The sequence below is a fragment of the Salvelinus namaycush genome, chromosome 6, assembly GCF_016432855.1.
Source record: "Salvelinus namaycush isolate Seneca chromosome 6, SaNama_1.0, whole genome shotgun sequence".
Taxonomy (NCBI): Eukaryota; Metazoa; Chordata; class Actinopteri; order Salmoniformes; family Salmonidae; genus Salvelinus; species Salvelinus namaycush.
The window spans coordinates 24,950,705-25,094,883 of record NC_052312.1 but is presented as its reverse complement, the minus strand read 5'-3'; the positions used below and the strand labels follow the sequence as shown (position 1 = coordinate 25,094,883).

Here is a 144,179-nt window from a genome sequence, read left to right as displayed (position 1 = left end):
TTTAAAGAAACTATCAGAGCACTGTTGGTGTTATGTAGAACATCATTAAACTATGAGAGACAGACTAGTATGTGGGCTACGGAGTGAAGCTACACAAAAGAGACTATTGACTGAAAGTAATCTGACCTTGGCAAAGGCCATTGAAGTCATTGTGTCCATGGAACTTGCTGCTAAAGAGGCTCAGCAGTTGGCTTCATCGGGACGAGCTGCAACTGAAAATCAGATACAAAGAAATCAAGGCACATGCTTCCACTGCACCAAAGCGGGACATCAGGCATATACATGCTGGTGTAAGGATATGGATTGCCGAGCCTGAGCTAAAAAGGGCCACGTCTAGCAAGCCTGTAGAAACAAAAAGAGCTCAGAGATAACATCAAAGACTGAAAGGGGCAGCTGTATCTCGTGTCAGACCCAGTCTACAAAAATACACTGAAATACCTTCCACGTCAGTCAGTGCACATTTTGTTAAAGACTTACACAGGTGAATCTGTTGCCAGGAGAGGCATCACTGAGGTCAAAGTTCAATTAAAACTTCTTGTCAATACGGGGGCGCTGTTTTCACTTTGGAAAAAATCGTGCCCAAATGAAACGGCCTCGTACTCTGTTCTAGATCATACAATATGCATATTATTATTACTATTGGATAGAAAACACTCTGAAGTTTCTAAAACTGTTTGAATTATATCTGTGAGTAAAACAGAACTCATTTGGCAGCAAACTTCCACATAGGAAGTGAAAAATCTGAAAACAAGGCCTGCCTATTCAACTGGCTTTTATTTATCGATATGTATGCACTTCATACGCCTTCCACTAGATGTCAACAGGCAGTGGAAGGTGGAATGGGGTGTCTAGCTTGATCTGAGGCCGAACAAGAGCTTTTGGAGTGACAGGTCCGGTATTTTCTTTGTCTTCGACGGCGCGCGAGGGACCTCGACATTGTCTTCTGAAAAGCGTTCGGTTTACACGGCGAATATCTCCGGCTCTGATTTTATTTGATACATATGATAATAACATCATAAAGTAGGTTTTTTCAACCGAGTTTTATCAGTTTATTCAACGTTTATTGGGACTTTTGGAGTTTTCCGTTCTTTGCGCCAAGAGAGGATGGGAATGTTAGCAACCTTGGCTAGCATTGTGGCGCGAATTCGACAGAAGAAATGGACATTCTAAAACCAAACAACGATTTATTCTGGAAATAGGACTCCTTGTACAACATTCTGATGGAAGCTCAGCAAAAGTAAGACAACATTTATGATGTTATTTCGTATTTCTGTGTAATATGTTGATGCCTATTCTCCGCCGTGTTGGTGAGCGCTGTCTCACAATAACCCAAGCTGTATGTTGTGGTAAAGTTATTTTTTTAAATCTAACACAGCGGTTGCCTCTACTTCATCACCCTCCCGGATCCGGCATCCTCCTCATCAAAAAAGCTGACTAGCATAGCCTAGCCTAACGGGACAGGGATATCATATAATATAATTTTCATGAAATCACAAGTCCAATACAGCAAATTAAAGATAAACATCTTGTGAATCCAGCCATCATTTCCGATTTTTAAAATGTTTTACAGCGAAAACACAATATGTATTTCTATTAGCTAACCACAATAGCCAAACACACAACCGCATATTTTCACCATGTTTCCACCGCATAGGTAGCTTTCACAAAACCGACAAAATAGAGATAAAATTTGTCACTAACCAAGAAAACAACTTCATCAGATGACAGTCTTATAACATGTTATACAATACATGTATGTTTTGTTCGAAAATGTGCATATTTGAGGTATAAATCATAGTTTTACATTGCAGACACCATCAAAAATAGCACCAAAGCAGCCAGAATAATTACAGAGAGCAACGTGAAATACATAAATACTCATCATAAAACATTTATGAAAAATACATGGTATACAGCAAATGAAAGATAAACATCTTGTGAATCCAGCCAATATTTCCGATTTTTTAAGTGTTTTACAGCGAAAACACAATATAGAATTATATTAGCTTACCACAATAGCCAAACACACAAACACATTTATTCACCGCAAAGGTAGCTTTCGCAAAAAACAGCAATAGATATAAAAATTAATCACTAACCTTTGGACAACTTCATCAGATGACAGTCTTATAACATCATGTTATACAATACATTTATGTTTTGTTCGAAAATGTGCAAATTTAGAGCTGCAAATCGTGGTTATACATTGTGAATACGTAGCAACATTTCCCCAGAATGTCCGGAGATATTTTGGACACTCACCTAATCTGACCAAAGAACTCATCATAAACTTTACATAAAAATACTTGTTGTATGGCAAATGAAAGCTACACTGGTTCTTAAACAGACAAACTAAAACGCTGCCACTCTATGTCATGAAAGGAGGCTATCAATCACTACTGGGACGTTCGTGGCTGGAGAAAATCACACTGGACTGGCCATCAGTGTGTACAGTGAAGATCAGCTTCAATATTTCAGATAGATTTGGGGTTCTATCAAACTAATTGTTTGTATAATTTCTAATCCCTCTATTTATTTTATTTTTTTACCCTACCACCCTCTCCTGATTGGAGTAAACTAATGGACAACAATATGTCTTCTACTGCTACTTACAGCTATTTTTACTCACATACTGTATACAGTACACTCTGATCTTATTTGAAACCCTCAGATGTCTACAGACTAACCCATCTTTCCCAGTACACTACCATTTTACTATGTTACTGTCGATGTCTTACGAGGGTCTTGGACAATACCAAAATACATCCTCTGTAGATTCTGTTTCCTCGTGGCAGAGTCTGCACCAAGGCTGACTGTTCAATGCCCCATATTGAGCATTATTTTTGTGACAAGAATTGTATACATCGTTTCAATTGAAAAGAACGGATTGATGCGTCAATTGTTGTTTTGTATATCAGTTCATAATCCCGATGTCATTGTGGCATTAAAAAAAAATCTGTTTTTTGGAATTGTATGGTGCATACTGTAGTTGTCAAACATCTCGACCTCAAATGAAACTGATATATTTTGCAATTTATACTAGTCATTTTAAGCCATGCGTGGTTTTTCATTGGAGGCAGACAAACCAATTCATTCCTTCCCCTTTTGGGTCATTGCCTATCCATTTTTGTGGCAGAGATGCGATGAGTTAGTTGTACTTTAGTATTGAGCATACATCTCCATGCACCTTTGTTAATGATAGTACATTGGAGTTTAGCCATGTGTAAACTGCAATACCACAATATAATTAATCCGTGTAACTTTCCCATAGATGGACAGGTGTTTCCCTCTCCACGGTTTCAAGATCCGATCTATTTTTCGACGTTTTCTATCAAAGTTAATAGTTGCAAGATCGCTCAACTTTTCCAGGATATGTACACCAAGCACCTCAACTTCACCATCCGCCCATTTCATTGGGAAAAGACATGGCAATTTAAAGTTTGTATCTTTTAGAGACCCAATCCATAATATAGTACACTTATCATAGTTGGGTTTTAGGGCTATATTCAATCCACATCACAGAATTTCAATTTAAAGGCAATGTTCCTGCTTTAGCAGAGACTAAATTAATGGTAAACACTGCATATTATGTTGGCTCAGTCGGAAACAACCATTACATTTCTATTCCGGAATCTGTAATGCTTTAGCTTTACAGTGTAACGATATTCGTCTTCGGATGAAGAGTAGTCATCGGACCGAAGCGCAGCGTGGTAAGTGTTCATGTTATTTTTATTTAGAACAGAAACACTAAACAAAATAACAAAGAGAGTGAAACGAAAACAAAACAGTCCTGTAAGGTGCAGCAACACAAAACAGAAAACAACTACCCACAAAACACAGATGGGAAAAGGATACCTAAGTATGGTTCTCAATCGGAGACAACGATAGACCTCTGATTGAGAACCACACCCGGCCAAACACACAGAAATAGAAAACATAGAACACAAAACATAGAATGCCCACCCCAACTCACGCCCTGACCAACCAAAATAGAGACATTAAAAGGATCTCTAAGGTCAGGGCATGACATGCAGATTGAATAGAGCCCTTAGTCTAGATAAACTAGAGAAATGATCCAGTTCCTAAATAAGACCCTTCAACGTTTAAGATTGAGTACTCAAGATAGAACTTGAATTACTGGCTTACATTGATACTTTAATCCATAAATGTTTTGTTCCTTAATGTTATCATTAGATTTTTATATGTAACAGTTCAATGCCCATAATAAGTCAGTATGGTGACAGAAGGTAACCTTGTTTTACTTTCTCAGAGAAGAAACCATAATGTATTATTGTACATAAACAATTGTTGTACATGACTTTTACTCATTTTATGAAACATGCTCCAAATTATTATTATTTTTTTTTTTAAATGGCACTTATAAACAGATTCTAGAAGGCTTTCTCCAAAAATCTTCTATAATGATTAAACCTGGTTTCCCTGCATTCTTGTAGTTTTCAATTATTTCTAGTAGTTGGCTGATCTTGTATCCAATATATCTTCATTTTAAGAATCCCTTCTAATCATGATGAATACAGGACAAAACCAGGTAAGTAGCCATAAGCATTATTAATCCTTTCGGCTCGGTTGTACTATATATAATTATTAATTAATTCCCACAATTGACAAATAATATGGGCAATAGTGTAGGCACTTCCTACGAAGGATTGTCTCCTTTAACAAGGACCGTCAGTAGAAAATCAACATTATGGCAAGCAGATATTATTTATTTTATATTACAGCTTGTGATTCCATCCTATATGGTCCCTAACATCATTACCCCATAGCAACGACTGTGGGATGCATACACTCACTCACACACCCATACACACACACATCTACACCTCTCCCCATCCAACCACCTACACACCCCCCCCCCCCCCCTGCACACACATCCACAAGCATCTGACTACAATCTCAATTGTTCATCAGTTGTTCCATCACCGAGACCAGCTCAAGAGTAGATTAGCTGTGTGAATGCGTATACCATTATAGCTGTTCAAGAGGAGTGCCAAATTGAGCAGGGATGGGAATATTTGATTACCCAAAATATATTCCTGGTTGATGGAGCTCAGGTACCCCCCTTCCCCCCACAGCCCCTCTCTGATTGTCTGAGTGCGAGCCTCCCCCCATGGGTTACTGCAGCCAGTGTTGCCAGCTGTGCCACTACCTGGGTGGTGATACTCCACCGGAATTCCCACCAGCTAGGTACGAGGTCGTCAAGGTTCTCTAAGCAGCTGTGAGAATTTCTTTGTATATTATGCTCACCCATACGGGGGCTTTGGCTTAGTTATAGCAAACCTGCCATGCAGGCTCAGATTTGTGAGGGGGTGGTGCTGCTTTAGTGGATCACTGACTGCGTTCATCTTTCTGTCTTGGCTACGTAGGCTACTTGCAGGAGGCCTATTTACTATATTATTTTATTATTTATTTTAAATGTTTGTTAAAAAAGGAAAAGTGGACACTAACTCCCTTAATTTAATCTAATTTAAACACATACACATGGGCACTCCCATTTTACAACACCCGCACACTCCCCCACATACACATAATTTGTTATGTCTGCTGTTTGTAGTGTTTTTATTTCCACCTTGATTACAGCATAGTTTTGGACTATCGAACATTTTTGTTCTTTCTACTTGAACACCTTCCTAATATTGAATTGCACCCTCTTTTGCCCTCAGAACAGCCTCAATTCGCCGAGGCATGGACTCTACAAGGTGTCGAAAGTGTTCGACATGGATGCTGACCCATGTTGACACATACTTACCACCGGTGTCAAGTTGGCCGGATGTCCTTTAGGTGGTGGACCATTCTTGCTTGAAGAACCCAGCAGCGTTGCAGTTCTTGACAAACCAGTGCATCTGGCACCTACTACCATACCCCATTAACCTGTTTGGCGTGCAAGCCCGACGTCGGTACACTTATGACAACAGCCAGCTCAAAGTGCAGGGCGCGAAATTCAAAAGATATTTTTTTTAAATATTTAACTTTCACACATTAACAAGTCCAAGACACCAGATGAAAGGTACACATCTTGTGAATCAAGCCAACATGTCCGATTTTTAAAATGTTTTACAGGGAAGACACAATATGTAAATCTATTAGCTAACCACGTTAGCAAAAGACACCACTATTTTTACTCCATCAGTTTTTTACTCCATCAGTAGCTATCACAAATTCGACCAAATAAAGATATAAATAGCCACTAACCAAGAAACAACCTCATCAGATGACAGTCTGATAACATATTTATTGTATAGCATATGTTTTGTTAGAAAAATTTGCATATTTCAGGTATAAATCATAGTTTACATTGCAGCTACAATCAGAAATTGCACCGAAAGCAGACAGAAAAATTACAGACACCAACGCCAAATAACTAAATACTCATCATAAAACATTTCTGAAAAATACATAGTGTACAGCAATTGAAAGACAGGCATCTTGTGATTCCAGACAATATTTCAGATTTATCAAGTGTTTTACAGCGAAAACACAATATAGCGTTATATTAGCTTAGCACAATAGCAAACATCACACCAGCATTGATTCAAGGCAAAAATAGCTACAACGTATAAACCACCAAAATATATTAATTTTTTCACTAACCTTCTCAGAATTCTTCAGATGACAGTCCTGTAACATCATATTACACAATGCATATAGAGTTTGTTCGAAAATGTGCATATTTAGCGGCACAAATTGTGCTTGACATTGAGAATAGACATTGACATTGACATTGAGAATAGTGTCCATAACGTCAAGCAATCTGTCCGGCGCCATCTTGTAAAGGCACCTATTCTTATCGAAAACTATTCATAAACTTGACTAAAAAAATACAGGTTGGACAGCAATTGAAAGACAAATTAGTTCTTAATGCAATCGCTGAATTACATTTTTTAAATTAACCTTACTGCGCAATACAGGCTGCGATAACGCAAGGCTACACTGCAGGAAATGGCGTCTTATGCATTTGACATTTTTCAACAGAACAATGAATTATCAGCATAAATAGTTCTTACTTTTCGATGAACTCCCATCAGAATCTTGGGAAAGGTGTCCTTTGTCCAAAATAATCGTTGCTAGGTTGGAGAACGTCGTCTTCAACGTTGCAATTAGCAGTAAACAATAGCCATGTGGGCCAAAGATACCCAACTTCCTACAACGTCACGAAAATAAATACCCGAAAATCGCAATATACTGACAAACTGATATAATTCGGTTTAAAATAACAACATTACGATGTCTTCAACACCTATATCGAATAAAAACAGAGCCGGATATATCTAGGAGCTAAAACGGGAGCTTCTAAAATGACATGCCAAGACCCTCCCTGCGTCAGAGCGAAGAGTGGAAAGATGGGACACTTCGGTTCCAAGCAATTTATAACCTTTGGGAACTACGTAGAAACTCCATTTCAACTCTCCCTATTCGCTGACACCCAGTGGAAGGCGTATGCAGTGCATCTCAACCAATAGAGGACAGGCAAATTAATACACAGGTCTCAGAACAGCCAGCAAAATTCTGCATTCTGACATACACATAGGAAAATTGCTCTAAGTTGAGTTCTGTTTCAACCACAGATATAATTCAAACGGTTTTAGAAACTAGAGAGTTTTCTATCCAATAGTAATAATAATATGCATATTGTACGAGCAAGAATTGAGTACGAGGCCTTTTTGAAATGGGCACCTTTTATCTGGCTACTCAATACTGCCCTTGAGCCCAAAGAGGTTAAAAGGCACTTTTTTTCACCCTCTGATTGGCATACACACAATCCATGTCTCGAAGGGCCAAAGGCTTAAAAAATAATTATTTAACTTCTTCTGGCTGCAAGCCCTAAGTCGGGATCAATATGACAACAGCCACTTCAAGTGCAGGGCGCGAAATTCAAAATATTTTTTTTGAAATATTTAACTTTCACACATTAACATGTCTCATCCCTTTCATCTACATTGATTGCAGTCGATTTAACGGCTGACATCAATAAGGGATCATAGCTTTCACCTGGATTCACCTGGTCTATTTCATGGAAAGCAGCTGTTCCTAATGTTTTGTGCACTCAGTGTAATATATATATATATATATATATATATATATATATATATATACACACACAGTGGGGCAAAAAAGTATTTAGTCAGCCACCAATTGTGCAAGTTCTCCCACTTAAAAAGATGAGAGAGGCCTGTAATTTTCATCATAGGTACACTTCAACTATGACAGACAAAATGAGAAAAGAAAATCCAGAAAATCACATTGTAGGATTTTTAATGAATTTATTTGCAAATTATGGTGGAAAATAAGTATTTGGTGACCTACAAACAAGCAAGATTTCTGGCTCTCACAGACCTGTAACTTCTTCTTTAAGAGGCTCCTCTGTCCTCCACTCGTTACCTGTATTAATGGCACCTGTTTGAACTTGTTATCAGTATAAAAGACACCTGTCCACAACCTCAAACAGTCACACTCCAAACTCCACTATGGCCAAGACCAAAGAGCTGTCAAAGGACATCAGAAACAAAATTGTAGACCTGCACCAGGCTGGGAAGACTGAATCTGCAATAGGTAAGCAGCTTGGTTTGAAGAAATCAACTGTGGGAGCAATTATTAGGAAATGGAAGACATACAAGACCACTGATAATCTCCCTCGATCTGGGGCTCCACGCAAGATCTCACCCCGTGGGGTCAAAATTATCACAAGAACGGTGAGCAAAAATCCCAGAACCACACGGGGGGACCTAGTGAATGACCTGCAGAGAGCTGGGACCAAAGTAACAAAGCCTACCATCAGTAACACACTACGCCGCCAGGGACTCAAATCCTGCAGTGCCAGACGTGTCCCCCTGCTTAAGCCAGTACATGTCCAGGCCCGTCTGAAGTTTGCTAGAGAGCATTTGGATGATCCAGACGAAGTTTGGGAGAATGTCATATGGTCAGATGAAACCAAAATAGAACTTTTTGGTAAAAACTCAACTCGTCGTGTTTGGAGGACAAAGAATGCTGAGTTGCATCCAAAGAACACCATACCCACTGTGAAGCATGGGGGTGGAAACATCATGCTTTGGGGCTGTTTTTCTGCAAAGGGACCAGGACGACTGATCCATGTAAAGGAAAGAATGAATGGGGCCATGTATCGTGAGATTTTAAGTGAAAACCTCCGTCCATCAGCAAGGGCATTGAAGATGAAACGTGGCTGGGTCTTTCAGCATGACAATGATCCCAAACACACCGCCCGGGCAACGAAGGAGTGGCTTCGTAAGAAGCATTTCAAGGTCCTGGAGTGGCCTAGCCAGTCTCCAGATCTCAACCCCATAGAAAATCTTTGGAGGGAGTTGAAGGTCCGTGTGGCCCAGCAACAGCCCCAAAATATCACTGCTCTAGAGGAGATCTGCATGGAGGAATGGACCAAAATACCAGCAAACAGTGTGTGAAAACCTTGTGAAGACTTACAGAAAACGTTTGACCTCTGTCATTGCCAACAAAGGGTATATAACAAAGTATTGAGATAAACTTTTGTTATTGACCAAATACTTCTTTTCCACCATAATTTGCAAATAAATTCATAAAAAAATCCTACAATGTGATTTTCTGGATTTTTTTTCTCATTTTGTCTGTCATAGTTGAAGTGTACCTATGATGAAACTTACAGGCCTCTCTCATCTTTTTAAGTGGGAGAACTTGCACAATTGGTGGCTGACTAATTACTTTTTGCCCCACTGTAACTAGGCAAGTCAGTTAAGAACAAATTGTTATTTACAATGACGGCCTGCCAAAAAGCAAAAGGCCTCTTGTGGGGACAGGGGGCTGGGATTAAAAATACAAATACATGTAATTAAAATACAGGACCAAACACACATCACAACAAGAGAGAAAACACAACACTACACAAAGAGAGACCTAAGACATCAACATAGCATGGCAGCAACACATGACAACACAGCATGGTAGCAACACAACATGCAGCAGCACAACATGGTAGCAGCACAAAACATGGTACAAACATTATTGGGCACAGACAACAGCACAAAGGGTAAGAAGGTAGAGACAGCAATATATCATGCAAAGCAGCCACAACTGTTAGTAAGTGTCCACGATTGAGTCTTTGAATGAAGAGATTGAGATAAAACTGTCCAGTTTGAGTGTTTGTTGCAGCTCGTTCCAGTCACTAGCTACAGCGAACTGAAAAGACGAGTGACCCAAGGATGTGTGTGCTTTTGGGACCTTTAACAGAATGTGACTGGCAGAACGGGTTGTTGTATGTGAAGGATGACAGCTGCAGTAGATATCTCAGATAGGGGGGAGTGAGGCCTAATAGGGTTTTATAAATAAGCATCAACCAGTGGGTCTTCCGACGGGTATACAGAGATAACCAGTTTACAGAGGAGTATACAGTAGAGTGCAGTGATGTGTCCTATAAGGAGTTTTGGTGGAAAATCTGATGGCCGAATGGTAAAGAATATCTAGTCTCTCGAGAGCACCCTTACCTGCCAATCTATAAATTATGTCTCCCTAATCTAGCATGGGTAGGATGGTCATCTGAATCAGGGTTAGTTTGGCAGCTGGGGTGAAAGAGGAGCGATTACGATAGAGGAAACCAAAGAAAGGGTTTTGCTTCCAAACACCTACTGAACTATTCATCTATTTCTCTTATATAGCCCTGTGTTTCCGCCCACTGTTCTGGAGTGTGAATTCATTGCACTTTGTGGCACAAAAAGGGAAGGGGAAAGGATGGGGGAAAAGGAAGAAAAATCCTACACCCAATACAACCTCCCCACTATTCTACTACTTGGCCCTATCTGATCCTACACCAGGCTGACAGCCTGGGAGTATGGGGACACTATTGTTCAACACAACTTCTAACTCTTCTGAAGTTCAATTTTGCCAACCTTACTGAAGCACGTTAATTCCTATCACTCTCTATTGGCCTCGGCCTACTCACAGGGATCCTTTTAGGATCCATTGCCCTGTACCAATCTTCCTCTACTACTTTCTTCGCTGCCTCAGCATGTGACACCTTATGCACTACTTTGATTCTGGCAACCTCAACCTGCCTTTCTCTCATCGGACACTTCTGATCTCCTGCACCATGGTTACCTGCAGTTAACACACACAACTTTTCCCACCGATACTACACATTCCTTTGTCTCGTGCACTCCTGCACACTTCTCACATCTAAGAATCTCCCTCCGACACACTGCTGCAACATGATCATCAGCTTGGCAACTAAAACTCTGTAATGGTTTCGGGACAAAAGCTCTCATGGAAAAGCTGACACCTCCTGACATGACTTTGTCAGATCTTCGACTTAAAAACTTTATGCCCCTTAAGGTTTAAAGGGACATTTCACTGCTGCTCTATTTCACTATATATGCCCATTAAATATGTTGTTAACATACTGTATCATATGTGTCATAAAAATTGATAATTTCCTCACTACACACAAATACCAGCGTTTCTGCATCTCACCGGTAGAAACGGGCCAGCTACATTTCCTGGTTGTAAGCAAACCACAATGTCCAGAATTCATAGCGGTTTAAGGACGTGGAGGACCACCCCGTGGAGGTGTGATCAATATCAAAATGTCTGTGTTTGTAGCCAGCACTTTCAGACAGAGGATTTTGAAACTGAACTGAAGTTTCAATTGATGCTGTTTCCATGTCGTCGAACATTGAAAAATTATGTTATTCTATCGATTTTTTTTTCAATTCAAAGAGGGAGCTAAACGGTCAGCCAACATCAGCGCAGCAGAAAACAAGTCAAGCTGAGGTTATGTAGCTAATACTACCTAGCTAGCAAACTACATGTGTTTATCTAAACCAAAATCTAGTTAGCTAGCTTTCATACTATGCTGGCTAGACATTCCTAAGCATTTCAGTGTAATTACCAGCTGCTATCTTGGTTTCATTATCAGCTGCTATCTGGCGATGTGATTTGTAACTTTGCAAGCTAACATTAGCTTCGTTAGGTTATGCTAGTTAACCGTTTGCTAGCTAACTAACTACCGCAGAGGCTGACTCGACAGTGTTCTATTTAGAGTCCGATCCCATTAGCATCTGCAGAGGCATCAACATCAAGCTCAGCACCAGGAACTAATGTAAGTCACCTTCTAAAATTGACTAAATCTTTCCATGATGAGCAAATACTGGAGCTAGGCATAAACATGGTCTGTGTCTTGTTGTCATAGTTGGTGTGTTTACAAGTAGGCTACAACTTCTAGTGTAGTTTTCTCTGTATTATGATGGCTTAGTTGATTAGTCATGCAAGGCTTAAAGTCTAAATTGGAGAAAAGGAGCTATTAGTAAGGAGGGGATAGTGTGGGTGACTGACTGGTGTCTGTTGGGGGTGGGTAGTGTGTGTTAAGGTTAGTATGCATGATCTATTGACATGAGGGGGGTGGGTGGGTGGATATAGTACGTTATTTGAGTGTGTATTGATGGGGACAAAGTAGTAAAATGTTGGCTAATCACTGACTACTGTGTGTCCTACAGACTAATCCTGCTGCTGATGATGACGATGACCTTGGCAGCAGCTTTAGTAGTACAGAGCCTGTAGACCCATTGGATGAAAGCTTTCATTCTGGAATGTGCTCAATCTCAACATCATCTGACTTTGAAACAAGCCAGGACAACCAAAAGTATTTAGAAAAGCACAATACCCTCTTGAGAAAACAAAATCACAAAACACTAAACTGAACTGTCTACAAGACAAATGGCATGGGGGAGAGGGGCTGTTAGAGTACTCTTCTAGCCTATTTCCTCTATTGTTGGCCGTGCTTGTCTACTCAACAGCACAACTGTAGGTGCTCATGTAGTGAAGTAATATTTTATATGTATGTGTAGCAGTGTGATGTTGTTCCCCTAGATTATGCATCAAGTTGCACACAAGGACCAGTTTGAATAGGCCAGGTCAAGAGGGGATATTAATAATTTAATAATAATAATAATTCAGTGTGTTTTTTAAATGTAATTACAGCTGCATAGCTAATGTTATTTTTTGGTGTACAAACACTTTTTCATATCTGTATTGTACATACACGTGATTGTAAAAGTTTTGTATATTTTGGTTTGGTCCATCGCGGGCTATCTGTATTTCCGTACACCCTTATTGTTCTCTTTTGCCTGGCCTTCAGCTAGCGAGGTGCCTGAGAGCTGTTACCGAGCCAAGGGCTAAAATATTGTGTTCTCTCTTCGTGTGCAGAGCAAATTTAAAAAAATCCAACCAGCAGACCTCCAGTTGTGGCAGTGTCCTAATTAAAAGTACACAAAGCAGAACGAACTACGCTACAAACTGGTGCCGCGACCTGCCGACTGGACCACAGGAGCTGTGCATGTGGATGATGTGCGCGATCTGCGCATGTGCACTTGTTGAGGGTTTGCTATAAATTAATATATGCTGTAAATAGTGAAGGTGAATGTAGCATATTCACTAGATAAGGGTATTTGTGTTTATTTGCATGTTTTGAAGGATTTTTTTTAATGCAACAACAAAAAAATGATTTGTATGCAGTAAATTACATTGTATTTTAGTGATCTATTGAGCCATGGAAGACTATCAAGTGCATAAGATGAGTTATGCTGGGGATTTTAGTGTGGGTAGAGGGAGGAGTGCCCTTGCATTTACACCAATTGTACAGTCAGGTCCTGGTAGTAGAGTATTTGCTAGTCCTGAGTTTACAAGCACTGGGAGGGGTATTTACTCCACCTGACCAGGGTATCCCACCTCTGTCTTTTGATGTACCATCATCCCCAGTCCTCAGGAATAATGGGACACCTCCAAGTCAGCTTAGTGACCTTATTAAGCAGATTGGTTCAGAGATAGGAGAATCTATCAGAGTGAGTTTACTGCAGCCTGGGGCTTCAAGTCTTTCTCCTGCCCATTCCCCTCACCAACCCCAGCAGTTTCCCCTGCCTGAGCAATGTGGGTCAACTTTTATTGATGCGTCCAAGCTGAATCTGGTTGTCAAGTCAGATGTTAGTGCTCCACCTTTCTTTTTCTTTTTCTTTTTTTATTTCACCTTTATTTAACCAGGTAGGCTAGTTGAGAACAAGATCTCATTTGCAACTGCGACCTGGCCAAGATAAAGCATAGCAATTCGACACATACAACAACCTAGAGTTACACATGGAATAAACAAAACATACAGTCAATAATACAGTAGAAAAATACGTCTATATACAGTGTGAGCAAATGAGGTGAGATAAGGGAGGTAAAGGCAAAAAAAAGGCCATGGTGGCGAGGTAAATACAATATAGCAAGTAAAACACTGGAATGGTAGATTTGCAGTGGAAGAATGTGCAAAGTAGAAATATAAATAATGGGGTGCAAAGGAGCAAAATAAATAAATACAGTAGGGGAAGAGGTAGTTGTTTGGGCTAAATTATAGATGGGCTATGTACAGGTGCAGTAATCTGGGAGCTGCTCTGACAGCTGGTGCTTAAAGCTAGTGAGGGAGATAAGTGTTTCCAGCTTCAGAGATTTTTGCAGAAAGACGACCAAAGGAGGAATTGGCTTTGGGGGTGACCAGCGAGATAAACCTGCTGGAGCGCGTGCTACGAGTGGGTGCTGCTATGGTGACCAGTGAGCTGAGATAAGGTGGGGCTTTACCTAGCAGAGACTTGTAGATTACCTGTATCCAGTGAGTTTGGCAACGAGTATGAAGCGAGGGCCAACCAACGAGAGCGTACAGGTCGCAATGGTGGATAGTGTATGGGGCTTTGGTGACAAAGCGGATGGCACTGTGATAGACTGCATCCAATTTGTTGAGTAGAGTGTTGGAGGCTATTTTATAGATGACATCACCAAAGTCGAGGATCGGTAGTATGGTCAGTTTTACGAGGGTATGTTTGGCAGCATGAGTGAAGGATGCTTTGTTGCGATATAGGAAGCCGATTCTAGATTTAATTTTGGATTGGAGATGCTTAATGTGAGTCTGGAAGGAGAGTTTACAGTCTAACCAGATATTTGTAGTTGTCCACATATTCTAAGTCAGAGCCGTCCAGAGTAGTGATGCTGGACGGGCGAGCAGGTGTGGGCAGTGATCAGTTGAATAGCATGCATTTAGTTTTACTTGCGTTTAAGAGCAGTTGAAGGCCACGGAAGGAGAGTTGTATAGCATTGAAGCTCATCTGGAGGTTAGTTAACAGTGTCCAAAGAGGGGCCAGAAGTATACAGAATGGTGTCGTCTGCGTAGAGGTGTATCAGAGAATCACCAGCAGCAATAGCAACATCATTGATGTATACAGAGAAGAGAGTCGGCCCGAGGTTGTACCCTGTGGCACCCCCATAGAGACTGCCAGAGGTCCGGACAAAAGGCCCTCCGATTTGACACACTGAACTCAATCAGAGAAGTAGTTGGTAAACCAGGCGAGGCAATCATTTGAGAAACCAAGGCTGTCGAGTCTGCCAATAAGAATGTAGTGATTGACAGAGTCGAAAGCCTTGGCCAGGTCGATGAATACGGCTGCGCAGTAATGTCTCTTATCGATGGCGGTTATGATGTCGTTTAGGACCTTCAGCGTGGCTGAGGTGCACCCATGACCAGCTCTGAAACCAGATTGCATAGCGGAGAATGTACGGTGGGATTCGAAATGGTCGGAAAATCTGTTTGTTAACTTCTCTGCGCTACGGATCCCTTTTACGGGATCATTTTCCTAAACAACCGCTGAATTGCAGGGCGCAAATATTACAAAAAATATTTATAATCATGCAATCACAAGTGAAATATACCAAAACACAGCTTAGCTTGTTGTTAATCCACCTATCGTGTCAGATTTTGAAATTATGCTTTACAGAGAAAGAAATGCAAGCTTTTGTGAGTGTATCAATCAATGCTAGAACAGTTAGCCTTATATTAGCTTGGTCACTAAAGTCAGAAAAGCAATAAAATTAATCGCTTACCTTTGATAATCTTCGGATGTTTGCACTCACGAGACTCCCAGTTACACAACAAATGTTCTTTTTGTTCGATAAATATTACTTTCATAACAAAAAAACGCCATTTGGGTTGCGTGTTATGTTCAGAAAACCAAAGCCTCGTTCCGTTCGACGAAAATTCCAAAAAGTATCCGTAATGGTCGTAGAAACATGTCAAATGTTTTTTATAATTGTAACGGCAGTCTAGCTCTTCCTCCTCCTCGGACGAGGAGAGGAGAGAAGGATCGGAGGACCAATGTGCAGCGTGGTAATTTTCCATGAATTTAATTAACACAAAGACAAGATACTGACAAACTAATACAAAACAACAAACGACCGTGAAGCTACAAACAAAAGTGCAATACACAAGCTACTAACGTTAGACATAGACACTATACAAAATAACAAACGAACTAACCGTCACAGTCCTAGCTGGTGCAGAATACAAACACAGAGACAGGAAACAACCACCCACAATCCCCAACACAAAACAAGCCACCTATATATGATTCTCAATCAGGGACAACGATTGACAGCTGTCTCTGATTGAGAACCATATTAGGCTGAACACAGAAACAGACGAACTAGACACACAACATAGAATTCCCACCCAGCTCACGTCCTGACCAACACTAAACAAGCAAAACACATAAGAACTCTGCTCAGGACCTTACAATAATCAATCCTCCGGTTATTTTTAACAAACATAATCGATAATATTTCAACCGGACCGTAACCTATTCAATAAGAGAGAAAAAGAAAAATGGAGAGCTACCCTCTCACGCGCAGGAACTATTCAGAGGACACCTGACTACTTTTGAAAAATAATTTTTCTAAATAAAAGCCTGAAACTATGTCTAAAGCCTGGTCACAACCTGAGGAAGCCATTGGAAAAGGAATCTGGTTGATACTCCTTTAAATGGAAGAAAGACGGGCCAAATCACTTTCGGGTTAGATTTTCTCAGGTTTTCGCCTGCAGAATCAGTTTTGTTATACTCACAGACAATATTTTGACAGTTTTGGAAACTTTGGAGTGTTTTCTAACCTAATCTGTAAATTATATGCATATTCTACGATCTGGACCTGAGAAATAGTCAGTTTACCTTGGGAACGTTATTTAAAAATATATATATATATATATCTGACCCCTAGCGTCAAGAGGTTAACTTGGCTTTCGAAGACCTTAGAAAGACAGGGTAGGATAGATATAGGTCTGTAGCAGTTTGGGTCTAGAGTGTCACCCCCTTTGAAGAGGGGGATGACCGCGGCAGCTTTCCAATCTTTGGGAATCTCAGACGATACGAAAGAGAGGTTGAACAGGCTAGTAATAGGGGTTGCAACAATTTCGGCAGATCATTTTAGAAAGAGAGCGTCCAGATTGTCTAGCCCGACTGATTTGTAGGGGTCCAGATTTTGCAGCTCTTTCAGAACATCAGCTATCTGGATTTGGGTGAAGGAGAAATGGTGGGGGCTTTGGCGGGTTGCTATGGAGGGTGCCGGGCAGTTGACCGGGGTAGGGGTAGCCAGGTGGAAAGCATGGCCAGCCATAGAGAAATGTTTATTGAAATTCTCAATTATAGTGGATTTATCGGTGGTGACAGTGTTTCCTAGCCTCAGAGCAGTGGGCAGCTGGGAGGAGGTGCTCTTATTCTCCATGGACTTTACAGTGTCCCAGAACTTTTTTGAGTTGGTACTACAGGATGCACATTTCTGTTTGAAAAAGCTAGCCTTAGCTTTCCTAACTGCCTGTGTATATTTGTTCCCAACTTCCCTGAAAAGTTGCATATCACAGGGGCTATTCAATGCTAATGCAGAACACCACAGGATGTTTTTGTGCTGGTCAAGGGCAGACAGGTCTGGAGTGAACCAAGGACTATATCTATTCCTAGTTCAACATTTTTTGAATGGGGCATGCTTATTTAAGATGGTGAGGAAGGCACTTTTAAAGAATAGCCAGGCATCATATACTTAAAAAATAAAATATACTTTACAGCGAAAGAAATCCAAGCTTTTGTGAGTGTAGCAATCAATGCTAGAACAGTTAGCCTTATATTAGCTTGGTTAGCTTGGTCACGAAAGTCAGAAAAGCAATACAATTAATTGCTTACCTTTGATAATCTTCGGATGTTTGCACTCACGAGACTCCCAGTTACACAACAAATGTTCTTTTTGTTCGATAAATATTACTTTTATCACAAAAAAACGCCATTTGGGTTGCGCGTTATGTTCAGAAAACCAAAGCCTTGTTCCGTTCGACAAATTCCAAAAAGTATCTGTAATGGTCATAGAAACATGTAAATGTTTTTTTATAATCAACCCTCAGGTTGTTTTTAACAAACATAATCGATAATATTTCAACCATAACCTATTCATTAAGAGAGAAAAGGAAAATGGAGAGCTCCTCTCTCACGCGCAGGAACTATTCAGAGGACACCTGACTACTTTTGAAAAATCTCGCTAATTTTTCAAAATAAAAGCCTGAAACTCTGTCTAAAGCCTGGTCACAGCCTGAGGAAGCCATTAGAAAAGGAATCTGGTTGATACCCCTTTAAATGGAAGAAAGACGGTCCAGGAAACACAGATTTTCTTTTTTTTTTCGTCTGCAGAATACGTTTTGTTATACTCACAGACAATATTTTGACAGTTTTGGAAACGTTGGAGTGTTTTCTATCCTAATCTGTAAATTATATGCATATTCTACGATCTGGGCCAGAGAAAATTTCCGTTTACCTTGGGAACGTTATTTTAAGAAGAAAAAAAAATCGGACCCCTAGCGCTAACTCTCTGTGGGCAGTACTGTTGTTGTCAAGCCCAGCACATCTCGTTGTGTGAATCGACACATATTAGTAGGGAGAGTGGTTACACCTCTGTGGGGGGATGGATGGCTCCCTGTGAAGATTGTGAATCCAACAACTTTGCCAGTTACCCTGAGATGAAATGCTAAAGTGGCGGATGTGTACCCTTGCATTGGAGGATTTTGATGATGTCAAGCAGCAAGCAGCTTACCAGAATGTGGCAAAAGTACAATGTGACAGCTCACATGTTAGTCTTACAGCTAAGAGTTCAGTTGGTGGCAGTGTAGTTAATGGCAACAGTACACTGAGCAATCTTGAACTTCAAGGCCTGTCTGTTGAGGAGTGTCCAGTTTCACAGTTCTGGAAAGACAAACTTGTCAGTTTAATTGAGAAGTATGACACAGTGTTCTCTAGACATAGCCTGGATTGTGGTGAGGCAAAAGAGTTCTGCCAACGCATACGGCTGACTGATGACCGCCCATTTCAATTACCTTATCGTAGGCTTTCCCCAGCTCATTACCAAAAACTCAGGGAAACACTGGATGGTATGGAGGAAAAGGAAATAGTCAGAAAATCCAGCAGCGAGTATGCCTCACTATTGGTGCTGGTATGGAAAAAGACTGGGGACTTGCGTCTATGTACTGACTTTAGGTGGTTAAATGCCCGCACAGTCAAGGATGCTCATCCCCTGCCTCATCAGGCGGATGTACTTGCTGCGCTGGTAGGTAATGCCTTCTTCAGCACAATGGACTTGACATCAGGGTACTACAATGTGCCACTGCATGAAGAGGATAATAAATACACTGCCTTTTCCTCTCCTTTAGGTCTGCACGAGTACAATTGTTTACCTCAAAGCCTTTGCAACAGCCCAGCTACTTTTATGAGAATGATGCTGACCATCATTGATGACCAAAACTTTCTAAGTCTCCTTTGCTATATGGATGATCTGATGGTTATTGCTAAGACGGAGGAAAAGAGTCTGCAGAGACTTGAGATGGTTTTTCAGCGGTTGCAGGAGCACAATCTTAAACTGTCAAGTTTTTGAGGAGGTCTGTTAAGTTTTTGGGCCACGTTATTTCTCAGGAGGGCGTAGCCACTGACCCTGCTAAGGTTCAAACCATTTTAAATGTGACTGAGAGTGAGATGATGGAAGCTGATGGTGTCACTCCGTCTCCTAGCAAAATCCGTTCTTCCCTTGGTATGGTAGTATACTATCAACACTACATTGAGAATTGTTCCATGGTTGCTAGGCCATTGTTACAGCTGACTACAGGTCAGAAGAAGCCTAGGAGAGGCAAGAGTAGAAAGAGGCCTGGTCCCTCTTGCTGGCTCACGGCTGCAGACTGGACTGCCGAATGTGAACTCGCTTTTGAAGCTTTAAAAGCAGCACTAGTTGAACAGGCAGTGCTGGCTCATCCAGATTTTTCTCAGCCATTTTTACTTTCTGTTGATGCATCTACTAGTGGTTTGGGAGCTGTACTATCCCAAATGCAAGATGGGAAGGCCATAGCCAGGCCAATAGCTTTTGCTAGTAAATCTCTTAATCATGCGCAATCCAATTATCCTGCTCACCGGCTGGAATTTCTAGCCATGAAATGGGCCATTCATGATAAATTCAGCCATTGGCTGCGAGGGCATACGTTTACTGTGTGGACCGACAACAATCCACTCAAATATATTCTTACAAAGCCTAGACTTGATGCATGCGAGCAGAGATGGGTTGCAAAGCTGGCACCTTTTGATTTGATATCCAGTACATACCAGGGCCCAAGAATGTCGTTGCTGAAGAATGTGATGCTTTGAGCAGAGAGCCATTTGTCCGCTCCAAAGTTCTGCAACGACTGACAAGAATTCCATATGATGTCCTGCTGGAGGAAGCCAGAGGTCTTCGAGTGGATGATGTTCAAGACATGTTCCGCCTCTCCTGTGAGCATCCCGAGGTTGGCTGTAGAACATCTATGGCTCCTTGGAGTGAGTTGAGTAGAGCTGGAGACGATGTCAGTGGGTTGGCTTCCTGTGAAGAGGTGTCTGCTGTCATCCATGCCCACCGCCGATGGGATGATGGTGCCACAGTGAGGGCCGTTTCACATGTGCAGCACCTTGAGACGTTAATGTCCATGGGTCAGAGCCCTTTACCTGTCCTTACACACAAGGAGCTGTATGATAACCAGTCACTGGATCCTATCATCAGCCGAGTCATGTTCTTTGTAGATAGAGGCCGGTGCCCATCTAGGAGAGAGCGAGTCCTTGAAGCTAAAGAAACAGTTTATGTAACAATTGTCTAAGGGAGGAGACCAAAACGCAGTGTGGTAAGTGTTCATCTTAATTTAATAAATAAACTGAACACTGAAACAACAAAAAAACAACAAAGAGAGTGAACGAAACGAAACAGTCCTGTAAGGTGCAGCAACACAAAACAGAAAACAACTACCCACAAAACACAGGTGGGAAAAGGCTACCTAAGTAAGGTTCTCAATCAGAGACAACGATAGACAGCTGCCTCTGATTGAGAACCACACCTGGCCAAACAGATAGAAAAGGACAACATAGAACAAAAACATAGAATGCCCACCCCAACTCACGCCCTGACCAAACCAAAATAGAGACATAAAAAGGATCTCTAAGGTCAGGGCGTGACAGTTTATACTCTAAGACAGTGGGGAAAACTCACCACACGGTTAGGGATTCTGTATCGTGTCTCAAAACACCCAGTGAGTAAGAAGAAAATATTCCAGTATATCGTACCTGTGTCTTTGAGAGGCCTTGTGTTGAAGGGAGTTCATGATGATGCTGGTCATCAGGGTCAGCAGCGCACATTGTGGCTTACGAGACAGCGGTTTTACTGGGAATCTATGGAAAAGGATGTCAAGGAATACGTGGCCCACTGTAAGAGATGTGTGTTGAGTAAAGCACCTGAGCCTGAAACAAGAGCTCTACTTGCCTCCATTGTGACAACGGCACCTTTAGAACTCGTGTGTATTGATTTCTGGACTGCAGAAGATTCAAATAACAAGTCTATTGATGTGTTAGTAGTGACTGATCACTTTACTAAGCTGGCCTGTGCGTATCCATCTCCAAACTAGTCTGCTTAGACTGTCGCTCGTGTTCTCTGGAATAATTTCTTCTGCATTTATTGGTTCGCTGATTGTATCCATTCTGACAGGGGTGCTAACCTTGAGAGTTCACTTATTTCAGAATTACTTCAATTATCTGGTGTTGAAAAGTCTCACACCACACCTTATCATCCCATGGGTAACGGTCAAGCAGAACGTATGAATCGCACACTGGGTGGAATGATTAGAGCTCTGCCAGCTAGGTCCAAGGCTAAATGGCCTCAGATGTTGGACACATTGACATTCTCCTATAACTGCACTGTTCACGAGACTACTTCCGCCCTTCTTCTTGATGTTTGGATGCACCCCTAGGTTGCCGGTAGATGTTATGTTTGAAAGTGTGCTGTTGGATGGGGACACAGTAGATGTGGATAAGTATATCCAGTCTCTGGGTGAGGATCTGAGAGAGGCCATGACATTGGCCCAGCAGCATGCCAGTGAGCAACAAAAGAGACCAGCTGAGGTCTACAACAGACGGTCTAAGGGTCACACGGTGCAGAAGGGAGACAGAGTTCTACTTGCTAACAAGGGGGAGAGGGGCAAGAAGAAACTGGCTGATCACTGGGAGAGTGTAGTGTACATTGTTGTTGCGAAGAACAGCTCACTGAACACATATCGTATCCAACACCCTACACCTGGACGCATCAAAACTGTGCATAGGAACCTGATTATGCCAGTCAACTTTCTGCCTTTGCCTTCGTGGGAGGAACCTGCGGGTCACGGATCTCTATCGAGTGGTGACGTGATCTCTGAGATGTCTGCAGAGTCCAGCCAAATGGATGGGAGTGACGCCAGGACTGTCCACTGGGTAGCAGGCCTTCCTGAGTCTTCTGGGAGGATGCTCCAAGAGGATGGTGAAGGGACAGCTGATGGAAGTGAAGTGGAACAACCATATGAAGTCCCCTTAACCTGTTTGGGCTGCAAGCCCGACACCGCCCACAATATGACAACATCCAGCTCTATTGCAGGGCGCGAAATTCAAAATCTATTTTTAAAAAATATTTAACTTTCACACATTAACAAGTCCAATACAGCATTTGAAAGATAAACATCTTGCCAATCCAGCCAACATGTCCGATTTTTTAAATGTTTTACAGAGAAAACACCACATATATTTATGTTAGCTCACCACCAAATAAAAAAGAGGACAGACATTTTTCACAGCCCAAGTAGGATTCAAGTAGCATGCACAAGCCAACCTAACTAACCTAGAACCAACCTAAATAACCTAGAAAAAACTACCTCAGATGACAGTCCTATAACATGTTACACAATAAATCTATGTTTTGTTCAAAAAATGTGCATATTTTAGCTATAAATCAGTTTTACATTACTGCTACCATCATAGCTACAGTCTGAAATCGCACGGGAGTAGCCAGAGAAAATACAGACACCAACGTCAACTACTAATTACACCTCATAAAACATTTCAGAAAAATATATGGTGGATAGCTAATGAAAGACAAAGATCGTGTGAATAGAGCCAATATTTCCGATTTTTGAAGTGTTTTACAGCGAAAACACAATATATCGTTATATTAGCTTACTACATTAGCTAGCATACGGCAGCATTGATTCTAGTCAAACGGTAGCATAGCACAGTTCGACAGATATATGAAAAAGCATCCCAAATTGGGTCCTTATCTTTGTTGATATTCCATCAGAATGTTGTAAAGGGGTCCATTGTCCAGTACAGTCTTTGTTTGGGTTCCAGAACGAACTATTTCCCTCTTGGATTAGCAAGCACACTGGCCGTGCGGCGCTAACCTCTCTTTCTTCAAACAATTCTTGCGTCGCATCATGTCTAAAGTCCAGAATAAATTTCAATAATATAATTAAACTATATTGAAAAAACATACTTTAGGATGATTTTGTGACATGTATCAAATAATATCGTAGCCAGAGCTCATATTCACCTTTAACGAGCGTTTTCCATGAGCCGAGTCCATATTCTACTTCGCGCCCAGAAAAAAAAATAAAGTGCGCAAGTCTCACTCCAAGAGGTTGTGTTCAGTCCCAGGACGAGATATTCAACTGCTTTCTGCTCTCACTTCCGCATTACACCCAGAGGAAGGCGTGTGACGTGTTTCTACAGTCCTAAGTGACATGACCTTTTATAGACAAGCTCTTAAAGAGAGACATCGCATTTGGAAATCTCAATTCCGGATAGGAAATGGGCTGTAAAAATAGTTCTGTTCCACTTAGAGAAATAATTCAAACGTTTTTAGAAACTAGAGACTGTTTTCTATCCAATAGTAGTAAATATATGCATATTGTAAAAGCAAAAATTGATTAAGAGGCCGTTTGAAAATGTGCGCATATTTTCCAGTTTTTCCAATATTCACCCTGCAGCCATAAGAAGTTAAGTGAGGTGTGCTCAGCAGAAGTGGACCAGAGAGATATCCCCGAAGCCTACAAGAGTTCTGGTAGCGAAACTCCATTCAGTGTGGATGATGCTGTGACAGATGATGTTACCTTGGTTGAAGATGCTTTGTCAGTGTGGTCTGTGACAATCTACCAGGATTCTGATCAGTCGTCTGACACTACTAGTGTTGAGTCGGTAACTGAAAGTGTGCTGGCGCCGGATATGCCGATCTGTAATACTGCCCATCCTGAGGTTAGACCTCTGAGCACGGTTAGTACTGTCCGTGACATTCCTGCTAGGTTTTTGGGTTATGGTGTTCGGACTAGACTAGGTAGACTTATTACGTACGTGAATAGGCTAATCCAAACTATGTCTACACAGGAAATGAAACAGTTCTTGGTTTCTCAGTGACGGTAGGATATTGCCTACCTTTTCTTTTTATGTATATGTAGTAATCTAAGCGTGTCTTAGAATGATTTGTGGATTTGTGGGTTTGTCTCAGCGATCACTGCCTCATTGCCTGTATCCGCTACGGGTCCGCGGTCAAACGACCACCCCTCATCACTGTCAAACGCTCCCTAAAACACTTCTGCGAGCAGGCCTTTCTAATCGACCTGGCCCGGGTACCCTGGAAGGATATTGACCTCATCCCGTCAGTTGAGGATGCCTGGTCATTCTTTAAAAGTTACTTCCTCACCATATTAGACAAGCATGCTCCGTTCAAAAAATGCAGAACTAAGAACAGATATAGCCCTTGGTTCACTCCAGACCTGACTGCCCTCGACCAGCACAAAAACATCCTGTGGCGAACTGCAATAGCATCGAAGAGCCCCCGCGATATGCAACTGTTCAGGGAAGTCAGGAACCAATACACGCAGTCAGTCAGGAAAGCAAAGGCCAGCTTTTTCAAGCAGAAATTTGCATCCAGTAGCTCTAACTCCAAAAAGTTCTGGGATACTGTAAAGTCCATGGAGAACAAGAGCACCTCCTCCCAGCTGCCCACTGCACTGAGGCTAGGTAACACGGTCACCACCGATAAATCCGTGATAATCGAAAACTTCAACAAGCATTTCTCAACGGCTGCCTTCCTCCTGGCGACTCCAACCTTGGTCAACAGCCCCGCCCCCCCCCCGCTGCTACTCGCCCAAGCCACCCCAGCTTCTCCTTTACCCAAATCCAGATAGCAGATGTTCTGAAAGAGCTGGAAAACCTGGACCCATACAAATCAGCTGGGCTTGACAATCTGGACCCCCTATTTCTGAAACTGTCCGCCGCCATTGTCGCACCCCCTATTACCAGCCTGTTCAACCTCTCCTTCGTATCATCTGAGATCCCCAAGGATTGGAAAGCTGCCGCGGTCATCCCCCTCTTCAAAGGGGGAGACACCCTGGACCCAAACTGTTACAGACCTATATCCATCCTGCCCTGCCTATCTAAGGTCTTCGAAAGCCAAGTCAACAAACAGATCACTGACCATCTCGAATCCCACGGTACCTTCTCCGCTGTGCAATCCGGTTTCCGAGCCGATCACGGGTCCACCTCAGCCACGCTCAAGGTACTAAACGATATCATAACCGCCATCGATTAAAGACAGTACTGTGCAGCCGTCTTCATCGACCTGGACAAGGCTTTCGACTCTGTCAATCACCATATTCTTATCGGCAGACTCAGTAGCCTCGGTTTTTCTAATGACTGCCTTGCCTGGTTCACCAACTACTTTGCAGACAGAGTTCAGTGTGTCAAATCGGAGGGCATGCTGTCCGGTCCTCTGGCAGTCTCTATGGGGGTACCTCAGGGTTCAATTCTCGGGCCGACTCTTTTCTCTGTATATATCAATGATGTTGCTCTTGCTGCGGGCGATTCCCTGATCCACCTCTACGCAAACGACACCATTCTGTATACTTCTGGCCCTTCCTTGGACACTGTGCTATCTAACCTCCAAACGAGCTTCAATGCCATACAACACTCCTTCCGTGGCCTCCAACTGCTCTTAAACGCTAGTAAAACCAAATGCATGCTTTTCAACCGTTCGCTGCCTGCACCCGCACGCCCGACTAGCATCACCACCCTGGACGGTTCCGACCTAGAATATGTGGACATCTATAAGTACCTAGGTGTCTGGCTAGACTGCAAACTCTCCTTCCAGACTCATATCAAACATCTCCAATCCAAAATCAAATCTAGAGTCGGCTTTCTATTTCGCAACAAAGCCTCCTTCACTCACGCCGCCAAACTTACCCTAGTAAAACTGACTATCCTACCGATCCTCGACTTCGGCGATGTCATCTACAAAATAGCTTCCAATACTCTACTCAGCAAACTGGATGCAGTTTATCACAGTGCCATCCGTTTTGTTACTAAAGCACCTTATACGACCCACCACTGCGACCTGTATGCCCTAGTCGGCTGGCCCTCGCTACATGTTCGCCCACTGGCTCCAGGTCATCTACAAGGCTATGCTAGGTAAAGTGCCGCCTTATCTCAGTTCACTGGTCACGATGGCTACACCCACCCGTAGCACGCGCTCCAGCAGGTGTATCTCACTGATCATCCCTAAAGCCAAAACCTAATTTGGACGCCTTTCCTTCCAGTTCTCTGCTGCCTGCGACTGGAACGAATTGCAAAAATCTCTGAAGTTGGAGACTTTTATCTCCCTCAACAACTTTAAACATCTGCTATCCGAGCAGCTAACCGATCGCTGCAGCTGTACATAGTCCATCGGTATATAGCCCACCCAATTTACCTACCTCACCCCCCATACTGCTTTTATTTATTTACTTTTCTGCTCTTTTGCACACCAGTATCTCTACTTGCACATGATCATCTGATGATTTATCACTCCAGTGTTAATATGCTAAATTGTAATTATTCGATTTATTGCCAACCTCCTCATGCCTTTTGCACACATTGTATATAGATTCTCTTTTTTTCTACCATGTTATTGACTTGTTTATTGTTTACTCCATGTGTAACTCTGTGTTGTTGTCTGTTCACACTGCTATGCTTTATCTTGGCCAGGTCGCAGTTGCAAATGAGAACTTGTTCTCAACTAGCCTACCTGGTTAAATAAAGGTGAAATAAAAAAATAAAAAAATAAGAAAATAAAAAAATTGTCTAATATATTTGACAATTCATACAACTTTGTGTGTAGTCTATCAACATAAAATGTATGTGGCATTTTTCGTATACGGTTGAATAAAGGATTAGCTACCTCTTATTTTTCATAATCCTTCACGGGATAGCTTTTCAGCTGGTCGACCATTTGTGGGTCTAGAATTAAGGGACTACACTGGGTTACTCTGTCGCCCTGTGGGTGGGAAATGTTTTTTTTCTTTCTTTGCTTTGTTACCTTCGAGGTAATGTGTTTTGTTTTGTGCCTATAATCTAGTGTAAAACAGTGGGGGTGAATGTAGCAGTGTGATGTTGTTCCCCTAGATTATGCACCAAATTGCACACAAGGACCAGTTCGAATAGGCCAGGTCAAGAGGGGATCTTAATATTTTGATAATAATAATATTTCAGTGTGTTTTTTTAATTATATTACAGCTGCAAAGCTAATGTTATTTTTTTGGTGTACAAACACTTTTTCATATCTATACTGTACATACACGTGATTGTAAAAGTTTTGTATATTTTGGTTTGGTCCATCGCGGGCTATCTGTATTTCCATACACCCTTATTGTTCTCTTTTGCCTGGCCTTCAGCTAGCGAGGTGCCTGAGAGCTGTGACTGCGCCAAGGGCTAAGATATTGTGTGTTGTCTCTTCGTGTGCAGGGCAAAAAAAATAAAAAAATCCAACCAGCAGACCTCCAGTTGTGGCAGTGTCCTGATTAAATGTACACAACGCAGAATGAACCACGCTACATATGCATATTATAAACATACCTAATATGCGACTCGTAATAAGACTAAGCAATTAGCCTATTAAAATGTTTGTCTGACTCCATAAGATAAAAAGCAATATGGAAGAGACTATGGTTGATTTACAGTAATAGGCAATCAAGAAATGTTTATTTAATTGTATTTAATTACATAATAAAATGAACGAATTCACATACAAGGCATAAAGCTTAAGGCAATACTGACATTAACAAAGTATTATTCTAGGCATATAGATCCTAAAGTTAACTTACAGGACAAAGCATACACAAAGAGATGCCTACTAGGCCAGAGGCCTAGAAGCCTAAGAAATTAGAATTGATCATACAACCTTACTCCATGGACTGGCTACAGGATAAGAGAGAGAACAATGGCATTTAACGCCATTTATAACATCTGAAGGTTTAACTCATTCAACCTAATACCAAACACCATTGACCAATCAAATGATACCAAGTTTACAGTAACCTGACCACCAGGCCTAATCTCCACAGAGTGTCATAGCAGATAAAGTCTTGTTGAGTGTGGGATGAGACCAATGTACAGCACCAGTGAAAAGTTTGGACACACCTACTCATTCAAGGGTTTTTCTTTATTTTTACTATTTTCTACATTGTAGAATAATAGAGAAGACATCAAAACTATGAAATAACGCATATGGAATCATGTAGTAACCAAAAAAGTGTTAAACAAATCAAAATATATTTTCTATTTGAGATTCTTCAAAGTAGCCACCCTTTGCCTGATGACAGCTTTGCACACTCTTGGCCCTATTCCACAAAGCTGTCATCAAGGCAAAGGGTGGCTTCTTTGAAGAATCTAAAATAGAAAATATATTTTGATTTGTTTAACACTTTTTTGGTTACTACATGATTCCATATGTGTTATTTAATAGTGTTGATGTCTTCTCTATTATTCTACAATGTAGAACATAGTAAAAATAAAGAAAAACCCTTGAATGAGTAGGTGTGTCCAAACTTTTGACTGGTGCTGTACATTGGTCTCATCCCACACACAACAACTGACTGGAGTGACTGGAGTCTTTGACACTTTTTTGGGCCTTCCTCTGACACCGCCTATTATATAGATCCTGGATGTCAGGAAGCTTGGCCCCAGTGATGTACTGGGCCGTACGCACTACCCTCTATAGTGCCTTACGGTCAGATGCCGAGCAGTTGCCATACCAGGCGGTGATGCAACTGGTTCAGGATGCTCTCTACGGTGCAGCTGTAGAATTTTTGAGGACCTGGGGACGCATGCCAAATCTTATCTATTTTATGTTTTATGTATTGCTGTTTTATAGCCCTGTTTAACTGCATTGCCTGTAGCGCTCTCTTGGTCTGGGATGTATCATCTGAACCGCGTCATATAAACAAACTGTATCCCATTAATGTAGCTATTTCATTATTCTAAGCCTCACAAACTGCATTAGATTTATATGTGGGATTACAGTGTTTGAGGCTGTAGGCTGTTTATCTTAAAAAATCGAATCAAATCCAAGTTTATTTGTACACAGATTAGTAGATGTTAAAGCAGGTGCAGTGAATTGCTTTTGTTTCTAGCTCCAGCAGTTCAGTAAATGTCTAACAGTACAATAATAATACACAAATCATCCCAAGAGGGAAAAAAGTTTAAAAAAGAAGAAACTAGAGATTAAAAAATATCACAACGTGCAATATCAGAAAGAGTCATGTCGGAATATAGATATGTGGTGTATATAGACAGTATGAACAATATACAAGTAGATACACACACACACACACACATAAATACACACACACACATACACACATATACACATAGATCTGTGCACACACTCATGTACACACAATGAGAGATTGAAAGAGAGAGAGTAAAACTCAATGTTTTTGTATTCCCTTTCTCTAGAGCTTTCTAACATAGAAACATTGGGTCTTCTACTCTAAAGTTACCAAAAACATGAAACAATGGGCAACACTGACCAGCTCAGCTTGTCCTTCACATGTGACTTCTGAAGAAGAGCTTATCCTGGGGCGTTCTCCTTCTCCACTGTATAAGAGGAAATATAACCACCAATCAACTCTTCCTTTACTTTCAAGTGGACCTAAACCTGGAGTCTTGACTATCCATTTTGTGAACTTAACTAAACCGTAACTAGATCCCACTCTAACACTATTTTCACCCGGAACCCAGATTAAATCAATTCCAAGTCTCTAGACTTTCTAAGTGGACCTGAACTTGGACTACCCATTACAAGACAACACATTTTTATCCCTAACCAAACCAATCCCAAGTCTGTTGATGTCGCATGGTCCTCTGGGTTGGTCCCTCTAGTGGTGACAGGGGAGTAGTGCAGGTCCAGCCAGGACCTCCAGGCCTCAGGAGAACCTCCCAGGATGGGAAGTCCAGGAGGGGTAGCCCTACTGAGCGGGTTCGGATCCTCCGCCACGGACTCTCTGGAGGTAGGGGGCTGGATGGTCTTGCCAGGGGGGAACAACTCCACCTACCTTGGACTCAACCAGAGTCTACCCTGGGGAGTCGGGGCTGGAGGAGTAGACGCTAACCTGTCGTTGGGGTCGTCGCAGACAGAGGCGGTGATTCGAGCACCGACCATGAAGGTTAGTGTGTTTTATTTATCTCTATTATTATTATTTATTTTTTTATGCTATATATAGTGCTACAATCACTACAATACCAGGTTAGCCATTTTGAGTGTACCCATGAGTTTACCAGTCATTTGCCAAGGTCAGAGGTTCAGATATTCTATGGCTGTTCTAGTCATTATCTTTCTATGGTGCCATACAAATAAAGTTTGGTTGTATTTGAAGGAGAAGAACTGGCCGGCACTCCTCATCCTGGTCATCATCGTGCTGACGGTGTGTGGAAACATCCTGGTCATCCTAGCTGTCTCATTGGAGAAAAAGCTTCAGAATGCCACCAACTTCTTCCTGAGGTCTCTGGCCGTGGCCGACATTCTGGTGGGGATACTAGTGATGCCTATATCCCTCATCAACATACTCTATGGTGAGTAGAACTACACTGTGCATAACTCCCACTGACCGTGGCTGGTGGGGATACTGGCCATACCATGTGGTATGTGTAAACGGTCTTGAGGTTGGTTCTGTGGTCTCAGTTTCTTAGACAGGGAGTGTATTTTTTGTGGTTAGTGCTCTGTGTGGTCTGTTTAAACTTTCTCTGTGTATCCAGAATCGTTGGTGCTATGTGGTCTGTGTAAACGGTCTCTGCATCTGTCTCTCTCTCTGTGTGTCTCTAAATCTGTCTCTTTCTCTGTGAGACTATGAGTGTATTGAGAACCGTTAGTGTGCTGTGTTAGTGGTCTGTGTAAACTGAATCTCTGTCTTAGAGTACAATAGTGTATCTTAGTTAGAAGTGGAGGCTGGTGACTTGAACATTTTAGGAGGATGAGAGACCCACAGTATAGGCGCGGAACACACGGAGATGACAAAGCATGTTTCAAAAATCGTCAAAGACTAAGTATTTTAACCTAAAGCATTTAATGAATACATTTATCGTACAATATTATAGGGAATGGGAATGAGAGGGCTACTTACACAGTGTTGGGAAGGGATCACAACAGTGATTGAATGGGGGTATGAGGCATGATTTGAGGTGTTCAGAGGCTTGACTTCAGAGCAGGACAGGGGTTGAGGTGTTCAGAGGCTTCAGTGCAGGACAGGCTCATCATGGATGGATGGTGTTGGGGAAGAGCTCAACTCTTCCACTGAAGGAAAGACAGGATTTGACTGGGAAGACAAAAAATAACAACACAATACACTACATAGCTAGACAAAAGAGCTAAGAATGAGTTAGTCCAAGCAAGAAGTAAAATAATTAATGTGCAATAATGTGATTGTGTTTGTGTGTGTGTGATTGACTCTACATACAGTAATGAGAGAAAATTGATAGGGGTACTCATAGTGCTTGGAGAGGAAACAGTGGATGAGTGGGCACATGAGACGTGGCTTCAGTGGAGTGGTTATCACCTCTAAATCAGGGAATAGGAAGGGACTTACAGTAGCTGTAAATACAAATAGCAGATGCATTCCTTAACAGCTGCGCTATCGTAGGTTAAACTCCGACATCTCAGAATTCACAAAGTCAAACAGTCTGAGCATCTCACCCATTTGACACATCAAAGTAGCCAAAGAAACGTTCCTGAATAAAGCCCTGATCATCCACATACCTGACAATAACTGACAACTGCAAGGAGACTGGTGGCACCATAGGTCCCAGAGTGGTGGGCCAAGTTTTTCCTTATCTGTTAACCTGACCAGGAAAACTCTGGACCATATAAGGTATGACAGTGATTAATCCGTTGTAAAAAGGTTTTACATGGGCTATGACGGGACCAGTTTTTCCTTATCAGGTCACATGGTTTTAAAAAGAAAACCCAACCGTATACTTGTTCATATGAATTATATTTAGACTAGATTAAGAGGGGGATTTCCTCTATCCAGACGCAGAGACAACAACTAATAGGCAACAGAACTCACAGGGCTGAGCTTGCTTTATGCATATTTGGGTCATGCAGGCCAATGCAACTGTAGGCCCAATAAAACATTAACTCACATCTATCATCACTATTATGTTGATTGATTAAATCCAGTTAAAAGTATAGGCAGCTTAGTCAGCCCAAGTTTGAATATAAACCACATTTGATCACATTCACATTTTCTCCTGACACAAAAATGTACTATAAATACATAACTTTACCAATTTGTTTACCCTGACCAGATGGACAGGGCGCATAGGCTGTATGCAACTGCTATTATTAGTAGCCTACAGTTGATCAGACTGAAGAATCGTCTTGTTTTCATCCCATACAGCATGTCCGATCTCTAATGTTTGGGTGTAGGCTAGGCCGCTGCGACATTCATGTAATCAGTTTTTGCTTGTGTCTGTCCGAAGTGATTATGTGTTATCTCCTTTGCTAAATCAATACAGATGGAAAGTGGAAAGCATACTTGAGCACGCTTGAAAAAATGTAGGTGCGTCAACCTCTCTCTTTAATCTAACTTTCAATGTATAATGCGATGGAAGCTATAAAATCATTCTGAATTGATTTCTACATTCCAGAAAAGACAGTCGAAAGTTCCATATGTTCATCAAGTAAAGCACCGTAAAGTGCATTTACCTCTGCAAGCTCCTTGTAGTTGCCCTTGTTAGCAGAACTTTCCTTCTCATCGTGTCCTCTAAAAGCCAAGTCTTGCATACTCAAAAATGCAGTGGTGTCGATAAGCTGTTTGAGAACATCCCTGTGTCTTACTTTCTCTTTGTGTTGCGCAGCTTGAATTCGCAGACATTCGTCCATTACATGATCGATGCGGCTTTTCCCAAGAAGCTTGAATCTGATGTGGGCATTTAAACTCAGCAAAAAAAGAAATGCCCCTTTTTCAGGACCTGTCTTTCAACGATAATTTGTAAAAATCCAAATAACTTCACAGATCTTCATTGTAAAGGGTTTAAACACTGTTCCCCATGCTTGTTCAATGAACCATAAACAATTAATGAACATGCACCTGTGGAACGGTCGTTAAGACCCTAACAGCTTACAGACGGTAGGCAATTAAGGTCACAGTTATAAAAACGTAGGACATTAAAGAGGCCTTTCTACTGACTCTGAAAAACACCAAAAGAAAGATGCCCAGGGTCCATGCTCATCTGCATGAACGTGCCTTAGGCATGCTGCAAGGAGGCATGAGGACTGCAGATGTGGCCAATGCAATAAATTGCAATGTCCGTACTGTGAGACGCCTAAGACAGCGCTACAGGGTGGACAGCTGATCGTCCTCGCAGTGGCAGACCACGTGTAAACACCTGCACAGGATCGGTACATCCGAACATCACACCTGCGGGACAGGTACAGGATGGGAATAACAACTGCCTGAGTTACACCAGGAACGCACAATCCCTCCATCAGTGCACAGACTGTCCGCAGTAGGCTGAGGGAGGCTAGACTGAGGGTTTGTAGGCCTGTTGTAAGGCAGGTCCTCACCAGACACCACCGACAACAACGTCGCTTATGGGCACAAACCCACCGGCGCTGGGCCAGACAGGACTGGCAAAAAGTGCTCTTAACTGACGAGTCGCGGTTTTGTCTCACCAGGGGTGATGGTCAGATTCGTGTTTATCGTCGAAGGAATGAGCGTTACACCGAGGCCTGTACTCGGGAGCGGGGATTGATTTGGAGGTGGAGGGTCCGTCACGGCCTGGGGCGGTGTGTCACAGCATCATTGGACTGAGTTTGTTGTCATTGCAGGCAATCTCAACGCTGTGTGTTACAGGGAAGACATCCTCTTCCCTCATGTGGTACCCTTCCTGCAGGCTCATCCTGACATGACCCTCCAGCATGACAATGCCACCAGCCATACTGCTCGTTCTGTGTGTGATATCCTGCAAGACAGGAATGTCAGTGTTCTGCCATGGCCAGCAAAGAGCCCGGATCTCAATCCCATTGAGGACGTCTGGGACAAAGTTGAATCGGAGAGTGAGGGCTAGGGCCATTCCCCCCAGAAATGTCCGGGAACTTGCAGGTGCCTTGGTGGGAAGAGTGGGGTAACATCTCACAGCAAGAATTGGCAAATCTGGTGCAGTCCATGAGGAGGAGATGCACTGCAGTACTTAATGCAACTGGTGGCCACACCAGATACTGACTGTTACTTTTTATTTTGACCCCCCCTTTGTTCAGGGACACATTATTCAATTTCTGTTAGTCACATGTCTGTGGAACTTGTTCAGGTTATGTCTCAGTTGTTGCATCTTGTTATGTTCATACAAATATTTACACATGTTAAGTTTTCTGAAAATAAACGCAGTTGACAGTGAGAGGACGTTTCTTTTTTTGATGAGTTTATGTGCTCCAGGGGCGGTCGGTGCCATTTAAAATGAGGAAGGAGGATGTTTTAGTTTTATTAACATGGGCTTATTTCTATAACTGGACATTTGATGATTGTCATTCATATTCCATTCACCCAGCTCAATGTAACATCGATATGTTTAGGCTACTACGTGATACTCAAATTTTCCCTCTACTCACTATGAGATTGGTTCAACATAGCCTGTGAATGAAAGTTTCAAACGTAGGTGTACAGGTCGAGAGAATTTTTAGTAATCAAGGTGACACATTCAATACCGCTTTGCACTCTTGCCTGCATCTAACTGATCTAGGGTGTAATCATTAGTCCAACAGTTGCAAACAAGAGTTTCTATTGGACAAATTCAGGTATGTTTATCCCCGTTTCATACGGTTTACTTTGCTTCAGTTCAAGAAACGTTTTTCAACAGAATCGGCGCAATGAATACACCCCTGATCACAAGCAAACACAGTTTACTTTCATAGCAGCCACATACAAACAGCTCGTTGTATATTGTGTATAATTCCTTCTCGCATCTATCTATGTGCTCTCCTCCTCTCACCTTTTCCTTTCGCTTGTGGATTTCAGTTCACAACAAATCAAATGTCTGTCACCAGGCGAAAACCCCCCGCTGCACACAGCTAGCTAGCTATGCTTTCAGTACTAGCTCGGATAGGTTGGAAGACGTCCTTCGGAAGTTGTCATAATTACTGTGTAAGTCTATGGAAGTGGGTGAGAACCATTAACCTCCTATGTTTTATATTGACGTCAATGTACCCAGAGGAGGATGGAAGCTAGCTGTCCTCCAGGTACACAATGGTGCTACCCTACAAAGTGCCACTGACGCTAGTGTATTCCTTTATTGCAAAACAGTGTGTCTTAATCAATTATTTGGTTACATGTGAATCTATTTAGTATAGTTTTATCTAAAAATAGCTTTCATGTTTCACTATAAAAAAATCATGTTCTGAAATTCACTGAGGAGGATGGTCCTCCACTTCCTCCTCTGAGGAGCCTCCACTGATATGCTCCCTGCTTTTTTATGCCGCTTAGCTGAACGATTTATGTTCTTCAGGTCACTATACCTACCTTCCTTTCGCCCAAGGCTCAGACTTTCCAAAAAGCAGGCAAGGCCAGCAATACAGGCAGCTTGATGAATGGCTCCCTATAAACCAGATATACTTTTCTATACCAATTGGTATTGAACGCAATACATGTTTCATCCTTCTTCATGAAACTGATTTCAAGCAGAAGTCAACCCTCTGTTTAAATTCACATCTTTTCCATGTACCCCAGAGAAAGGTGTTCTTCAACAAAAAGTCCAGAACATTTTTGGTAGCATTGGCCATTCTGCACTTCTGGTGCTGAAACTGCATGCTCGCACTGGTAGCTAGTTAGCTACTGCTACTTGCTACTGAAGTTAGCACGGGAAATTGAAATAAATTGCACTAACTGGACACAAAAATAAAGTTCTAAAATCAAGAAAACTAATTATCTACCTCCTCCGTCTCCTGTAATTTGAGGAAATTAATTTGAATTGAATAATTTCCCCAAAATGCTAAAATATCACTTTCACTCTCAATCTCTATCCAGTAATGTTACCAACTTACCAAGCTTCTCAACACATTAGAACACCCCCCCCCCCCCACAATGCTCTGTGGCACAATCCCAATACAACACACTAGTTTCATTCTCTGATCCTAATCCTATGATTGGATGGACAACATGTCAGTTCATACTGCAAAAGCTTTGATTGGTTGGAGGTCGTCCTCCGGAAGTGGTCATAATTACCATGTAGATCTATGGAAGGGGGTGAGGCCTACGAGCCTCCTAGTTTTTATTTTGAAGTCAATGTAGCCAGAGGAAAATGGAAGCTAGCTGTCCTACGGTTACACCATGGTGCTACCCCAGAGAATGCTGTTGAAGTTACTATAGACCTTCATTGCAAAACAGTGTGTTTTAATCAATTATTTGGTGACAATGTATATATTTAGTATAGTTTTATCTAAAAAGGATAACTTTTTTAAATGTTTTTATTGTATGACATTTCAATGAGTAGGATGCTGATCAACTTCCTCCTCTAAGGAGCCTCCACTGTTAGTTTGTGTTCTGTGGTCTCTGTTTATGTTAGAGAGAGAGTGTATCTAGAATAGTTAGCCTACAGAGATGCCCTCTGGTGGTCGAACTAGCATTAATGGCAACAATGGCTGACAGTAAAATACTATGACTTCATGCACTCCAACATGCCATACCAATCCGTAGCACCTGGCAAAGCTGTGCTGCAGGTATGACAACTTTTAAAGGAAGAACCACTGTAGATACTCTTCTGCAGAGAGATCCTATTAAATTACAAGAGGGGCTATGTCATGAACCCTCAAAGTTCCAGAATGGTCTGAAAATGGCAGCCATTGTGTTCAGGGAGAAATACAAACCATTCTACTCAACCTGGTCACAGGGCAATTCGTATTATTCTGTACTTTAATCCGAGTCACCTCATTTCGTATGGTATGTATTTATTTCTGGATGTCTATCACCCATTTCATATGATATGTTACGAATTACAATTCGTATTATATGTTATGAAATTGTAAAATGTACAATATGTTACAAATTCTAGCTAGTTGGCTAATGCTAGCGTGCTTGCTAACATTAGCTATGCTAGGGGTTAGGGTTAAGGTTAGGGGGGAAGGGTTAGCTAACATGCTAAGTAGTTAAAAAGTAGTAAGTAGTTGAAAAGTTGCTAATTAGCTAAAATGCTAAAGTTGTCCGTGATGAGATTCAAACTCGCAACATTTGGTTTGCTAGAAGTTTAAGTTAAGCCTCCGACCAACCACCTTACTTTTGTTGTTGCCTTAATTAACCATCTGTCTTATGTAACCATCCTTAACATAACATATCATACTATACTGAACAAAAATATAAACGCAACCTGGAATAATTTCAACGATTTAACTGAGTTACAGTTCGTATAAGGAAATCAGTCAATTTAAATTAATTAATTAGGCCCTAATCTATGGACTTCACATGACCGGGCAGGGGCGCAGCCATGGGTGGGCCTGGGAGGGCATAGGCCCACCCACTGGGAGCCAGGCCCAGCCAATCAGAATATGTTTTTCACATTAAAAAAAGGGCTTTAGTAGAAATACTCCTCAGATGTGAAGGTCCTGAACTTGCGACGTCTGCCTCTGAAGAGACATCTGTGACATTCGGTTGTGTGACAAAACTGCACAAGCTTGATGTAGTCATTGCATGCATGGAAGACGGGACCAAATACTAAACTTTTGACTAGGGATGTCAATAATTTTGTACCACACTGTATATGCAATGTACTTTATATGAAGTATCCAGCAAAGACGGCAACATCTATGCTATTGACCACGCCTGAGTCCATCAAAGCCAACTTAATGAGGCATGGTACTGGCAGTGAAACTCATTGCTGTTTAGGAGCTCTCAATAGACCAGCTAAGGTCATTTTACCATTCAATTATTGTCTTCTAGGCCTATGTGGGAATACTAACTATGTGTAGCATGATCTAATGTAGCACTATGTCTATTTCTCATATGACGCACCGCTAAGTACATTCGATGAGGCAAGATGAGCTGTCATCTTGGTACATGGGAAATATGCAACATATCTAATTAGCACAGCCAGGTGGCCTTGCTGACACAGGATGAGCTGTCATCTTGGTCTATGAGGATATTCTACCTATGCAACATAGCTACAGGACAGCAGGACTGACACAGTCATGATAAAAAAAAAATAATAATAATATTTGTCACATGCGCCAAATACAACAGGTGTAGATCTTACAGTGAAATGCTTACTTATAAGCCCTAACCAACAATGCAGTTTAACAAAAAATTAGAAAATAAAGCATATGTAAAAAAATAAAAAAAAATAAAAAGGAATTAAGAAATAAAAGTAACAAATAATTAAGCAGCAGCAGTAAAATAACAATAGCGAGGATATATACAGGGGGTACCGGTACAGAGTCAATGTACGGTGACAACGGTTAGTCGTGGTAATTGAGGTAATACTATGTACATGTAGGTAGAGTTATTAAAGTGACTATGCATTGATAATAACAGAGAGTAGCAGCAGTGTAAAATATGGGGGGGGGGCAATGCAAATAGTCTGGGTATCCATTTGAGTAGATGTTCAGGAATATTATGGCTTGGGGGTTAAAGCTGTTTAGAAACCTCTTGGACCTAGACTTGGCGCTCTTGTACAGCTTGCTATGCGGTAGCATAGAGAACAGTCTATGACTAGGGTGGCTGGAGTCTTTGACAATTTTTAGGGCCATCCTCTGACACCGCCTGGTATAGAGGTCCTGGATGGCAGGAAGCTTGGTCCCAGTGATGTACTTGGCCGAACACACTACCCTCTGTAGTGCCTTGTGGTCGGAGGCCGAGCATTTACCATACCAGGCAGTGATGCAACCAGTAAGGATGCTCTCGATGGTGCAGTTGTAGAACCTTTTGAGGATCTGAGGACTCATGCCAAATCTTTTCAGTCTCCTGAGGGGGAGTAGGTTTTGTCGTGCCCTCTTCACGACTGTTTTGGTGTGCTTGGACCATGAAAGTTTGTTGGTGATGTGGACACCAAGGAACTTGAAGCGCTCAACCTGCTCCACTACAGCCCCGTCGATGAGAATGGGGGTGTGCTCGGTCCTCCTTTTCCTGTAGTCCACAATCATCTCCTTTGTCTTGATCAAATTGAGGGAGAGGTTGTTGTCCTGGCACCACACGTTCAGGTCTCTGACCTCCCCCCTATAGGCAGTCTCATCGTTGTCGGTGATCAGGCCTACCACTGTTGTGTCATCGGCAAACTGAATGATGGTGTTGGAGTCGTGCCTGGCCGTGCAGTCATGAGTGAACAGGCAGTACAGTAGGGGACTGAGCACACACCCCTGAGGGGCCCCTGTGTTGAGGATCAGTGTGGCGGATGTGTTGTTACCTACCCTTACCACCTGGGGTGGCCCGTCAGGAAGTCCAGGATCCAGTTGCAGAGGGAGGTGTTTAGTCCCAGGGTCCTTAGCTTAGTGATGAGCTTTGAGGGCACTATGGTGTTGAACAATGAGCTGTAGTCAATGAATAGCATTCTCACATAGGTGTTCCTTTTGTCCAGGCGGGAAAGGGCAGTGTGGAGTGCAATAGAGATTGCATCATCTGTGGATTTGTTGGGGTGGTATGCAAATTGGAGTGGGTCTAGAGTTTATGGGATAATGGTGTTGATGTGAGCCATAACCAGCCTTTCGAAGCACTTCATGGCTACAGACATGAGTGCTACGGGTCGGAAGTCATTTAGGCAGGTTACTTTAGTGTTCATGGGCACATCAACTATGGTGGCCGGCTTGAAACATTTTGGTATAACAGACTCAGACAGGGAGAGGTTAAAAATGTCAGTGAAGACACTTGCCAGTTGGTCAGCGCATACTCGGAGTACACGTCATGCTAATCCGTCTGGCCCTGCGGCCTTGTGAATGTTGACCTGTTTAAAGGTCTTACTCACATCGGCTGCGGAGAGTGTGATAACACAGTCCCCCGGAAGAGCTAATGCTCTCATGCATATTTCAGTGTTACTTGCCTCGAAGCAAGTATAGAAGTAATTTAGCTAATCTGGCAGATTTGTGTCACTGGGCAGCTCTCAGCTGTGCTTCCCTTTTTTAGTCTGTAATAGTTTGCAAGCCCTGCCATATCCGACGAGCATGGGAGCCGGTGTAGTACGATTCAATCTTAGTCCTCCTGTATTGAAGCTTTGCCTGTTTGATGGTTTGTCGGAGCGCATAGCGGGATTTCTTATAAGCTTCCGGGGTTAGAGTCCCACTCCTTGAAAGCGGCAGCTCTTCCCTTTAGCTCAGCGCGGACTTTGCCTGTAATCTATGGCTTCTGGTTGGGGTATGTAAGTACGCTCACTGTGGAGACGACGTCATCGATACACTTATTGATGAAGCCAGTGACTGATGTCGTGTACTCCTCAATGCCATCGGAGGAATCCCGGGAAATATTCCAGTCTGTGCTAGCAAAACAGTTCTGTAGTTCTGCTTCAATTCAATTCAATTCAATTCAATTCAAGGGGCTTTATTGGCATGGGAAACATGTGTTAACATTGCCAAAGCAAGTGAGGTAGACAATACACAAAAGTGAAACAAACAATACAAATTAACAGTAAACATTACACATACAGAAGTTTCAAAACAATAAAGACATTACAAATGTCATATTATATATATACAGTGTACAGCTTCATCTGACCACTTTTTTATAGACCAAGTCACTGGTGCTTCCTGCTTTAATTTTTGCTTGTACGCAGGAATCAGGAGGATAGAATTATGGTCAGATTTTCCAAATGGAGGGCGAGCTTTGTACGTATCTCTGTGTGTGGAGTAAAGAGTGTCTAGAGTTTTTTACCTTTGGTTGCACATTTAACATGCTGGTGGAAATTTGGTAAAATGGATTTAACCCTTTCACACGTACCATCACACGGGTGTGATCGTTCTACAGTGGTCCCTGAAGCGTACGATCACACCCGTGTGATTAGAACACTCATTTAGAACGCTCGTTTAGAACGGCCAGTTTCGAATGACGCAACAATCAGCGTTTGAGTTGGCCACACTTTTTTCAGAAACTATTTACACAAACACAGTCCTTACAAAGTTATGTCCAGAATGTGAGCAGTTTATTTTTGGATTCAATGTTCAGATATTCACAGAAGAATATATAGCATAACACAATCATCCTAACCGGAAAAATGTAGGCTACATTTGTCCTAGCGCTAACTGAGGAAAGATTGACCCAACACACGCAGTCATATTTTCTAACTCTCGGCTGACAAACTACAATATGAATTAGCTAATAGCAATTACTATGTATAATTAATCACATCATGGGTGAGCTCACCATTGATCGAAATAATTAGGTAAAGCACTTTTTAGAAATCGAAAGTAATCCGACGATTAGTTTCAGCGCGCACCCATGCATTTTTTCCTCACAGAAACCGAAGACAATAAGAGAAGACGAGATGAGTTTGGTCTGTTTATAGTATGCATGTTGAAGGGGTGTGTCATCTACCGTCGTTCACATCCCACCATTCATTTCCGGAAGTCCTCAAAAAATGAGTGAACTCTTACTCACCTCATTTTGTTATAACATCTTTGGTCAAACAGACGATTACGTGAACCCAGAATGCATTGAATGTCAACAAACATGGCTACACAGCTGGAATTAGCTTAGCTCATCATAATCAGTACAACCTTCAAAAAAGTATTTTACACACATAATATGTGCCCAATACAATCTGTGCAAGAATCGGAATGCATGATTTGTCACCTAGATTTGAAAACATGTGAATAAAACCGTAAATATACAAATAATTGCCACACAAAACATTTTCTGATAGTGATTTATTGATACAAGTGGCGCGTGCCGGCAGTCAACCACGTACCCTCTCACTGTAAACCATTCAGTGTTGTTGTTTATGTATGTAGCTAGTGAGCTAAGCTGAAGCATTAGCAATGTCTTTCAAAAGGAGACAACAAACAAATGTGGAAATTCTGGAGATTTTTTTAAAATTCTGACAATGAGTCAGAGTATGAAAGTCAGGAATCAGATTCTGACTGAGTGAGGAGCTGCCCCCCAACCTTGTAGCCATTGAGAACCCTGAATCTGAATTTCCCTTGTCCACTGACGAAGTCCCAGGTCCCTTTGAAGATGCTGGTGGTGATGGAGGCATACCAACAGTGGATGAAGTACAGGAGTTCTGTGGTAGCTGGAAGGCCACCAGTCATTTCACCCCTCCTGGCCCTGCTGATTGTGTTGATGAGTTCCAGTCTGGAGTGCAACGCCCCTTGCCATTTCCAACTGAGGCAGAGTGCTTCAAGTTGTTTCTGACAGAGGAGCTGGTGGGAGACATAGTAGAGACCAATCGCTATGCCTTGGAGCTACAGGATAAGAGAGAGCCAGGAGTGGGGGACAACCACAATTAGTGAAATGTATACATTCCTGGTGACAGTAAAGACTGCTTTCTAGTTCTGCTGCTATGACTGCATTTCATCAACGCTACTACCATCCTAAATGACCCGTTATACAAAATAAGAAATGTTAACAGCTGGCAGTAAAGTGGCATGACAAACGAGACGTCCATGTCCTCTCCACTGTCCATACAGCAACCATGTCGGCCACAGGGAAGGTGGACCACCTGACGGGAGAGAGAAACAAACGTCCATGTCCTCTCCACTGTCCATACAGCAACCATGTCGGCCACAGGGAAGGTGGACCACCTGACGGGAGAGAGAAACAAACCAGACAGAGAACCATCAAACCAGACTGCGTGCTTGACTATTACCTCAAAATGGGGGCAGTGGATAAGGCTGACATGATAAACAGCTTTGTGGAATGCACTCAGAAAATGACCAAGTGGTATAAGATATTTTTCCAGGGTAGCGTCAAAATACAACATGCCAATACTTCTGACGCATTTAGCATTGTTTTACAGAACTAATAGAATAATGTAACTAGCTACATAAGCACGATTGAATATAACACCATAAAAGGTGAGTAACATGAGTAACGTTACCTAGCGTGTCCGCGGTTATAAGGAATATACACAAATATATTATGCTCCATTCACACAGTGAGCTACAGTAGAAACGGTATAACACGACACAATAACGTAATTAGGCACTTACTTTGATAGAAACGCAGTCTTGATTTGAAGATGGGTCTCTGTAGTGACGCTTCTAGCACTGAGACGCTGTGCCACTTGGGAGTCATAAGGCCAGGGTAGCTTCGAAATACAACACATGCTAATACTTCCCTGACGCAATTAGCATTGTTTTCCAGAGCTAATAGGAGAATGTAGCTAGATACCTAAGCATTGAGTATAACACCATAAATGTTATGAAATGAGTAACGTTACATCGCGTGTCCGCGGTTATAAGGAATATACACAAAAACATGACGTTACAGTAGAAACGACATAACACGACATGCAGAAACTATTATAACGTATTAAGGCACTTTGATAGAAACGCACACATTTCCAAAGGTATTATTGGTAACGAAAACAACTTTGATTTCGATGCAGGCGACAGGTGGAAAATATGAACACGTGTATGCAGGACGGCAGATGAGTAAATGTCCTGCACAAACAATTGAGAAGTGTTTGGGGAATTTTGTCCGGGTCAGAAATGTCAAAAAAATGAATTGGTCCGCAAAAGTAAAAATGACTACTTTTATGTGAATGAATGAGGCGGAACACACCTCATTTCAAACTGTTATTAGAAAATAAAAAACTTGTTAGAAAATAATTTAAAATTGACAAATAAAACAGGCTGCGTGCTTTGGTTTGAGGGCAGCGCAGATTAAATGTACTGTTACATAACAATCACATTCTTGAATGGAGAGAACGTTCTAACATCACGTGCATAAAAAACTCACGCTGGGGCGACCGTTAGAAATATTTGGAACTCACGCATGAAAGGGTTAAGTTTCCCTGCATTAAAATCCCTGGCCACTAGGAGCACCTCCTCTGGATGAGCGTTTTCCTGTTTGCTTATGGCGGAATAAAGCTCATTGAGTGCAGTCTTAGTTTCAGCATCGGTCTGTGGTGGTATGTAGACAGCTATGAAAAATACAGATGAAAACTCTCTAGGTAAATATGTAGTGTGGTCTACAGCCTATCATGAGCTACTCTACCTCAGGCGAACAAAACCTTGAGACTTCCTTAGATATCTTGCACCAGCTGTTGTTTACAAATATGCATATACCACCACACCCTGTCTTACCGGAGGCTGCTGTCTATCCTGCCGATACAGTGTAAAAGCCGCCAGCTATATGTTGTTCATGTCATCGTTCAGCCACAACTCTGTGAAACATAAGATATTACAGTTTTTAGCAATACTGCGAGAACTCATGTAGGCTCCACAATCTCAGAATCAATCAAATGCAACATCGTAGCGGCAGAGAATTATGGGCTCATGATCTAGAGAGTGAAGCCGAGACCAATTGAGAAGCAGTAGTGGCGCCGATGCAGAATTGGGTGGTCGATAGCTCAGAGGTAGCCCACAGCACTGACCAAGGAACCAGAGCCATGATGAGTTCCAGTATCTTGTCATTTATCGCCAGCATTAATGTTGAACAGAGGTTCGCCAGGTGCCGCCCATGCTCAGCATGCAGGTAGTATAACATTAACCTTTTATGGCTGCAGGCCTGGCTGCAGGCCGGTGTCGGGCTCAATATGACAACAGCCCGTCCAAGTGCAGCGCGCGAAATTCTAAATATATTTTTTTGAAATATTTAACTTTCACACATTAACAAGTCCAATACAGCAAATGAAAGTTAACCTGTCTAGGACTGGGGTGCCGCTAGCGGCACTCCTCCCACATTCCACTGAAAAGCCAGGGCGCGAAATTCAAAAAAAATATTTTTTTAAAATATTTAACTTTCACACATTAACAAGTCCAATACAGCTAATGAAAGATACAGATCGTGTGAATCCAGCCAACATGTCCGATTTTTAAAATGTTTTACAGGGAAGACACAATATGTAAATCTATTAGGTAAACACCTTAGCAAAAGAGACCATTTTTTCTTTGTCCACCAACACCACTAGCTATCACCAATTCGGCTAAACTAAGATATTGATAGCCACTAACCAAGAAAAAACCTCCTCAGATGACAGTCTGATAACATATTTATGGTATAGGATAGGTTTTGTTAGAAAAATGTGAATATTTCAGGTAGATATCATAGTTTACAATTGCACCCACCGTCACAAATCGACTAGAATAAATAGATAGAGCAACGTGTCTTACCTAATTACTAATCATAAAACATTTCGTAAAAATACACAGCATACACTAATCGAAAGACACAGATCCTGTGAATACAGACAATATTTCAGATTTTCTAAGTGTCTTACAGCGAAAACAAAATAAATCGTTATATTAGCATACCACATGTGCAAACATTACCCCAGCATTGATTCTAGCCAAAGAGAGCGATAACGTCAACATCGCCAAAAGATATTAATTTTTTCACTAACCTTCTCAGAATTCTTCAGATGACACTCCTGTAACATCATATTACAACATACATATACAGTTTGTTCGAAAATGTGGATATTTAGCCACCAAAATCGTGGTTATACAATGAGAAAAGTAGCCGAGCTGGTCAGAAAATGTCGGACGCAATATTAGACAGTGATCTAGTCGTATACATAAATACTCATAAACGTGACAAAAAAATATAGGGTGGACAGCGATTGACAGACAATTTAATTCTTAATACAATCGCTGATTTACATTTTTTAAATTATCCTTACTTTTCAATACAGTTTGCGCCAAACGAAGCTACACGAAACAAAATGGCGGTATTAGCGATTAACATTTTTCGACAGAAACACGATTTATCATAATAAATTGATCTTACTTTGAGCCGTTCTTCCATCAGAATCTTGGGCAAAGAATCCTTTCTTGGGTCTAATCGTCTTTTGGTCGAAAGCTGTCCTCTTGCCATGTCGAAATGCCCACTGCGTTCGGCATGAACTGAAAACGTGCCCAGAGCTTGAAATTGTCTCAGAAATAAATGTCCCAAAATCGCACTAAACGGATATAAATTGCTATAAAACGGTTTAAATTAACTACCTTATGATGTTTTTAACACCTATTACAAGTAAAAACATGACCGGATAAATATTACTGGCTACACTAATGCTTGGAAAAATAGTAGGTCGGTGTCCACCGCGCGTCCGACGCAGCTGGAAAAGAGTTACTTCCTACACGTTGATCTGTTTTATAGAGGCTGTGATTGCGCAATCGACACCATTCAAAGCGTCATCACGTAAAGACATCCAGGGGAAGACGTAAGCAGTGTCTGTATCCTCATAGCATTTACGGGGACCTTTAAACTGACTCCAGATCAGGGGCCAAGATGTGTGAAATCTGACTCCATGTCAGGGAAATTGCTGTAGAATGAGTTCTGTTCCACTCAGAGACAAAATTTCAACGCCTATAGAAACTAGAGACTGTTTTCTATCCAATAATAATAATAATATGCATATTGTACGAGCAAGAATTGAGTAGGAAGCCGTTTAAAAATTACACGATTTCCAGAAAAAGTGACAACAGCACCCCCTATCCCAAAAAGGATAAACATCTTGTGAATCCAGCCAACATGTCCGATTTTTAAAATGTTTTACAGCGAAAACACCACGTATATTTATGTTAGCTCACCACCAAATACAAAAAAGCACAGACATTTTTCACAGCACAGGTAGCTTGCACAAAACCAACCAAACTAACCAAGAACCAACCAAACTAACCAAGAAACAACTTCATCAGATGACAGTCTTATAACATGTTATACAATAAATCTATGTTTTGTTCGAAAAATGTGCATATTTCAGGTATAAATCATAGTTTTACATTGCAGCTACAATCGGAAATAGCACCGAAGCAGCTAGAACAATTACAGAGACCAAATTGAAATACCTAAATACTCATCATAAAACATTATGAAAAATACATGGTGTACAGCAAATGAAAGACAAACATCTTGTGAATCCAGCCAATATTTCCGATTTTTTAAGTGTTTTACAGCGAAAACACAATATAGCATTATATTAGCTTACTACAATAGCCAACCACACAACAGCATTGATTCAAGGCAACAGTAGCGATAGCGACAAAACCAGCAAAAGATATTAATTATTTCACTAACCTTCATAAACTTCATCAGATGACAGTCCTATAACATCATATTACACAATACATATATGGTTTGTTCGAAAATGTGCATATTTAGAGCTGAAATCCGTGGTTATACATTGTGAAAACTTAGCAGCTTTTTCCCAGAATGTCCGGATATATTTCTGACACTCACCTATTCTGACCAAATAACTATTCATAAACTTTACTAAAAAATACATGTTGTATAGGAAATGATAGATACACTAGTTCTTAATGCAATCGCCGTGTTAGAATTCTAAACATAACTTCAGTACGACATGCAGCTTACGTTATAGCGAGAGAGCGCCCAAAATCTGGGCGCAAACTAATAGTAAACATGTTCGACAGATATATGAAATAACATCATAAATGGGTCCTACTTTTGATGATCTTCCATCAGAATGTTGTACAAGGGGTCCTTTGTCCAGAACAATCGTTGTTTGGTTTTAGAATGGCCTTTTTCCCTCTCGAATTACCAAGCAAAACTAGCCAAGTGGCGCTAAGCTGTCCATCGTCACCAAACGCAGAGAACGCAACACGCCTAAACTCCCGAAAAAATTTCAATAATCGGATAAAACTATATTGAAAAAACATACTTTACGATGATATTATCACATTTATCAAATAAAATCAAAGCCGGAGATATTAGACGTCTATAGCGAATGCTTTTCAGAAGCCAAAACTGATGACCTTTATGCGCTTCCTGAACAAAGGAATTCGGGGGTCATGTCATTCCAAGCTCTCTCTTTTGACCATAGAAATACCTAGAAACCCCATTTCACCTCTCACAGCCTATTGACATCTAGTGGAAGGCGTATGAAGTGCATGTATACTAATAGATTTCAAGCACATTTATAGGCAGGCCCTGGAACAGAGCCTCGATTTCAGATTTTTCACTTTCTGACAGGAAGTTTGCTGCAAAATGAGTTCTGTTTTACTCACAGATATAATTCAAACGGTTTTAGAAACTTGAGAGTGTTTTCTATCCAATAGTAATAATAATATGCATATTGTACGAGCAAGAATTGAGTACGAGGCCGTTTGAAATGGGCACCTTTTATCCAAGCTACTCAATACTGCCCCTGCAGCCATAAGAAGTTTTAATGTGAACTCAAACTTGTGCTAAGAGAGGAAAGGTCCTACAATTGGAAAAGGCATACATGGTTATACAGTATAACATAAGACATTGTACAGAGATAAGAGCAGACAGTAGACTGCTACAGAGCGGCGCAGCTCAGCCATGACATACTATATATATATATATATATATACAGTATACATATATATATATATATATATACACTCCAGACTCCGACATTGCTCATCCGAATATTTCTATATTTCTTAATTACATTCTTTAACTTTTTAGATTGGTGTGTATTGCTGTGTACTGTTAGATATTACTGCACTGTTGGAGCTAGGAACACAAGCATTTCGCTACACTCACAATAACATCTGCTAAATAGTATTTGTATGCAACCAATAACATTTGATTTGATTTGATTAAGGTCCAAGGTGATAACTTTAAATCTGAGGAATAAAGGTTAAGGTCAACTTAAAATGAGGCTATGCGTCTGTGAATATATATATATATTAGTTATTATTATTTTTATTTTTTTTACCCCTTTTTCTCCCCAATTTCATGGTATCCAACTAGTAACTACAATCTTGTCTCATCGCGGCAACTCCCGTACGGACTCGGGAGAGGTGAAGGTCGAGAGCCGTGCGTCCTCCAAAACACAACCCAGCCAAGCCGCACTGCTTCTTGACACAATGCCCGCTTAACCCGGAAGCCAGCCGCACCAATGTGTCAGAGGAAATACCGTGCACCTGGCGACTGTGTCAGCGTGCACTGCACCTGGCCCGCCACAGGAGTCGCTAGAGCGCGATGGGACAAGAACATCCCCAGTGCCTTAGACCACTGCGCCACTCAGGATGCCCACTTCTGTGAATATACACTTAGTAATGGACAGACCCAGTAATGTTTAGCCGACGACAAATGCCATCCGCTTAGAAAAAGATATCGGGCTGCTGGACAGCACCAGAAGCGGTCCATAGAATTTGGGCCAAGCATGATGATGGTAGATATGAGTCACGCTCAGATAAAATGACTAGCAGAGATGCTTGGCAAACACACAATGTAGAAGTATACATTGTAACGCACATTAACTTGATTACTACTCTACGAATGCAATAGAATGCTCTTAAAATATTGCCTAACCTTAACTTCTGTTACAGCGAGAATGAAAGATGACAGAACTCATTCATAGATAACTGTAAGGATGCATGTTTTATCACGTAACGGGCAATCTGGGATGAACCAAGAACAGTAATCCCACCACTACTAAACTACTACCTGGGGAGAAACCGCAGAAAGTGACCACTTAATGTAAAAGATAGCTAGTAAAACAGTAAAACCTGATAGCCCATTTACTCCCCAAAAGGGAAATGCACCAGCCAATACATGCATCACAATAAATACACAGTAAAACCACACAAGGACACACAGACACTAAAAGCAGCAGTCCTGTGAAATGCTTTCGACACCTTGTAGAGTACATGCCCTAACGAATTGAGGCTGTTCTGAGGGCAAAAGAGGGGGGTGCAACTCAATATTAGGAAGGTGTTCCTAATGTTTGGTATACTCATTCTATGTGTGTCATGTGGTGTGTGTGTGTTGGTGGGGGTGCTGTGGGAGTGTGTGTGTGTGTGTGTGTGTGTGTGTGTGTGTGTGTGTGTGTGTGTGTGTGTGTGTGTGTGTGTGTGTGTGTGTGTGTGTGTGTGTGTGTGTGTGTGTGTGTGTGCATGCAGGTGGCATGGGCACAGGCTTGGGCATATTATTTGGCACTCTAGGCCTAATCAGTTGGGTTGGGTCATGTAATCCCAATTATTCTTACCACCCCTGGTGTGTGTGTGTGGCTCCCACTTCTGCATAAAACATCAATTATGTTAACAATATGACCCTCTGATTTAAAATATATTGGTTTAACATGCTGTACAGAATAATTAGCATATTATTATGTATTTAATTAGCATACATTTTTACAAACTCTGTTTTACATAAAACATGAAGATGTGTTAATAACATCACCTTACCTTAAATTATGGGTTTAAGTTACTATGTTTTCAGTACTGCCTCATTTGCATATTACGTGCATACTTTGCATAATATTGCATATTCATTTCATACTGCTTTAATTTGAATCATCTCTGTGTTCCACCTCAGCCCTGAAAATGTCATAACTACAGTGCCTTCGGAAAGTATTCAGACCCCTTTTTCCACATTTTGTTAGGTTACAGCCTTATTCTAAAATTGATTACATAGTTTTTTTCCCTCATCAATCTACACACAATAACCTATAATGACAAAGCAGAAACAGGTTCAGAATTTTGGGCTAATTAATATAAAGTATTCAGACCCTTTACTCAGTACTTTGTTGAAGCACCTTTGGCAGCGATTACAGCCTTGAGCCTTCTTGGGTATATAAGCTTGGCACACCTGTATTTGGGGAGTTTCTCTCATTCTTCTCTGCAGATCCTCTCAAGCTCTGTCAGGTTGGATTGGGAGTGTTGCTGCACAGCTATTTTCAAGTCTCTCCAGAGATGTTCGATCGGCTCTGGCTAGGCCACTCAAGGACATTCAGAGACTTGTCCCGAAGCCACTCCTGCGTTGTCTTGGATGTGAGCTTAGGGTCGTTGTCCTGTTGGAAGGTGAACCTTTGTGCCCGTCTGAGGTCCAGAGCGCTCTGGAGCAGGTTTTCATCAAGGATCTCTCTGTACTTTGCTCCGTTCATCTTTGCCTCGATCCTGACTAGTCTCCCAGTCCCTGCTGCTTTAAAACATCCCCACAGCATGGTGCTGCCACCACCATGCTTCACCGTGCCAGGTTTCCTCCAGACGTGACACTTGGCATTCAGGCCAACGAGTTCAATCTTGGATTCATCAAACCAGAGAATCTTGTTTCTCATGTTCTGAGAGTCTTTATGTGGCTTTTGGCAAACTCCAAGTGGGCTGTCATGTACCTTTTACTGAGGAGTGCCTTCCATCTGGCCACTTTACCATAAAGACCTGAATGTTGGAGTGCTACAGAGATGGTTGTCCTTCTGGAAGGTTCTCCCATCTCCGCAGAGGAACTCTAGAGCTCTGTCAGAGTGACCATCGGGTTCTCGGTCACCTCCCTGACCAAGGCTCTTCTCTCCGATTGCTCAGTTTGGCCGGGCAGCCAGCTCTAGGAAGAGTCTTGTTGGTTCCAAACTTCTTCCATTTAAGAATGATGGAGTCCACTGTGTTCTTGGGGACCTTCAATGCTGCAGAAATGTTTTCGTACCATTCCCCAGATCTGTGTCTCATACCAATCCTGTCTCGGAGCTCTACGGACAATTCCTTCGACCTCATGGCTTGGTGTTTGCTCTGACATGCACTGTCAACTGTTGGTCCTTATATAGACAGGTGTATTTATTTTCAAATCATGTCCAATCAATTGAATTTACCACAGGTGGACTCCAATCAAGTTGTAGAAATATCTCAGGTATGATCAATGGAAACAGGATGGACCTGAGCTCAATTTTGAGTCTCATAGCAAAGTGTCTGAATACTTAGTAAGGTATTTCTGTTTTTTATTTTTAATACATTTGAAAACATTTCTAAAAACCTGTTTTCGGCTTTGTCATTATCGGGTATTGTGTTTAGATTGCTGAGTAATTCGTTTTTGTTTTAATCCATTTCAGAATAAGGCCGTAAAGTTAAAAAAATGTGGAAAAAGTCAAAGGGTCTGAATATTTTCCGAAGGCACTGTATCTAACCTGACTTTCTCCCCCCCCCCCTCCTCTTCCAGACTATGCGTGGCCCCTGCCCAGTGCATTGTGTCCTATCTGGATCTACCTGGATGTTCTCTTCTCTACAGCCAGTATAATGCACTTGTGTGCTATATCTCTGGATCGATACGTGGCCATAAGAAATCCTATAGAGCACAGCCGTTTCAACTCCAGAACTAAAGCTATGTTGAAGATAGCAGCTGTGTGGACCATATCTATAGGTAGGTAAGGGGATATATGGGTGCATGAGTCACACCCACACACACGCACAGAGTACTCCTTTAGGAAATGTTGATGAATAGAGGCAGACGGAGACTTTGTTATTTCCTCTTTTTCTGCCTACTCATCTAGACCTCTTGGCTAAAAAGCTGTTTATCCCTCCATCTCTCTCTCCCTCCCTCTCTCGTTGTAAAGCGTGGTGGTATTCCAAACCTGTGTGAGACTGACACAGACATGATTCTCTCTCCTTCTCTCTCTCTCTCTATCTGTCTCTCTCTCTTTCTCTCTTTGAGGATGGGATAGATAAGTAAAGTCAATGGGTCTGGTAGACAGCCAGATGACAGGGTGAAAGGTCAGGTTGTGTGTGCGCCTCAGTGTCTCTGTCCCTCTCTCTCTCTGTGTGTGTGTGTGTGTGTGTGTGTGTGTGTGTGTGTGTGTGTGTGTGTGTGTGTGTGTGTGTGTGTGTGTGTGTGTGTGTGTGTGTGTGTGTGTGTGTGTGTGTGTGTGTGTGTGTGTGTGTGTGTGTGTGTGTTTGTTTGTTTGTTTGTTTGTTTGTTTTAAACAGATGACATGGTCCGAGGTAGACCAATCGCGAAATTCGAAGTATGATGGATGAACGTCTATTTTTGGATGCTATAATTCCGCGTGGTTACGGGGTTAATTCCGCGTGGTTACAGGCTTAAAACAGAAACAATTCAAAGGTTAACAGTTCAGGCATTAATTCAGAGTGGTTAAGGTTAGAGCTATGGTTTGGGCAAGGCCTAAAACAAAATAAATAAAACAACACGCTGCTTCCATCATCCATCAAGTATTCTCACAGCTTGCCAGGGTATTGTGAACTGTGGTTGGCAGCGATTGCAGCCTTGAATCTCCTTCGATATGATACTACAAGCTTGGCACACCTGTATTTGGGAAGGTTCTCCCATTCTTCTCTGCAGATCCACTCAATCTCTGTCAGTTTGGATAGGGAGCGTCGCTGCACAGCTATTTTCAGGTCTCTCCAGAGAAGTTCAATCGGGTTCAAGTCCGGGTTCTGGCTGGGCTACTCAAGGACATTCAGAGACTTGTTCCGAAGCCACTCCTACGTTGTCTTGGCTGTGTGCTTAGGGTCATTGTCCTGTTGGAAGGTGACCCTTTGCGGCAGTCTGAGGTCCTGAGTGCACTGGAGCAGGTTTTCATCAAGGATCTCTCTGTACTTTGCTCTATTCATATTTCTCTTGAACACCTAGTTTCCCAGACCCTGCTGCTGAAAAACATCCCCACAGCATGATGCTGCCACCACCATGCCTTACCGTAGGGATGGTGCCAGGTTTCTTGCAGACGTGTCACTTGGCATTCAGGCCAAAGAGTTAGGTTATTAGGTCTGCACAACAAAAACAGTCTTGATCCCTCTCCTCCGTCCCACTCCTCTCTTTATTTCCGTCTCTCATCCCTATTTTCTCTCTCTCTTTCTATTTTTTCATCCATACCTTTCCTAGTCATCGGCCTCCACAACAAGGGCAATTTCTTCATGTCTCTCCTCGCCACATCCTTCTATTTATCTCTCTCCTTCTCTCAGGAGTGTCCATGCCTATAACAGTAATCAGCATCCACAACAAGGACAATGTCTTCATCTGTCTCTCCTTTTCTTTCTCTTATCCCCATCTTCTTTCTCTCCCCTCCCTCCTTCCCTACTATCTCATCCCTCTCTTTCTTTCTCTCCCTCTATCTTCGGAGTGTCCAAGCCTATCGCGGTCATCAGCCTTTACAAGGACAATGTCTTTAACAGTCTCTCTCTAATCTCTCTCTCTTCTTCTCTAATCAATCGCTCTTTCTCTCTCTCCTTCTACTAGGAGTGTCAATGCCTATCCCGGTCATCGGCCTCCATAACAAGGACAAGGTGTTTGTTGACGGAAGCTGTGTCCTCAACGAGGAGCACTTCATGCTGATTGGCTCGTTCGTGGCCTTCTTCATCCCATTGGTCATCATGGTGGTGTCCTACTACCTAACCGTACAGGTCTGTCAGAATGTTTTAATTGGATAGCCATTTGATGTTCTGTCTTTTGATTGGCTAGCCATGTATTTGTCCCGCCTCTGATTGAATCTCATTGGTCTGTCAGAGAGGAAATATAACACAGGCCCAACTTTGTCGGCTACAACCACTAAGATGGTGTTGGCATGTTTTGATTTGCTCCCTTTTTGATAGGAATGGAGATGTGTCTTTGGCTTAAAAGGCATGTGGCTCATACACACAGCAAACACAGACATAAGACATAAGAACAGTAGGACAAAATTAGACCGCTGTAATATCACATCCTGTCTGTCTTTCTCCAGGTCCTCCAGCGCCAGGCAACCGTCTTCCTCTACGAGGGGAAGACTCCCTCCCATCAGCCACTACACCCGCCGCCCACTCCCTCAAACCACCGATCCCCGACCCTAAACTTCCAAGTCCCACCCATAAACATTGAGGCTCCTCCTCCTAGCAGACAAGGGAGTCTGAGCTGCCAGAAAAGGGCAGAGCATGTCCGGCAGACCAGCCTCCTAAACACCTCCCCCTCAGAGTACATTAGCATAATTCCAAGTTCCGAGGTGGCATCCCAGCTGAGCTCGCCGACGGTGCATGATCCACGGGACAGTATCGGGAGACGGGGGATGATGCAGGCCATCAAGAATGAGAGGCGGGCCTCCAAGGTGAGGACCAACTTTACACAACTATGATCTTCTTTTCTGTTCTTGTCTCTTCCATTTCATTATTTTCCATTCTGTTCTATTGCATTCCATAACCGTTTATACTCCACACTAATCTTGTTCTATGTTGTCTATTCTACTCTGTTCTAGGTTCTGAGGATTGTGTTCTCTAATCTAATCTGTTCTAATGTGTTCTATATTCTCTGTCCTATTCTCTAGGTGCTGGGGATTGTGTTCTTCCTCTTCCTGATCATGTGGTGTCCTTTCTTCATCACCAATGTCACATACGTCCTCTGCCAGGGTACATGCAATGAGCCGCTATTAGCCGAGCTCCTCAACGTCTTCGTATGGGTGGGATATATATCCTCCGGAGTTAACCCTTTAGTGTATACCTTGTTTAATAAGACATATAGAAGGGCGTTTTCCAGCTATATACGTTGTCAGTATAACACAGGGCCAAACGCCGGAGTTAGTAGTAAGTCGCTTGCAGTTACGACGGTGCCGTGTACGTCACATGCCATCGTGCCCATATTTGGACATAATGGTGGGAATGGGAAGATGGGAAGTGTGGACCGGAATAGTAACTGTCGGAATGGTGGTGGAGGGGGTCGGGTAGATGGGAATGGGATGATCAGAGGGATGGAACCTGACGACCCCACAGATGGCAGGATGGGGATGGAGATGGAATGTCCCGGGATAATGTCGGAATTAAAACCCGGAATGTCGGAGCTGAAGCTTTCCGTCGGCAGCTTCTGCCACGCCCAGGTGGAGCGCACCAGCAGCGTCTGATTGGTTGATTGGTTAATTGAATTACGCCAGCGCTGCGTCTCATTGGGTGACGATGGATGGACAGAATGGACATATTTTGTGATGCGTGCAAGAGAGCGGGACAATACTGGGTTCGTCTTATAGAGAGACAGTGGACACATCCACAGAGCACAGGGCCAAGGAAGAACCATAGAGATACTAGAAAGCCCATCTCTTATCTGTACAATGGGAAGCCCTCAGTGACACTGTCCATGTTAAAGGTGGCATTGTGGCACAAGAGCCTTCTATCCAACTCTATGGGAAGGACTCATCTTGACCTGGATGTAATAGAAAAGTACTGCTTCAATCTAGAAACCCACAGAAGAAGAAGCCATGAACACGGCTGAACAGAGAGAGACTCAAGACTTAAAATATACCCAAACTCAACTGTATTATGGATTTTAGTAACAGTTCAGCACCATGTTAAAACTGGTTAGGACACTACATAAGCATACAACAGGTCTGAATCGAGCTCTGCAGGCGTGTATAAAAAGGCCAATAATAGTTAATAGGTAGACTAGTAATGTTGAATGGAGAGAGGAATGTAACTGAACACAATATAGCCCCAGTGATAGTGTCACAGCTCCACCTTGTGGTGCCTGTATGAATGCATGAAATAAATCATTTTCAAGAGGGTCGGTGAATGAAGGGGTTGGAAACACTGTGTACAGTGGATCTCTCTCACACATCATAATGTATTACCTCACTCAGATTCACATAGCATTCTTTGAGAAGATCATAAAACAGTCAAGTTAAGGATGAACAGCAATGCGGTCCCGAAGGGCTGCAGTGTGTGCATGCTTTTGTCTCACACAGCCAACCTAACTTCACAAGAAGATAATCCCCCTTCTGCCATCTTTACATCTTTACAACCATAGCTATGACCATAACTCAACCATAACCATAGTCTATAACCCTATCATAGAACAAACCAAATGTACAGTAATCCTTCAGGCCTATACAGTATATCCCACTCCGACCTACAACCCATATTATTCCTACAACCCATAATCAAACGCTGCAACAACCACAACCAAAACACCAGAGCACCTGAATGAATGTATATATGACAACCTCTGACCGCTCTACACAGGTCAAAGTTCAAAGGTCAAAAACGTATCAACTCACTCACTATGTCAAGTTCTCTCTTCCATAAGGAAGATCGAACAGAAGGCCTAAGCGATCGCTAGTAATGTTGGAGCTTTTATCAGACAAAATGATAACGTTGAAAAGACGTTGAAAATAAGAATTTTGGGTTGAAAAGGTGTGTTGCTACAGGCCCATTGACATGTTTGACATAAACTCTGACAAAAACATTCAACTAAAATAATGAAAAGTACTGCAGAGAGGACGGGCGCCTGATCCGAAATCAGTTTGCGTTCCGATTGAGGAGCGAAGTCAAGGGGTATCCTAAACAATTTATTTTAAGCTGTATATGTTAGCCATAACTGTGTGTGTGTGTGTGTGTGTGTGTGTGTAGAATATAGCTGTTTCTGGTCCAGGGCATTAGTGCTTCTTGCTAGCACTGAGCTTTCCCTTCTCAGCGTTAGCAAGTCACGCTAATGCTGGGTTTATGACATCTCTTAACTATGAGCATACAACTGGAAAAAATCCAATTGAACCCCCCTCCAACTCGTAATTACTAGTAGGATAGTCATCTATCATCCCTGTGCCCACGACATCTCCCACATGCTGAGCTCTGTTGTCACCTACTAAGGAAATCACCTTGATAACAGCATTTGTAGCAGTTAAATGCAAATAGGAAACATAATGTATTCTATTTATATGGTTTTTGAACACTGTAGTTTGTTTACGAGCATGATAGCTGTACTTTTAGTTCATGGTTGACGCAGCTTGTTTACCATTCGCCAATCGGCATTCTCAATGAGTTCAAAGCATGAAAATGCACACAACCTGTTGCTCCCAGTTTACAGTACAAGTAGTATTTTCCAAGTTTCCCACTTGTCATAAACGCAGCATAATGCCCTGGTCCATAGCTAAAGATATTTTGTGTTATTATTCCATTCCATTACAATCAATCAATCAATCACCGGTTTTCATACCATTTACTTGTGAATGTTTGTCAATGACACTTCTCATGTTTTGACAATTTCAATCATCCACAAGACAGTGTTGTTTTCTGTGTGATGCTGCTATTTATTTCTTATTAAAACGTAATTCTAATCTGTGCACAAAGTCTCCCTTCTGCTTGATGGATGGATGGATAGATGAAGGATGGATGGATGGAGCCTACTGTTAAGCTTTCCTGTTGTCAGCATCAAAGACAGCAACAGACAGATTTCAGATAAATCTATGCTTAAACAACTGTTTGTGGCTTTTGAACATTAGTTAAAGGATAATTATAGACCATGTGTATGCTATTATAAAATGTGTAGTGTCATTGAGTGAAGTCTCCCTTTTGAATTATTGTTTGTTTGATTGACGCCAGACTAAACTTGTTAGTGCCTTTGAAAGTTAGTTACAGTATGTTTATTGTATGTGGGTCCCACAATATAGGCAGTGCGTGTTCTCATATAGGAGAAAATGGTTCATGCAATGATTCATTATCGACGTGACAATGGGCTAGGAACAGAGGAGGCCTCTGCACTTCGCTTGAAGAGCCCGAAGAGAGCAGCATTGTTCCAATTCCAATCTTTTACAGTCCAGCCCTATGTTCCAAATATGAGGCATTAGCTCCACTCTGTGGCGATGTAAAGGAACAACGGCATACTAAAGCAAGGGCAGGCATTTATGGGCGGGACTTAGGGGGCCTGGCCCGCCTACGTTACCTCCTTGCCCCTCCAAATAAAATATTGAAATATTGATTTACTTGACATAGAAGCGCCTCGACAGAAAGAAGCGAGCGAAACCCTATTTCTCAGTATGTTTAGACCATGTATCTGATACTGTCTGAAAAAATAAGAGTGTGGATTGTCATACTAATTACTCATGTCTAAATAAAATCGTTCAAAATACTTCACCAGAGAGAATGCCTTAGCCACAGAGGATCATTAGCTTCTTTAAAAAAAAATAGCTGTACATTGTTTCAAATCACAAGCACATAGGCCTATCACTATTCGGGAAGCCCACAATTTGGGGAGTGCATATGGCAATAGGCCTAGTGATTATTGAGTTGCATCTGTCAGTGAAAAGCATCTAAAATATGTGTGAAGATAATAAGTCTTGAGTATAATTTATAAGATGAGACAAGAAGAAGGGGAGGGAGTGTGACTAATAGGGTTCAATATTTTCCCAGTATTTTAGAAACCTTCCATCCCCAGAATAAATCACTTTTCTCCCAGGTAACCCTGTATTTCCCGCCAAAATCAGATTGTCATTCTAAAGCATATAAAGCATATAAATATGTCTGGATTTGATTAGAGCTTTGATCAGTGTGAAAAATCAAGTCTGATGCTACATGAGCCGAATGAGCCCTACATTAAAGACATTTTATGATCCCAAACCCCAAAAATCCCAAATGATGGTGCTGTTATCCAATAGGCCTACATAGCCTATGATATACAGCGCCTTCAGAAATTATTCAGACCCCTTGACTTTTTCCTAATTTTGTTACGTTACAGCCTTATTCTAAAATGGATTACATAATTTTTTTTAATCATCAGCAATCTACCCCATAATGACACAGCGAAAATAGGTTTTTAGAAATATTAGCAAATGTATTAAAAAAAACATTTAACAGAAATACCTTTATATAAGTATTCAGACCCTTTGCTATGAGACCCGAAATTGAGCTTGGGTGCATCCTGTTTCCATTGATCATCCTTGAGATGTATCTACAACTTGATTGGAGTCCACCTGTGGTAAATTCAATTAATTGGACATGATTTGGAAAGGCACACACCTGTCTATATAAGTTCCCACAGTTGATAGTGCATGTCAGAGCAAAAACAAAGCCATGAGGTCGAAGGAATTGTGTGTAGAGCTCTGAGAGAGAATTGTGTTGAGGCACAGATCTGGGGAAGGGCACCAACAAATGTCTGCAGCATTGAAGATCCCCCAAGAACACAGTGGCCTCCATCACTTTTAAATGGAAGAAGTTTGGAACCACCAAGACTCTTCCTAGAGCTGGCTGCCCGGCCAAACTGAGCAATCGGGGGAGAAGGGCCTTGGTCAGGGAGGTGACCAAAACCCGATGGTCACTCTGGCAGAGCTCCAGAGTTCCTCTGGAGATGGGAGAACCTTCCAACAAGGACAACCATCTCTGCAGCACTCCACCAATCAGGCCGTTATGGTAGAGTGGCCAGACGGAAGCCACTCCTCAGTAAAAGGCACATTACAGTCCGTTTGGAGTTTGCCAAAAGGCACCTAAAGACTCTCAGACCATGAGAAACAAGATTCTTTGGTCTGATGAAACCAAGATTGAACTCTTTGGCCTGAATGCCAAGCATCACGACTGGAGGAAACCTGGCACCATCCCTACGGTGAAGCAAGGTGGCAGCAGCATCATGCTGTGGGGATGTTTTTCAGCGGCAGGGAGACTAGTCAGGATCGAGGCAAAGGTGAACGGCGCAAAGTACAAAGAGATCCTTAATGAAAATCTGCTCCAGAGCGCTCAGGACCTCCGACTGGGGTGAAAGTTCACCTTCCAACAGGACACCACCCTAAGCACACAGCCAAGACAACGCAGGAGTAGGCTCGGGACAAGTCTCTGAATGTCCTTGAATGGCCCAGCCAGAGCCCGGACTTGAACCCGATCGAACATCTCTGGAGAGATCTGAAAATAGCTGTGCAGCAACTTTCCCCATCCAACCTGACAGAGCTTGAGAGGATCTGCAGAGAAGAATGGGAGAAACTCCCCAAATACAGGCGTGCCAAGCTCGTAGTGTCATACCCAAGAAGAATCAAGGCTGTTATCGCTGCCAAATATGCTTCAACAAAGTACTGAGTAAAGGGTCTGAGTACTTAAGTAAATGTTATATTTTGTTTGTAGTTTTTTTTTATGAGCAAAAATTCATAAAAAACGGGTTTTGCTTTGTCATTATGGGGTATTGTGTGTAGATTGATAAGGGAATTTTTGAAATCCATTTTAGAATGAGGCTGTAATGTAACAAAATGTTAAAAAAAAGTCAAGGTGACTGAATACTTGAACAGGAGTAGGCCTATCAATTTTGGACGCAATTTGAATGGAATTGATTAACTTCTAGTTCCTCCCAAACCCGGATCCGGGAGCACCCCCACCAGTAAAAAAGCTGACTAGCATAGCCTAGCATAGCGTCACAAGTAAATACTAGCATCTAAATATCATTAAATCACAAGTCCAAGAGACCAGATGAAAGATACACTTCTTGTGAATCTAGCCACCATTTCTGATTTTTTAAATGTTTTACAGGGAAGACACAATATGTAAATCTATTAGCTAACCACGTTAGCAAAAGACACAATTTTTCTTACTCCACCATTTTTTCACTCCATCAGTAGCTATCACCAATTCGACCAAATAAAGATATAAATAGCCACTAACCAAGAAAAAACTTCATCAGATGACAGTCTGATAACATATTTATTGTATAGCATATGTTTTGTTAGAAAAATTTGCATATTTCAGGTATAAATCATAGTTTACCATTGCAGCCACCATCACAACTCGACTAGAATAACTACAGAGAGCAACGTGTATTACCTAATTACTCATCATAAAACATTTCTTAAAAATACACAGCGTACAGCAATTGAAAGACACAGATCTTGTGAATCCAGACAATATTTCAGATTTTCTAAGTGTTTTACAGCGAAAACAAAATATATCGTTATATTAGCATACCACATGTGCAAACATTACCCCAGCATTGATTCAAGGCAAAAAGAGCGATAACGTTATCACCACCAAAATATATTAATTTTTTCACTAACCTTCTCAGAATTCTTCAGATGACAGTCCTGTAACATCATATTACACAATGCATATAGAGTTTGTTCGAAAATGTGCATATTTAGCGGCACAAATCGTGCTTATACAATGAAAATAGTGTCCAACTACTCAAGCAATCTGTCCGGCGCCATCTTGGAAAGACACCTATTTTTATCGAAAACTATTCATAAACTTGACTAAAAAAATACAGGTTGGACAGCAATTGAAAGACAAATTAGTTCTTAATGCAATCGCTGAATTACATTTTTAAAATTAACCTTACTGCGCAATACAGGGTGCGCTAAAGCGAAGCTACCCAAAAATTAATGGCGGCTTATGCATTTAACATTTTTCAACAGAACAACGATTTATCAGCATAAATAGTTCTTACTTTTAGATGAACTCCCATCAGAATCTTGGGAAAGGTGTCCTTTGTCCAGAACAATCGTCTTTTGGTCGAAAGATGTCCTCTTGTCCTGTCGAAATGGCCACTAACGTTCGGCATGTACCGGAAAAGTGTCCAACTCTTGAAAGTGCGTCACAAAGAAATGCCAGAAAATCGCAATAAACTGATATAAATTGCTATAAGTCGGTTTAAATTAACTACCTTATGATGTCTTTAACAACTATAACGAATAAAAACATGACCGGAGATATAGAACTGGCTAAACCAAAGCTTGGAAGGAGGCCAGTCCGACGTCCATTCTGCGTCAGGCGCACGGTTGAAAAGGAAGGTACTTCCGCTCCAGGGTCTTATATAAGGTCCCAGATTGCGCAATCGACTCCATTCAAAATCTCCCCGCTTACTGACATCTAGAGGAAGGCGTATGCAGTGTTTGTAGCCCCACAGCGTACACAGGGACTTATAAACTGACCTCAGAACAGGGACCGAGATTTCTGAAATCTCACTCCCTGGCAGGAAATGTGCTGCAGAAGGAGTTCTGTTTCACTCAGAGACATAATTCAAACGGTTTTAGAAACTAGAGAGTGTTTTCTATCCAATAGTAATAATAATATGCATATTGTACGAGCAAGAATTGAGTACGAGGCAGTTTAATTTGGAGACCAATTTTCACAAAGTCGAAACAGCACCCCCTATACTCTCAAGAGGTTTTAAGAGAGAAAGACTGTGAGAGAGCCCTCATGTGCAGGCTGATTTAAAGCAAATATATTCGAGTGATGTTTGCAGAGTTCACAACCTGCTACACTTGTGAGAAACAAGTTTTGTTATATTTCATAACCATAATTTATGAAATGTGTCAATTCTTTCATGGTCTTTTGTTTGGAGTGCTCCCTGTGAGCAATGAGCATGTGTCTAGTTTCTCTATCCTGATAATGTTGAGGGTGCACGAACGCCTGAGCACGCATAGAAGTAGGCCTACCTACCTGGCCTCCTGCATGCAAATGTAGGAAAGTGCCTAATTGGGGATGTCTGATTTCTGATTGTGTTAGCTCTCTACATCCATCACTAATAAGCTGAGCTTTTCAGTAATTTTTTCTTCACCTCACACAGTAAGTCAACAAAGTATTTTTGAAACATCCATTACAAATTAAAATAGTTCCTCACAATATTTGAAAAAATCTTTCCAACACTCTCCCAGCCTCGATAATCACCAAGCCTGTGTGAAAGAGAAAAATATAATGATCTGATTGTTCCATATGTCCTGTGGAGACGTTGTGAAATACCTGACCATTTTTCCCTTGCACAAAAACAGCTGTCTGTCCAGAGCCCACTGGCCTGGAAACTTAGGGCCTGGAATAGGCTAGTTGACACAATGTTGCAAGTTAGGTAGCAACAGCTTCAGGTCAGACCCAGTTGATTGATTTGATACAGTATTGCACTTCATTAGTGATAGCTCAATTCATGACAGATACTGTAGAAAGGGAGGCAGACCGGCAGAGTAGAGAGATGAATGCCATTGAAAGAATCTACATTTTCATCAGGATATTTTCTAGGCCTCCTGTTTTTATTTGCCTGTTTAGGCCTATGCATTTTACTTAGTTGACAACGGAAGTTATAGGCCTACTGCTGCATTGGCCTATAGGCTATCACTGAATTCCATGCACTCATTTATTTAGCCGCCAATGGATCCCAGTGTATTAATTTGTCCATATGGCAGAGGCTGGTGCTCTTGTGTCAGCTGAATTTTTACTTTTAGATTTTATCATTTTAATTCAGATTTTCATGATTAACTATGACAATGATTTTGAGAAACGAAAACAATATTATTTAAATGAAACTGATAATGTGCAAGCAGATCGGTAGAAATGGTAGGATAAATTGCTTCCCCAAACTTGAAACTCACACACTGCCTATGGTCTTCACTATAACACCCATTAATTAGTGTACACACATATGAGGTTTTGCCCCCCTATGGAAATCAAATGCCCATCCAACTGATTCGTTCTGAGCGGACCCTGTCTGAAGTTTATAGGCTTAGGACCTATAGGCTGCTTAGGAACTATAGGCTACTGTCTGCTACGCAATGGTATAGCATCCAATACAATGCTATTGCATCCTGTGGCACAAACTAAAAAAAGTTCTGGGACACTGTAAAGTCCATGGAGAATAAGAGCACCTCCTCCCAGCTGCCCACTGCACTGAGGCTAGGAAACACTGTCACCACCGATAAATCCACTATAATTGATAATTTCAATAAGCATTTTTCTACAGCTGGCCATGCTTTCCACCTGGTTACCCCTACCCTGGTCAATAGCCCTGCGCTCCCCACAGCAACTCACCGAAACCTCCCGCACTTCTCCTTCACCCAAATCCAAATAGCTGATGTTCTGAAAGAGCTGCAAAATCTGGAACCCTACAAATCAGCCGGGCTAGACAATCTGGACCCTCTCTTTCTAAAATGATCTGTCGAAATTGTTGCAACCCCTACTACTAGCCTGTTCAACCTCTCTTTTGTATTGTCTGAGATTCCCAAAGATTGGAAAGCTGCCGCGGTCATCCCCCTCTTCAAAGGGGGAAACACTCTAGACCAAAACTGCTACAGACCTATATCTATTCTACCCTGCCTTTCTAAGATCTTAGAAAGCCAAGTTAACAAACAGATTACCGACCATTTTAAATCCCACCGTACCTTCTCCGCTATGCAATCTGGTTTCCGAGCTGGTCATGGGTGCACCTCAGCCACGCTCAAGGTCCTAAACAATATCATAACCGCCATCGATAAGAGACAGCAGCCGTATTCATCGACCTGGCTAAGGCTTTCGAATCTGTCAATCACAACATTCTTATTGGCAGACTCAACAGCCTTGGTTTCTCAAATGATTGCCTCGCCTGGTTCAACAACTACTTCTCTGATTGAGTTCAGTGTGTCAAATCGGAGGGCCTGTTGGACGGTTCTGACTTAGAATATGTGGACAACTACAAATATCTAGGTGTCTGGTTAGACTGTCAACTCTCCTTCCAGACTCACATTAAACATCTCCAATTCAAAATTAAATCTAGAATCGGCTTCCTATTTCGCAACAAAGCATCCTTCACTCATGCTGCCAAACATACCCTCGTAAAACTGACCATCCTACCAATCCTCGACTTCGGCGATGTCATTTACAAAATAGCCTCCAACACTCTACTCAACAAATTGGATGCAGTCTATCACAGTGCCATCCGTTTTGTCACCAAAGCCCCATATAAACCCACTGGCTCCAGGTCATCTACAAGTCTTTGCTAGGTAAAGCCCTGCCTTATCTCAGCTCACTGGTCACCATGGCAGCACCCACCCGTAGCACACGCTCCAGCAGGTATATCTCACTGGTCACCCGCAAAGCCAATTCTTCCTTTGGCCACCTCTCCTTCCAGTTCTCTACTGCCAATGACTGGAACGAACTGCAAAAATCACAAAAGCTGGAGACTCTTACCTCCCTCACTAGCTTTAAGCACCAGCTATCAGAGCAGCTCACAGATCACTGCACCTGTACATAGCTCATCTGTAAATAGCCCATCCAATCTACCTCATCCCCATACTGTATTTAATTATTTATCTGCTCCTTTGCACCCCAGTATATCTACTTGCACATTCATCTTCTGCACATTCTACCATTCCAGTGTTTAATTGCTATATTGTAATTACTTCGTCACCATGGCCTATTTTTTGCCTTACCTCTCTTATCCTACCTCATTTGCACATGCTGTATATATATTTTTTCTACTGTATTATTGATTGTATGTTTGTTTATTCCATGTGTAACTGTGTTGTTGTATGTGTCGAACTGCTTTGCTTTATCTTGGCAGGGTCGCAGTTGCAAATGAGAACTTGTTCTCAACTAGCCTAGCTGGTTAAATAAAGGTGAAATAAAAAAATAGTCGCAGGAGTATGCAACCCTGGTCGTGGAGCGCCGCAAGCACTTCATATTTTTTTATTTAACCGTCCTGGAAGACCAGGTGTGTTAAATTTAGGCAATCGTTGAACTGGTCAATTAGCTCAGTTGGTCAGGTGTGGTGCCTAGTTTGAACAAAATCCTGCAGTACTCTAGGAACAGGGTTGCCTTCCCTTGCTGTAGTTTGAGCATTCGGCTTGCTTTACATTCCTCGTAAATAGGCCTAAAGAGGAAGGGAGTAACACAAACATATTTATTGCCCCTCGCGCTACAGTAAAACGTAACCGCGAGAGAAGCAGGGAGCGCTTGCTCATCTCTGTTAACTCGCTCGAGGCTATTAACAAGGGGTCGGTCAGTCAAGTCTCCGCTCATCTTGGTTTTCAGTGACACGCATGCGCACTAACAGGTCTCTGGAATCTGATGCAGCTCGCAGTACAGGCTGAGTCGACGCTGCCTTGGTAACCCCACACATGCGGAGCACGAGCTGGGGACCCAGATTTCCTGATTTCAGAGGCTTCTTCCTACATTCTTCTCCTCCATCCATCCCCCCCTGTTTCTCCCATCAGCAGTCAATTGGGCGGCTGTGCCACCACTGTTATGGACCCGTGGAAATGCAGACAGGGCTGAAAAAGACGGAGTGAAAAATAAAAAAGAAGAAAAGAGAACTTGAAGCGGCGCACAGGCAGGTAGGCTAAAACCTGGTGATTTAAAATCCGCTTTGCTTGCAGACGGTGTAGCAATGGTCCAACGGTAAATTAGCAACAATAGTGAAATAGCACGTTTGTCGACATGCATTCGTAAGCATGGGTGTGTCATTCAGATTGCCTGCCTTGTAACAGTAGCGCTGTAAGTATTTATCCGTGAGAAAATGTTAACATTTGTGGCCGATTCATCATGCAATGAATTTCAAAAAGCAGATCGGAATCCGAAACCGAGTATAATTTGATTGGCAGACATGTTCTGTTAACCTATTAAATTGATTGTTATTTTACCGTTACAGTTCATGACACGGAACTGTTCAGATTATTTCTTTCTGAATTGATGTATTATTGTGCGTGGTAACAAATATTGACGTTATATAGGCCTATATCCTAAGATATAGACTTTAGTTTAGGCTACTACAGTACAGTGGATTTGACAGCCTGCCGTCCTGCCCGCACGCCTGTCCAAAACAAGTGGCCATGGTTGAAGTCTAGAACAGACTAGACTAGTATTCCCTGAATAAGTATTCAAGCACAGGTACTCGTTCGGGGAGTAGGTGCCAGTAGGGGCATAGGCTACACTAGTAGTGTATCACCAGCTTGGCTCAAGGGTTTAGTGTAACAGATTATTCTCGGTAGAGCCTGACTCACTGTCAACAACCTTTACCAGACCGGCCACTGCTGCTGCTGTTATCTCATGCTGTCCAAATAAAGTTTCACAATGTGTCAAACATTCTGTTGTAGAATGTTGTTTTTGTGGGTACCTTGTTGTTTTATTAATGTTTTTATTGTTGTGTAGACTAACTAGTGCTTTGTAACATTTAACCACTGTTTTGCTGGTGGCTTCTCCTGTGGCACAGCTTGAATAACCTTTTCAAGAGATTAGGGCGATAAAGCTTATTTAGTGTGAACGGACACCTGATTTTTGTAGTTATAGGTTCATGATAATGTCATTTGTGTGAGTGAAAGGGCTTCAAAACGGCTTGATATTATCTAATTAAATTGGTAGACATTTTGTAAACCTGCAGAGAGAGCGCTTGAACTGGATCTTAAAGATCTGAATTGTTAGATATCCTTCACTATGAACACAAGATGTTGAAAATATGCCTTTTTGTTTCAAAAGATGTTGAAAAGGCTTATTTTCAATGTCTTGTGCTCACCAGGTTATCTTTGGTTACAGTATTAGCCTTGTAACAGTTGAAGACAGTTATTAAACAATTGACCCTTTGCTAAGCCCTACCCCAGAATTTTGGGAAACCAATCGCAGCGCTCAAAGGGATAGCAACTATCGTCTTGTCCGACACCTCAGCAGAGGTGGAACAACAGGTTCAAAAATGGTGTGGCAAAATTCCTGTCTTTTAAGGAAAAACTCCAGGTCCCAGATCTCATGACCTGGTCAGGTAAAACTCTTGGTCCTATTCGTAGGCTATGACAAAAGTTTATTATTATAGATAGCTTCCCTTTTCAGCTGTGCTATGACTAGGGTTTTTGTTGTTGGATTGTGAATTGGAAACACTCTTCCAGAGAACCTATCATCCTTTCACTCCCTCTCTACTTTATCTTCCGCTGTATTCCCTGTTACAGCCACTTTCTATCACTCTCAATTTCAAGCTTCTGCCTCTAACCCTAGGAATCTCTCTTCCCCCTTCTTAAGCCTCCACCCCCTCTTTGCCGACGACTTTGTCAAACAAGTTGACGACATCCACTCCTCATTCACTCAGCCTATTGAGTCCACTGGTCCCACTCACTCAGAACTACCCTACGCCTTGACATATATCTCCCCTCTCTCTCTAGATGAAATTCTGCAACTAGTGAGGTCCGGCAGCCCGACAACTTTCCCGCTCGAACCCATCCCCTCCTCCCTTCTCCAGACCATCTCTGGAGACCTCCCATTCCTCACTTCCCTCAACTCATCCCCTCTGACTTTAGAATTGCCAGAGTCGCTCCCCTCCTCAAGAAACCAACACACCACTCTGATATCGAAAATGACAGACCGGTATCTCTTCTTTGTTTTCCAAAACCTGATGTCTCTGAGCAACTCTCTCGCTATCTCTCTCAGAGCAATCTTCTTGACCCTAACCAGTCAGGCTTCAAGACGGGTCACTCAACCTAGACTGCTCTTCTCTGTGTCACGGAGGCTCTCCACACTGCCAAAGCTGACTCTCTCTTCTGTTCTCATCCCCCGTAGATCAATCCGTTGCATTCGACACCATGAACCATCAGATCTTCCTCTGCACCTGATCAGGGCTGGGTGTCTCAGGCTCTGCACACTTTTTGATTGCATCCTACCTGGCAAGCCAGTCCTACCAGGTGTTGTGGAGAGGATCTGTGTTTGCACCACGTACTCTCACTACTGGTGTCCCCCAGATCTCGGTTCTAGTGAGGTCCTCTTCTCTGTATAAACCAAGTCACTCAGCTCTGTCGTATCCTCACATGGTCTCTCCTGTCATTGCTATGCGGATGACACTCAACTACTTCCCCCCCCCCCCCCCCCCCCCCCCCCTTCTGACACCCAGGTGGCGACACGCATTTCTGCGTGCCTGGCAGATATCTCAGCTTGGATGTCGGCCCACCAGCTCAAGCTTGACCTCAACAAGACGGAGCTGTTCTTTCACCCGGGGAAGGCCTGCCCTCTCCAAGACCTCTCCATCACGGTTGACAACTCCAGTGTCCCCCTACCTGAGTGCAAGGAACCTTGGCATGACACTGGACAACACCCTGTCGTTCTCTGCAAAAATCAAAGCAGTGTCTCGCTCACACAGGAAGCGGCACAGTTCCTAATCCAGGCACTTGTCATCTCCCGTCTGGACTACTGCAACTCACTGTTGGTTGGGCTCCCCGCTTGTACCATCAAACCCCTGCAACTTATCCAGAACACTGTAGCCCGGTGTTCAACCTTCCCAAGTTCTCCAATGTCACCGCGATCCTCTGCACATTCTACTGGTTTCCAGTCGAAGCTCGCATCCACTACAAGACCATGACTTTACTGTAGTATTCACTATGTAGTGTTTTTGTGGACTACATATACTGTAGTATTTACAGTTTACTATAGTACAAATACTGTAGTAAAAAAAGATTAGTATATATTATATAAATTATTGTAGCAATTTTGCAGAATGTGGTATTCTGTAGTGTTTTTTGTTGTTGTGTGTGTTGTCTTTGACAATAAAGTTGGGGGCTTTCACCTTGAGGAAACCTCCTAAAGAAATATGAAAATAGCACATTTTCCATAACCTGAAGGTAGGTGGGACTGGGTTATGAATGGAGAGTTCAGAGCAATTGCTTTTTTTCTATAAACTGTATAGAACACAATATATGGTCTATACTTGGCATGTAGGTTTCTTACTTATGGGTGCCACAAATTGGGATATGAGGGAGGGGAATGGGAAGGGCATATGCAAATGAAATACTGTAGTATTTACTATAAGTGACATTATTTTTGCGAACTGTAGAGTTTTTTTTTCTGACATTTCTGTAGTATTTCGTTCAGTATTCTACAGTATACTATAACATTCTATACTATACTACATATGATTGAGGGATACTACAGTGTGTAGTAAAGTATACTGTAATTTACTACAGAACTCTATAGTAAGTACTGTAGTATTATGTGGATCAGCTCAGGTATTGTACTCTGAAGTTCATAGTCAATGCATTTACAATGGGGGGAAGTCAATGCATTTTCAGTAGGGGGTACATGTTAGCACAGGGTGCACATATGGTCAAGAGGCCCATGTTCTGGTGACTAGGTTTCCCAGCTACTGTAAGTTGAAAACTACTTAGTAGTGTTGGGTGTAGGGTTGCACATTTTGGGGAATATTCAGAGTTGGAAACTTTCCATGGGAATATATTGGAATTAATGGAAATATGCAAATTAATAATAATACCATTTAAATGTAGATGTTTTTTTGCATTGAATATATTTACCATATCATATGGAGACAGAAACCTTCTACATTAACATAAGTAAACATAATTGCAAATGATTAAATCCTTCCAATAGAAATAAAAAATAAATCATTTAGTTATGAATTGAACTTTAATTAAATGAGGTGCCTCTTCACATGGGATGATTTCACTGAACAACAAAAGAAAAGGAATATGAAATGATCCCCAGTGATCTGTCGCATCTCCCCAAAACTTTTTCAACATACATCTGTGAGATGATAGGAAGACAGTCTAGAAACTAAAGCTTTGCTTATCAGGCTTCCATGTCTTCTCCCTGGACATTCTCAATGTCCACCTCTTGAACATCAGACTCTGAGGCCTCATCTCCACTGTCACTTTCTAACCTTGTTGAAAAAGCCTCAAATTTGCCCGGATGGCCACGGATTTTTCAACCCTTGTATTGGTCAGCCTGTTGCTTGCTCTGGTGTGCGTGTTCCCAAACAAGGACCAGTAGCGCGCTGAGGCGGCTGATGTTGGTTGGATTTGGAGGATGATGGAGGCAACGGGGGAAAGAGCTTCAGATCCACAAAGTCCCTTTTACTAGGTGGCTGATGAGATATGTTGGCACAACTACCATATTGTATCTCCATCCCAAAGCCCTTGCTTGGAAGTGTACTTCGCCAGACTGCCAAGAACCTTGCCCTCATCCAGGCCAAGGTGGTGAGACACGGTAGTGATGACACCATAGGCCTTGTTGATCTCTGCAGCAGACAGGATGCTCTTGTCAGCATACTTGGGGTCCAACATGTACGCTGCAGTGTGTATGGGCTTCAGGCAGAGGTCTAAATGCTTTTTGATGTGTTTCAGAACTGCAGTTTCCTCTGCTTGGAGCAACATTGAAGTGGGCAGGGCAGTACAGATTTCTTCTCTTACATCTGCAAGCAGAGTCTGAACATCAGACAGGATGGCATTGTCTCCCTCAATCCGTGCAATGGCTACTTCTATAGGTTTCAGTCGACTTACCACTGTCTCCCAAAATACATCATCTAGGAGCATCCTCTTGATGGGGCTGTCCATATCGGCGGACTAATATGGCCATTTCTTGGAGAGACTCCTTCCCCTTCAGGAGACTGTCAAACATGATGACAACACCACCCCAACGGGTGCTGCTGGGCAGCTTCAATGTGGTGCTATTATTCTTCTCACTTTGCTCGGTGAGGTAGAGTGCTGTTATAACTTGATGACCCTTCATATACCTAACCATTTCCTTGGCTCTCTTGTAGAGTGTATCCATTGTTTTCAGTGCCATGATGTCCTTGAGGAACAGATTCAATGCATGAGCAGCACAGCCAATGGGTGTGATGTGAGGGTAGGACTCCACTTTAGACCAAGCAGCCTTCGTGTTCGCAGCGTTGTCTGTCACCAGTGAAAATACCTTCTGTGGTCCACGGTCATTGATGACTGCCTTCAGCTCATCTGCAATATAGAGACCAGTGTGTCTGTTGTCCCTTGTGTCTGTGCTCTTGTAGAATACTGGTTGAGGGGTGGAGATGATGTAGTTAATTATTCCTTGCCCACGAACATTCGACCACCCATCAGAGATGATTGCAATACACTCTGCTTTCTCTATGATTTGCTTAACCTTCACTTGAACTATGTTGAACTCTGCATCCAGCAAATGAGTAGATAAAGCATGTCTGGTTGGAGCGGTGTATGCTGGGGGAAGAATATTCAGAAATCTCTTCCTATACACTGCCTGTGAGCATCAGAGGTAAACCAGTTGCATACACAGCTCGAGCAATACATTCATCAGCATTTCTCTGACTATGTTCCTCCATTGTGTCAAAAAACCTTGAGCTGTTGCTATTGGTAAGGTGTCTGATTCATACTTTTCACCTCGAATAGAAGAAGAGGGACTTTTGTCAGTGGCTCACAACAAGCAACCAGAGGGAACTTTATGCACTTGGCCAGATGATTCTACATCTTTGTTGCGTTCTTCACATATGATTTGGCACAGTATTTGCAAATGTACACAGATTTTCCTTCTACATTAGCTGCAGTGAAATGTCTCCACACATCAGATAGTGCCCGTGGCATTTTCCTGTAAAGATTAGGAAAACAATGAGTAAAAATAAATAAAAAATACAATTCCATGTACAGATAAATAGTTAAGCAGTTAGATTAAATAACTCCTTAGTAAGATACATGTCTTAAAATTAAACATGTATGTGAACAGGTGAATTAACACTCCTCAGTTAGCAGGCTCAAGCCAGCTAAAACCTGCTAAAATAGCATCTCATTAGTGTGCAAGATCTTGAGAATCAGCTGTACGTGTGATGGAAGAATGCACTGTGCATTCAGAGGGTTGCAATTCCATTGAATTGGGGATAGTTTAACCAAAATATGCCACAATATCTAGAATTGCCTTATGTGTATCCCACAAACAAGGTTCAGTGTTATAAGCAAACTTTTTTTTTAATGAGTTTTGAGCAAAAATCCCGTGCTTAACTTCCCATGGACATTTTTTCATAAATTCACCGAAAACTTTCTGACCCTTTGCAACCCTAGTTGAGTGGCAGTCATTCTGTCTTATTTGTGATATTTTATGCAAGTTCATTTAGCAGTAGAGTAAAATACCAAGCCAGTTCTAATGCAAACTCATTGCAGTCTGTGACTGAGGAAAGATGGCAGTTCAGATATAGACAGCTCGTGTGTTTTATAGTGTTGTTAGGCCTACTACAGTTCTAAAGAAGCCAATCAACACACTGATACGGACAGAAAAAGAGGAAATTAGAGTGAGTGTGTGTGTGGTCTTGTTCTTCTATCCTCGTGGGAACCTAAAATCCCCCAAAAGTCTCCACAAGGATAGTAAAACATGGACAATTCTCTCTTGTGGGGACATTTCCCACGCCCCCATGAGGAGAAAGGCTATTTTAAAGTTGGAGGTTAGGTTAAGGGTTAGGAGTTACGTTTAGGTTTGCGCTAGGTTTACTTGTTAAGATTAGGGTTAGGGGATAGGGAAAATTGGATTTTGAATGGAAATACATTTTAGGTCCCCACGAGGATAGGAAAAACATGTGTGTGTGATCCAATATTTCTGGGATGGAGATCAGGTGAGGTCAGAGTTGGACAGTCTTTTCTTTCTTTTTTTCTCATCCATCAGCAATGTTCCTATCAGACTGCCTACTGATGCTCTCTCGTTCTCTCGCTCTCCCTCTTGCTCTTTCTATCTGTAACTATTCTGCATACTCTAGTAATCTTGTATTCGGACACCACATCATTTCACACACCCCTAATTTCTCTCAACAGTGAGTCAGGTAAATACACTGCATAATATCATAGGCTACATCATCTACTTGTATCTAGCCAAACTTTGTGCATTGTTGAGTATATTGGTTTGTAAACAGACCACTCTGTTGTACCCCTTCAGAACTTAGCAGTAGCAGAGAGAATGTTTAACCTGTGAGTTGTGGTCTTAGGCACAGTCTGTTAAAATAAGAATGTCTCTGATGAGAATTCCAGAAGTGCTCTGTGGTATTTATTGTGTTCCGTAACTGATCTGTTTCTTTAGAGTTGTACACATTTTACCCTATTACTCCCTATTTAGTGTGCTACATTTTTACCAGGGCTAATTCTGTATAGTTTAGTACTTTTTGACTAGAACACCCTAGAACTCTCAACTCTGTCCCAGAAAGCTCATGTTTTTTTGCAGACACACTGATAGGTGGGCTACTGTATCCTCACAGGCAATGGGAGTACTTTACCTTTGTTTAACCAGGAAGTATGTTGAGATTTGAAACTCTTTTTCAAGAGAGTGCTGGCAATTGACAAGAAACATGGCCAGTTCTTTTGAGGAGTATTTTACTCTTCTCCTGTTGAATCCGTTAGCTGCTGTACGATATGATACAGTTTTGCTAGGCAGTAGTGTATTTGTGCATGTTAGGTAACAGTGTATTACAGGTGCAAATTGAAATAAAAACCTGTTTTACCTCACTACAGACCCGTGATCCATTAACTCATTCATCTCAGACGCCACTGTACTCAGCAACTATACAACGAGACGGGCCAACTTAGTGATTGTATTAGTACCTCACTACGGCTGGTATGTAGCTAGCTGATTGCTGTGTTATTGTATCATGTATCAGCCACTGTACTAAAGCCACTATTCAATAGAGTGGCCTGGCTTGCACTTTGCATCCCCCGACTGACAAAGAATGTCACAACAAAAGAGTCAGAGTTGTACAGAGTTCAACACACCAGGTCAGAAAGCCTTATATGGAGGGGAAAGCATTACTGGATCTGTAGTGAAGTAGACAGGTTATTGTTTAAATTTTATACACACATGCAGTCTCCCGTCACGCACACACGCACGCTCACACACAAGGATGCTTGGGGGCAGTCACACTAACTCAGCGATATTCACACTCGCGTCATCACAGTAATCGATCAGGCTGTGCATTGCCCGGGTGATCGTTGCTAAGGGCTGTGTTAGTATTCAAATGTGGAGTCAATGAAGTGATTATGGAATGAGCAATCGAGTTATTGATCTGCTGCAGATCCATGTCATCTATCTCTATCCATATGTGCTTAGCATCTGTTAAGCTGATCCACAGCCATTCTTAACTTGTACCGTTATGGAGAAAAACTGGCCTTAGACAATGATCTAAGAATGACTTCATCAGTCCACATTACTAATATGGCTGATCTAGGATCAGTTGACCCTTTTCCCACCTTAACTTTAATCATTATGGAGAGAAACTCAAAAATGTCCTATGGCTCTATCAGGTGCCAACATGGCAACCATTACAACATCTTAAATTCAGTTTGCCTGACTCTCTCTGATATCGTTTAACTCTTGGATAGAGTTGTGTGGATAGTTTCTGCCCTGGTCCCAGAGAGTGTCTGTTTTAGGTGAAGTGGAAAGAGTGTCACGTGGGTATGGATGACTTGTTGCAATTGTGTTGAGGGCAACACATTTAAAAGTCTCTGACGGTCAGGGTCAGAGGGAGGGGAACTACGCACACACAACCATAGCACGTTACACACACACACTCTCTCTGTTCATCTCTCTCTCACTAGACCTATTGACTGTGGTGACTATTCCCTTGTATACTGGTATTGAGAGATCTTGTGTGTGTGTTCTAAAGTCCCCACAAGGATTGTAAAACAAGGAAAATTCTCCCTTGTGGGGACATTTTCCATACAGTTGAAGTCGGAAGTTTACATACACATAGGTTGGCGTCATTAAAACTTGTTTTTCAACTACTCCACACATTTCTTGTTAACGAACTATAGTTTTGGCAAGTCGGTTAGGACATCTACTTTTCCAACAATTTTTCCAACAATTGACTGTGTCACAATTGCGGTGGGTCAGAAGTTTACATACACTAAGTTGACTGTGCCTTTAAACATCTTGGAAAATTCCATAGAATGATGTCATGGCTTTAGAAGCTTCTGATATGCTAATTGACATAATTTGAGTCAATTGGAGGTGTACCTGTGGATGTATTTCAAGGCATACCTTCAAACTCAGCGCCTCTTTGCTTGACATCATGGGAAATCAAAAGAAATCAGCCAAGACCACAGAAAAATAATTGTAGACCTTCACAAGTCTGGTTCATCATTGGGAGCAATTTCCAAATGCCTGAAGGTACCACGTTCATCTGTACAAACAATAGTATGCAAGTATAAACACCATCGGACCACGCAGACGTCATACCGCTCAGGAAGGAAGGTTCTGTCTCCTAGAGATGAATGTACTTTGATGCGAAAATAGCAAATCAATCCCAGAACAACAGCAAGGGACCTTGTGAAGAGGCTGGAGGAAACGGGTACAGAAGTATCTCTATCCACAGTACAACAAGTCCTATATCGCTCAGCAAGGAAGAAGCCACTGCTCCAAAACCGCCATTAAAAAAGCCAGACTACGGTTTGCAACTGCACATGGGGACAAAGATTGTACTTTTTGGAGAAATGTCCTCTGGTCTGATGAAACAAAAATAGAACTGTTTGGCCATAATGACCATTGTTATGTTTGGAGGAAAAGGGGGAGGCTTGCAAGCCGAAGAACACCATCCCAACCGTGAAGCACGGGGGTGGCAGCATCATGTTTTGTAGGTGCTTTGCTGCAGGAGGGACTGGTGCACTTCACAAAATAGATGGCATCATGAAGAGGAAAATTATGTGGATATATTAAAGCAACATCTCAAGACATCAGTCAGGAAGTTAAAGCTTGGTCGCAAATGGGTCTTCCAAATGGACAATGACCCCAAGCATACCTCAAGTTGTGGCAATATGGCTTAAGGACAACCAAAGTCAAGGTATTGTAGTGGCCATCACAAGCCCTGACTTCAATCCCATAGAAAATTTGCGGGCAGAACTGAAAAAGCGTGTGCGAGCAAGGAGGCCTACTACAAACCTGACTCGGTTACAACAGCTCTGTCAGGAGGAATGGGCCAAAATTCACCCAACTTATTGTGGGAAGCTTGTGGAAGGCTACCTGGAACGTTTGACCCAAGTTAAACAATTTATAGGCAATGCTACCAAATACTAATTGAGTGTATGTAAACTTCTGACCCACTGGGAATGTGATGAAAGAAATAAAAGCTTAAATAAATCATCTTCTCTGCTATTATTCTGACATTTCACATTCTTAAAATTAAGTTGTGATCCTAACTGACATAAGACAGGGAATTTTTACTAGGATTAAATGTCAGGAATTGTGAAAAACTGAGTTTAAATGTATTTGGCTAAGGTGTATGTAAACTTCCGACTTCAACTGTATATATGCACATGAGGACAAAGGCTATTTTGTATGCGTGCGCTTTCCAGGGCAGCCCTCTGCATCTCCTCTCCATGTTATGAACCTACAGTATGACATCAGATGCTTTAGTGTGTTCCTATGGCCATGTTTTATTCACAGTACTTTTACAGTGACTGTTTGGTAATCCCTCACCTGACCTATGTCTCCCTCTGTGTCGTAACACAACGACAGGAAACGGCCTTGTTCTCCTCCCTCCTTGCCTTGTGCAAGCTCACTCTTTCTCTACCTACCTCTCTCTCTCGTTCTGTACTGTATCTCATTCTACCCCCTCTCTCTCTCCCGCCCTCCTCTTTCCCTTTCTCTCCCTCTCTGCTGCCCCTCACATTTTATTTGAAGCCAAAATTGGAGGACTTCAAAGGAAACCATGGCAACGCCTCCACCAAGCCCATCTTCCTAAAAAATAGGGGGGGGGTAGTAGTGTGCATACAGTAATTTGGGTTTAGGATTAGCGGCTTGAAGTGCAGTCGTAATTTCATTTCTGTTTAATGACTCGTACCATGGAACTTGCACGAGTCAATGGGGGGAGGGATAGTATTTTGCATAATTTTGGTTTAGTATTAGCGGCTTGAAGTGCGGTCGTAATTCCACCTCAGGATAATGACCCCTACAATGGAACTCTCTCCGTGAGTGTCAACAAACACACGCATCAAACAGTTGAGATGGGGGTAGAAGTGGGAGGGGACTACTTGAAACTGTGGTATCGGGGTAGTTAAAATTCAAAGGTAGTCAACTTCTCTCTCTCTTCTTGTGGTAGCAATTAAAATGATAGAAATACATTTTCAATATCAATGTATTTTTATGTAATGACACAATCTTTGGATTTATTTCATTCAATGTTTTAACCCTGCCTATCTAAATATTTCTATTAAGCTGTCTGACTAATCAACCCCTGTGTTCGCCAGACCATGTCTCTCTCAGCAAGTGGGGAGTGTAAAGCTCTCTCTGTCTCTGTCTCTGTCTCTGTCTGTGTGTGTGTGTGTGTGTGTGTGTGTGTGTGTGTGTGTGTGTGTGTGTGTGTGTGTGTGTGTGTGTGTGTGTGTGTGTGTGTTCATAGCTATATTTGCAGAGGCTAGCTAGCTAATTAACCTGTAACGTTTGCCTAGCAACTAGACTGTATCAGACTGGTGTATTAGTGGGTGGTTAGCATATAGTTAACAGACTTTTGCCCTGTCTTTCTCTGTATTAGCAGCTAGCTGGATACATATAGGGTAGCTAGCTATTTAGCATGAAGCTAAGCTTGTGTTAGCCTAGCAACCTCTAGACTGTAGCAGACTGCTAGCCAATGTCTCTCACAGTAGAAGGTCAGAGTATTAATATCTTACTTCCTGTTTTATTTAACTGGCTTTTCTAGTTAAATAAATGTTAAGAACAAATTCTTATTTACGATGACTGCCTACCCCGGCCCAACCCTATGGGACTCCCAATCACGGCCGGTTGTGATTCAGCCTGGAATCGAACCAGGGTCTGTAGTGTCACCTCTAGCACTGAGATGCAGTGCTATAGACCGCTGCCCCACTCGGGAGCCCATGTGTATCCATAAGACCTAGCTGTAGCAGACTGGTGTCACAGCTAACTAATTAGCCATAATGTTAGCCTAGCGACCTCTAGACTGTAGCAGACTGGTGTCACAGTGGGTGGTTAAAGGATGATTATGTTGATAGCATTAGCTCTGGGACTTTAACACACATTCCTACAGGGAGGCCAGGCAGGGACAGAGATACCACTTAGTCAGCCTTCTGTTCATCCCTCCCCCTCCCTGCTTTCCCTCATGGCCTCACCCTTCTCCCTCTCCTGACTCCACTTCATCCCTGTTGACCCTGTCTCGTCTCACCCTCCCCCTTTCCACCTTTTTCCATCTGGAGAGTGGCGGTGTCTGTAGGTCAAGTGAGATAAGGATAATTGTGCTTAGTTAGGCCAGCGAGCCATCCAGGGCAGCCATGGAATTTAGTTAAGGAACGCCTTCCCGGGCAGTAACTTATGACCAGATGACAATCACACTCACCTGTCTGGAAGTAATCCAGGTTAGAATCATCACACGGCTGACTCCAGGAAGAGTGGACATATGTTGGTCAAGTTTTGTTAATTACGCACTGGGTCACACAACCTAGCCAAGGCACACGGCATAGGCATTATGTACTGTATTAGTGCGTTAGATCTAGAAGTAGATTAGACAATCTTTCGGTCTCTCCCTTTTCTCTCGCTCCATCACTATTGCAATGTCGCATTGGGTGCCACTGCTGCACACGTCTAGAGCAGGTTCCTCAGCATGTTGCTATAGCAACAGCCCCCTTGGCACCGCTCTCCTCCTCTCCTCCCTTTTACTAGCCTCTACTGACCTGCTGCTTTATCCTACTATGTAGCTTTAAACAAAAAACACTACTGTAGCGACACAAGCTAAGCATCCCACTGCTGCCTTGCCTCTGAAGCTAAGCAGGGTTGGTCCTTATTGGTCCCTGGATGGGAGACCAGATGCTGCTGGAAGTGGTGTTGGAGGGCCAGTAAGAGGCATTATTTTTCTCTGGTCTAAAATATGCCAATACCCCAGGACAGTGGTTGGGGAAATTGCCCTGTATAGGGTGCTGTCTTTCAGATGGGACGTTAAACGGGTGACCTGACTCTCTGTGGTCACTAAAGGTCACTTATCGTAAGAGTAGGGGTATTAAGCCCCAATCTGGCCTCATACCATCATGGCCACCTAATCATCCCCAGCTTCCAAATGGCTCATTCATCCCCCTTTCTCTCCCCTGTAACTATTCCCCAGGTTGTTGCTGTAAATGAGAATGGGTTCTCAGTCAACTTAGAGGCAGTGTAGAGAGGGAAAGAGTGAGAGAAAATGAGCCGTGTCGAGACTTCTTGAGACGTCTTAAGACATAAATGAAGACGGTTTATAGACACGTCTTGGAAATACCAATGTCTTGAGACATCCGTCTTCAGACATTTTATAATGTATTGTTGTTTTCATGTTTTATTAGTTATTGATACCAATCACTCACTCTAGAACTGCAAATCAAAGTAACCAAAATGTATTGACCAAAATAACTATTTCAGATGCAACAAAATAACTTTTGGTAAAGGAGATTTGTAGAGCTCCAAGCAACGCCTATCTTCAAGTCTTTACAGATAGATAGTCATCTCTTTTTTGGGGGGGATCTGAGCTGCTCTTCCTAAATCTTCAGAAAAATAAAATGCCATATACAGCAACATCAATAACAATACTACATCTACCCTGCCATTTTCTAGTACTTTAATTATGATTAGCTCACCTGAGGCAGAAAGCCCTACTGTCCATGAGGGCTTAATGTTTGACACAAGATTGGACCCAAGCTTTTGTTGTATGTCCAGTCTGAAAATAGAACGAATCAGTTAAAAACTCTGTTCTCATGGGAAGAAATTAACATTCTCACTTGTACATGCTGGGTGACGGCTTACCTTGATTGAGTTGATTTTCTGACATGTCCACCATCCGCATATCCTGACAAAAGAGAAATAGGCCATGTTCATTACACAATAACTATCAAAGCATATCTAAAAAACAAATAATGGATACATACATCCAGTCATAACTTACCTCATCGGCCTATCCATGCATAGAGGTCAGCCCTCAACCACTGTGAGGTTGGCATCCCTGATCAATAAAACAAAACAACCAAAAAATGCACCAGCCTTGCACCGACCATTTATCTATAATTTATTTTGGGGATATACTTGTTGAAACATTTTAGATGTATTCTCTAATACAACTACCCATAATTGTGGTCACCTGTTAGTACTCAACTTTGTCTCAAGATACACAATCCATGTCTCAAGGCTTAAAAATCCTTCTTTAACCTGTCTTCTTCCCTTCATCAATTTAAAAAAAAAAAAAAATTACCTTTTATTTAGCTAGGCAAATCAGTTAAGAACAAATTCTTATTTATAATGATGGCCTCCCGGGAAACAGTGATTTAAAGTGGATTTAACAGGTGACATTGATAAGGGATCATAGCTTTCACCTGGTCAGTCTATGTAATAGAAAGCGCAAGAGCCCTTAATGCTTTGTATACTCGGTGTATAATACTGCATAGAATGGCTAATTTGTTCATATTTACAAAGGCCTACCTGTGATTTCGCTGGATGAGTGTGGAGGAATGAATATATAGTACATGCATAATGATCTGCATGTCATTGTGGCAGTAAGGGGAAAACACTGGATGAAACCTTCTACTCTTCAGTTAACACACACTCTCTCTGTAAAAATGTGCTTAACAAGTGACATAAGTTGCATGGACTCACTCTATGTGCAATAAGTGTTTAACCAGATTTTTGAATAACTTCCTCATTGTTGTACCCCAAACACAATTATCGGTGAGGTCCTTCAGTCGAGCATTGCATTTCAAACACCAATTCAACCACAAAGACCTGGGAGGTTTTCCAATGCCTCACAAAGAAGGGCACCTACTGGTATATTGAATATCCCTTTGAGCATGGTAAAGTTATTATTTACACTTTGGATGGTGTATCAATACACCCAGTCACTAGAAAGATACAGGTGTCCTTCCTAACTCAGTGGCTGGAGAGGAATAAAACCACTCATGGATTTCACCATGAGGCCAATGGTGACTTTAAAATAGTTAGTTTAATGGCTGTGATAGAAGACTGAGGATGGATCAACAACATTGTAGTTTCTCCACAATACTAACCCTAATTGACAGAGTGAAAAGAAGGAAGTCTGTACAGAATACAAATGTTCCCAAACATGCATCCTGTTTGCAACAAGTAATCAAATTATTACTGCAAAACATGTGGAAAAGCAATTTAACTTCTTGTCCTGAATACAAAGTGTTTGGGGCAAATCCAATACAACCCATTACTGAGTATAACTCTCCATATGTTCAAGCATAGTGGTGGCTGCATCATGTTATTGGTATGCCTGTAATCATTAGGGATGGGAGTTTTTCAGGATAAAAAATAAATGGAATAGGGCTAAGCGAGTCGAAAACCTGGTACAGTCTGCTTTCCACCAGACACCAGGAGATTAATTCACATTTCAGCAGGACAATAACCTTTAACCTCTCTAGGGTAGGTGAGACGCTAACGTTCCACCAGGCCAACATCCGGTGAAACTGCAGAGAGCTAACATTCTAAATACACCATTCGTTATATTAAACATTCTTGTAAATACATGTATCTTACATAATTTAAAAGATGAACGTCTTATTAATCCAGCCGCTGTGTCAGATTTCAAAAAGGCTTTACTGCGAAAGCAAACATGCGATTTTCTGAGGACGGCGCCCCGCACACACAAGTATTTCTAGCATTTTCCAACCAAGCATTAGCGTCACGAAAGTCAGAAATAACAATAAAATAAATCGCTTACCTTTGAAGATCTTCCTCTGGTGGCAATGCCAAGTGTCCTAACTACACAGTGAATGCTCGTTTTGTTTGATAAAATCAATTTTTATAGCCTAACACGAAACATTTGTAAACCGCTTGCGTCGTGATTTCCATCTCATTCAACTTTGGACGAAGCGATCGTGGTAATTACACACACTAAACAAACGTTTATCCAGTCATGGTTGGTTTCATTGCAATCCTCTGGTTGTTACTAACACAACCATACTTGATTGTTCTTTTCCCGGGACCTATTGACCGAAACAAACCGATTTGAAGACACCAATCAATGACCTCATTGCGCACCAATGGTAAGACCGGTCTATCGTTGATTGACTGTATTTTGGCCCAATGACCAATGATCATCTTGAAATCTAGCTTGGAAGATAGCCAATGAGCTGAGGTAAACGGCAATATGTAATGCTTATACGTTCGAAGACCAGCCTTTGTCGTAAACTCTGGTGTAAAAGAGGTTCATTCGCCATTGCAAATCCTACTTGACGGAGCCACGAGTGTTACGCATAGCATTACATAGTCAATAGCATTTTCAACAAGTTTATATATTTAAATTATGCCGAATAAATCAGGAAAAGCTAAAACAAAGTCTAGGTATACAGATTTAACGCAAATTCTAGAGGAAGTTGATAGAGACAGCGAGACCGAGTTGCTTCAGGAAGATGAATCTTTCAGCGAAGCTAGTTTTGACTCCCAGGCGGAAGACATGTTTCTGCATGGCGAGGATGCCATGCTGGATTGGTAAGTTCTAATGCTAATGTCATTGTTTGAAATTAATAATATCAAATATTATTCATTTGAGAATTTTTTAAATTTAATTTAATTTGCAATATATAAAAAATATAATCTGTAATGAAATGTGTAAAGTACACATAGGCTATACTGTGTCTGTGTGTGTGATATATTTTTTAAATTTATTTTACATAAACATGGAACGGAACAGCACTTCACCATAGTGAATATGTTCCCTGTACTCTATATATATCTGTTTATTTTACGTGTTGATACAGGGCTCATACGTGAAAGTATTGTTACTGATTTTTTTAAATCTTTCACAGTGGCAGTGATTCTGATTATGAGCCGCCAATGTATAGGTGTCCATCTCCCTCTGAAGCTGGTTCATCCAGCCGGAACCCCGCTGTCTACCCGGCCATCTAGAGGTGTGAAGTCAGTGACAAAGAAGCGGAGGTGGGGAAGAGAGAAACCTGCAGACAGAGGGCCAGAGGGTCGTTGGCACTCTGTGTTAGAAGATGATGTGGAACCAAATCCACCAGTTTTTAGACCCAAAAGGCAGCCAGGACCTCAACTAGACATGACTGCAAAGTACAGCCCCCTTTAACTTTTTCAACTGTTTTTCACCTCGTCAGATGTTGATTCCCTGGTGTCGAACACCAATAAGTACTGGGCTAAGAAGCAGGCAGTAGGACGGCGGACGTAAAGGTAACGTAAAGGTAATGGCGGACTGAACGAAGTTATGTAGAGCACCTCAAGATAAAACATAATATTCGAAATATCTGCTAAATTAGACTAAAATATTAGCACTAAATAATCTGGTGGGTGATAACCTTCAATCTGGATAATAACACAAAACAAATCCTAAGATTAGAGACATTTATCGACAAATATTACGAAAACAAGCAACACCCAAACATGACGGAGAGTAAGACAGGGGAACCGATTCAAAAACGAAAACGTGACTCCTCAACCGACACGGATGATTTAATATTCTCACCACCGGCAATGGTAAAGGTCGAAACCGATCTGTTAAAATCAATAAATGACAAACTGGGTATACTTGAATTAGTTAGTAAAGATATAAAAGAGTTGAAGGCAAGCCTAGAGATGAGTGATGAAAAAGCTGCGACATTGGAGAAGGAAACACACGCGCTAAAAGGGACAGTCAATAAAATTGAAACCGAAATGAATGAAATTAAAAAGGAGAACACCGTTCTGAAGGAATGCTTACTAGACATACAAACTAGATCCATGAGAGAGAATTTGGTACTTACAGGTATCCAAGAGAAAGAAGGAGAGGTTCCTGAATCTGTAGTTAGAGAGTTCCTTTTTGCAGCGCTTCAGATTCCACGCGAAGTTATCGATAAGATCCAACTTGAACGTGTACACCGCCTCGGACAGAGAGGGCAGAGGTACGAACGCCCAATCGTTGCCAAATTTGCTTCATTTAAAGATAAAATAATGGTTAAAAGCCTGGGTAAAAGACTTGCTGGGACCAAAATTGGCATGAATGATCAGTTTCCGAAAGAAATTGCAGAACGGCGCAAAGTTCTGTATCCAATTTTCAAAGAAAATAGATTAAAAGCGAAACGAGTAGCTCTCGTCGTTGATAAACTATATATTGATAACCAGTTGTTCAGAGACACAAAGACTACTCCATGGTTATTTTAAAAATTAAAGTTCTCATAGATGAGGAAAATAAACACAATTCAAGCCCGGTTATTGATTGTAACAATACAATACAAAATATAGCTTTTCTATAAATCTTCATATATAACTAATTGAACACAAGCACTATTTCTACATAGTGAAGATAAAAACTAAGTAAACAGAAGGCACAGTATGTGTGGATGGTGTGGTGTGTGTTTATTTTTATTTGTTATGTTTGGAAAGTTGAGTGAGTGAGTAATGAAATAGTTGCATATCCCAGAGCCAGTGTATTGCTGTGGGCCGGGTATGAGAGGGCTTTCAATGTTGTTCAGATGATGGATATACTTTTATAATGAATTATACGTCTTATTTATTTATTGTCCTATCATGGGGAACTACATTTTTAAAATAAATTATATCTAATTATTTATTATCCTATTTTAATGGTACGGTCCATGGCCCTATACCCTAGACACCCACATGAATGGCCCAGATACTAAGGAGAAGTCCCTAACTGTTTTATGTGCATGCTGTAAGCGGTCTGTATGCAGCCAAAATGAGGTCAGGGACCAAGAGCAGCACTGCCCCCTCAAGATTCTGAGCCTGCTTGGCAGGGTTGGTCCTGCAAAGCCAAAGCCCCCTAAAGGGAGAGCATAATAAACAAGGAAATTCTCAAAGCTGCTAATGAGAACCTTGACGACCTTGTACCTAGCCGGTGGGGATTCCGGTGGGGTGCCCCCACCCAGGCAGTGGCAGTGCTGGCAACACTAGCTGCAGTAACCCATGGGGAGGGGGTCACACTCGGACATTCAGAGAGGGGGTATATTATTGTGGCCCTGGTGGCACGAAATCAAGTCGGACTGCATGGAGATGCTTGGGAACATGGTCAAAATGGATGACCGTATTGTGGGTGTTTCAGGAAGAAGGTGTACATTTGACCTCCATCATTTAGGATGTGACAATGGTAAATAAATCTCTACATTTATGCTCATTTTTTGCGCGGTCTTGCAGGCCTTCTCATGCAGCTGCAACTGCAAGTACATTTGTAAATCATGATCCATCTTGAGTTGGGCTCTGGGATGGTGCAATTGTTGAGAGGGTGAGCTTATGGTTGTGTGGGGGTAAGGGCTGAATGTGTGTGGGTGTATGTGTGTATCCCACAACTGTTGCGAAGGAAGAAGTAAAAGATGTTAGGGACTATAGAGGATGATTCACAGCAATATGTAATAAAAATAGAGGTGAGGGCGATGGAAATGCATTTGGCAATGGATCTGCTTCGGTTCGGTGGATGGCGCTGTGTGCACTTTTCGAAGGATGGATCCCAGTCGGTCCGGGGCTGTGCGATGCGGGGGGTCGGGGGTGGTCTGCCGGTCATTGGGATGACAACCCAACTCGAGATGGGGGCTTTTGGCGGGTGGAATAGTGGGGACCAATTGGAGGTTTGCTTAGTGGAGATGCAAATGTCATGGTACAACTATATAGACACTCAATCATTATGTTACTTTTTAATAGGACGTTTACAAACATATATTTTGATAAAAATAATTGAAAGGTGTGTCTCATTATGGTAAGTGGTGAAATAAGTATAGCCAGTTACAATTGTAATGGCTTAGCAGATAATAAGAAAAGACGATCAGTATTTACCTGGCTAAAAGAGAAGGATTATAATATCTACTGTTTACAGGAAACCCATTCGACAGTTTTAGATGAAGTTTTGTGGAAAAAGAACTGGGGGGGCGAAATATATTTCTCCCATGGGCAAAGAAATTCAAAAGGGGTGATGGTTTTAATTAATAATAACTTTGATCCAAATGTGCAACTTGTCCAAACAGATCCTCAAGGTAGATGGATTATTTTAAATATGTTATTGGACAATAAACATATATGGCTTATTAACCTATACGGTCCGAATAATGATGATCCAAGCTTCTTTGACAATATATATAAGAATGTATCAACTCTACAAGCAACACTAGACTCTATTATTATAGTGGGAGATTTTAATACGGTCTTAAATACCTCTATGGACCGGAAAGGAAATCACACTACAAACTATCACCCTCAGGCACTTAAGGAAATCAGGAATGTCATGGATATATTGGAATTAGTGGATATATGGAGACTTAAATACCCTGACCTAGTGAGATATACATGGCGGAGGCTTAATCAAGCTAGTCGCCTTGACTACTTTCTTATATCATTCTCTCTGGCACCAAAAGTTAAAAAGTGTTTGATAGGGGACAGAATGCGGTCGGACCATCACATAATTGGCATATATATTACTCTTACAGAATTTCCACGTGGGCGAGGATATTGGAAATTCAATCAAAGCCTACTAGATGATAAATTGTTTAGAACTAGGACAGAAGAATTTATAACTGACTTTTTTAGACATAACATAGGTACAGCAGATCCCCATATTGTATGGGACACTTTTAAGTGTGGCTTTAGAGGCCATGCAATTCAGTACTCATCTATAAAACAAAAGCAATTTCGATCAAAAGAGTCCATATTAACAAAGGAAATTGAAGGACTAACAGTACAGTTAGATAACAATAAAAACGGTACCATAGAGGCACAGAATAAGTTAGAGGAAAAACAAAAAGAAATGGAGGAACTTATTCAAGAAAGATCCAGTGTAATATATTACAAAAATAAAGCGAACTGGATGGAATATGGGGAAAAATGCACCAAATTCTTTTTCAATCTTCAATATAGAAATGCTACCAAAAAAAACGTATTAAAACTTGTTACAAATGATGGAGTCACGCATGATTCACCAAATGATATTTTGAAAGAGGAAGTAAAGTACTTTAAGAATATATTTTCGTTTCAGGCTCCTCCATCTCCACTAACTGAAACTAATTGTATGGATTTTTTCCCTAATAATAATGTAAAATTAACATCTGTACAGAAAGACTCATGTGAAGGCCTAATTACAGAGGAGGAACTACTTGATGCAATTGGGGCCTTTAAGGATGGGAAAACTCCAGGACTGGATGGCATACCAGTGGAAGTATACAAACATTTTTTTGATATACTCAAAGGACCATTATTAGCTTGTTTTAACCACTCCTATATAAATGATAGATTATCAGACACGCAACAAGAAGGTGTGATATCATTATTACTGAAACAGGACCCAAGTGGTATATATAAAGATCCAGTACATTTAAAAAATTGGAGACCTCTTACACTTCAGTGTTGTGATGCAAAAATCCTAGCAAAATGCTTGGCGCATAGAATAAAAAAAGTTTTGTCAGATATTATTCATCCTAATCAGACAGGTTTTTTACATGGACGATACATTGGAGATAATATAAGGCAAGTACTGGAAACAATAGAACACTATGAAATATCGGGGACACCAGGCCTGGTTTTCATAGCTGATTTTGAAAAGGCTTTTGATAAAGTACGACTGGAGTTTATATATAAATGCCTAGAATATTTCAATTTTGGGGAATCTCTTATAAAATGGGTAAAAATTATGTATAGTAACCCTAGGTGTAAAATAGTAAATAATGGCTACATCTCAGAAAGTTTTAAACTATCTAGAGGAGTAAAACAAGGTTGTCCACTATCGGCATATCTATTTATTATTGCCATCGAAATGTTAGCTGTTAAAATTAGATCAAACATTAATATTAAGGGATTAGAAATCCAGGGCCTAAAAACTAAGGTGTCATTGTACGCTGATGATTCATGTTTTCTTTTAAAACCACAACTAGAATCTCTCCACGGCCTCTTAGAGGATCTAGATATATTTGCTATCCTCTCTGGATTAAAACCAAATTATGATAAATGTACCATATTACGTATTGGATCACTAAAAAATACACATTTTACATTGCCATGTAGTTTACCAATTAAATGGTCTGACGGTGATGTGGACATACTCGGTATACAAATCCCAAAAGAAAGAAATGATCTCACTCCAATAAATTTTTATAGAAAGTTAGCAAAAATAGATAAGATCTTGCTACCATGGAAAGGAAAATACCTGTCTATTTGTGGGAAAATCACCCTGATTAACTCTTTAATCATATCACAGTTTACCTATTTGCTTATGGTTTTGCCTACACCTAGTGACCTGCTTTTTAAATTATATGAACAAAAAATATTCAATTTTATTTGGAACGGCAAGCCAGATAAAATTAAAAGGGCCTATTTATATAACGAATATGAATTCGGAGGGCAGAAATTATTAAATATTAAAGCATTAGACCTCTCACTAAAGGCATCAGTCATACAAAAGTTATACTTAAATCCAAACTGGTTCTCTAGTAGATTGGTACGAATGTCTCATCCTATGTTCAAGAAGGGCCTTTTTCCCTTTATTCAGATTACACCTGCTCACTTTCGGTTGCTTGAAAAGGAAATAATCTCCAAAATATCTTTATTTTTTAAGCAAGCCTTAGAAAGTTGGTTGCAATTTCAGTTTAATCCACCTGAAAGGACGGAACAAATAGTACAACAAATCTTGTGGTTAAATTCAAATATAGTAATTGATAAAAAAACTGTATTTATCGAAGAAATGTTTAAAAAAGGTATAATTTTTGTGAATGATATCATAAAAAGGACTGGTGGAGTAATGTCACACATGCAGCTAACGCAGACATATGGAAATGTCTGCTCTACCCAAAATTACAACCAATTAATTGCAGCATTACCACAAAAATGGAAGAGGCAGGTGGAAGGGGATAAAAGTAAGGAACTTGTATGTCGGCCTTATATTAAAGAACATAAATGGTTAAAGAAAAGTGTGATAAATAAAAACATATACCAATTTCATTTAAGGACCAAAAAACTTACAGCTGTGCCATATAAATTGCAAAATAGTTGGGAAGAGATTTTCGATGTACCCATTCCATGGCACATGGTGTATGAATTGATACGCAAAACAACGCCGGATTCAAAACTTCGAATTTTTCAATTTAAATTATTGTACAAAATTCTTGCAACTAATAGAATGTTATATATATGGGGGATACAATCTTCCCAGCTCTGTAGATTCTGCTGTGAGGAGGCAGAGTCATTAGACCATTTATTTTGGTATTGTCCGCATGTAGCTCGTTTTTGGTCACAGGTCCAGGAATGGTTGAAGAATTGCAACATTTGCGTAGAACTAACGCTACAGATAGCAATACTGGGGGATTTGAAAAGCCATAGTCAATCAATCAATAATATAATAATTATTTTAGCAAAAATGTTTATTTTTAATTTACAATCCGTGGAAGCTATGAGAATAGGAAGATTCAAATCTTTTGTGAAGCATCACAGCACAGTTGAAAAATATATGGCAAATAAAAATCCGAAATGGATGATGTTGGAAGATAGATGGGAAAGGTTGAGTGGAGCTGAAGGTTGGGACTAATAACAAGATAAACAATGTAGGGCATACGGGATCTGTGAAATGTGTATAGGTGCGGAGCTATTGTGAAATAGCACAGTTACAAGTGGAAATCAAACTGGATGGACAACAGAAATAGAGGAAGGACTAAGAACAAACAAGAGAGAACTATTATAAAGTAGACTGTGTCTGTAAAATGTGTATAAGATGTATAAATTGAAGGTAAAAACAGAAATGTTTATCAGTTTACTCCAATTGGGGGATCGGTGGTAGGGTTTGCGGGGAATAATAATAAAGGTATACTCTTTAAAAAAGTATGTATGTCTATGTAGGTATGTGTATGTATATATGTGTATATGTATGCATACGTGAATGGATATATATATTTACCCCAAAAAATATGGGGGATTGGAAATGATGCAGACAATTACATTGGAAGCAACATTCTTTCCGCAATATTAAGCTGATCCACCCCCCAAAAAAAAATGGGGCTGGTGAAGTTGAAAACTCTAAGGGACTACTGGAAAACGTCAGCTCTCTATCAACTGCCTTTCCCCATGACTGTCATGTCTTGTAAAAGGTTTCTGACTATCTCATGGGCGCTTTTACATCAGAGACCCAGAAGTTGATGGGGAGAATGACAAGAAGAGAGGCACACCAAGGTTTGATAGGCTCTGCAAAATCAAACCTCTCTACCCCAACATCGTTGAGGCCTGCAAGACCTATTTTCAGCCTGCCCAGAACTGTCCATCGATGAGAGGATGGTAGCCTCAAAGGCCAGAATCAGCCTCAAACAATACATGCGTAACAAACCAACCAAATGGGGTTTACAAACTGTTTGTTTTGGCTGATTCTGTGTGTGCCTACACTTGCAATTTTTTTGTTTATGAGGGGAAAAACAGTTTTGCTACCGGTAATGGACTGAGTTTTGATTCCGTTATGGAGTTATTGGATTTTCACCTGCTGGGGAAGGGCTACAAACTGTTTATGGACAACTTCTACACAAGCCCTACCCTGTTTACAGAGCTGAGGAAGCGGGATGTGTGGGCTTGTGGCACCATTCGGACCAACAGAGTGGGCTTTCCAAAAACAAAGGTGAACGACATGCCTAAGTGGGCTGAGCGGGGTACCATGCGATGGATTCATGAAGATGGCCTGCTGTTTGTGAAGTGGATGGATACCAGAGAGGTGGTCATGTGCACAACTATCCACAAGTCCTTCAGTGGCGATCACGTCGTCAGGCGTGTGAAGAACGGTGCCGGGGCATGGACCACAAAAAATGGCCCCATTCCAGCTGCTGTGAAGGACTACAACAAGGGCATGGGAGGTGTGGACCTGTCAGATGCGCTGATAGGATACTACAATGTTCTCCACAAGACCATGAAATGGTACCTGACATTTTTCTATCATTTCATTGCCATTGCTCTGGTGAATTCCTTCATCCTCCAGAAGGAACTGGCCAAGAGCTGTGGACGGCCCCCCATCTCACAGCTAGCCTTCAGGGAGCTGCTCATCCAGGAGCTTGCTAGCTACAGCAAGTCCACTGCAGCACCTTCTGTCCCTTCTGCTCGAACCAGTGGTGTTCACCTGCCCAGATTCATCTCTGCAGGCATGAATGTGCCTCAGGGCAAAAAGGGCACAGTAGGGAGATGTCGTTGTGCCCTTTGTCACAGGAAATTCCCCATCACATGCACCACCTGTTCAGTAAGCCTCTGCTTTACAGCAGAAAGAGACTGCTATGGGCCATGGCACCAGCAGCTCAATATTGTGTAGAGGACTGAGGGTCTTCACAATATTGTAAATAGAAAATGTGTAAATAGTTACCCTTGTTATTTGTTTGTTTATTATTATATTTTTTATATATATATATATATATATATTTTTATATATATATATATATGCTATTAGAATAGCATTTATGTATTTTGTATATAGTTCTTTCCTTCAAAATGTATCACTGTACCAATTCGGCCACTTGGGTACATTTGGGTACATTTGTGTGGGACACCTGGGTGACTTCATGCTCAATGTCATGTAGCTCGCTCATTTTTTAAGTTATCCGTCTAAAACTTTGCTCAGCTATTGTCGCCATCTTATGTTCTTCATTCAAATCATCCCCAGCATCCTATCTGTATGTTTGGCTGTTCTTGGTCATTTGAAAGATGATGCAGCAACAATAAAAAAAAGAAAACGTATGTTTATTTCCTTGTATGTTCTTCTACCAGATCTATTGTGTTATATTCTCCTACACTAAATTCACATTTCCACGAAATTCAGAGTGTTTCCTTTCAAATGATACCAAGAATATGCATATCCTTGCTTCTGGGCCTGAGCTACCGGCAGTTAGATTAGGGTATGTCTTTAGGCGGAAATTGAGAAGAAGGGGGGGGTACCCCAAAGAAGTTAAACACAAGGCCAAATATACACTGGAGTTGTTCCTGTGAATGTTCCTGAGTGGCCGAGTTACCGCTTTGACTTTAATCTGCTTGAGAATCTATGGCAAGACTTGAAAATGGTTGTCTATCAATGATCAGCAACCAATTTGACAGAACTTGAAGAATTTTGAAAATAATAATGGGCAAATATTGTACGATCCAGGTGTGCAAAGCTCATTACATGTCTCAAGACAAAGGTGATGGCTATCTTCCCTTATGGGGTAAGGGAAGAGAGGGGAAGACAGAGAAAGAGACAGAGGCAGGGGAATAAAGGGAGAGAGAAAGAGAATGCGTACGATCCTTTTCTCAGAATACGGAGAGAGTTTGTCAGATGGATACAGAGAGACAGAGAGAGAGAAAGTGAGATAAATGGTAATGGATGGACTGATGGGTGGATCCTAAAGTGGACGGACAGCCAGGCAGGCCTCAAGGTTAAAGGGATGACTAGACTAGAGGGTGTGTGTGTGTGTGTGTGTGTGTGTGTGTGTGTGTGTGTGTGTGTGTGTGTGTGTGTGTGTGTGTGTGTGTGTGTGTGTGTGTGTGTGTGTGTGTGTGATCTACTCTTCTGAGTGACCTCGATACTGCCTCTACACATTACTCACACTCCAGGCACACACACACCTGCGGCATTACTCATGCTCGAGTAAAGATATCCCTTTATCTCATACACACACACAGGCTACAACCCTCTCGTTAATGGGGATATACCCACTCAAGGGCAATATGAAGTGTATGGGGTGGGGGTGGTAGTGGGGTGTTTGGTTATTCAGTTGTACTCTGTTTTTTTTGTTGAGAATTTGGTTTACAGGGAAAGCCTAATGCTTACATACATACATGCATGCATGCTTACAGTTGAAGTGGGAAGTTTACATACAGTTAGGTTGGAGAATTTTCTTGTTAACAAACTATAGTTTTGGCAAGTCGGTTAGGACATCTACTTTGTGCATGACACAAGTAATTTTTCCATCAATTGTTTACAGACAGATTATTTAACTTATAATTCACTGTATCACAATTGCAGTTGGTCAGAAGTTTACATACACTCAGTTGACTGTGCCTTTAAACCGCTTGAAAAATTCCATAGAATGATGTCATGGCTTTAGAAGCTTCTGATAGGCTAATTGACATAATTTGAGTCAATTGGAGGTGTACCTGTGTATATATTTCAAGGCCTCCCTTCAAACTCAGCGCCTCTTTGCTTCATGGGAAAATCAAAATAACTCAGCCAAGACTTCAGAAAAATAATTGTAGACCTCCACAAATCTGGTTCATCCTTGGGAGCAATTTCCAAATGCCTGAAGGTACCACGTTCGTCTGTACAAACAATAGTACGCAGGTATAAACACCTTGGGACCACGCAGCCGTCATACCGCTCAGGAAGGAGACGCGTTCTGTCTCTTAGAGATGAACGTACTTTGGTGCGAAAAGTGCCAATCAATCCCAGAACAACAGCAAAGGACCTTGTGAAGATGCTTTTGTACCCGTTTCCTACAGCATCTATATCGACAGTCGACATAACCTGAAATGCCGCTCAGCAAGGAAGAAGCCACTGTTCCAAAACCTCCATTAAAAAAAAGCCAGATTATGGTTTGCAACTACACATGGGGACAAATATCATACTTTTTTGAGAAATGTCCTCTGGTCTGATTAAACAAAATTTGAACTGTTTGGCCATAACGACCATCATTATGTTAGGAGGAAAAAGGGGGTGGCTTGCAAGCCGAAGAACACCATCCCAACCGTGAAGCACGTGGGTGGCAGCATCATGTTGTGGGGGTGCTTTGCTGCAGGAGGGACTGGTGCACTTCACAAAATAGATGGCATCATGAGGGAGGAAAATGATGTGGATATATTGAAGAAACATCTCAAGACAACAGTCAGGAAGTTAAAGCTTAGTCGCAAATGGGTCTTCCAAATGGACAATGACCCCAAGCATACTTCCAAAGTTGTAACAAAATTGCTTAAGGACAACAAAGTCAAGGTATTGGAGTGGCCATCACAAAGCCCTGACCTCAATCCTGTAGAAAATTTGTGGACAGAACTGAAAAAGCGTGTGCGAGCAAGGAGGCCTACAAACCTGACTCGGTTACACCAGCTCTGTCAGGAGGAATGGGCCAAAATTCATCCAACTTATTGTGGGAAGCTTGTGGAAGGCTACCTGAAATGTTTGACCCAAGTTAACCAATTTAAAGGCAATGCTACCAAATACTAATTGAGTGTATGTAAACTTCTGACCAACTGGGAATGGGATGAAAGAAATAAAAGCTTAAATAAATCATTCTCTCTACTATTATTCTGACATTTCAGTTTCTTAAAATAAAGTCGTGATCCTAACTGACCTAAGACAGGGAATTTTTACTAGGATTAAATGTCTGAATTTGTGAAAAACCTAGTTTAAATGTATTTTGCTAAGGTGTATGTAAACTTCCGACTTCAAATGTACGTACGTATGTACATACATACACACACACACACACACACACACACACACACACACACACACACACACACACACACACACACACACACACACTGTCAGGGACATTGAGGTGGTCTGCGTAATAGAGTGCCAGGTTCGAATACAACTGTGTTGAGAAAGATGGAGTGAGATTAGGGTTGCACAGTTTGGGGAACATTATTAGGTGGAAACTTACCGTGGAAATAAACTGAAATATATGCGAATTAATATTAATACCATTTAAATGTAGATATTTTTTGCATTGGATATTAACTCAGCAGAAAAGGAAATGTCCCTTTTCAGGACCCTGTCTTTCAAAGATAATTTGTAAAAATCCAAATAACTTCGCAGATCTTCATTGTAAAGGCTTTAAACACTGTTTCCCATGCTTGTTCAATGAACCATAAACAATTAATGAACATGCACCTGTGGAACGGTCGTTAAGACACTAACAGCTTACAGACGGTAGGCAATTAAGGTCACAGTTATGAAAACTTAGGACACTAATGAGGCCTTTCTACTGACTGAAAAACACCAAAAGAAAGATGCCCAGGGTCCCTGCTCATCTGGGTGAACTTTTCTTAGGCATGCTGCAAGGAGGCATGAGTACTGCAGATGTGGCCAGGGCAATAAATTGCAATGTCTGTACTGTGAGACGCCTAAGACAGTGCTACAGGGTGGACAGCTGATCCTCCTCTCAGTGGCAGACCACGTGTAACAACACCTGCACAGGATCGATACATCCGAACATCACACCAACTGCCCCAGCAACAACAACTGCCCGAGTTACACCAGGAATGCACAATCCCTCCATCAGTGCTCAGACTGTCCGCAATAGGCTGAGAGAGGCTGGACTGAGGGCTTGTAGACCTGTTGTAAGGCAGATCCTCACCAGACATCACTGACAACAATGGGCACAATCCCACCGTCGCTGGACCAGACAGGACTGGAAAAAAGTGCTCTTCACTGACGAGTCGCGGTATTGTCTCACCAGGGGTGATGGTCGGATTCGAGTTTATCGTCGATGGAATGAGCGTTACACCGAGGACTGTACTCTGGAGCGGCATCGATTTGGAGGTGGAGGGTCCGTCATGGTCTGAGGCGGTGTGTCACAGCATCATCGGACAGAGCTTGTTGTCATTGCAGGCAATCTCAATGATGTGCGTTACAGGGAAGACATCCTCCTCCCTCGTGGTACCCTTCCTGCAGACTCATCCTGACATGACCCCACAGCATGACAATGCCACCAGCCATACTGCTCGTTCTGTGCGTGATTTCCTGCAAGACAGGAATGTCAGTGTTCTGCCATGGCCAGCAAAGAGCCCGGATCTCAATCCCATTGAGCACGTCTGGGACCTGTTGGATCGGAGGGTGAGGGCTAGGGCCATTTCCCCCAGAAATGTCCGGGAACTTGCAGGTGCCTTGGTGGAAAATTGGGGTAACATCTCACAGCAAGAACTGGCAAATCTGGTGCAGTCCATGAGGAGGAGATGCGCTGCAGTACTTCATGCAGCACCAGATACTGACTGTTACTTTTGATTTTGACCCCCCCCCCCCTTTGTTCAGGGACACATTATTCAATTTCTGTTAGTCACATGTCTGTGGAACTTGTTCAGTTTATGTCTCAGTTGTTGAACCTTGTTATGTACATACAAATATTTACAGATGTTAAGTTTGCTGAAAATCAATGCAGTTGACAGTGAGAGGATGTTTCTTTTTTTGCTGCGTTTATATTTTTTTGTTTTTACTTTGTTTGCAAACTGATGTTACACGTATTAATGTACTGAAATAAGTAGGACACGTGACAACGAGGGAAAAAAACACTTCATATCGGAGTTGTCTATTCATAGTATGAGGCTAGTATAGCGTCTCTCTCCATTGAAACATGCGGTTGACGTCAACAAACCTAATCGAATATTCAAAAATAGATTACAATAATGAGATGTATCCACCAAGGCAATTTACCACTCTCTCCCAAAATACATCATCCAGGAGGAACCTCTTAATGAGGCTTTCCATATCGGCAGACTGTGATATGGCCATTTCTTGGAAAGACTCCTTCCCCTTCAGGAGACTGTCGAACATGATGACAACGCAACCCCAACGGGTGCTGCTGGGCAGCTTTAATGTGGTGCTATTATTCTTCTCACTTTGCTTGGTGAGGTAGATTGCTGCTATAACACTTGATGACCCTTCACATACCTAACCATTTCCTTGGCTCTCTTGTAGAGTGTATCCATTGTTTTCAGTGCCATGATGTCCTTGAGGAGCAGATTCAATACATGCGCAGTACAGCCAATGGGTGTGATGTGAGGGTAGGACTCCTCCACTTTAGACAATGCTACGAACATGAAGGCTGCTTGGTCTGTCACAAGTGAAAATACCTTCTGTGGTCCAAGGTCATTGATGACTGCCTTCAGCTCATCTGCAATGTAGAGACCGGTGTGTCTGTTGTCCCTTGTGTCTGTGCTCTTGTAGAATACTGGTTGAGGGGTGGAGATGATGTAGTTAATTATTCCTTGCCCACGAACATTCGACCACCCATCAGAGATGATTGCAATAGTCTGCTTTCTCTATGATTTGCTTGACCTTCACTTGAACTATGTTGAACTCTGCATCCAGCAAATGAACACAAAGCATCTCTGGTGTGAGGGGTGTATGCTGGGCGAAGAACATTCAGAAATCTCTTCCAATACACATTGCCTGTGAGCATCAGAGGTGAACCAGTTGCATACACAGCTTGAGCAAGACATTCACCAGCATTTTTCTGACTACGTTCCTCCATTGAGTCAAAAAAATCTTCTGATTCCAGTAGGACCATGAGCTGTTGCTATCGATAAGGTGTCTGATTCATCATTTTCACCTCGAATAGAAATAGAGGGTCCTTTGTCAGAGGTTGCTTGTTGTGAGTCTGAGGGAACTTTATGCACTTGGCCAGATGATTCTCCATCTTTATTGCATTCTTCACATATGATTTGGCACAGTATTTGCAAATGTACACAGCTTTTCCTTCTACATTAGCTACAGTGAAATGTCTCCGCACATCAGTTAGTGCCGTGGCATTTTCCTGTAACGATTAGAAAAAAATAGTAAAAAAACAAATACAATTCCATGTACAGATAAATAGTTAAGCAGTTAGATTCAACAACTCCTTTTGTAAGATAAATCTTTTAAAATGAAACATGTGTGGAAACAGGTGAATTAACACTCCTCAGTTAGCAGGCTCAAGCAAGCTAAAACCCACATGGTAGCAAAAACTAACTAGCAGAAATTGTTAACAAGTTAGAAATGATTTAAACACACTTTTCTGTAGGCTACTGTTTACTAGTTAACAAAACAGCATGTATGTCATATAAAATATATTCACCCCACCCAGTATTGTAATCAAAACTTACCAGAAAGCATGTAGTCCTTGGCTCAGACAGTGTAGTAGTGTTGACTCAATAGTGTGCAAGATCTTGAGAATCAGCTGTACATGTGATGTAAGAATTTACTGTGCATGCAGAGGGTTGCAATTCCATTGAATTGGGGATAGTTTAACCAAAATGTACCACAAGACCTAGAATTGCCTAATGTGTATCTCACAAAAAAAGTTTACTGTTTATAGGCTAACTTTTTTTGATAAATTTAAGCACAATTCCCTGGCTTAACTTCCCATGGAACAATTCCGGAAATTTACCGGAATGTTTCCGACCCTTTGCAACCCTATGTGAGATGGAGAGAGGACAGACAGGTCACTATCTGTTAGGATGACAGGCAGAGCTCAATTGGGACAAACCAAACAACCAACACACACACACACATAAATAGGGCTCATCATCACTTTTCATTTGTGCCCTGGTTTTCCATCTCAGTTGGAAGGCGGTGTGTGTGTCTCTGTGTGTTTTCCCCGGTCAGTGCTGTGGAAGTCAGCCATTCCACACACACTCCCACACTTCCAAGATAATCACTGTCACAATTACTATCACATAGAGAACTGGCATAAATACTTTGTGTGTGTGTGTGTGTGTGTGTGTGTGTGTGTGTGTGTGTGTGTGTGTGTGTGTGTGTGTGTGTGTGTGTGTGTGTGTGTGTGTGTGTGTGTGTGTGTGTGTGTGTGTGTGTGTGTGTGTGTGTGTGTGTGTGTGTGTGTGTGTCAAACACTGGTCTGACACACATCACACACCGCCTCAGTTCAAATCCAAGGGCAGAAGAGGCCATGGACCAAATTCAGAAGAGAGAGAGGAGAAGGAGAAGAGAGCGTTCTTCGCAGCAGAGTTTTTCCGTCTTTTTCTACAAAGACATTGTGCTCCCCTATCGTGATAGGTTTGCGTCCCAAATGGCATACTCTTCCCTTTTATAGTGCACTACTTTTGACCAGGGTCCATATGGATTTGGTCAAAAGTAGTGCACTATATAGGGAACAGGATGCCATTTGTTATGCGTTCAGGGGCTCTCCTTATTCTGTCCTCTCACCAGTGATAAGACAGCCCAGCAGTAGCAGCACAAGCTGTGGCAGTTATCAGTTAACACTGAACCAACCATTCCGCCTCATTGGACCCTGCACGAATCCCAGTCTCACTGACTCCAAACAGCTTGACAGGCAACTGGTCCCCAGGGGCCTGACACCAGCCCAATATTAACAGAGCCAGTCACCCAGTTCAGTTACACTGATCACAGATCAGGTCACTGTCTCTAAGTCAGTGGATATAGTTATCTCTGTGGCCTACAGACTGATTAGAGGTCAGTTTGTATTTAGTTAATCGCTGTGGATATCTGATCTGACTGTCTGAGTTGATTAGTGTTTGTGTTTCTTGTAATATCATGTCTTCTGTGATGTTCACTTTTGATGTATCATTTTCCTGTGCTTCTTCTCTCCCTCCCTACTTCTTTCTTCCTTTTGTCTAACTCTCCTTCTACTCTTCCTTTTTTGTCATCCTGTCTTTCCTACTGCCTCTCTCTCTACCACTACTTACAGCTCTCTCTCCATCTCTTCCCCCAGGTGAATCACCATGCCATTGGTAAAGCGCAGTATAGAGCCCAGACACCTCGCTCTCTCTCTCCCTCACTCTTTTGTCCATTTCTCACTCTTTCTTGCACTTCTCTCTCCATCTCTCTCCCCATAGGTAAACCATGCCATTGGTAAAACGCAGTATAGAGCCTAGACACCTGTGTCGAGGTGCAGTACCTGATGGAGTCACCAGTGAACTGGAGTGTGTTACCAATAGCACCCTCGCTGCCATCATCAAACAGCTTGGTAGCCTCAGTAAGTGTGTGTGTGTGTGTGTGTGTGTGTGTGTGTGTGTGTGTGTGTGTGTGTGTGTGTGTGTGTGTGTGTGTGTGTGTGTGTGTGTGCACGCGCAGGGGGCGGGGTTGATATGTGTGTGAAACAAACACATCAGTGAAGGGCAGGAGAGAGGGAGAGAGAGATAGGAGCATGGTTTAAACATGTGAGGCCATGATCCGCGCTCCTATTGGAAATTCACCCATCTCCTCACTGGTCTGTGCCTCCTAGTGTTATCCTGATCTCCTATAGAATTATCCTGTATGCTGATCAGGTCTGCTGTAGAGGTTGAGATGGGAATAGATTAACTTGACTTTCTGACCCAGACACCTGCAGATAATAATAATGGACACTTACCAGTAGGCTGTGGCTCTACATTCACCCAGCTTTGCCCTATGGCTTCTATGGGATAGCAGCGATATCCAAGGACTTTGTGTCTAAGGAGATATTATTTATTTAATAAATTGGAATAATCAGGCGCACGGTCTGTTAGTCATGCTAGTAGCCTCTACACCAGTGGTTGCTAATGTGTACACTTTAGGGTAGAATCCATTGCGTAGTAAAGTAAGTACACCTTGTTATTGTGGTCTAATGGTATTCCTTTGACAGGGAAGCTTCATTAGACTAAAAGACAACTCCGACTTCCACCTCTCCACCCTAGAGACAGTGACTGAAGTGCACTTGAGTGTGCTTTGAAACCACCTTCCCTCAGTGTTAGACTACATTATTGATGTGTGGTACAATATGTCTATGTATCAGTGCTATAACAATGATAAGTCCTTATATCTAGTCAATAACCTGACATAGCACCCAGCAATGTTACAGTAGGTGCTGTTTTAATTTATATTGTTATATATTTATATTGAGATATATATATATACACTGCTCAAAAAAATAAAGGGAACACTAAAATAACACATCCTAGATCTGAATGAATGAAATATTCTTATTAAATACTTTTTTCTTTACATAGTTGAATGTGCTGACAACAAAATCACACAAAAATTATCAATGGAAATCAAATTTATCAACCCATGGAGGTCTGGATTTGGAGTCACACTCAAAATTAAAGTGGAAAACCACACTACAGGCTGATCCAACTTTGATGTAATGTCCTTAAAACAAGTCAAAATGAGGCTCAGTAGTGTGTGTGGCCTCCACGTGCCTGTATGACCTCCCTACAATGCCTGGGCATGCTCCTGATGAGGTGGCGGATGGTCTCCTGAGGGATCTCCTCCCAGACCTGGACTAAAGCATCCGCCAACTCCTGGACAGTCTGTGGTGCAACGTGGCGTTGATGGATGGAGCGAGACATGATGTCCCAGATGTGCTCAATTGGATTCAGGTCTGGGGAACGGGCGGGCCAGTCCATAGCATCAATGCCTTCCTCTTGCAGGAAATGCTGACACACTCCAGCCACATGAGGTCTAGCATTGCTGTAAGCACAACCCCCACCTGTGGACGTCGGGCCCTCATACCACCCTCATGGAGTCTGTTTCTGACCGTTTGAGCAGACACATGCACATTTGTGGCCTGCTGGAGGTCATTTTGCAGGGCTCTGGCAGTGCTCCTCCTGCTCCTCCTTGCACAAAGGCGGAGGTAGCGGTCCTGCTCCTGGGTTGTTGCCCTCCTACGGCCTCCTCCACGTCTCCTGATGTACTGGCCTGTCTCCTGGTAGCGCCTCCATGCTCTGGACACTACGCTGACAGACACAGCAAACAAAAGTGAAAAACAAACAAAAATTCAAAAGGGACCAAAACATCAGCCAGGAAGCATAGGAACTGAGAAGTGGTCTGTGGTCACCACCTGCAGAACCACTCCTTTATTGGGGGTGTCTTGCTAATTGCCTATAATTTCCACCTGTTGTCTATTCCATTTTCACAACAGCATGTGAAATGTATTGTCAATCAGTGTTGCTTCCTAAGTGGACAGTTTGATTTCACAGAAGTGTGATTGACTTGGAGTTACATTGTGTTGTTTAAGTGTTCCCTTTATTTTTTTGAGCAGTGTATATATATATATATATATATGCAGGGTCCCTTGATAAGGTGTGTACACACACACTATGGAGCAGGCAGACTATAATGTATTGTTCTCTGCTGGATGTCAGACAGCAGCTCTGCAGGGGGCACAGCACCCTGCAGTGAGACGATAGAGAATCCCTGCCCATTGATTAAGGTGTGTGTGTGTTATCCTGTGTACTAATGTGTCTCTTCCCCCTGCAGGTCGTCATGCGGAGGACATCTTTGGAGAGCTGTTCAATGAAGCCAACAGCTTCTACATGAGAATGAACAACCTACAGGAGAGAGTAGACATACTGGCTGTCAAAGTCACACAGCTAGACTCCACCGTGGAAGAAGGTGTGTTTTCATCTTAGTTTGTCACCTGACAAAGTGTGTTGGTCCATGGGATAAAGCGTAGCAGCAGCAACATATCACCTACAGCCGCTTCACTGAGTGAATGCAACTCTCTATCTGTTTTGCAGCAGTGAGGTTTCCCCCAGTGCTGGTGTGATTGAATGAAGCCACTCTGTCTCTGGTGGAATTTGGAATGTGCATATCATTGGTAAATGCTAAGTGGGATGCTTGCGACGACTCAACTCTGACATCACCCCATTGAAGTTCAAATTTTAAACGGTTAAGTAAGGGTTATGGTTAAGGTTAGGGTTTAGGGCAGGGTCGTCCCAAGGATCCCACTGAGCATCCACCATATGATCTACACACTCTTGATTGAGTGTGTATTGTGCTGTCCCACATACAAAATACTACAGTTTAATATAAAATACTAAATTACTTAGTATAAAATTCTATGTTATTGTGTAGTATATATACTGTGGAATACTATACTACACACTGTAGTATTCCTCAATCGTGTTCTGTTTACTACATCATTTTGTGGTATACTGTAGAATATTATACTCCACACTTAATATCCCTTGATCGTGTAGTGCTTACTATAGTATTTTTTTTAGTATACTGTAGAATACTATACTACACAATGCCCTCTCCCACCTGGATAAGAGGATCACCATAGTGCCCTCCAAGCTCATCACTAAGCTTTCCTCAAAACACTATATTGAATATTATAGTATATAAATATAGTAATACTACAGTATACTATAGTATTTTTTTCATGTGGCCTGCTACAGTGGTGTGAGCCGTACTGTGCCTTAGCTGCAGTGGAGTAGTGAAGTGACCCAGCTTTTCTTACAGAGATTCAGGAGGGATGAACACAAACACAGACACACACACACACACACACACACACACACACACTGGATTCAGGAGGGATGAGCTGACCACCTGAGAAAGAAGCACTGTTTTACACGACTAATAATAACCTTGCCTCTATCATATCCTCCACTCCTCTTTTCTCCTACATGTCCTCCACCTTTCTATTCCCCGTTTTCCCCTCTTCTCTCTGGCTCCCCCTCTTTTGTCCTTCTTCCCTTTCGTATTGTATTTCTTCTCCGCTTCTCTCTTCTAGTTTTTTAATCTGCTTTGCTCTTCTCTCCTGTCTCCTGCTCAGCCATTCCATCCATACCTTACACACTGTGTGCTGTTAGAGTAGTATCTCTCTCTTTCAGTCCCCATAGGAATGCATTGTCTCTTCAACCACATAGAGAAGCACTGTATTGGCAATGCACAGGGAGTTGCATTGTCAATGCGATGGCTAAGCACTCTTTTGTGTGTGTGTGTGTGTGTGTGTGTGTGCGTGCATTATAAACTCTCGACTGTATGACCTTCAAACGAACCAGCCACGTACGTTTGTGTGTCTGCTGACCTTTTGCTAGCCTGTAGAGGTGTCCGACTCAACGGATAGGGGTGAGTGCTTTTTGAAGTGTGTGTGTGCGCACGTGTGTACGTTCGTTTATGCGTACATGGGTGCATGATTTGGGTTGTGGTTGTTGTTCCTGTGGATATTTGGTTTTTTGACTCTGGCTTTGTGGTTTGTCTGCTTGAATATTTTGGTGTGCGTGTCAGTGGCTTTCCTCCTCCAGAATAGCCTGAGAATATCTATAATAGCTGATTACTAATCGATGAGCCTCGTGCTGTGCTTTCGTGTGTGTGTGTGTGGTTTCTGTGTGTATCGTGTGTGTCTGAGTCCCGCTGACAGATGTAAAGACAAAGGGATAGATGTCTGCAATAATACATGTGGTAACATGGGAGGGAGGTATTTGTATTTATTAGGGATTCACATTAGCTGCTACCAAGGCAGGGGTCCAAACACATTAAGGCACTTACATCAAACATTAAAAAAAGATAAAACGGTACATCCATATAGCATTATTACACCGCTACATACACTATACAAAAGTATGTAGACACCACTTCAAATGAGTGGATTCTGCCATTTCAGCCACACCTGTTGCTGACAGGTGTATACATCTAGGAGCAACAACTGCTGAGCCTCAAAGTGGTAGGCCACACAAGCTCACAGAACAGGACTACCAAGTGCTGAAGCACAGAGCGCGTAAAAATCGTCTGTCCTCGGCTCATTACCGAGTTCCAAACTGCCTCTGGAAGCAACATCCGCACAATAACTGTTTGTCCGGAGCTTCATGAAATGGATTTCCATGGCCGAGCAGTCGCACACAAGCCTAAGATCACCATGCGCAATGGAGTGGTGTAAAGCTCGCCGCCATTGGACTCTGGAGCAATGGAAATGCATTCTCTGGAGTGATGAATCACGCTTCACCATCTGGCAGTCCGACGGACGAATCTGGGTTTGGCAGATGCCAGGAGAACGCTACCTGCCCGAATGCATAGTTCCAACTGTAAAGTTTGGTGGAGGAGGAATAATGTATTTGGCTGTTTCATGGTTCAGGCTAAGCCCCTTAGTTCCACTGAAGGGAAATCTTACCGCTACAGAAATCAATGACATTATAGACAATTCTGTGCTTCCAACTTTGTGGCAACAGTTTGGGGAGGCCCTTTCCAGTTTCAGCATGACAATGCCCCCATGCACAAAGCAAGGTCCATGCAGAAATGGTTTGTCAAGATCGGTGTGTCTCTTCAACGGGACAGTTGTAAATCATGCAGCGCCTTGTGTCACCATCGCAGATTTTAGAGAAACAACAAATGTCGGTACATATAAGTGTCTTATATCGGCTGAAAGCTTAACAGGAATTGAATATAACTGCATTGTCCAATTTACTGTGAAATAATGCCATGCTATTGTTTGAGGAGAGCTCCTCACTGCGATAGGTTTGATAAATTCACCTCTGAAGGTGAAATGTGTACTTACATTCTGAAATCTTGCTCTGATTTATCATAGGTCCAAGAGATAACATGAAGTGTCGTTTTGTTAGATAAAATCATTTTTCATATCCTAAAAAGGTCCATATAGCATGCACGATCGATTTTGTATTCCCACAGGTTCAATTTGCAAAGAAAGGAATCTGTGAAAATCTAACCCTAAACGTTTTTTCAACCAGGCAAATCACGTTCGTATGTATTCCTCAGAGATCCTAGAACATAACCAGACTTCACTATATCATTAGGGGTGTGGTATAACCTATAGGACACCAAATTTGGTCAGAGAGCGACGCCTTCATGGCACGCCGATGACGCGGCCGGTCTTCATTTGATCGACTGTATCTTTGTCAAATAAGCACCAATCGGGGTCAAACAAGGCTAGCTAGATAGCCAATGAGCTGGGCTGAACGGGAAACCCTGTATCTGTCGCAAAATGTAGGTGCTAACGTTTTGCGACAGCATGCCTTTTCCTTTTGGACAAAAATTATAAGAATATTCAGAGTTATGAAAACTGGTTGTTTTGCAAATATTGAACTTATAATATGGCAACTAATACTGGAAAAGCTAAATCAAAGTCCAAGTAAACAGATTTGACAATATTCTTGCAGAAAAAATGTCATATGAATGTGAATGTCTCCTTCACGATTTGCCCAAATGTACCTGGGTGACTTCACACTAAATGTCATGTAGTTCACTCATACTTCAAGTTTTCCATCTGAAACGTTGCACATACACTGCTGCCATCTTGTGGACATCGGAATTACAACCAGAGTGATGGCTAGAACTGGGACCTTTCTCTTGCATTTCAAAGATGGTGGTAGAAAATGTTTTTTGTTTGCATTTTCTTCTACCAGATCTATTGTGTTATTCTCCTACATTCAATTCACATTTCCACGAACTTCAAAGTGTTTCTTTTCAAATGCTACCAAGAATATGCATATCCTTGCTTTGGTATAGATTTGGTATGTCATTTTAGGATTAAAAAAAAGGGAGCTATCCAGCACAGCTTGCGCGCTGCCCCAGAATTCTATGGCACGCCATTGTTGCCATTAATGCTAGTTAGTGCTAGTTTGACCACCAGAGGGCATCTTTGAGAAGCATTTGACTGTTTTTAATATTGGCTGTACTAGAGCAGTGGTTCCCAAACCTTTTTATAGTCCCGTACCCCTTCAAACATTCAACCTCCAACTGCACCAGGGTCAGCGCACTCTTAAATGTTGTTTTTGCCATCATTGTAAGCCAGCCCCACACACACACTGTACGATACATTTCTTAAACATAAGAATGAGTGTGAGTTTGTCACAATCTGGCTCGTGGGAAGTGACAGAGCTCTTATAGGACCAGGGCACAAATAATAATCTAATAATAATCAGTCATTTTGCTCTTTATTTAGCCATCTTCCATAATAAAACTTATTTGTTCATCGAAAATTGTGAATAACTCACCACAGGTTAATGAGAATGGTGTGCTTGAAAGGATTGTATTGGTGAGTCTGTCTTAAATCTTTTTCCACACAGTCTGTGCCTGTATTTAGTTTTCATGCTAGTGAAGGTGAGAATCCACTCTCACATAGGTATGTGGTTGCAAAGAGCATCAGTGTCTTATCGGCGCGATTTGCCAAGGCAAGAAACTCTAAGCACAGCCCTATCCAGAAATCTGGCAGTGGCTTCTGATTAAATTCAATTTTCACAGAACCGCTTTTTGCAATTTTGATGAGGCTCTCTTGTTCAGATATCGGTAAGTGGACTGGAGGCAGGGCATGAAGGGGATAATGAATCCAGTTGTTCGTGTCGTCGGTTTTGGACTGGCTTTCAAAAGTTGGCACTGTTCAACATGACCGGTCGGGAGTAGGCTACTAAGTGACTGCGAGTGAATAGCAAAATAATCCTAACATTTCCACACCCTAATTGTAGTCTAACCAATACCCAAACGGAGATTCAGTGAAAATATCATTGATTTATGAAGACCAGTCCCCATGCTTGTCTCAGAGCAGTGCGAAATGGTGCTGAAATAGTTGACCACACCCGGCGGGTAGGCTATTTCTTCAAATCCTATTATAACAATTGGATGACTTTGGGTGTTCCAGTAGGCAACAATTTGTTGCCTTCATTAGCCTACTTTATTCTTAAAAGAACTCCAGCACAGAGAAGAGAAAGGAGTCTTAAATAATTAAACAATAAAGCAATTTAATTCACAAATGCATTTAACTGTTTTTAATATTGGCCATCAACCAAAAACACAGCATTTACCATGGTATTTAATTTCCAGCGATACTATTCAAGCCATTGACTCACTGATGGTTGAAGATGATGAGCGATCGGCAAAGGCAATCTGGAATCTGCTGGCATCACCACACAACATCAACATCGCTCTAATCACAGTCAGAAGACAGTTGAAGAAACTTGAGTGGACTTATGGAAAGGCTCTGTAAGACATTTTATTCATACACACACACAGTGGCAAGAAAAAGTATGTGAACCCTTTGGAAAAAAATGGATTTCTGCATAAATTGGTCCTACATTTTTGATCTGATCTTCATCTAGGTCACAACAATAGACAAACAGTCTGCTTATACTAATAACGAACAAACAATTATACGTTTTCATGTGAAAATATAATGGCGCTGGAAGAAATGGCAGCAGTTTTTTTTACGGCCGCCCAATCAATTGTGCTATTATGTGGGTTTTTTTGCGCATTATTTGTAACAAATTTTGTACATAATGTTTCTGCAACTGTATCTTATGGCAAAAAAGAGCTTCTGGATATCAGGACAGCGATCACTCACCTCGGATTAGGAAAATATTTTTTTCTTCAACAAGCAGGATGCACAGGACATTCTCCTAACACCCGACAAGGCTAACATCCCAGTTATTTGCAAGAGGAAGAGACGCAGGTACAGAGGACACATGCCTCATGAGGATCCGCAGAAGGCGAGTGGGAAATCTGCCGTTACCGTCAATATTACTCACCAACGTGCAATCATTGGACAATAAATTAGACGAGGTACGATCACGAATATCCTACCAACGGGACATCAAAAACTGTAATATCCAATGTTTCACGGAATCGTGGCTGAATGATGACATGGATGTTCAGCTAGCGGGATATACGCTGCACCGGCAAGATAGAACAGCACACTCCGGTAAGACGAGGGGGCGCTGTCTGTGCATATTTGTAAGCAGCTGGTGCATGAAATCTAAGGAAGTCTCTAGATTTTGCTCACCTGAAGTAGAGTCAATCAATCAATCAAGTTTATTTTATATAGCCCTTCGTACATCAGCTAATATCTCGAAGTGCTGTACAGAAACCCAGCCTAAAACCCCAAACAGCTAGTAATGCAGGTGTAGAAGCACGGTGGCTAGGAAAAACTCCCTAGAAAGGCCAAAACCTAGGAAGAAACCTAGAGAGGAACCAGGCTATGAGGGGTGGCCAGTCCTCTTCTGGCTGTGCCGGGTGGAGATTATAACAGAACTATGCCAAGATGTTCAAAAATGTTCATAAATGACAAGCATGGTCAAATAATAATCAGGAATAAATCTGTTGGCTTTTCATAGCCGATCATTAAGAGTTGAAAACAGCAGGTCTGGGACAGGTAGGGGTTCCATAACCGCAGGCATAACAGTTGAAACTGGAATAGCAGCAAGGCCAGGCGGACTGGGGACAGCAAGGAGTCACCACGGCCGGTAGTCCCGACGTATGGTCCTAGGGCTCAGGTCCTCCGAGAGAAAGAAAGAGAGAAGGAGAAAATTAGAGAGAGCCAAGATTTTCAAAATGTTCATAAATGACAAGCATGGTCAAATAATAATCAGGAATAAATCTGTTGGCTTTTCATAGCCGATCATTAAGAGTTGAAAACAGCAGGTCTGGGACAGGTAGGGGTTCCGTAACCGCAGGCAGAACAGTTGAAACTGGAATAGCAGCAAGGCCAGGCGGACTGGGGACAGCAAGGAGTCATCATGCCCGGTAGTCCTGACGTATGGTCCTAGGGCTCAGGTTCTCAGAGAGAGAGAAAGAGAGAACGAGAGAATTAGAGAGAGCATACTTAAATTCACACAGGACACTGGATAAGACAGGAGAAGTACTCCAGGCATAACCAACTGACCCTAGCCCCCCGACACAAACTACTGCAGCATAAATACTGGAGGCTGAGACAGGAGCGATCAGGAGACACTGTGGCCCCATCCGAAGAAACCCCCGGACAGGGCCAAACAGGAAGGATATAACCCCACCCACTTTGCCAAAGCACAGCCCCCGCACCACTAGAGGGAAATCTTCAACCACCAACTTACAATCCTGAGACAAGGCCGAGTATAGCCCACAAAGGTCTCCACCACAGCACAAACCAAGGGGGGGCGCCAACCCAGACAGGAAGATCACGTCAGTAACTCAACCCACTCAAGTGACGCACCCCTCCTAGGGACGGCATGAAAGAGCACCAGTAAGCCAGTGACTCAGCCCCTGTAATAGGGTTAGAGGCAGAGAATCCCAGTGGAGAGAGGGGAACCGGCCTGGCAGAGACAGCAAGGGCGGTTCGTTGCTCCAGAGCAACGAAGAGTATATTGTGTTAAATTACAGGCCACACTACTTGCCTAGAGAATTTTCGGCTATACTTTTAATGGCTGTTTATTTACCACCACAGACAGATGCTGGCACTAAGACCGCACTCAGTAAGCTGTATGAGGAAATAAGCAAACAGGAAACCACTCACCCAGAGGCGGTGCTCCTAGTGGCCGCAGACTTTAATGCAGGGAAACTTAAATCGATTCTACCAAATTTCTATCAACATGTTAAATGTGCAACCAGAGGGAAAAAAATTATACATCACCTGTACTCCACACACAGAGACGCGTACAAAGCTCTCCCTCTCCCTCCATTTGGTAAATCCGACCACAACTCTATCCTCCTGATTCCTGCTTACAAACAGCCTATAAAAAAAGTGGTCAGATGAAGCAGATGCTAAACTACAGGACTGTTTTGCTATCACAGACTGGAACATGTTCCGGGATTCTTCCAATGGCATTGAGGAGTACACCACATCAGTCACTGGCTTTATCAATAAGTCCATCGAGGACGTCGTCCCCACTGAAGCCATGGATTACAGGCAACATTCGCGCTGAGCTAAAGGATAGAGCTACCGCTTTCAAGGTGCGGGACTCTAACCTGGAAGCTTATAAGAAATCCTGCTATGCCCTGCGACGAACCATCAAACAGGCAAAACGGCAATACAGGGCTAAGATTGAATCATACTATACCGGCTCCGACGTTCGTCATATGTGGCAGGGCTTGCAAACTATTACAGACTACAAAGGGAAGCACAGCCGCAAGCTGCCCAGTGACAGGAGCATACCAGACGATCTAAATCACTTCTATGCTCGCTTCGAGGCAAGCAACACTGAGGCATGCATGAGAGCATCAGCTGTTCCGGACGACTGTGTGATCACGCTTCTCAGTAGCCGATGTAGGACCTTTAAACAGGTCAACATTTACAAGGCCGTAGGGCCAGACGGATTACCAGGATGTGTGCGCAGAGCATGCGCTGACCAACTGGCAAGTGTTTTCACTGACATTTTCAACATGTTCCTGACTGTGTCTGTAATACCAACATGTTTTAAGCAGACCACCATAGTCCCTGTGCACAAGAACACTAAGGTAACCTGCCTAAATGACTACTGACCTGTAGCACTCATGTCTGTAGCCATGAAGTGCTTTGAAAGGCTGGTAATGGCTCACATCAACACCATTATCCCAGAAACCCTAGACCCACTCCATTTTGCATACCACTCAAACAGATCCACAGATGATGCAATCTCTATTGCACTCCACACTGCCCTTTCCCACCTGGACAAAAGGAACACCTATGTGAGAATGCTATTCATTGACTACAGCTCAGCGTTCAACACCATAGTACCCTCAAAGCTCATCACTAAGCTAAGGATCCTGAAACTAAACACCTCCCTCGGCAACTGGATCCTGGACTTCCTGACGGGCCGCCCCCAGGTGGTGAGGGTAGGTAGCAACACATCTGCCACGCTGATCCTCAACACTGGAGCCCCCAGGGGTGCGTGCTCAGTCCCCTCCTGTACTCCCTGTTCACCCACAATTGCATAGCCAGGCACGACTCCAACACCATTAAGTTTGCCGATGACACAACAGTGGTAGGCCTGATCAACAACGAGACAGCCTATAGGGAGGAGGTCCGAGACCTGGCCGGGTGGTGCCAGAATAACAACCTATCCCTCAACGTAACCAAGACTAAGGAGATGATTGTGGACTACAGGAAAAGGAAAACCGAGCACGCCCCCATTCTCATCGACGGGACTGTAGTGGAGCAGGTTGAGAGCTTCAAGTTCCTTGGTGTCCACATCACCAACAAACTAGAATGATCCAACCACACCAAGACAGTTGGTGAAGAGGGCATGACAAAGCCTATTCCCCCTCACGAAACTGAATAGATTTGGCATGGGTCCTGAGATCCTCAACAGGTTCTACAGTTGCAACATCGAGAGCATACTGACTGTCAAAATTGTCAAAGACCCCAGCCACCCCAGTCATAGACTGTTCTCTCTACTACCGCATGGCAAGCTGTACCGGAGTGCCAAGTCTAGGACAAAAAAAACTTCGCAACAGTTTTTACCCTCTTGCCATAAGACTCCTGAATAGGTAATCAAATGGCTACCCAGACTCTTTGCATTGTGTGCCCCCCCAACCCCCTTTTACGCTGCTGCTACTCTCTGTTTATCATATATGCATAGTCACTTTAACTATACATTCATGTACATACTACCTCAAATGGCCCGACCAACCAGTGCTCCCGCACATTGGCTAACCGGGCTATCTGCATTGTGTCCCGCCGCCAACCCCTCTTTTACGCTACTGCTACTCTCTGTTCATCATATATGCATAGTCACTTTAACCATATCTACATGTACATACTACCTCAATCAGCCCGACTAACCCGTGTCTGTATGTAGCCTTGCTACTGTATATAGCCTCGCTACTGTTATTTTTCACTGTCTTTTTACTGTTGTTTTTATTTTTTTACTTACCTATTGTTCACCTAATACCTTTTTTTGCACTATTGGTTAGAGCCTGTAAGTAAGCATTTCACTGTAAGGTCTACACCTGTTGTATTCGGCGCACGTGACAAACTTTGATTGATTATTGAACACATCGTGTAAACATTCACAGTGCAGGGTGGAAAAAATTGGACCCTCCTTTGGCCGCAATAACCTCAACCAAATGTTTTCTGTAGTTGCGGATCAGACCTGCACAAAGGTCAGGAGGAATTCTGGACTATTCCTCTTTACAAAACTGTTTTAGTTCAGCAATATTCTGGGGATGTCTGGTGTAAACCGCTCTCGAGGTCATGCCACAGCATTTTAAATTGGGTTGAGGTCAGGAATCTGGGCCACTCCAGAGGGCGTATTTTCTTCTGTTGAAGCCATTCTTTGTTGATTTACTTCTGTGTTTTGGGTCGTTGTCCTATTGTATCAACCAACTTCTGTTGATCTTCAATTGGCCTAACATTCTCCTGCAAAATGTCTTGATAAACTTGGGAATTCATTTATCCATCGATGATAGAAAGCTGTCCAGGCCCTGGTGTCAGCAAAGCAGCACCAAACCATGATGCTCCCTCCACCATACTTTACAGTTATGAGGTTTTGATGCAAGTGTGCCATTTATTTTCTCCACACATAGTGTTGTGTGTTCCTTCCAAACAACATAACTTTGCTTTAATCTGTCCACAAAATATTTTGCCAGTAGCTATGTTGAACATCCAGGTGCACTTTTGCAAACTTCAGACGTGCAGCAATGGTTTTTTTGGACAGCAGTGGCCCATGAACACCATTCTTGTTTAGCGTTTTACGTATTGTGGACTCGTCAACAGAGATGTTAGCATGTTCCAGAGATTTCTGTAAGTCTTTAGATGACACTAGGATTCTTCTTAACCTCATTGAGCATTCTGCGCTGTGCTCTTGCAGTCATCTTTGCAGGACGGCCACTCCTAGGGAGAGTAGCAACAGTGCTGAACTTTCTCCATTTATAGACATTTCTTACCTTAGACTGATGAATATCAAGGCTTTTAGAGATACTTTTGTAATCCTTTCCAGCTTTATGCAAGTCAGCAATTCTTAGGTCTTCTAAGATCTCCTTTGTTCAAGGCATGGTTCACATCAGGCAATGCTTCTTGTGAATAGCAAACTCAAATTGTGTGAGTATTTTTTTATAGGGCAGCTCTAACCAACATCTCCAATCTCGTCTCATTGATTGGACTCCAGGTAAGCTGACTCCTGACTCCAATTAGCCTTTGGAGAAGTCATTAGCCTAGGGGTTCACATACTTTTCCCAACCTACACTGTGAATGTTTAAATGATGTATTCAGTATAGACAAGAAAAATAAAATTTGTGTTATTAGTTTAAGCACACTGTTTGTCTATTGTTGTGACTTCGATTATCAAATTTGATGACCAATTTATGCAAAAATCCAGGTAATTCCAAAGGGTTCATATACTTTTTCTTGCGTGTGTATGTGTGTGTGTGTACAGTTGAAGTCGGAAGTTTACATACACCTTAGCCAAATACATTTAACTCAGTTTTTCACAATTCCTGACATTTAATCCTAGTAAAATAATCCCTGTTTTAGGTCAAATAGGATCACCACTATTTTAAGAATGTGAAATGTCAGAATAATAGTAGTGATTTATTTCAGCTTTTATTTCTTTCATCACATTCCCAGTGGGTCAGACGTTTACATGGATTCAATTAGTATATGGTAGCATTGCTTTTTAAATTGTTTAACTTCTCTGGGATATGTGGGACGCTAACGTCCCACTTGGCCAAAAGCCAGTAAAAATGCAGAGCGCCAAATTCAAATAAATTACTATAAAAATCTAACTTTCGTGAAATCACACATGAAATACACCAATTTAAAGCTACACTTGTTGTGGATCCAGCCAACATGTCTGATTTCAGAAAGGATTTACGGCGAAAGCACACCAAACGATTATGTTAGGTCAGTACACAGAAAAACAGCCATTTTCCCAGCCAAAGATAGGAGTCACAAAAAGCAGAAATAGAGATAAAATGAATGACTAACCTCTTCATCAGATGACACTCATAGGACATCATGTTACACAATACATGTATGTTTTGTTCGATATTGTGCATATTTATATCCAAAAATCTCAGTTAACATTGGCGCCATGTTCAGAAATGCCTTCACAATATCCGGAGAAATTGCAGAGAGCCACATCAAATAACAGAAATACTCATCATAAACTTTGATGAAAGATACATGTTTTGCATAGAATTAAAGATACACTTGTTCTTAATGCAACCGCTGTGTCAGATTTCAAAAAAAAATTACGGAAAAAGCAAACCATGCAATAATCTGAGACGGCGCTCAGATAGAAACAATATTTCTCCGCCATGTTGGAGTCAACAGAAATTACATCATAAATATTCCCTTACCTTTGATGATCTTCATCAGAATGCACTCCCAGGAATCCTAGTTCCACAATAAATCGTTGTTTTGTTCGATAATGTCCATTATTTATGTCCAAGTAGCTACTTTTGTTAGCGCGTATAGTACACATATCCAAACGCTTGCTCAGATCCAGGCGAACATCGGACGAAAACTTCAAAAAGTTATATTACAGGTTGAATAAACTTGTCAAACTAAGTAGAGAATCAATCTTTAGGATGTTGTTATCATAAATATTAAATAATGTTCCAACCGGAGAATTCCTTTGTGTCTATAGAAGTAGTGGAACGCAAGTCGATATCATGTGGAATGCGCATGACCAGGAACTGGCTCTCTGCAAGACCACTGACTCAAACAGCTCCCATCCGGCCCCACATCACAGTAGAAGCTTCATTCAACGTTCTACAGACTGTTGACATCTAGTGGAAGGCGTAGGAAGTGCAAACAGATACATATCCCACTCGGATTTCAATAGGCGATGAGTTGAAAATCGACCAGCCTCAGAATTCTCACTTCCTGTTTGGATTTTTTCTCAGGTTTTTGCCTGCCATATGAGTTCTGTTATGCTCACAGACATCATTCAAACAGTTTTAGAAACTTCAGAGTGTTTTATATCCAATAGTAATAATAATATGCATATATTAGCATCTGGGACAGAGTAGGAGGCAGTTCACTCTGAGCACGCTATTCATCCAAAGTGAAAATGCTGCCCCCTATCCTAGAGAAGTTAAACAAGTGGATTGAGTGATCAAGTGTAGCTGGAGCTTGGCCTGGCTTAAGCTGGATGCCAATAGAGGTGAAAGGAACATCACACACTTTCCCGCTTTCTCACTTTTGATGGCACATTTTGTAGAAATTGTTTAATGTGCTGTGTAGCCCAAATATATTGTTTCTGTTGTGTTGAACTTGACAGTAACGTGTGTGTGTGAGCGAGTGGGATTATCATTTTTTGTGAACTTGATCGATGTCTATAGTGGCCACTATAATATAGCAAAAATAGAATGCCTGTTTGTTTCATTCTATTTCTACTTTAAGATTTTTTTTTCTCCCCAAGTGCAATATTTATGTGTTTGGTCACAAGCATTCTATTATAAAGGCTGTCATGGCTAACAGCAATATTAGTGTATTGTTTTTTTTCTCAAGACCTGAGTGTCATTTGCAAGTCTAGGCAACAAATAACATTGAATTGCTTTCTTTAAATTTTTTAGCTGTGAGTTACGTTCACATTAACCACTTTTTATTTTACACACAGAGACTGATCATGTAGATCATATTCTTTGTTTAATTAGTTAACCTGCATTTCTCCCTAGCAGGGATTGTTTAGCATGTTTCAGTGCAGAGAATATACAGTAAGTGTCACCTTTTTGGGCCCTCGCCAGTTTGCATCCCTGAGAGTTTACCAGCCTCAGAAATTGTAGACCAAATAAATGCTTCACAGAGTTCAAGTAACAGACATATCTCAATATCAACTGTTCAGAGGAGACTGCGTGAATCAGGTCTTCATGGTCGAATTGCTGCAAAGAAACCACTACTAAAGGACACCAATAAGAAGAAGAGACTTGCTTGGGCCAAGAAACATGCGCAATGGACATTAGACCAGTGGAAATTTGTCCTGTGGTCTGATTAGTCCACATTTTAGTTTTTTGTTCCAACCTCCGTGTCTTTGAGACTCCGAGTAGGTGAACGGATGATCTCCGCATGTGTGGTTCACACCGTGAAGCATGAAGGAGGTGATGGTGTGATGGTGTGGGTGTGCTTTGCTGGTGACACTGTCCGTGATTTAAAAAAATAATTCAAGACATACTTAATCAGCATGGCTGCCACATCATTCTGCAGAGATATGCCATCCCATCTGGTTTGCGCTTAGTGGGACTATCATTTGTTTTTCAACAGGACAATGACCCAACACACCTCCAGGCTGTCTAAGGGCTATTTGGCCAAGAAGGATAGTGATGGAGTGCTGCATCAGATGACCTGGTCTCCACAATCACCCGACCTCAACCCAATTGAGATGGTTTGGGTTGAGTTGGACCGCAGTGTGAAGGAAAAGCATCCAACAAGTGCTTAGCATATGTGGGAACTCATTCAAGACTGTTGGAGTAGCATTCCAGGTGAAGCTGGTTGAGAAAATGCCAAGAGGTGTGCAAAGCTGCCATCAAGGCTAAGGCTGGCTACTTTGAAGAATCTGTTTATCACTTTTTCTTGCTTACTACATGATTCCATATGTGTTATTTTATAGTTTTGATGTCTTCACTATTATTCTACAATGTAGAAAATAGTAAAAATAAAGAAAACCCTTGAATGAGTAGGCGTGTCCAAACTTTTGACTGGTTCTGTATGTATGTTATTTTACTGCTCTAGGGATGTAATTTACTATTATGTATTGATTTTTAACCCTACCTTTTTTTCCCTCTTTATGCGGTGCACAATGCAGAGAACACCGGAGAGGAGAATGATCATTTAATTACCATAGTGAATTATTGTAATGTTTGTGTCAATTAATCCCTTAAGGGATGGGATGCCAATTGGCGATTTGACACGAAAATATAATTCATTCATATACACCATTAACGTGCTGATGGTTTTGTGTGTGTCTGTCTGTCTTCTCCAGTCTCTCTGCAGGACATCAACATGCGTAAAGCGTTTAAGAGCAGTACCATCCAGGACCAACAGGTGGTCTCACGGACCTCAGTCCCCAACCCTGTGGTAGAGATGTACCATCGCTGTGACAAACCTCCACCTCTCAACATACTCAGTACCTATAGGTTAGTACCTTTTTTAGTATACTTATCTTCTAGCCTGACTACCCATCCACATCGATCTGGCCAAACACCACACCCACCAGCATTTCTTCTCCACAATGAGTCTGGATTTGCTTTCCTCCCCGACGTCTTGTAGAATGCAAACCCATTGCGACCATTTGAATTGGTCCCAGAAACCGATGGGTTGGGCCAGAGCCGGCCTGGCGTATCATCATTGGCTTTGATACTCTGATTGGTTAGAGATTATCCAATGGCTGATTAATTTGTTTTGTACACCGCCCCTCATTTTGACTTATCTCCTATTGGTTAGTTAGACCTCTGTCCCCAACCCTGTGGTAGTGACTACCATCGCTGTGACAAACCTCCACCTATCAACATACTCCGCCTCTATAGGTCAGTACCTCAGTATACTCAGCCTGTAGGCCAGTTAAACCACCACCTCTCTGAAAGCATACAGGTAAGATCATCCTCACCATTGCTGTGAAATCCCAGTCTGATGCTGAGAAAGGCACGTCACTGACCCAACACTGTGAATGACTAATGCAAAAGATGCAATGCACCTGACCCATTTCAATCTCTCTCTTCCTCCCTTCTCTCTCTCTCTCTCTATCTCCATCCCTCTCTCCAGGGATGATAAGAAGGATGCGTTGAAGTTCTACACAGACCCCTCCTACTTCTTCATGCTGTGGAAAGAAAAGATGCTGCAGGCCACGGAGGACAAGAGGAAGGAGAAGAGACGACAGAAGGTGGGTGTGTGTATATATATGTGTGTGCAAGTATGCAGGTGCGTGTGTGCTCGGTCTCTTTATTCTCTCTGTCACCGCCTCTTTCCCTCTCTTTCGCTCTGTGCCTCTGGTAGTTGCCGACAGGGATTGTGTTCAAACATGTCAAGTCAACTTCTGTCACTAGAGTCACTCCAGTGTGTGTGAGGATGTGCTGAACTTTACTATACTGTATGTTTGGATGGGGAAAGAGAGAATGTCTGCTTCACTGCTATGTTCTTTGCATGTCCACATGCTTCTGTTTATCATTCTGTCTTTATCTCACATTCCATTTGCTTTGCTGCGTTATAATCCGGACTGTGTGTGTTGAACTCAACCACACCCTCTCTACTTCCCATTCCCTGAGAAACACAACCCCTCTTGCTGTCTAAAGACAACTTCAGTTATAACTCCTCTCTCGGACATCTAAAGTGCATTCGGAAAGTATTCAGGCCGCTTGACCTTTTCCACATTTTTTTATGTTACAGCCTTATTCTAAAATGCATTACAACAACAAAAAATCCTCATCAATCAGTTTTGAAAGAGGTGGCCAGTAATAAACTGATCCTAAACATCTCTAAAAGAGCATTGTATTTGGTACAAATCATTCCCTAAGCTCTTGTCCTCAGCTGAATCGGGTGATGAATGGTGTTGGTGTTGAACAAGTTGAGGAGACTAAATTACTTGGTGTGACCTTAGATTGTAAACTGTCATGGTCTATATATATATATATTAGAGGTCGACCGATTATGATTTTTTTCAATGCCGATACCGATTATTGGAGGACCAAAGCCAATACCGATTAATCGGCCGATTTTTATAAATATATATATATATATATATATTTGGAATAATGACAATTACAACAATACTCAATGAACACGTTTATTTTAACTTAATATAATACATCAATAAAATCAATTTAGTCTGAAATAAATAATGAAACATGTTCAATTTGGTTTAAATAATGCAAAAACAAAGTGTTGGAGAAGAAAGTAAAAGTGTAATATGTGCCATGTAAAAAAGCTAACGTTTAAGTTCCTTGCTCAGAACATGAGAACATATGAAAGCTGGTGGTTCCTTTTAACATGAGTCTTCAATATTCCCAGGTAAGAAGTTTTAGGTTGTAGTTATTATAGGACTATTTCTCTCTATACCATATGTATTTCATATACCTTTGACTATTGGATGTTCTAATAGGTACTTTAGTATTGCCAGCCTAATCTCGGGAGTTGATAGGCTTGAAGTCATTGCGTAGAGCTGCTGGCACACGCACGAAAGTGCTGTTTGAATGAATGCTTACGAGCTTGTTGCTGCCTACCACCGCTCAGTCAGACTGCTCTATCAAATCATAGACTTAATTATAATAACACACAGAAATACGATCCTTATGTCATTAATATGGTCAAATCCATAAACTATAATTTTGAAAACAAAACATTTATTCTTTCAGTGAAAAACGGAACCGTTCCGTAATTTATCTAACGGGTGGCATCCATAAGTCTAAATATTGCTGTTACATTGCACAACCTTCAATGTTACGTCATAATTATGTAAAATTCTGGCAAATTAGTTCGCAACGAGCCAGGCGGCCCAAACTGTTGCATATACCCTGACTCTGCGTGCAATGAACGCAAGAGAAGTGACACAGTTTGCCTAGTTAATATTGCTAACATGAATTTCTTTTAACTAAATATGCAGGTTTAAAAATATATACTTCTGTGTATTGATTTTAAGGCATTGATGTTTATGGTTAGGTACATTCGTGTAACGATTGTGCTTTTTTCGCAAATGCGCTTTTGTTAAATCATCCCCCGTTTGGCAAAGTTGGCTGTCTTGGTTAGGAAGAAATGGTCTTCACACAGTTCGCAACGAGCCAGGCGGCCCAAACTGCTGCATATACCCTGACTCTGTTGCACAGAACGCAAGAGAAGTGACACAATTTCCCTAGTTAAAATAAATTAATGTAAGCAGGCAATATTAACTAAATATGCAGGTTTAAAAATATATAGTTGTGTATTGATTTTAAGAAAGGCATTGATGTTTATGGTTAGGTACACATTGGTGCAACGACAGTGCTTTTTTCGCGAATGCGCTTGTTAAATCACCCATTTGGCGAAGTAGGCTGTGATTCAATGATAAAATAACAGGCACTGCATCAATTATATGCTACGCAGGACACGCTAGATAAATTAGTAATATCATCAACCATGTGTAGTTAACTAGTGATTATGTTAAGATTGATTGTTTTTTATAAGATAAGTTTAATGCTAGCTAGCACCTTACCTTGGCTCCTTGCTGCACTCGCATACCAGGTAGTCAGCCTGCCACGCAGTCTCCTTGTGGAGTGCAATGTAATCGGCCATAATCGGTGTCCAAAAATGCCGATTACCGATTGTTATGAAAACTTGAAATCGGCCCTAATTATTCGGCCATTCCGATTAATCGGTCGACCTCTAATAAATATATATATATATATATACACACACACAACAGCTTTATAATAAAATTGATTAAATTGTTTATTTTCCTCATCAATCTACACGCAATACCCCATAATGACAAAGTGAAAAAAGTTTTTTAGAAATGTTTGCAAATGTATTAACAACAAAAAACAGGAATACCTTATTTACGTAAGAATTCAGACCCTTTGCTATGAGACTCGAAATTGAGCTCAGGTGCATCCTGTTTCCATTGATCATCCTTGAGAAGTTTCTACAACGTGATTGGAGTCCACCTGTGGTAAATTAAATTGATTGGACATGATTTTGAAAGGCAAGCGCCTGTCTATATAAGGTCCCACAGTTGACAGTACATGTCAGAGCTAAAACCAAGCCGTGAGTTCGAAGGAATTGTCCGTAGAGCTCCGAGACAGGATTGTGTCGAGGCACAGATCTGGGGAAGGGTACCCAAAAAATTATCCAGCATTGAAGGTCCCCAAGAACACATTGGCCTCCATCATTCTTAAATGGAAGAATTTTGGAACCACCAAGACTATTCCTAAGAGCTGGCTGGAGGTGACCAAGAACCCGATGGTCAATCTGACACAGCTCCAGAGTTCCTCTGTGGAGATGGGATTACCTTCCAGAAGGACAACCATCTCTTCAGCACTCCACCAATCAGGCCGTTATGGTAGAGTGGCTAGACGGAAGCCACTCCTCAGTAAAAGGTACATGACAGCACGCTTGGAGTTTTACCAAAAGGCACCATGAGAAAGAAACAAGTTTCTTTGGTCTGATGAAACCAAGATTGAACTTGTTGGCCTGAATGCCAAGCGGCACGTCTGGAGGAAACCTGGCACAATCCCTACCGTGAAGCATGGTGGTGGCAGCATCATGCTGTGGGGATGTTTTTCAGCGGTAGGGACTGGGAAACTAGTCAGGATTGAGGGAAAGATGAATGGAGCAGAGTAATGCGAGATCCTTGATGAAAATTTCCCCCAGAGTGCTCAGGACGCCTGACTGGGGGCAAAGGTTCACCTTCCAACGGGACAACAACACTAAGCACACAGCCAAGACAATGTAGGAGTGGCTTCGGGATAAGTCTCTGACTTGAACCCGTATCAAACATCTCTGGGGAGACCTGAAAATAACTGTGCAAAGACGCTCCCCATCCAACCTGACAGAGCTTGAGAGGATCTGCAGAGAAGAATGGGAGAAGCTTCCCAAATACAGGTGTGCCAATCTTGTAGCGTCATACCCAAGAGTCTCTAGGCTATAATTGCTGCCTCTAGGCTATAATTGCCGCCAAATAATTGCGGCCTTTCTAGGGAGTTTTTCCTAGCCACCGTGCTTCTACACCTGCATTCTAGCTGTTTGGGGTTTTAGGCTGGGTCTCTGTACAGCACTTCGAGATATTAGCTGATGTACGAAGGGCTATATAAAATAAACTTGATTGATTGATTGAAAGTACTGAGTGAAGGGTCTGAATACTTATGTAAATGTTATATTTCAGTTTTATATTCTTAATAAATGTGCTAAAATGTCTGAAAACCTATTTTTGTGATGTCTTTATGGGGTATTGTATGTCGATTGATGAGGAAAAAAATCTATTTAATACATTTTAGAATAAGACTGTAACATAACAAAATGTGAAAAAAGTCGTGGTCTGAACAATTTCCAAATGCACTGTATATCCCGCCTTTCTGTCCCCCTCCTGTCTTCTGTCCCATCTTCTCCCTCACTCTGCTTCTACTCCCCCGTGCCACTATCGCCCCTGTAAACCTCCAGACTTTCACCAGTAGACTTTCCTCCTCTCCCCCTCTCTTTTCCCCTACTCTGTCTCTCCCATTTTGTATAACCATAGTATATCTAATGTGTTAGAGCTCTCTATCTCCACGTCTCTCCATCCAGACCAGCTGTCCGACCCACTCTGACCAGGGTAGACCCCACAGCAGACAGGCTCCACCTCGCAGCCCACTACCCAGCTCCGTAAGACCGCCACATCCACAGCTATGTTCCCGTGTCCCCCGTCCTTGTTTCCTCCTGGGTGTCCCCCTGGTTTCCCCCTGTCCACTGCTATGTCTCACTGTCCCTTGTCCAGTGTCCCAGCGTGTTCAATGTCTTCTACATCCCTGTTCCCTATGTCCCCTGTGCATGTCTCCGCCCAGCTCCTTAAGACGCCACCTCTACGTTCCGGTCTCCTCCCAGCTCCCAGACCCCTCCGTCTGTGTGTCCTCCTCCCATCTCTGTCCCTCCACCAAACTGGTCCCTAATACCCATCCGTCTATGTTTGGGACTGTTTTATGTTGTGTTGATTATGTTTTATATTGCTTAACATTGCTTAAAAGTTTGGCTTATAGTGGGACTGGGTGAATTCTGCTGGTCGACGGTGTGCGAAAATGGTGGAATGGCTCTTGCTCTCTCTGTTTGCCCCTGTGTGAAGAGAATACTATCCATAATAAATGTAGCCCTTTGTATTTGTTTGTTTGTCTCTCCTTCCTCCACTCCCCTCCGTCACTCTATCAGGAGCAACACAAACAGGTAGAGGACCCGGGGAGGGAGGTGAAGAAGGTTCGTAAGGCCCGTAATCGCAGACAGGAGTGGAATATGATGGCTTATGACAAGGAGTTCCGCCCCGATACCAGACTAACCCCCTCACCCTATCACGGAATGTCCTCCGAGGGGTCGCTATCACCCGATAACAGGTGAGCCCAGAATCAATTAATTGTTATTTTTCCACATTTTGTTACGTTACAGCCTTATTATAAAATGGATAACATAATGTTCTTTTCTTGTCCATCTACACACAATACCACATTATGATAAATCAAGCACAGGTTTTTGGAAATGTTTGCACATTTATATATGACAAAACATATATATATAATATAATAATATATATAATTAATTTACAGTTGAAGTCGGAAGTTTACATACACTTATATTGGAGTAATTAAAACTCGTTTTTCAACCACTCGACAAATTTCTTGTTAACAAACTATAGTTTTGGCAAGTCGGTTTGTGCATGACACAAGTAATTTTTCCAACAATTGTTTACAGACAGATTATTTCAATTATAATTCGCTGTATCACAATTCCAGTGGGTTAGAAGTTTACATACACTAAGTTGACTGTGCCTTTAAACAACTTGGAAAATTGTGTTGTCATGGCTTAAGAAGCTTCTGATAGGCTAATTGACATCATTTGAGTCAATTGGAGGTGTACCTGTGGATGTAGTTCAAAGCCTACCTTCAAACTCAGTGCCTCTTTGTTTGACATCATGGGAAAATCAAAAGAAATCAGCCAAGACCTCCGAAAAATAATTGTAGACCTCCACAACTCGGGTACATCCTTGGGAGCAATTTCCAAACGCCTGAAGGTACCACATTCATCTGTACAAACAATAGTACAGGAAGGAGACGCGTTCTGTCTCCTAGAGATGAACGTACTTTGGTGCTAAAAGTGCAAATCAATCCCAGAACAACAGCAAAGGACCTTGTGAAGATGCTGGAGGAAACGGGTACAAAATAATCTATATCCACAGTAAAACGAGTCCTATATCGACGTAACCTGAAATGCCGCTCAGCAAGCCACTGCTCCAAACCTGCCATAAAAAAGCCAGACTACGGTTTGCAACTGCACATGGGGACAAAGGTCGTAACTTTTTGAGAAATGTCCTCTGGTCTGATGAAACAAAAATACAACTGTTTGGCCATAATGACCATCGTTATGTTTGGAGGAAAAAGGGGGATGCTTGCAAGCTGAAGAACACCATCCCAAACCTGAAGCACGGGGGGTGGCAGCATCATGTTGTGGGGGTGCTTTGCTGCAGGAGGGACTGGTGCACTTCACAAAATAGATGGCATCATGAGGATGGAAAATTATGTGGATATATTGAAGCATCATCTCAAGACATCAGTCAGGAAGTTAAAGCTTGGGTCTTCCAAATGGACAATGGCCCCAAGCATACTTCCAAAGTTGTGGCAATATGGCTTAAGGACAACAAAGTCCAAGGTATTGGAGTGGCCATCACAAAGCCCTGACCTCAATCCCATAGAAAATTTGTTGGCAGAACTGAAAAAGCGTGTGTGAGCAAGGAGGCCTACTACAAACCTGACTGGGTTACACCAGCTCTGTCAGGAGGAATGGGCCAAAATTCACCCAACTTATTGTGGGAAGCTTGTGGAAGGCTACTCAAAACGTTTGACCCAAGCTAAACATTTTAAAGGCCATGCTACCAAACTTCTGACCCACTGGGAATATGATGAAAGAAATAAAATATGAAATAAATCATTTTCTCTACTATTATTCTGACATTTCACATTCTTAAAATAAAGTGGTGATTCTAATTGACCTAAAACAGGGAATTTTTACTAGGATTAAATGTCAGGAATTGTGATACACCTTAGCCAAATACATTTAAACTCAGTTTATGTAAACTTTCGACTTCAACTGTATTGTACCAGTCAAAAGTTTGGACACACCTATTCATTCACCACCATTTTCTTTATTTTTTTCTACATTGTAGAATAGTGGTGAAAACATCAACTATTATATAACACACATGGAATCATGTTGAAACCAAAAAAGTGTTAAACAAATCAAAATTGATTTTAGATTTGAGATTCTTCAAATAGCAACCCTTTGCCTTGATGACAGCTTTGCATACTCTTGGCATTCTCAAATCAAATCAAATTGTATTTGTCACATACACATGGTTAGCAGATGTTAATGCGAGTGTAGCCAAATGCTTGTGCTTCTAGTTCCGACAATGCAGTAATAACCAACGAGTAATCGAACCTAACAATTTCACAACAACTACCTTATTCACACAAGTGTAAAGGGATGAAGAATATGTACATAAAAATATATGAATGAGTGATGGTACAGAACGGCATAGGCAAGATGCAGTAGATGGTATAGAGTACAGTATATATATATATATATATATGAGATGAATAATGTAGGGTATGTAAACATTATATTAAGTGGCATATAATGTTTACATTCCCTACATTACCCTAAATTCTCTCAACCAGCCTCATAAGGAATGCTTGTCCAACAGTCTTTAAGGAGTTCCTAATTATGCTGAGCACTTGTTGGCTGCTTTTCCTTCACTCTGCGGTCCAACTCATCCCAAACCATCTCAATTGGGTTGAAGGTGGGTGATTGTGGAGGCCAGGTCATCTTATGCAGCACTCCATCCTTCTACGTCTTAGCCAAATTGCCCTTACACAGCTTGGAGGTGTGTTGGGTCATTGTCCTGTTGAAAAACAAATGATAGTCCCACTAAGCGCAAACCAGATGGGATGGCGTATCGCTGCAGAATACTGTGGTAGCCATGCTGGTTAAGTGTGCCTTGAATTCTAAATAAATCACTGACAATGTCACCATCAAAGGATCCCCACGCCATCACACCTCCTCCTCCTCCATGCTTCACGGTGGTAACCACACATGCAGAGATCATCCGGTCACTCACAAAGACATGGCGATTGGAACCAAAAATCGAAAATTTGGTCTCATCAGACCAAAGGACAGATTGCCATTGGTCTAATGTCCATTGCTTGTGTTTCTTGGCCCAAGGAAGTCTATTTTTCTTATTGGTTTCCTTTAGTTGTGGTTTTTTTGTAGCAATTATTCCATGAAGGCCTGATTCATGCAGTCTTTTCTGAACAGGTGATGTTGAGATGTTTCCGTTACTTGAACTCTGAAGCATTTATTTGGGCTGCAATTTCTGAGGCTCGTAAACTCTAATGAACTTATCCTCAGCAGCAGAGGTAACTCTGGGTCTTCCTTTCCTGTGGCGGTCCTCATGAGAGCAAGTTTCATCATAGCGCTTGATGGTTTTTGCGAGTGCACTTGAAAAACGTTCAAAGTTCTTGATTTTTTTCCGCATTTCTCTTTTGCTTTTTTGAGCTGTTCTTGCCATAATATGGACTTGGTCTTTTAGAAAATAGGGCTATCTTCTGTATACCAACCCTAGTTGTCCAAACTTTTTACTGGTACTGTATATACTGTGGGCTTCAAAATTAATGGCACCCCTGACTGGCAATTTACAAACAATACTTTAAATAATATAAACAATATAATTATAGAGAGAAACTCAAAATACCAACATGTGAGAAATAATGTACTTTATTCATGTTTCAATGGAACCAACCAAAATCATACAATTATTTAATACAAAATACATTTCACCAAAATCAAGGTTTTCATAATTATTGGCACTCATCATTTAGTACTTAGTGCAACCACCTCTGGCAAGGATAACAGCGTGGAGTCTTTTCCTGTGATGTTTGACAAGGTTAAGGAACACATTTGGAGGGATTTTGGACCATTCCTCTATACAGATCCTTTCAAGATCTTTCACATTCTCCGGTTTGCGCTTATCAACTGCCCTCTTCAACTCAGCCTACAGGTTTTCTATTGGATTGAGATCCGGCGACTGAGATGGCCATGGATTTTGTTGTCACTGAACCATTTCTGTATAGATTGAGTTATGTTTTGGGTCATTGTCTTGTTGGAAAGTCCACCTACGGCCAAGTCCCAGCCTTCTGGCAGAGGCAACCAGATTGTCAGCCAAAATTGCCTGATAGTTGTTGCCCGATAATTCATTATGCCATCAATCTTAACCAGTGCCCCTGGACCTCTGGAATTATAACAGCCCCAAAACATCACTGACCCACCACCATATTTCACCGTGGGTATGAGGTGCCTCTCCTTGTATGCATCTCTGTTTCAACGCCAAACATGCCGATGCTGTATCTGACCAAAACGTTCAATTTTGGTCTCATCTGACCAGAGCACCTTCTTCCAGTCATAATTTAAATGACGTTTGGCAAACTCCAAGCGCTTGCTTCTGTGTCTGGAGGTCAGAAAGGGCTTTCTTCTGGCAACCCTTCCAAAGAGCCTGTGGTTGTGGAGGTGGCGTCTGATGGTGCTTTTTGAAACCTGGTGACCCCAAGACGCCACCAAGACCTGCAATTCTTTCACAGTGATTCTTGGGGATTTTGTTGCTTGAAGAGGCGACTCCGGGATGCTGGCCTTTTAGGCAGAGTTCCTCTGTCCATTGTCTGTGTTCTTTTGCCCATCTTAATATTTTATTTTTATTGGACAGTCAACATGGCTTTTTCTTTGCAACTCTGCCTAGAAGGCCAGCATCCCGGAGTCGCCTCTTCACTGTTGACGTGTTTTGCAGGTCCTATTTAATGAAGCCGCCAGTTGAGGACTTGTGACACGTCTGTTTCTCAAGAAGACACTCTAATGTACTTGTCGTCTTGCTCAGTTGTGCACCGGGGCCTCCCACTCCTCTTTCTATTCTGGTTAGAGCCAGTTTGGGCTGTTCTGTGAAGGGAGTAGTACACAGTGTTGTACCAGATCTATGCTGATGCTCCAGATACTCAACTAGTCTAAATAAGGGACAGACAGACAGTTTGGGGTCAGACAGACAGTTTGTCCTTGTTTTTGAGAGAAAAGCAAATTGTACTTTAAAATAACATCAAATTGATCAGAAATACAGTGTAGACATTGTTAATGTTGTAAATGACTATTGTTGCTGGAACCGGCAGTTTTTGTATGGACTAGCTACATAGGCGTAGAGTCCCATTATCAGCAACCATCACTCCTGTGTTCCAGTGGCACGTTGTGTTAGCTAATCCAAGTTTATCATTTTAAAAGGCTCATTGCTCATTGATCTTTAGGAAACCCTTTTGTAATTATGTTAGCACAGCTGAAAACTGTTCTGATTAAAGAAGCAATAAAACTGGCCTCTTTAGATAAGTATTCAGACCTGACGTTGAGCTCAGGTGCATCCTGTTTCCATTGATCATCCTTGAGACGTTTCTACAACTTGGAGTCCACCAGTGGTAAATTCATTTGATTGGACATTATTTGGAAAGGCACAAACCTGCCTATTTAAGGTCGCACAGTTGCAGTGCATGTCAGAGCAAAAACAAAGTCATGAGGTCGAAGGAATTGTCCGTAGAGCTTGGAGACAGGATTGTGTCGAGACACAGATCTGGGGAAGGATATCAAAAATGTCTGCAGCATTCAAGGTCCTCAAGAACACAGTGGCCTCCATAAGTGGAAACCACCAAGACTCTTGCTAGAGCTGGCCGCCCGGCCAAACTGAGCAATTGGGTGAGAAGGGCCTTGGTCAGGGAGGTGACCAAGAACCTGATGGTCACTGGCAGAGCTCCGGAATTCCTCTGTGGAGATGGGAGAACCTTCCAGAAGGACAACCATCTCTTCAGCACATCACCAAATCAGGCCTTTATGGTAGAGTGGCCAGACGGAAGCCACTCCTCAGTAAAAGGCACATGACAGCCCGCTTAGAGTTTGCCAAAAGGATTCTCAGACCATGAGAAACTAGATTTTCTGGTCTGATGAAACCAACATTGAACTCTTTGGCCTGAATGCCAAGCATCACGTCTGGAGGAAACCTGGCACCATCCCTACAATGAAGCAAGGTGGTGGCAGCATCATGATGTGGGGATATTTTTCAGCAGCAGGGACTGGGAGGCTAGTCAGGATTGAGGCAAAGATGAATGGAGCAAAGTACAAAGAGATTCTTGATGAAAACCTGCTCCACAGCACTCAGGACCTCTGACTGGGGCGAAGGTTCATCTTCGAACAGGACAACGACCCTAAGCACACAGTTAAGACACCGCAGGAGTGGCTTCGGGACAAATCTCTGAATGTCCTTTAGAGGCCCAGCCAGAGCCCAGACTTGAACCCGGATGAACATCTCTGGAGAGACCTGAAAATAGCTGTGCAGCGACGCTCCCCATCCAACCTGACCAAGCTGGAGAGGATCTGCAGAGAAGAATGGGAGAAGCTCCCCAAATACAGGTGTGCCAAGCTTGTATCGTCATACCCAAGAAGACTGAAGTCTGTAATCGCTGCCAACGGTGCTTCAACAAATTACTTAGTAAAGGGTCTGAGTACTCATGTAAATGTGATATTTCACTTAATTATTTTTAATAAATTAGCAGAAATATCTGAACCTGTTTTTACTTCGTTATTATGGGGTATTGTGTGTAGATTTAATGGGGGGGAAACTATTTTTTAAAAAATTGAATAAGGCTGTAACGTAACAAGATGTGGAAAATGTCATGGGTCTGAATATTTCCGAATGTAATGTACACATGTCATGAATTGTTCAGTGACTGGCCAGTCTTCAGTGTGCTAAAGCACAGCCTAGCTCTCTTCTGCCCTCTGCTGGGTAAAATAAATGACCCCTCACCCTCCCTCTCCTCTCCTAGGTCTGTGGCATCAGACATGGGTGAGCTCTCCTACCCGTCCAGCCCTAACCACCCCTCCCAGCCCCCCTCCGCCCCCCACCCCATCGACAGTGTCCCCCACCTCACCCAGACACCACAGAGCCAGTCCTTAGACAGGGGTGGGTACCCTCGACCTAACCTCCCCTCTGGTATAGTCGCTGGGGGACGACATATCACCTCTCTGGGGCGCACTCAGCACCCCCACGCATCCCCCGCCTCCTCTGAGGGGGGAGCACTCAATGGGCCACGGCAGCTGTCTGTCAAGGACTACAGGGCATATGGGTAAGAACACCACATAGAAATAGAATCACCGAACACTAAATTGACTGTGAATGTCGATTCTAGGAATTCTAATTCTCGAAGCCTTTGTAATTCTAGAAGAATATCTTTGACACTGACATTTGACATAACATTTAATTTGATTTTAGTCTTAAGAGGTTTGATCGAGCCAACAGATTTGCCCACTGTTGCCAATTCGTGTCTGATTGTGTTCTTTTTATCTCTCTCTCTTTCTGTCTTTCTCCTCCTCCCACCTTAGCGGCCAGCCATCAGCCATCCCCGAGTACTTCACCCCCCCTGCCCCCCCCCCCCCCCCGCCCCCCCTCATCCCGTCCGCACAGACTGCCTTCGACTCCACCTCCTCCTCCCCCATTCTTCCCCCCGGGGCCGTGGCGGTCATGTCCCACCCTTACAGTCCCTCCCCTACTCCCCCCGCCCCCCCTGCCAACTATGTCCCCTCCCCCTCTCACACCCCCTCCGGTGCCCCTCCCGCTGCCCCTCCTCCTCCCCCACCTGGTCTACCCCCCTCCCATATCCTGTCTCTGGCTCACGCCATTGTTGGAGAAGCTCCTGCCACCAGGAAGGGCCAGATGCCGATGATTCCGATAAGCGACGCTCGCAGCGACCTGTTGGCTGCTATACGTAGAGGTGAGAAAGTTTGGGGGGGTGGGGGGGGTGTGTGTGTGGGGAGGTGTTTATGTATGTGTGTTTTTTTTTTTCTTGTTTAAGTTTGTTTTCGTGTGTGTGTGTGTGTGTGTGTGTGTGTGTGTGTGTGTGTGTGTGTGTGTGTGTGTGTGTGTGTGTGTGTGTGTGTGTGTGTGTGTGTGTGCTTAGGTGTGCTTCCGATCAGCAATGCTCGCAGTGAACTGCTGGCAGCCATACGCAGAGGTGAGACCGATAGAGGGTATGTGTGTGCGTGTGTGTGTGGATGGATACATATGTATCCACTTGTGAATGAGTACATTTAGCGTATGTGAAATGGCTAGCTAGTTTTCGGTAGTGTTGCACGATATACTGAAACTTCGGTACTTTGTTGATACTAGAACATGAAAACCGGTTCAGTACTAGAATTTCTGTTACTTTCGGTACTTATGTCAAATGTGTCACGTTGTATACTTATTTAGAGGATCAAGTCTGTCTATCAGCGCAGCCGATGTCCTTTATAGCGGCAGAGCACTGTGCCTGCATCGTGCCTGCTCCACTTACTCATTGCTAGCTCTAGCCTGTCCTGAGGAACCACTGCACTCACTGGGAGTCTGGACTGCATCATGTTGGCTCCCCACTTATGCTGCACAGAATGTTATCACACTTGGATAATGCATCACGGCATGTAGAAATGCTGAAAATGTTTATTACTGTTCGCAAAACAATGTCTATAAAGGCTAGAACACTTTACAATGCAAGAAGATACCGGTAGCTTCCAGCATTGTAGGCTAACATTCCTTGCTAGCTTTGTTTGTCATAATATGCAAACCATAATGTAAATTATACTGATTTCAAAGCTGATTGTCACCAACAACTTTATTCATTCACATCGCCTCCCTCGCATCATTTCTCTCCCTCCAACTGACTTGAGTGCATGTGCCTCTTAAATAAGCTCAACACTGGGTCTTAAAGAGACACCGCACACTTTTCTGAAATAAGAAATTGCTTCCTCTATGAAAACGTTGTTGATCAGTACAATAAAATAAGTCCCAAATGAATGGGAAACAGATTTTGTCATCTGCAGCCCCTTGATTTACCCAGTTTATCAATAGAGATTTACCATTCAAATAAATAAATGACCGTTATGTAGTAAGATTGATTGCAGAATTGTATAATTGGTGAATTAATGTGTACATGGCTGTCTGAAATATTGACATAACTGTATAATGTAATGATATTGAACTCAAAAGATTACCAACGATTGAACAGAGCAGTAGCTGAGTTTCTGTTTATCTGTATCGAGTATCATGATGGTATTGAGTATCGTGATACTAAACCTGGTATCGGTATTATCGGTATCGAAGTCAAAATTCTGGTATCGTGACAACACTAGTTAGCTGTGTGTTTGTATCTTCCCTTTTGTGATGAGACCTAGAAGGAGATCATTCCCCTTAGAAGCATTGCTTTGGTGGACTGTAGGGTTGCAAAATTCCCAGGTTTTCCAGAAATTCTGGTTGAAAGATTCACAGAATTGTGAGGGGGGGGAAAACCTAGCAACTTTCTGAAAGTTACAGGAATTTTGCAACAGGTAAGGCTGCTTCTGTGGGTGACACGCTGTCGATGTGTTCAGAGGATCTCTGGTTCAAGCCCAGTGAGGCACAGGAACGGAAGCAATGCTGTTACACACACACACACACACAGAGCTTCATATGTATGTATCTATCTAACCCCTCACTCCCTCCATCCCTCCTTCAAACCTTCCCTCCTTCCATCTTCCAGGTATCCAGTTGAGGAAGGTCCAGGAACAGAGAGAGCAGGAAGCGAAGAGAGAGCCAGTTGGAAACGACGTGGCCACCATCCTATCACGTCGCATCGCCGTCGAGTACAGTGAATCAGATTCCGACTCCGGCGGGGAGGACAACGGAGAGTGGTCCGACTGAAATGGGTCAGGGGTCAATAGGTTAAAGGGGACAAGTGTTAGGGGTCAAGTGGAGGTGCTTGTGAGGAAAGGGTGTTCAAAACTTTATTCAAAATGATTGAATTCAATTTCTGTTGCCCACCACACACACACAGACTTTAAAGGGATAGACCCACCCCCAACCTACCTAACTCACCCACTCTAGCACATTGTCGTTTGCTTGAGTAGTATTGCTAAACACACTGTATGACTTCTACTCAAGCACTATAACACAATCAATCAAGCAATGCTATAGTAGAGGACTGCAGTACATACCAGTGTGCAGTCGTGGCCAAAAGTTTTGAGAATGACACAAATATTAATTTTCAGTCTGCTTGCCTCAGTTTGTATGATGGCAATTTGCATATACTCCAGAATGTTATGAAGAGTGATCAGATGAATTGCAATTAATTGCAAAGTCCCTCTTTGCCATGCAAATGAACTGAATCCCAAAAAAAACATTTCTACTGCATTTCAGCCCTGCCACAAAAGGACCAGCTGACATCATGTCAGTGACTCTCTCGTTAACACAGGTGTGAGTGTTGATGAGGACAAGGCTGAAGATCACTCTGTCATGCTGATTGAGTTCGAATAACAGACTGGAAGCTTAAAAAGGAGGGTGGTGCTTGGAATCATTGTTCTTCCTCTGTCAACCATGGTTACCTGCAAGGAAACATGTGCCGTCATCATTGCTTTGCACAAAAAGGGCTTCACAGGCAAGGATATTGCTGCCAGTAAGATTGCACCTAAATCAACCATTTATCGGATCATCAAGAACTTCAAGGAGAGCGGTTCAATTGTTGTGAAGAAGGCTTCAGGGCGCCCAAGAAAGTCCAGCAAGCGCCAGGACCGTCTCCTAAGGTTGATTCAGCTGCTGGATCGGGGCACCACCAGTACAGCGCTTGCTCAGGAATGGCAGCAGGCAGGTGTGAGTGCATCTGCACGCACAGTGAGGCGAAGACTTTTGGAGGATGGCCTGGTGTCAAGAAGGGCAGCAAAGAAGCCACTTCTCTCCAGGAAAAATATCAGGGACAGACTGATATCCTGCAAAAGGTACAGGGATTGGACTGCTGAGGACTGGGGTAAAGTCATTTTCTCTGATGAATCCCCTTTCCGATTGTTTGGGTCATCCGGAAAAAAGCTTGTCCGGAGAAGACAAGGTGAGCGCTACCATCAGTCCTGTGTCATGCCAACAGTAAAGCATCCTGAAACTATTCATGTGTGGGGTTTCTTCTCAGCCAAGGGAGTGGGCTCACTCACAATTTTGCCTAAACACAGCCATGAATAAAGAATGGTACCAACACATCCTCCGAGAGCAACTTCTCCCAACCATCCAGGAACAGTTTGGTGACAAACAATGCCTTTTCCAGCATGATGGAGCACCTTGCCATAAGGCAAAAGTGATAACTAAGTGGCTCGGTGAACAAAACATCGATATTTTGGGTCCATGGCCAGGAAACTCCCCAGACCTTAATCCCCTTGAGAACTTGTGGTCAATCCTCAAGAGGCGGGTGGACAAACAAAAACCCACAAATTCTGACTAACTCCAAGAATTGATTATGCAAGAATGTGCTGCCATCAGTCAGGATGTGGCCCAGAAGTTAATTGACAGCATGCCAGGACGGATTGCAGAGGTCTTGAAAAAGAAGGGTCAACACTGCAAATGTTGACTCTTTGCATCAACTTCATGTAATTGTCAATAAAAGCCTTTGACACTTATGAAATGCTTGTAATTATACTTCAGTATTCAATAGTAACATCTGACAAAAATATCTAAAGACACAGAGGCAGCAGACTTCGTGAAAATTTATATTTGTGTCATTCTCAAAACTTTTGGCCACAACTGTACAGTACAACACTACACAAAGCTAGAACTCAACTTCCCTTTGCTTAAATAAACTAAATGAAATGGTCCGAAATGGAGGGAAGGGATTCATTGTAAATACATAGGAGAACAAGTGAGGAAGGGAGATAAAATGTGAGTGACACATTCATGTTTAATTTAGTTATTCATTCAGTTATTTATTTTATATGGCACATAAATATGCAAATATGTACCCATAGCAACTAACACTAAGCATCAGAAAGTTCAGATAGTTGCCCTCGATAACGCTAATTCTAGAAGACAGACAGACAATGTTCCGGTGGATTGTCACTGCAACACATGAGGGGTGTGGGTGTGATGCACCCTGGGATACCATAGTGTGTGGAACTGCATAGGATCCCTCTTAACTCAACACCACCCACCTCCTCTCCACTTGTAAACAACAACAAACTCATAAAACAAAACCCAGCTCATAAAATAAAATACCAGTGTGCAGTGCTTTTAAATATGGCTTTACACTTTAACACAAGTTTTAAAATTAATGTTTTAAGATAGTAATAAAACTATATAGGTTTGTATCAGCAACAATTACTCTGTATGGGAGTGAACGGACATACTAGTTCAGTATGATGCAGTGAGTTGACGTATTTTCAAGTGCACATTTTTTCAGGGCATGTGGAATTGTGGGTAATGAATTGTGTGTAATAATCAGTCTCAATATTAGACAAGGTTCATTATATCTATACTCAAGCCTCAGCTTTTTGTTTGCTATATGAAGTAGCATTGTACAGCTGCCTAGCTAACTCATCTAACGTTACTCGCGTCGTCTCAACAACGTTTAAACAACAATTCAAACCACTAGACTTTGCAGACTTTATTTGTCTGTTAATTCTGTATTTGCTCAGTGGTTTTAGTGCAGGGGTATCAAACTCCTGGCCCACGAGACAAATGTGCCCCCCTGAAATGATTTCATGTGGCCCCTAGGGCAAAATGAGTTTGCAACCAAACTATAATCAGGGATGATCCCTGATCATAAGGCTTTTAATAAGTACAGGTTTTAAAATGAAGAAAGAAAGACATTGAGAAAAGACACACATTGAAAATACTTTATTTTGCGTTGTTTCAACGTGACACGGGATAAGAAGCAAATGAAAAGGGACATAGCACCTTTAAAATATATCCCAACTGAACATAAATACAGTATGAGTAAGTTGAATCATAAACACTGATGTAATGTCAGTTTTGTGGTTTGCCCCTAATGGTAAGGGTTGGGGAGGCTATGCTGATCCTAGATCTTAAACTATGGACAACTTCTATCCTCAATAAACAGTACATAAGAACAACTGGAATGTGATTACAAAAAAATTGCAGCAAATATTGTAGTTTCATGACAACAAAGTTATAATTTGCATTCTAAACTAGAATGTCTTGGAACTATTAGTGCCAACATGGTAAATATACAACTGCTAAGGCCCAGTCTCAAATTATACCATATTGTCCATGGAGTGCACTACTTTTGATTAAATATTACTTTGTACTACAACTAGTGCACTAGCATATATGGAGAATAAGGTGTCATTAGTAGCCGAAGTCAATATAACTCAAACCAAGTCAATTTAACTCAGTGTCTCTAAAGCTGTATATAACTAACATTCTGTGTTTTAAATGAAATTGTATAGAATTTTGGTAAGAAACTGCTTGTAAAGAATTTGGGTATCTTGAGAGAGAATTTCTGTATTACACGAAACAAACTGTAGGCAAAGTATGCATGTATTAATAGCTAATAATAAATGTGAAAAATTCTGACTGTCTAGCCTACTTATTGAATTATTTGAGGAGGGATGTGGTGGGGGAAGAAGTCTTCCTGCATTCTGACAAAGAAGAAATTAATAAATATATATATGTATGTATACATACACAGTTGAAGTCGGAAGTTTACATACACTTATGTTGGAGTCATTAAAACTCGTTTTTCAACCACTCCACTGTGATAACGTGCGTCTCGGTGAGAGGTGTAGGAGTCAGGCGCAGGAGAGCAGGGATTACTGAGAAGCGTGTTTAATATAATAATTAATTATACATAGTCCACCAATACAAAATTGGCACAGATCTGTCTATATAAGGTCCCACAGATCACAGTGCCTAAATAGTGAAAACAAAACAGAAACTCGTGCCAAACGCACGGAGGAACAAACTCAGTTCCGAAAATAAACTACACGTGCGTAATAACGAGAACAAGAAACATCAACGATAAACGAGCGCAAAATACCCACAAGCTTAATCCCGCACGAAATAAGGCAGGTAACAGGTGCCCTATATACACACAGAAATAAACGCAATTGAAACCAGGTGTGAAAAGTAACACAGACAAAACAACCAGAAAAGGAAAAAGGGATCGGTGGCGGCTAGTAAACCGGCGACACCGAGCGCCGAGTGCCGCCCGAACAGGGAGAGGAGTTACCCTCGGTAGAAGTCGTGACATCCACAAATTTCTTGTTAACAAACTATAGTTTTGGCAAGTCGGTTAGGACATCTACTTTGTGCATGACACAAGTAATTTTTCCAACAATTGTTTACAGACAGATTAATTCACTGTATCACAATACCAATGGGTCAGAAGTTTACATACACTAAGTTGACTGTGCCTTTAAACAGCTTGGACATTTCCAGAAAAGCTTTAGAAGCTTCTGATAGGCTAATTGACATAATTTGAGTCAATTGGAGGTGTACCTGTGGATGGATTTCAAGGCCTACCTTCAAACTCGGTGCCTCTTTGTTTGACATCATGGGAAAATCAAAAGAAATCAGCCAAGACAAAAAATTGTAGACCGCCACAAGTCTGATTCATCCTTGGGAGCAATTTTCAAATGCCTGAAGGTACCACATTGATCTGTACAAACAATAGTACGCAAGTATAAACACCATGGGACCACGCAGACGTCATACCGCTCAGGAAGGAGACGCTTTCCGTCTCCTTGAGATGAACGTACTTTGGTGCAAAAAGTGCAAATCAATCCCAGAACAACAGCAAAGGACCTTGTGGAGATCCTGGAGGAAATGGGTACAAAAGTATCTATATCCACAGTAAAACAAGTCCAATATCGACATAACCTGAAAGGTCGCTCAGCAAGGAAGAAGCCATTGCTCCAAAACCGCCATAAAAAAGCCAGACTACGTTTGTTTTTGTACTTTTTGGAGAAATGTCCTCTGGTCTGATGAAACAAAAATATAACTGTTTGGAGGAAAAATGTATTTGGCTAAGGTGTATGTAAACTAACCGACATCAACTGTATTTATACGTTTTTTTTCATACACCTAAGACAAATACATTTAAACTCAGTTTTTCCACAATTCCTGACATTTAATCCTAGTAAAAATTCCCTGTCTTAGGTCAGGTAGGATCACCACTTTATTTTAAGAATGTGAAATGTCAGAATAATAGTAGAGAATGATTTATTTAAGCTTTTATTTCTTTCATCACATTACCAGTGGGTCAGAAGTTTACATACACTCAATTAGTATTTGGTAGCATTGCCTTTAAATTGTTTAACTTGAGTCGAACGTTTTGGGTAGCCTTCCACAAGCTTCCCACAATAAGTTGGGTGAATTTTTGCCCATTCCTCCTGACAGAGCTGGTGTAACGGAATCAGGTTTGTAGTAGGCCTCCTTGCTCGCACTTGCTTTTTCAGTTCTACCCACAAATTTTCTATGGGATTGAGGTCAGGGCTTTTTGATGGCCACTCCAATACCTTGACTTTGTTGTCCTTAAGCCATTTTTCCACAACTTTGGAAGTATGCTTGGGGTCATTGTCCATTTGGAAGACCCATTTGCGACCAAGCTTTAACTTCCTGACTGATGTCTTGAAGTGATGCTTCAATATATCCACATAATTTTCCTACCTCATGATGCCATCTATTTTGTGAAGTGCACCAGCCCCTCCTGCAGCAAAGCACCCCCACAACATGATGCTGCCACCCCCATGCTTCACGGTAGGGATGATGTTCTTCAGCTTCCAAGCCTCCCCCTTTTTCCTCCAAACATAACAATGGTCATTATGGCCAAACAGTTCTATTTTTGTTTCAGGACATTTCTCAAAGGTTACGATCTTTGTCCCCATGTGCAGTTGCAAACCATAGTCTGGCTTTTTTATCGTGGTTTTGGAGCAGTGGCTTCTTCCTTGCTGAGCAGCCTTTCAGGTTATGTTGATATAGGACTCGTTTTATTGTGGATATAGATACTTTTGTACCTGTTTCCTCCAGCATCTTCAAAAGGTCCTTTGCTGTGGTTCTGGGATTGATTTGCACTTTTCACACCAAAAAACGTTAATCTCTAGGAGACAGAACGCGTCTCCTTCCTGAGCGGTATGACGGCTGCGTGGTCCCATGGTGTTTATACTTGCGTACTATTGTTTGTACAGATGAACGTGGTACCTTCAGGCATTTCGAAATTGCTCCCAAGGATGAACCAGACTTGTGGAGGTCTACAATTTTTTGTCTTGGCTGGTTTCTTTTGATTTTCCCACGATGTCAAGCAAAGAGGCACTGAGTTTGATGGTAGGCCTTGAAATACAGTACATCCACAGGTACACCTCTAATTGACTCAAATTATGTCAATTAGACTATCAGAAGCTTCTAAAGCCATGACATAATTTTTCTGGAATTTTCCAAGCTGTTTAAAGGCACAGTCAACCTAGTGTGTATGTAAACTTCGGACCCACTGGAATTGTGATACAGTGAAGAAGTGAAATAATCTGTAAACAATTGTTGGAAAAATTACTTGTCATGCACAACGTAGATGTCCTAACCGACTTGCCAAAACTATGGTCTGTTTACAAGAGATTTTTGGAATGGTTGAAAAACGAGTTTCAATGACTCCAAACTAAGTGTATGTTAACTTCCACCTGCAACTTTGTGTGTGTGTATATATATATATGTGTTTGTGTGTATATATATATACATTTCAATCAATAAAAGGATATTTTTTGCATCAAATTTTATTAATTTCACATGCAACAAATCTTTCCCAGCGATGCAGAGTTAGATTTAAAAAACTAAACACACGAGAAATAAAACACAAGAAAACGCTGCTTCTTCATCAGAATGGGTGAAATACCATCGAAAGTCAAGCCTTGACTGCCTTGGACTGTATTTACCCACTGGGCACAGACATCAATTCAGCGTCTATTTCATTGAAATGACGTGAAAACAACAGATTCAACCAGTGTGTGCCCAGTGGGTAACTACTTTCTTTGAATAGAAAAGGAGCTCTCCTGAAACTTAGTCTACTCATTAGTTATGTTTCTATTAACTTGTCCCGTGAGTTTTTGTCGACCATTTAAACGTTTGCATACAGTAGAAATAGATAGAAAATAGACAATTGCCTGCTACGGTGCGTTTCCATTTAACTTTTTTGTGTCGATTTAAAAACAGCTGGATGTAATGAAGTAACACCAACAAAAATGTTATTTTCGCAAAAACCTAGTGTTGAAGTGTTTCCATTATCCATTTCGATAAATTGTGCATTTAATAAATTGACGACAGCCTGTATGCCCGCCCACTTGTTTCATGTCTCAGGTAGCCCGCAAAAGCCAGCATGGATAGAATGCAAGAACAGACTGATGGGCCTATTTGCCATACTTTAATAATTATCATGTGCCAAAATAGGCTATCCACACGGCACTGGTCGTCACTAGCTACCACAGCCACAAAGTAATAAACCTGCCTATTTCTACAATTTCTCTTCTTAAAATTGGACTGTAAACCTAACCTTAACCACACTGCAAATGTGTATGCCTAACCTTAAATTAAGACCAAAAAGCACATTTTTGTTTTCGTGAATTTTTATGGAATAGCCAATTTTCGATGCCATAGTGAGACTTAACTTTTTGCACTCCTGTAGAACTGAAATAATTGGATGGGGAAACTTGCATCCAGAAAAGCAAGGCAAAGCAAGGCAGGCATTCTTGACTTGGTCAGGACCATTCTTGATGATTTAGCCAGCAGTAGGCGTTTAGAATGAAATGTGGAGTGGAGCTTTATAGTTACGTGATGACATCACATGCTCCGCTTACCTTCAAAATTATGTGAAATCGTAATTTTAAAAAAATCTTAAAACACTGTTTCCATCATTTGTCGCAATAATAAATTCACCTCTGTCAAACAGATACCATTTTTGTTGATCTTTTAGAATATTTCTCTTACAGCTGACGTTTCCTTTACACATGTAGCAATGTTTTTTTGCGACATTGCTTTTGTCAGATAAACCTGGTTCAATGGAAACCTGCCTATTTATAGATGTTTTTTGACAGGCATGTCTTTCCAACATTACAACAGGATTCAGTGGCTTCATCATCAAACACGGCCACATCATCATCACAAAGAGTGAGAAATATGACACTGTCACTAAAACAACAACCCACCTTTTTTGTGCTGTCAAGCAACAGACAACAAGATTTTTACATTGCGCCAGGTTTCTGTCTCTAGGTCATTTACTACTTGTTTATACAGGGTTATCTTCTCAATTTCACACTCCTTAACACACAGATACTAATTCAACATGGGACACTGGGTCCTCATCACAATTTCTGAAGTCCAGTGTTCATCTGCAAGTGGGAGATAAACTGGAGGGATGGTTCACCTGGCCCTGGCAGACAGGCCAGCATTTCACAGACACAAATCGTTCAATGGAATGCAGGCTGTAGGTTTTATCACCAAGCCATCATAAATCAATTGCCAGTGCCAAGCACCAGAGGCCCAACTCAGTCCCACAGGCACAGATGAGAGAGAAACTTTTTATTTGATGCGTAAACAGTATTAAAACATAATCTTGCAGTTTTCCACCATACCTTCCATCATTCAAACAGGGTTCAGTGGCTTCATCATCCAAAATGTCCACATCGTCTTTAACAGCGAGTCACTCTATTTTATAGTCTCCTCTTAATGTTTGTCATGAAAAGGGAGAAATATTTCACTGGGTGTGTCAGAAATGGCACCCTATTCCCTACATAGTGCACTACATTTGACCGGACTCCTATGGGCCCACTTCGGGCGTCACTGTATTAACTCTAGTGTCATGTCATAATAGTCTCTGCATCATTGTATTAACCCCGTCTGTGTCACGATGGTTCTTTCCAGATTAAATTCCTGGATGTACCCAGGTCCATTCTAAGATTAGGGGTTAGGAGGGGGGTCACTGATTATTCATTTCCAGGGTTATTGAGTTGATCGCAGAAGAGTCAAAAGGTGTGTGTGTGTGTGTGTGTGTGTGTTTGTGGCCCGTGACTCCGTGGTACAGAGGTAGTGATATAATCACCTCCTGTGCTATCTAGCATATAGAGTCGCTCCACACACATGCACACATACTCAAACACACACAGCACCCTGCTACAGATGGAGGAGTTAGTTCTCTGACTCACTCGAGCAAGTGGAGTGAGAGAAAGGGGAACAGGGAGAGAGGAGGGAAAGAGAACGGGGTATCTGCTGTGAAAGTGTGAGAAGAAAGAAAGTGTTGGTAGTGTGGGCGACGACTGCAAGAGAGAAAAAGAGAGTTTACTGAGTTGCTGTGAAATGAATACCAATGTGTTGTGGGTTTGTCAGAGAGCGAGAGAGAGAGAGAGAGAGAAAAAGAGGGAGGGACATAGAGAGATGGACAAAGGTAGAGCTAGTGTGTGGAGGTGAATGGATTTGCGGATTACGTGGGCGGTGGATGTGCGTATTTCCCAGCCAGTATTTCCCAGCTCTGGCGTCTCCCTGCCTGAACATGCACTTCCCTTATATGACCACAGGGGGGTAGTGAGAGAGATCGGGAGGGAGAGGTAGATGCATGTAAATAGAAGAGAGGGAGAAAGAGAGGTAGACGTAGGCGGTGAATAATCTCGGTTAACCCAGAACTAGTCTTGCGTAAATATTGGTTTAGAACCACAGAGAGTTACCGAAAACAGGAACTGCCTCCACTATTCCAGCACCAGTTCAACTTCAACATTTCATCATCATCAAATCACCTCTGGTTAGTCTAAAACAGTGACAACTAAAAGATACCAAAAACAATTTAGTCCAATCAACGTCAGCTAAATAGGATGTGGCTGTCCAAGGTTCTGATTTCTGTGTGTGTGTGTGCGCGCATTTGTGCAAGTAAAAAAAACATGTTGACTCACCCTACTTGTAGAGAAATGCCAATGCCATCCTCCTCTCTTTCATGTTGATGAAACGGTCTATCACTCTGTCATACAGTACACGCTTTTATTTTTTGTTGTCCTAGGCTACCTGGCTAAAATGGTTGCTCGCTAGCCTAACTTTCATTCATGGGCAACGTTAGCTAGTTAACATTAGCCTTCTACATCTAGCTAAATATTTAACTTCCATCCTGTCAGGCCAGGGGCACAACAATGTATGAATTAATGGTCGGATCAGAATCGCTGTCATAAACATTGGCCAGT

The 144,179-nt window shown here is 42.0% G+C and overlaps 2 protein-coding genes across 4 annotated transcripts; both read left to right on the top strand.

Annotated features, from left to right (window-relative positions):
• Positions 1-30,117: 30,117 nt before the first annotated feature.
• htr2cl1 (5-hydroxytryptamine (serotonin) receptor 2C, G protein-coupled-like 1) lies at positions 30,118-58,336 on the top strand. The gene is made up of 6 exons (XM_038995308.1): positions 30,118-30,671; positions 30,861-31,073; positions 52,487-52,687; positions 54,518-54,681; positions 54,999-55,355; positions 55,572-58,336. Exons 1-6 carry the CDS (start codon positions 30,446-30,448, stop codon positions 56,139-56,141), a joined length of 1,731 nt encoding a protein of 576 aa, XP_038851236.1. The 5' UTR covers positions 30,118-30,445; the 3' UTR covers positions 56,142-58,336.
• An 8,433-nt stretch (positions 58,337-66,769) lies between these two features.
• zgc:109889 (uncharacterized protein LOC553542 homolog) lies at positions 66,770-134,301 on the top strand. Of its 3 annotated transcripts, XM_038996267.1 has the most exons (11): positions 66,770-67,049; positions 100,894-101,033; positions 103,277-103,411; positions 118,405-118,558; positions 119,184-119,301; positions 123,669-123,746; positions 124,284-124,462; positions 131,021-131,320; positions 131,577-131,965; positions 132,152-132,205; positions 133,742-134,301. In XM_038996267.1, exons 2-11 carry the CDS (start codon positions 100,901-100,903, stop codon positions 133,900-133,902), a joined length of 1,701 nt encoding a protein of 566 aa, XP_038852195.1. In that variant the 5' UTR covers positions 66,770-67,049; positions 100,894-100,900; the 3' UTR covers positions 133,903-134,301. The 3 variants fall into 3 exon arrangements, with proteins under 3 accessions (XP_038852195.1, XP_038852196.1, XP_038852197.1); XM_038996268.1 differs by lacking the exon at positions 132,152-132,205; XM_038996269.1 differs by lacking the exons at positions 123,669-123,746; positions 132,152-132,205.
• The last annotated feature ends 9,878 nt before the right edge of the window (positions 134,302-144,179 follow it).

What these genes read in the sequence shown, in the direction of transcription:
- htr2cl1 (XM_038995308.1), top strand. Translation starts at nt 30,446, where the DNA reads ATGGGAAGTCCAGGAGGGGTAGCCCTACTGAGCGGGTTCGGATCCTCC. An exon ending in TGTGTGGACCATATCTATAG is followed by an intron (nt 52,688 to 54,517) that starts GTAGGTAAGGGG and finishes TCCTTCTACTAG; the next exon opens with GAGTGTCAATGCCTATCCCG. An exon ending in ATGAGAGGCGGGCCTCCAAG is followed by an intron (nt 55,356 to 55,571) that starts GTGAGGACCAAC and finishes CCTATTCTCTAG; the next exon opens with GTGCTGGGGATTGTGTTCTT.
- zgc:109889 (XM_038996267.1), top strand. Translation starts at nt 100,901, where the DNA reads ATGCCATTGGTAAAACGCAGTATAGAGCCTAGACACCTGTGTCGAGGT. An exon ending in AACATACTCAGTACCTATAG is followed by an intron (nt 118,559 to 119,183) that starts GTTAGTACCTTT and finishes CCCTCTCTCCAG; the next exon opens with GGATGATAAGAAGGATGCGT. An exon ending in GTTGGCTGCTATACGTAGAG is followed by an intron (nt 131,966 to 132,151) that starts GTGAGAAAGTTT and finishes GTGTGTGCTTAG; the next exon opens with GTGTGCTTCCGATCAGCAAT.